This window comes from Musa acuminata, chromosome BXJ1-8 (genome assembly GCF_036884655.1).
Source record: "Musa acuminata AAA Group cultivar baxijiao chromosome BXJ1-8, Cavendish_Baxijiao_AAA, whole genome shotgun sequence".
NCBI classification, from domain to species: domain Eukaryota; kingdom Viridiplantae; phylum Streptophyta; class Magnoliopsida; order Zingiberales; family Musaceae; genus Musa; species Musa acuminata.
The window spans coordinates 42,312,820-42,441,051 of record NC_088334.1 but is presented as its reverse complement, the minus strand read 5'-3'; the positions used below and the strand labels follow the sequence as shown (position 1 = coordinate 42,441,051).

The 128,232-nt window shown below is 43.6% G+C and overlaps 14 protein-coding genes and 1 long non-coding RNA gene across 22 annotated transcripts; 9 read left to right on the top strand and 6 right to left on the bottom strand.

The window, feature by feature from the left end:
• Positions 1–3,859: 3,859 nt before the first annotated feature.
• On the top strand, positions 3,860–4,345 carry LOC135680349 (RING-H2 finger protein ATL39-like). The gene has a single exon (XM_065194229.1). The coding sequence runs from the start codon at positions 3,860–3,862 to the stop codon at positions 4,343–4,345; it is 486 nt and encodes a 161-aa protein (XP_065050301.1).
• A 546-nt stretch (positions 4,346–4,891) lies between these two features.
• LOC135587909 (cytochrome P450 710A11-like) lies at positions 4,892–7,277 on the bottom strand. The gene has a single exon (XM_065079767.1). The coding sequence runs from the start codon at positions 6,818–6,820 to the stop codon at positions 5,270–5,272; it is 1,551 nt and encodes a 516-aa protein (XP_064935839.1). The 5' UTR covers positions 6,821–7,277; the 3' UTR covers positions 4,892–5,269.
• Positions 7,278–29,910: 22,633 nt separating this feature from the next.
• On the top strand, positions 29,911–34,510 carry LOC135587908 (14-3-3-like protein D). The gene is made up of 7 exons (XM_065079766.1): positions 29,911–30,070; positions 30,176–30,482; positions 30,562–30,649; positions 32,260–32,369; positions 32,467–32,615; positions 34,038–34,075; positions 34,193–34,510. Exons 1-7 carry the CDS (start codon positions 29,998–30,000, stop codon positions 34,199–34,201), a joined length of 774 nt encoding a protein of 257 aa, XP_064935838.1. The 5' UTR covers positions 29,911–29,997; the 3' UTR covers positions 34,202–34,510.
• A 684-nt stretch (positions 34,511–35,194) lies between these two features.
• Positions 35,195–40,472, top strand: LOC135587907 (E3 ubiquitin-protein ligase GW2-like). Of its 3 annotated transcripts, none has more exons than XM_065079764.1 (9): positions 35,195–35,417; positions 35,695–36,183; positions 36,336–36,387; positions 36,514–36,559; positions 36,651–36,732; positions 36,836–36,977; positions 37,098–37,200; positions 38,894–38,960; positions 39,659–40,472. In XM_065079764.1, the coding sequence occupies exons 2-9, from the start codon at positions 35,992–35,994 to the stop codon at positions 40,208–40,210; spliced, it is 1,236 nt and encodes a 411-aa protein (XP_064935836.1). In that variant the 5' UTR covers positions 35,195–35,417; positions 35,695–35,991; the 3' UTR covers positions 40,211–40,472. The 3 variants fall into 3 exon arrangements, with proteins under 3 accessions (XP_064935836.1, XP_064935835.1, XP_064935837.1); XM_065079763.1 differs by having other exon boundaries at positions 35,196–35,417; positions 36,836–36,995; XM_065079765.1 differs by lacking the exon at positions 35,195–35,417 and having other exon boundaries at positions 36,110–36,183; positions 36,449–36,559; positions 36,836–36,995.
• A 130-nt stretch (positions 40,473–40,602) lies between these two features.
• On the bottom strand, positions 40,603–48,447 carry LOC135587906 (SCAR-like protein 2). 2 transcript variants are annotated; one of them, XM_065079762.1, is made up of 9 exons: positions 48,021–48,447; positions 46,773–46,925; positions 46,574–46,697; positions 46,361–46,493; positions 45,666–45,733; positions 42,824–45,548; positions 42,604–42,705; positions 41,143–41,259; positions 40,603–41,005 (listed from the first exon to the last, which is right to left on the bottom strand). In XM_065079762.1, exons 1-9 carry the CDS (start codon positions 48,076–48,078, stop codon positions 40,952–40,954), a joined length of 3,534 nt encoding a protein of 1,177 aa, XP_064935834.1. In that variant the 5' UTR covers positions 48,079–48,447; the 3' UTR covers positions 40,603–40,951. The 2 variants fall into 2 exon arrangements, with proteins under 2 accessions (XP_064935834.1, XP_064935833.1); XM_065079761.1 differs by having other exon boundaries at positions 46,773–46,936; positions 48,021–48,444.
• A 10,929-nt stretch (positions 48,448–59,376) lies between these two features.
• On the top strand, positions 59,377–60,222 carry LOC135589127 (protein GRIM REAPER-like). Its single transcript, XM_065081431.1, has one exon. The coding sequence runs from the start codon at positions 59,416–59,418 to the stop codon at positions 59,875–59,877; it is 462 nt and encodes a 153-aa protein (XP_064937503.1). The 5' UTR covers positions 59,377–59,415; the 3' UTR covers positions 59,878–60,222.
• Positions 60,223–61,396: 1,174 nt separating this feature from the next.
• On the top strand, positions 61,397–62,484 carry LOC103974728 (VQ motif-containing protein 4). Its single transcript, XM_009389602.3, has one exon. The coding sequence runs from the start codon at positions 61,623–61,625 to the stop codon at positions 62,367–62,369; it is 747 nt and encodes a 248-aa protein (XP_009387877.2). The 5' UTR covers positions 61,397–61,622; the 3' UTR covers positions 62,370–62,484.
• Positions 62,485–65,247: 2,763 nt separating this feature from the next.
• LOC135587904 (transcription factor bHLH162-like) lies at positions 65,248–66,132 on the bottom strand. The gene is made up of 3 exons (XM_065079760.1): positions 65,974–66,132; positions 65,540–65,875; positions 65,248–65,429 (listed from the first exon to the last, which is right to left on the bottom strand). The coding sequence occupies exons 1-3, from the start codon at positions 66,091–66,093 to the stop codon at positions 65,361–65,363; spliced, it is 525 nt and encodes a 174-aa protein (XP_064935832.1). The 5' UTR covers positions 66,094–66,132; the 3' UTR covers positions 65,248–65,360.
• A 1,851-nt stretch (positions 66,133–67,983) lies between these two features.
• Positions 67,984–70,473, top strand: LOC135587903 (mannan endo-1,4-beta-mannosidase 2-like). The gene is made up of 5 exons (XM_065079759.1): positions 67,984–68,788; positions 68,943–69,140; positions 69,294–69,416; positions 69,581–69,795; positions 69,863–70,473. Exons 1-5 carry the CDS (start codon positions 68,372–68,374, stop codon positions 70,254–70,256), a joined length of 1,347 nt encoding a protein of 448 aa, XP_064935831.1. The 5' UTR covers positions 67,984–68,371; the 3' UTR covers positions 70,257–70,473.
• Positions 69,799–86,672, bottom strand: LOC135587905 (uncharacterized). Of its 2 annotated transcripts, XR_010475995.1 has the most exons (3): positions 86,487–86,672; positions 83,522–83,698; positions 69,799–70,522 (listed from the first exon to the last, which is right to left on the bottom strand). It is a non-coding gene; the product is annotated as an uncharacterized LOC135587905 (long non-coding RNA). The 2 variants fall into 2 exon arrangements; XR_010475996.1 differs by lacking the exon at positions 83,522–83,698.
• Positions 86,673–87,851: 1,179 nt separating this feature from the next.
• Positions 87,852–90,885, top strand: LOC103995076 (dehydration-responsive element-binding protein 3-like). Its single transcript, XM_009415575.3, has one exon. It carries the CDS (start codon positions 89,939–89,941, stop codon positions 90,659–90,661), a length of 723 nt encoding a protein of 240 aa, XP_009413850.2. The 5' UTR covers positions 87,852–89,938; the 3' UTR covers positions 90,662–90,885.
• A 5,177-nt stretch (positions 90,886–96,062) lies between these two features.
• LOC103995077 (F-box/LRR-repeat protein 3-like) lies at positions 96,063–100,554 on the bottom strand. 3 transcript variants are annotated; one of them, XM_009415576.3, is made up of 4 exons: positions 98,346–100,554; positions 96,638–96,881; positions 96,405–96,512; positions 96,063–96,318 (listed from the first exon to the last, which is right to left on the bottom strand). In XM_009415576.3, exon 1 carries the CDS (start codon positions 99,489–99,491, stop codon positions 98,400–98,402), a length of 1,092 nt encoding a protein of 363 aa, XP_009413851.2. In that variant the 5' UTR covers positions 99,492–100,554; the 3' UTR covers positions 96,063–96,318; positions 96,405–96,512; positions 96,638–96,881; positions 98,346–98,399. The 3 variants fall into 3 exon arrangements, with proteins under 3 accessions (XP_009413851.2, XP_064935830.1, XP_064935829.1); XM_065079758.1 differs by having other exon boundaries at positions 96,794–96,881; XM_065079757.1 differs by having other exon boundaries at positions 96,405–96,881.
• A 1,987-nt stretch (positions 100,555–102,541) lies between these two features.
• LOC103995078 (homeobox-leucine zipper protein ATHB-15) lies at positions 102,542–110,782 on the top strand. 2 transcript variants are annotated; one of them, XM_065079756.1, is made up of 20 exons: positions 102,542–102,921; positions 103,021–103,617; positions 103,720–103,993; positions 104,079–104,238; positions 104,337–104,437; positions 104,533–104,623; positions 104,843–104,938; positions 105,007–105,120; positions 105,184–105,267; positions 105,381–105,536; positions 105,645–105,719; positions 105,932–106,038; positions 106,129–106,321; positions 107,151–107,297; positions 107,464–107,541; positions 108,020–108,154; positions 108,291–108,616; positions 109,138–109,243; positions 109,883–110,032; positions 110,508–110,782. In XM_065079756.1, exons 3-20 carry the CDS (start codon positions 103,782–103,784, stop codon positions 110,652–110,654), a joined length of 2,478 nt encoding a protein of 825 aa, XP_064935828.1. In that variant the 5' UTR covers positions 102,542–102,921; positions 103,021–103,617; positions 103,720–103,781; the 3' UTR covers positions 110,655–110,782. The 2 variants fall into 2 exon arrangements, with proteins under 2 accessions (XP_064935828.1, XP_009413853.1); XM_009415578.3 differs by having other exon boundaries at positions 102,543–102,921; positions 107,151–107,336.
• Positions 110,783–111,512: 730 nt separating this feature from the next.
• On the bottom strand, positions 111,513–119,317 carry LOC135587902 (uncharacterized). The gene is made up of 11 exons (XM_065079755.1): positions 118,935–119,317; positions 116,758–117,037; positions 113,930–114,799; positions 113,597–113,770; positions 113,337–113,404; positions 112,971–113,068; positions 112,741–112,858; positions 112,565–112,659; positions 112,365–112,443; positions 112,132–112,267; positions 111,513–111,980 (listed from the first exon to the last, which is right to left on the bottom strand). Exons 6-9 carry the CDS (start codon positions 113,043–113,045, stop codon positions 112,408–112,410), a joined length of 324 nt encoding a protein of 107 aa, XP_064935827.1. The 5' UTR covers positions 113,046–113,068; positions 113,337–113,404; positions 113,597–113,770; positions 113,930–114,799; positions 116,758–117,037; positions 118,935–119,317; the 3' UTR covers positions 111,513–111,980; positions 112,132–112,267; positions 112,365–112,407.
• A 767-nt stretch (positions 119,318–120,084) lies between these two features.
• LOC103995079 (uncharacterized) lies at positions 120,085–124,074 on the top strand. The gene is made up of 7 exons (XM_009415579.3): positions 120,085–120,602; positions 121,596–121,634; positions 121,880–121,950; positions 122,399–122,463; positions 122,555–122,644; positions 122,736–122,828; positions 123,404–124,074. The coding sequence occupies exons 1-7, from the start codon at positions 120,172–120,174 to the stop codon at positions 123,818–123,820; spliced, it is 1,206 nt and encodes a 401-aa protein (XP_009413854.2). The 5' UTR covers positions 120,085–120,171; the 3' UTR covers positions 123,821–124,074.
• Positions 124,075–128,232: the final 4,158 nt, after the last annotated feature.

The following is a 128,232-nucleotide window of genomic DNA, read 5'->3' as shown; positions in this document are numbered from 1 at the left end:
CTATGCAGCGTCCACATGGGTAACACACTCGTTATTATTCTCGACACATGACAACATTATTCTAAACACATGGATAACATATAAAGCTATCATCCTCCATTATATTATCAACTCTTCAACTATTATAGAAATTTCAACTAAACAACTCAAGAAATAACTTCAACAATAATCATTACAACTATCAGTAGTCTTAATATCTTAATAATAATAATCAACAAAAATTTATCTGTGATAAAATTGGATACATAATAAAAATTTATCGATTTCAACCCAAGCAACTATCACACCCAACTAGCCTAAAGCAAACATGATCACTTTAATTGCTCATTCAAGTAATTAGATTATTGACTATAGTACTTCCTATCATATTACTTATGATATATAGAATTTATCCAATCATATCGACTATAGAGACAATGAAGACTTCATCATTGGTAATGATAATGGAATCTCTATCACTTATACTGATTCTATAATACTTAATTCACATAAATACTTTTAAACTCAATGATGTTTTATATGCACTGTATCTTACTTTTGTCTTTTAATACAGTAAACTAAATAACACTTTTATTGAGTTCTTTCATAACTTATTTTTTAAAAATCTAACCATGATAACATCTTTAGCCCGAGGTCAGAATAAAGACAACATATATGAGCAGTCATCAGCTTCACAAATCTTCCAACTAATCGTTCTTGCTTTAGTTAGTGCTTCAATCGATGTGTGATATTATTATTTTGGTTATCCGTCATCCTCCATTCAACAATAGCTAATTTTTTGTTACTCCCTTCTAACTTTCAAATCAAATAGGAATGCTACTTGATACTTATCTTAGTAATAAAAGTCACAAACTATCTTTTGAAATATTTTTCATATTTTGCACTAATAGCTAATTATTTTGTTAACTTTTTTTACTCCCTTCCAACTTTCAAATAAAATAGGAATGCTACTTTGATACTTACCTAGTAAAAAAAAATCATAAACTATCTTTTGAAATATTTTTCATATTTTGCACTAACCACTTAAAATCATTTACACTAACATCTAAGGTCCTACATCAATCACTTTCTTTGATAATTTTAGTTTTATGTTATTTTCTTATATTACTTCGCTAAAAATATATGACACTATTCTCTCAAATATAAATTATAAAGTTACTATAGTCTTTACTAATTTTAGAAAAATGATCGAGAATTTCTTTCAATGTACCATTGGAAAAGTCGAATATCAAACCCTAACAACTTATCTATCATCATGTGGGATACATCTTCAGTCGCTGCTATATAAATCTCAACTAATTGATTTTGTTGAATAAAAGCACAACATATAATTGAAACTAATCTCATCCTCGTGCACTAAGCCTTCATGTAACTAACTTTTTAATTAGTAACCATTTAAACTACAGTCTACCTCATTAACTGTTCATCCTAATTCTATAATGCTAATCATTATTTAAAAGACTTTTATAAAATCTTAAACCTTTAAAAACTTAAAGCATTTAGTTATTTATGTTATGCCCTTATTTCCATAAGTTAAGACCAAGATTAAAATCATGAATCTTCATCAGGTACCCCCTTGATAATAATGTTTTGGGTGCTTTGATTTTCAAACTTCAAATATTTTTATAGCACGTCATGTTATTTTTGTTGAAATCACTTTTTCTTTTTAAAATTTTGCTCCTTTAGTAATGCGAGTCATTACAATAATCATCTATCACTAGATACATATGAGTAGACCTCAAACCCCTTCTATAGCTTCTTCATTTATCCCTCCCTCAACTCACTTTGTAATGCTAGATAAATTAATGCTCTCGGCATCATAAATGATGTCTTTATTTTTTTCTCGACCAAATGACACCAAAGTATATCAGCTTGATAAGATACATACAAGTCTTCACCAATTCTCATACCATCAACAGAACTCAATAATATCATTGAAACTAAACATCATACGATAATACACTCCAAAATGACATCTTCAAATTATGCTAAATCTTTGATCTTCACACTACCATAACATCTCCACTTGATCCTACTAAACCTGTAAATATCACTCAAACCCAAAATTCTCTAGCACAAAGTCATATGTTAAGAATATAATGTCCTACTCCATAATATTACATTGACTCATATCTTATCTCACCTTACACAAAATATCATCGAGTATAAATGAGTCTTTTGAATTAAACGAAACGTAGATGGATATATGACCAAGCACATCTAGTGGTCAAAGGGTTTCACAAATAATTAGGCTTTTATTTCACAAGGACATTTAGTTCAATTGTTAAATTGATAATAATTTGACTCATCTTAAGTTTAGTATCACTCTGGCATATATGCCAACTAGATGTTAAAAATATCTTTTATAAGAGATATTAACTAAAGATGCCTTTATATAATAACACTTTGACTTTATCTCTCAATATCTAAATAATGTTTGTAAACTATGAAAATTTATTTGTGAATGTTGTTAAGCTCCGAGAGCATTTGTAAATCCAACTTAGCTCATTTTTTATGTTAATTGACCTTGTCAACTCTAAATTTGTCAACTCCTTATTCCTACACTAACACTAACAAAAGGGATATACTATATATCTATTTATTTATATGAATGATTTTATCATCCCAAACAATAATTCTATGGAGATCAAGTAATTTCTTAAATAATTAGTCAATCAAGTTTTCATCAAAGACCTAAGGACATTAAGTCATTTTTTTAGGAGTGAAAGTAACGTTTATATTTTCTAAACTTTTATCATTTTTAAAAAAGTACATTCGAGATATATTATCAAAGATAAATATACAAAAATTTCAAAAAGTTATTGCCCCACTCTCTCTCCTTCGTTGAGTTACTTGAGTTATACGATGACAGTCCTACTACGGATCGTATACATTACCGATAAGTACTTGGTTCCTTATAGTATTTTGCTCTTACACATCTAAACATTTCATTTGCAGTCAACAAATAATCATAATTCATGTATCGTCCCTCCATTGTGCATTAGTCTACACTACAATGTATTTTGTGATATCTTAAAAGAATTCTATCATGGATTTTTTCTTTGTAAATACTTATCCTTTCACCTCTATGTCTTCGTCGATACTAATTGGGTAAATAAGATGATAGAATATATATATCAGCTTACATCATCTTCCTTAAAAAAAACTTGATCAATTAGAGTTTTAAGAAACAAAACACAATGGCAAAATCTACCACTAAAGCTAAATACTAAGCCATCACCTTTATCATTGTATAACTCAATTAGGTTACCAATCTACTACACTGATTTAGTATCACTTCCTTATCCACTCATATAATATATTATGATAATGTCGGTATTACTCTTATATGAAATATATTATCATCCATTTTCAAATATCAAATTGTCAGACGTTAACTACGTTACCAACTAACTGACTTCCTTAGAAAGCGTATTTCAATTATATCATTTTAAGTTGAATATTCTTAATAGAAACTTAATTTTATTGGGACATAATAAAATATTATGATAAAGATAAATATAAAATGATAATTTTACATTCCTTATATATTTTAATCTTCAATCAATTTATGATTTGAGAATAAATAATCAGAATATACCTCATTTAAGTGTATAATTAAAAAAATTATTTCTTAAATCTGTATATATTTATATTATATTTCGATAAAAACATTAAGCCTTTACCGTAAATTCTTCTCACCAGGATCCCATTAGATGTTGTCAAAACAACGTCAACGGTGGGGAGAATATTGATAGTGTCCGGATCAACTGGGCAATATAAATTCTCAAGATTTATTTGGCCAGGAATGGATCGTTTTTCCATTAATCTCCACCATCTCCACAGTGCTTAATTCAGCATGTCCAACACCGGGATGTTCCTGCGAGACAACAGCGGCAGCATCATCTTCAGCCTCTGCATGATCGTCTGCGTCCTCTACTGCCTCATATGCAGCAGATGCCGTCGCCACCGCAACCGCGCCGATCGGCCGCCGCAGGTTGCTCTTGCCATGTCCGCCGGCGGAGCTGCGACCCGCGACGAGCCTCTCGATGCCGGTCTCAGCCAGTTGGCCATCGACGCGCTGCCGGCCTTCGCACACCATGTGGATTGCAAAGACACCTGCCCCACGACCCACTGTGCGGTCTGCTTGAATCCGGTGATGGAAGGGGAGATGGTGAGGCTGCTGCCCGGCTGCAGACATGCCTTCCACGTCGAGTGCATCGACATGTGGTTGCACTCACACTCGCTGTGCCCGCTATGCCGGGCCGAAGCCAAGCCACCGGCGCCAGCCGAGAAGGTGGAATTGCGCAGAGATCCCGGCCCTCAGCCTCTGCCGATGGTGTAGGCAGGGCCTGGTGGTGCCTCTTGGGGCTTCGAAAGGGCATTCACTATTCTGTATTTGACTATCACACGTTTGCAAAGGTTATTCTATACATGTACACGATTCTAAACAACGCAAAAATGCTCTGAACATCCTTGTCATGGCTGTGGTTTGTGGAGGAAATATATGACATCTGTTCTCGACAAAGACAACTGAGATTTCTGCCACTCGATCAATGCCAAGTGCACAAAGCTTCGCTGATGTGGGCATGAATAGGTGGCGGCCTAATCCGCAAACCAAAGCCTGAATAACCGGGGTTAGCTATCGGCAGGTAATCTAATTTAGAGTCGAAGAGGGAGATCGAAATGTTTGGTTTGGACAGACATGTTTACATCTGTGATGTTCTATTAATTTGGTCGAACATGAAGCAAAATACATCCATCGAATTCTTCTAAATCAATCTTAATTTTTATCCAAATTAAACCGGAATATTAGGGAAAGTGCAACTATGGAACGGTGGATCGCGTCACTCCGTTAAGCACACAGGAACTCCCAAAGAGATGCATCGAGTTTCCTGGGATGAAATAGCGTACCTCAACCTTCCAGATATGAAACAACAAGAAATCTTGGTACACAGGAATCCTTCATGTACTGTGGCACACACGCATATGGAAGCTAATAGACCCACCAAACCAGATGACCAGGACCGAGGAGACCGACGACACACAGAATTTACCACCTCTTGTTCCGCACCTTCCATTATCCAGATTACCAGACCCCCAACAATGCCGGACGCATTCCTCCTCTGTTCACCAAGAAGAAGAAGAAGAAGAAGAAGAAGAAGAGGAGGACCAGGGAATAAATGGACCGTATCCCACTTTGGACACACCACACTGGAGTAAGAAACGGGTAGCACCCACCCGGGCCCAGCTCGGGCCTCGGATGAGATCACGAGGAAGTGAGCCGCCTGGAGAGGTAGACGGTACAATCGTCCTTGGGCACGATGGTAGGCACGTACGCGATCTCGTCGCAGCCGTCCGTGTGGTGGCGCTTGAAGTCCACCAGCGACGCGAAGAGCGCTATGAAGAGGACGAGGTGGTTAATGGCGTAGCGCTGGCCCACGCACTGGTGCGCCCCCGCTCCGAAGGCCAGGAAGTGGCGCTTGTGGACCCGGTCCTCCGCCCGCTCCTCCGAGAACCGGTCCGGGTCGAACCGGTCCGGCTCCGTGAACCCCTGGAACGACGACTCGTACGCCGACGGGAACACGATCGCCCCCTTGGGCACCGTGTACCACTCCGTCAGCGGGAACGACTCCCCGGCAATGTGAGGCACCATCGTCGCCGGCGGCCGGTACCGCACCACCTCCCGTGCCACCGCCTCCGTGTACCGCATTTCGCGCACCTGCTCCGCCGTGATGGCCCGGCCCGACTCCGGCATCCATAGCGCCGCCACCTCCGCCCGCACCCGCGCGAGCACCTCCGGGTGGGCGTCCAGCATCGCCACCGCCCACAGAAGGGAGGAGGTGGAAGCGTCCTGCGCCGCGAAGAGGAAGTCGAACAGGTGACCTCCGATCTCAGCGTCCCCCGTCTCAGGCGGCGGAGGAACGCCCGCCGCCTCCGCCTCTGCGATCTCGCGCAAGGTGTCCTGCATCCAGAAGTCGACGAGGCAGCACGGCTCGCCGCCGCCGTGCATGCGCTCTTTGCTCCTGGCGACGCAGCCGGAGAGGGTACGGATCAGGCGGGAGACGGCCAGCCGTGCCCGCCGGAAGGCGAACCCTGGGAGGTCAAATGGGATGGCCATGAGGCCCACGTTGAAGAGGTTGTAGTCCCGGTTGAACTGTTCGCGCGCGGCGGGAGTGAGGTACGGCCCCGCGAAGACGGTCTGTGAAGTCTCGAGGTTGAGGTCCCTGCAAAGGAGCCGGAGCGCGATGGGTTTAGGAGAAGAAGCGGCCAGGGCCAGCCACTTGTGTAGGTGGGCGAGGATGACGCCCTGCTGGATGTCGATGTAGGTGGAGAGGGCGCGGGGGGTGAAGTTGGGGGCGATGCGTCGGCGGAGGTCCTTATGCCGCTGGTCGAACATGTAGATGAGGTTGTGCTCGCCGAAGAGCTTCTTGCCAAAGGGGTGGCCGATGAGGTGGAAGGCGTCGGGGCGGACGTTGGCGAACACCTTGTGGGAGAGCTCGGTGGAGCGGACGAATACGATGAAGCGGCCGACGAGGAAGTTGGCGGAGACGCCAAGTCCGGAATCGCGGGCGAGTGCCGCCTGCCGCTCCCAGAACTGCGTCGGGTTCATGATCATGGGAATGGCGCTGCCGAGGAAGGGAACGACAAAGTGAGGCCCCGGGAGCGAGCCCTTCTTGCGGAGGTAGGATAGCTGCTCCCACAGCAGGAAGAAGGCGACCGAGCACAGGAGGTAAGGGCCGGAAACCACGAGGGCCCGGCGGAGCGCATCCCCGAGGCGATCATGGCCTAGCCAGTAGTACTCCATCAATCGATCCATCTGCTCTTGTGCGTCGTCACTGCGGTAGTACGGCTTGGGGTGTCGATGGTACTACAATTCGCGCTTGGCTCACCGTAGAAACAACGTCACATTGCTATGCTCGCCACAGCAGAGCTGCTCTGCATGGTTTTACCAGCCATGCAATAGCGACGCGGGCTTTTATAGCCAGGTTTCCAGATTTGACACGGCAGAGGGATTGAAGGATTTGGAGACTGGGATTCGAGAAGAAATCGGGCTGGAATTGGCAACGGCAAAAGCAGCCGCGTTCGGAACAGCGGGCGGAATGATCGAAGTCTTAAAGGATGACCTTCTGGAGTCGTGGAAACGTCGGGCAGCGGCTCGCTGGCGCAGGAAAGCAGAGAGAGACGAAGACAAGGTTTACTAATCAACGGATGGAGAATGGTCAGCTTTGGGGGCGGTCAAAAGGAGATGTGAGAGCTCGGCATCAAATGGGAAAAGGCTGACAAGGGGGGGCAGGAAGAGGTGACGATGGAGGGATCAAGAGGGGAGGCAAGAGATGTAGTGAGTGGTGGCAGCAGCACGAGAACGGGTAGGGAGGGAACTATACAAAAAGATAGAACAGAACAATGGTGGTTGGGAGAAGCGAGAAGAGGACAAGACATCGCAGCGTGTCACAGGGCGCTGGTGTGGCATCGGCCAGCTGCCCGTGGACCGCTTCTCGCTGTCGCAACGTGGAAACCGATGCCCAATGCAGTTGATCTCTCCACGCTGTGCCCTTTGCCGCAAGCGCTCCTCACCGGCTTCTCCAATCAACTTCAAATCTAAAACAACACGGAACGAGTTTAATCTGCACGGATACATAGAATCAAGGGAAGACTTGATGTCGGTGTTCTCGTGCCAGGTTTTGTACTCCGTATCCTTTCAGATCAAACTCATTTCCTTGTTGTTTCAAATTTATTAAGTATTTTTAAATTTAATTAAATATATTATTTTTTTATAGATGAGGTAAAAAAATTCGATTCTAAATAGTTTATAATTTTTAAATATTTTCATTCAACATTCAAAAATTCTCATAAATTTTTTTCATAAATAATAATTATGTCCCTTGCCACCTTCATGGTTGGTCAACAAGTTGGCTATGCTATCCTTATCTATCTTCATTATTGGATTACTCTATATGTTACCTAGATCAACCCAATCACATTTGTAAAGAACGAGAAAGGAGGGGACCATGAGTAATAGAAGAGGGTGGGACAAGGGTGGTGAGCGGAAGATGGATTAACCCACGTGCAAAGATGATCGATCATGAACAATAAGAGGCTATTCAGTATGGAGGGAGATGATCGACATAGTTAGGCATACAATCTTTAATAGAGAGAGGAGGGGAGATAGGGTAGAAGTGACGACTGTGTGTATACAGTTGATGTTGCAAAGTGTTTGCACCCTTTCCAACTCAGATTAAAAATAAAAAATTCATCCTCTGATTTTAGTTGTCGCAATCCAAATCAAATTTAGAATCACAATCATACTTAATTGCAGAATATATTTTATAAAAAATATATAAAATTTTCAGTAACTTTTAATTTGGGGCTAATCGATACGTTGCAATCACAATCACAATCACAATCACAATCACAATCATAGAAGGGCTCAGCTCGTCCTGCTGGTGTTATCCAAACTGTTTACGACCAGTCAATTTATCGGTTGGAGCGTGTCGTGCATCACAAGTAAAGAATCTGTTTCGGTGCCATATCTTTGTGTGACGTGGGAAAATTTGCAAGTCGTCACAGGATGCGCTCCAGTTTGTTTGAGATAGAAGAAAAGCCGGATAGAATGGCGTCGATTAAACGATGAGTACTAACAAACCCAACATAGTAAACCGTCAAGTAAAGTCGCCACCTGTAGAAACATTAATGAGCGACCAGCAACTTTAGGACGGCAGCATCGATGGTGTTAGTGTAAACAATCTTAAGCCGTGGCCTCAAGACCGATGCGATTTGGTTTAGATCCGGATGACGAGGATCTCCTTGGGACGTTCCTCGAGACTGCTGAGGTGGCCGATTACGGTGGTCCGATCGGGACGGGATCGTCGTTTCCTCTGAGCAAGAACTCCTCGCCTGCGTGTCCGATGGGGACCTTCGGCTTCACACTGTTTCCTGATGTGCCCTCTTGCAATTGGCAGGCTAATACTCCTGGTAGCGTCTGACACTGGTGTTGACGTGGCGTGAAGGACCGAGCCTGAGCAGAATGTTTAATGTGTTTCAATTAGACGTTTCGATTCGTTTGACCAGACGGTGTCAGGTCAACCGACGCATCATCTGAGACAGCTGACGTCAACCCGAGTCTTATCGCCATTATTACCCTCATCAGATGATTAGCTATATCAAGGCTTGTACGAGAGCTGTTGATCCCTGCGATCGATCGAACGACAGCTTAGCATGGCCGGTAATGCATTACACATCCTGATCATCTTATCTTTTCTTGTCTGCATGTAGACTAAGAAAATGGTATATCTTATTAATTGTTATGTAGAGTGAGAAAGTAGTACATCTGATTAAATAATTATGTTGTGGTCTTATATAATAATTTTTTTTATATATCTCAATGATAATAATTAGACAACATGGAGCAGCTGCCATTTCCAACTTGTCAAACTGCACTCACCACCGTTGCGAGAGGTAGCAGCATCAGAACACATCAGTAAATAGGCGTGTGAATCGTTTGCGGTTGAAGGTTTTATTTAGGTATAATTGTTCATCATTGATCGAGAGTCAGGTCAAATATGAAATTAAACAAAATCATAATCATATAGAACATAAAGATTTATGTAAAAAAATCTCTTCAACGTAAATGATAAAAACTACGGGTTAAGTTAGAGAAATAAATCCACTATAAAAATAATGAGCGTATAAATCTTAAAGTCTATTATCCAAAACCCAAACAGCAATCACAAAAGAATAACATTGATATAAGAATTACATAACCATATACAATAAAAAAAAAACTCAAGTGAGCACAGTAAAAATTTATTATAAATTTGATCTAACTGAGATGAGAACACTGCTTAGATGATTGAGAATGATCTCTACGTTATCGTCGTCTTTTTCTCTTTTTCATTCTCTTATTCTTCTACCCAGTCATTGATGTGATTTCTTTTTTTTTCTTAACCACATCCACAATTGCGATCATCATTTTCAACCCTAGTTACTACAAATGTAAGTTAAAAGGGTTATGATTTTAATATTAATATGAGTTATGGATTATCAAAGTCCATTATGTGTTGAACTAATAGATCATATGCCCGACAAAATGAACTCTACCTAATCTTTATTAACGATAGCGTGGGTTGGGACATTAAATTGGGGTCTCCCATCATGACAAAGAAGAAAATTAATCTTATGCTATTTGAATTCTAAGCTCATATCATTCTTCGCTTCGGAGTGCTGAAAATAATAGATGGTGGGGTTTGTCCGTCCTTGCAACCCAACCAGGAGGAACAAGTCACGTTCATGAAGCTGGAAACTGTCCTGTAGCATTCAGATTCTACTTGGGAGTATGAGCCACGTAGCTTAATCCTTTAAAACTAGCAGCTACCATCTTGACCTTCCTTTGGATCGGTTTCAGGTAGGTCTCGAATGCATGTTACACGTTTGGCAGCATTCAGATGGACTTCTTACCTTCCATGGTGACCTTGACCTATTGTCATGCCCCCGAGGCTTACAGTTCGTAAAAGCTTCTCGCTGTTCCATGGCAGCGACCACTTTCAGCTTCTTGTACTGCCGGATTCGCATGAGCAACGAGGCGTCAAAATTAAGTCAAAAGCATTCAATAGCATTGATAAGGTATATTTTGGATCCAAGATATATCACAATCGATGCCACACTATATCGATGCTAGGTTAGTAAGGGGAGCATCCCCACACGCTAAGTCAGAATTCGTACCGAGATATTATTTGGCATGTCCTATCCCGGAAGCTCAGGGAGGCGCTGTCTGATGTCGTCCCGCGCGTCCCGGGACAATAACCACACAGTACCATCTCATCCCTCGAGGATCAGCCACCACGTCGAACCCACGTGCGACTAACCCTCGTACAATAATATAGAAGTCCCTGGCCAACATCCGGCCAGAGAGAGAAGAAAAAGGAGAGAAGAGAATGAAAGTGGGAATTGTCATCCCCAAGCCACGAGCATCTCGACCGGGGAATTGCCATCTAGTGAATGAAAGTGGGCTGCCAACCAGCTCGGGAATGGAGAGACGCTGCTCAACGCTGACGGTGCTCGGACCGAGAAATGTTGATCAACATCCCGTCACGAGGGCCCGGCCTACCTTGGCGTCCAACTCAGCCGGCAGAAGAGTCCCGACATCGACCCATGGATCGAGCAATGCTAACTCACTAGCCACGACACATTTGTTCACCAATATTTTTGGCACTAGAAGAAGGGCCATGTCGTAGGAGCATCTCGAAAGAGCTCTCCCCGAATGAGAACCATCGACCGGTCACCCCTTCGTCGGGCCCGGAGATCAGTCCATCCCCGTCCCCAAAGACGAGGGGATCCCAGCCTCGATGCCAAATCGCTACTGGCGCCTGTTCAATGACCCGGGGTGGTCGCCCCTCGGATTTACCTCAGGACCCTCAACCGTATCGCCCGAGGCATTCCTCAACTTGACCAAGCAAGTACAAGCAATGGCGGGGATGATACAGATGCTCATCCCACTCATTCCCCAAATCGTGCGACTAGCAGCTCCCCCGACCGACCCGACCCGGCAAAGGCCGAGCAAGGAGCAGGTCGGGACGGGAGAAGCTCGAGACCAAACGATAGACCCAAGAGGTTCGCCCAAGCATAGCATACCCGTACCCTACCGAATCACACCGCCCCGCTCCAAGCTTGACACCATATCATTCGACTCGGCGAATGACTCGTTCAGGATCCAACTGTCCCGAGTCAACCAACGCTTGGATGAGTTCCAGCTTGAGTTCCAGAAATCGCGAAGCGAGTCGAACAAAGGCGGCTCGGGCGGATCCCCTTTTACTCAGGAAATACAGGACAAGCATGTACCCCTCAACTTCAGGCTACCAGCATTGGAGACGTACGACGGCGGCTCCGACCCCGCGGAGCATGTTGCTGCGTTTTGGGCTCAGATGGCCCTCTATGGCACCTCCGATGCACTGATGTGTTGAGCATTCCTGACCACCTTTAGGGGACTAGCACGAGCGTGGTTCAGCCGGCTACGCTAGTCCTCAATCGCGTCCTTTGACCAGCTCGCTAGGGAGTTCGAGCAGATTTTCCTCGCCAACGTGCAACCTAGGCCTTCCATGGCCACCTTGCTCATGTTATCTCAACACGAAGATGAGTCGCTCTCTCAATTTGTGGCGCGTTTTGCCACTGAAATCCGTCGATTCCCATATGCTCACCCCTCTTTAATCATGTAGGCATTTTGATAGGCTTGAAGCATTCAATGTTCTTCTAATCGCTAATCGAGAAGCCGCCAGTAACTATCCCCGAGATGCTCCAGTGCGCCAACCAATACATCGTCGCCAAAGCTCTAGTGGCGGGAAAGCGCATAGACGGCAAGAGGCTAATGGCGGAACAATCCCAAGGAATGACCTCAGCAGCCCTGACACAACCCCGCCGGAGGCTCGACCAACAAGAGCTACTGCTCCCGAGGCCCTCGCCTTTCCCTCTGAACATGTCTCATACCGAGATACTTCTCTAAATCAGGGAGAAAGGTCTCTTGCGACAGCCCAACCCTATGAAAACTACTCACAAAAATCGGTCCAAATATTATAGGTTCCACTGAGACTACTGCCATGACAAGGAAGACTACCGCGATCTCTAGAATCAAATCGAGGAACTGATTCGGAGAGGTCACCTCGGGCGTTATCTTAAGGAACCCCGAGAAGCGACTCCACACCCCAAGGGATCCATCGAAAGACAGATCGACGTCATCTCTGGAGGACCAGCAACCGACGGCAGCAGCTCAATGGCGAGGAAGGCCTACGCCCGAAGCGCGGTCGAGAAACATCACCAGCCCGAGCTCGAGCCTGAAATCACTTTTGGAGCCAAAGAAGTCGAGCGCTCCCATCATGATGATGCTTTGGTGATCTCCATCCGGATCGCCAACGCTCGGGTCAAAAAGGTGATGATCGACACCGGGAGTTCCGTCAACGTCCTATACCTTAACGCCTTCGAGAGGCTTGGTTTGACCAAGGAGGAACTCACCCCCATGGCATCAGCACTCACTAGATTCACAAGGGATTCCATCTCCCTGCTCGGGACCACCATCCTCCCTGTCACCATCGGGGAAGAGCCGAAAGCAAAGACAATAATGACTACCTTCATGGTAGTCGGTCTACCCTCGACCTACAACGTCATCTTCAGCTGACCGACGCTCAACAAGTTAAAGGCGGTGGTATCCACCTACCACAGGGCCATCAAGTTTCTGACTTCGGAGGGGATCGGGGAATCGCGAAGTGATCCGGGAGAGTCAAGGCGATGCCATCTTACGGTGGTTACTCTCCTGGGGAAGTCACGACCTCGTCGAGTCCCTAACCCCCATGGGGGACCCATAGCGTCGATGCATCTAGAGCCCCCCCCCGAGCAACTCATCGAGGTACCCTTGAAATGGAATCGGCCCGATTTGACTGTGAAAATCGGGACGATGCTCCCCGAAGCGGATCAGCTCTACCTCATCGATTTTCTTAGGAAAAATGCTGATGTGTTCACATGGTCCCCCGAGGAGATGCCCGGGATTGACTCGAAGGTAACCCAACACTAGCTCAACATCGACCTCGAGGCTCGGCTAGTGAGGCAAAGACTAAGGAAGTTCGCGCCCGACCGACAAAAGGCAATCAGCGACGAGGTTGATCGCCTTAAAGAAGAGATATTCATTACCGAGGTGAAATACCCTCGGTGGCTGTTGAATATAGTTCTCGTTAAGAAATCCAATGGAAGCTGAAGAATGTGTGTTGATTACACCGATCTCAACCGGGCATGCCCCAAAGACTGCTATCCGCTTCCTGGGATAGACTAACTCGTTGACGCCACCGTGAGCTATGAATTCCTTACGTTCATGGATGCGTTCTCGGGCTATAACCAAAACCAGATGGCGACTTAAGATTAAGAGAGCACCGCCTTCATCACCGATAGAGGGGTGTATTGCTACAAAGTGATGCCCTTCGGTATGAAGAACGCTGGGGCCACTTATCAAAGGATGGTCGACAAGCTATTCAAGCACTAGCTCGGGAGGAATATGGAAGTATACGTTGATGACATGATTGTAAAGAGCAAGGCTACAAGCACTCACTTGACAAACCTGGCGAAAACATTCCAAACGCTCAAACGGTTCAACATGCGTCTGAATCCCATGAAGTGTGTCTTCGGGGTCAGCTCGGGGAGGTTTCTCGGCTTTGTCATTCACCAGAGGGGGATAATGCCAACCTGGTAAAGGTTCGGGCCATAACCGAGATATATTCCCCTCACTCGATCAAGGAGGTGTAGCGACTCGTCGGGAAGTTAGCAGCACTCAACAGGTTCGTGTCACGCTCGGGCGACAAGTGCCTCCATTTCTTCCGGGCTCTGCAATAGGTCGACAACTTTACATGGACCTTGGAATGTGAAGAAGCCTTCGAAAAGTTGAAGGCGTGCCTCACCCGCTTGCCCTGACTCGCCTCACCCGAGCCAGGCGAAACCCTTGGCCTCTACTTGGCGGCCTCGACGCAAGCAGTCAGCTCGATGTTAGTTCGGGAAATGCTATCAACGCAATAACCTGTATACTATGTCAGCCATGTCCTCGTCGGGCCCGAGGCGTGGTACTCCCCGATCAAGAAGCTAACCCTCGTGCTAATGAAGATGGCTCGAAAGCTGCGACCCTATTTCCAAGCTCACACAATCAGAGTGATCACCGACTAGCCATTACGACAAATCCTTTCCAACTTCGATGTATCGGGTTGAATGCTGTGGTGGTCGGTCGAGCTTGGCGAATTCGACATTCAATACTCCCCTAGGACCGCCATCAAAGCTCAGGTACTGGCTGACTTTATTTCCAAGCTAATTCCTGAAGACCATGCTATTGGGTAGGAGAACAATGAGAGCACACAGACTCTGCACGTGGATGGCTCATCCACTACCAAAGCAGCCGGGGTCGGGCTTATCCTCAAAGGTCCATCTGGAGAAACCTACGAGAGGTCACTCCGATTACAATTCCAAGCCACCAACAATGAGGTCGAGTACGAGGCACTACTTCACGACCTACGCCTTGCTCTGTAGATGCATGTGGACAACCTCGAAGTCTTCAGTGACTCCTAGCTGGCGACGGGACAAGTCAATGGGAGCTACGAAGCTCGAGACCCAATGATGGCATTATACTTGATAGAGGTGAAGTGGCTCACCCATAGCTTCAACCGCCTCTGCATCGCTAGAATACCTCGGGCATAGAACACGGGGCCGATGCGCTGGCCAGATCGGCATCCGCTCGCAGCCCGACATTGACCCCGACAATTGGGTCCGTAACGGCGCCAATGATGACGACTCACTCACGAGGTCGCCGAAACGGAGGCGTTGTCAAGCTGGATAGAAAAAATCCTCTGCTTCACGAAGGACGGAATGAAGCCCGATGACTTGGCAACTGCGAGACGATTGAGACAAACCCAAGCCTAGTACTGTGTCATCGGTGGAAAGCTGTACCGAAGGGCCTTCTCTCAACCTCTCTTATGCTGCCTCGTGCCATCAGAAGCTAAAACGGTCCTCGTTGAGATCCACGAGGGGATCTGTGGGGAGCACATCGGGGGACGAACCTTAGCCTTCAAGACTCTCAGACAAGGGTACTACTGGCCAACCCTGCGCCGAGACACCATATTATATCTGCAGTAGTGCCAACAATGTCAAAGGCACAACCGATTGCAACATCAGCCAATAGTTCCTCTTACCCTAATGGATGCGGCCTGGCCCTTCGCCCAATAGGGACTCGATCTCCTTAGATTCTTTGCTAGTCATAGGTGCCCAACAAGCCAATCACGTGAGTGATGGAACGTGTGACTTGACATGGAATCTTTTTGCTTATTATATTTTGGCATTTATTACTTTATATTGATTATTATATATATACATGTATACATTGTGATGTCCTTGGATTCGTGCAATGAGAATCAGATCGTGATGAGATCATAATAATGAGACCGGTTTACCTTTAAACATAGATCCTAAATAATCCCGGTCATAGGTTACTCGAGAGGGATATCGTGATAACCGGATAGACTGGTGTGCTGTATACTCGTCCATATGATGGATGCAACTGGTCTCGTAGCTGCTTGTGTAGGGACACTATGGATACAGTACAGGTGCTCATTGGAGAATGAGTTCATTGATTGATCCGCTTTTCGAATGCTGGATGGTTAATGATGCTTTATTGTCAGACAGTGATTCCATAGTCCTAGTGGTGTATTTGGTCCTTAGACTTGAGACATCAAGGATGTCTTGTATGAGTGCTCCACTCTTTGATACCAGACTTATAGGTTTGGATGTCCCAGATCTAGTACAACTGGTCATTGGGAGTGGCAGTCGACCTTACGAGGGCTATTGAGTGTCGATAGAGGATCATCCACTCTCAACTACTCAGACAAATCCCTGGCCAGGGTCATTCGGGTTGAGAGAGAAAGAGTTCCCAGGGAAAATCCGATTAGAGCGAGACTCGAGTAGAAACCATATGGGACTGATAGCACCATGATCGCTATACGGTCTCTAGGATATTAGATGGATGAGGGACTATAGGTATATGGTAACTGAGGACAGACGGGTCCAATGGATTGGATTCTCCTGTATCGTCTGGGGACTACGACGTAGTGGCCTAGTACGTCTGTAGTCGATAAGTCGAGTGAATTATTATAGAGATAATAATTCACTAAGTTAGAAGGAGTTCTGACAGGTATGACTCACGACCGGCTCGATATTTGGCTTAGAGGGTCACACACATATGGTAGGCATTGCGATGAGTAGAGGTTCGGATATGAGATATCCGCCAGAGCCCCTATCTTATTGGATGTCCAATAAGCTCCAGAATTATTGGATCGCATGGACGAGATCAAATAAGAGCCCATGAGAGATTATTGGATAGAGATCCACTAATCTAAAAGGCTTGGGTAATTGGATGCAGATCGAATACCCACTAGGGGAGGATCCATTAGGTTTTGACAGGGGGCCTCTATAAATAGGAGGGATTCAGAACCTCATAGGCTAGAGCCTTTGCTTGCCTCTCTTATTCTCCTCCCCCTCTCCACCTTAGAGCAGGCCTGGGGTTTTGAGGAGCGTCGGCACAGTCCTGCTGTGTGGATCACTGCTAGAGAGGAGGACGCTTGACCTCCTTCACCCTCTCCTAAAGATCTACAAGGAAATAGGGATATACGATCTCCCTAGGTATCATAATCTACTCTATATGCAGTTTTAAGTTTCGCGGATTTTGCGCACCAATCTTTGCACGACGACAAATATCTCTTTGGGAATAGGGGATTTTGTTTTCTTGTTCTTCCACTGTGCATGTGATATCGCCCCTAGATTTCCCAACACCCTTTACTCCAGCATCAGGACAATGGTGCTTTCTTATAGTCATGGTCGACTACTTCATGAAGTGGGTGGAAGCCGAACCCTTAACCTCCATCACCGAGAAACAAATCCAAAGCTTCACGTGGAAGAACATTATCACCCGGTTTGGGATCCCGAGGGCTATCATCACCAACAACGAAGCTCAATCCAACAATGCTAAGTTCAAGACCTATTGCCTGTCATATGGGATACAATTGAGGTTCAGCTCAATTGCGCACCCCCAGACTAACGACCAGACTGAAGTAACGAACCAGCCGAGCCTCGAGGGCCTTAAGAGGAGGATCTCAAGCGTGCACGGAGCCTGGGTGGATGAGCTCTCTAGCATCTTGTGGGCAATGCGAATGACTCCCAAAACTGCCTTAGGGGAGTCTCTGTTTAACCTAGCGTTTGGGACCGAAGCAGTCCTCCCGCCCGAGATGGTGTTCCCGTCCCTGCGCATCTCCAACTACGAACAAGAAGGCTCTAAGGAGGGCCTACGAGCAAACCTAGACCTACTTGAAGAAAGAAGTGCCAAGGCATACCTACGTACCCTGGCGTATAAGAAGGCAATGACTCGGATATACAACCGCAAAGTTCATCCGTGACCGATCTGCTAGTCATAAGTGCCCAGCAAGCCAATCACGTGAGTGATGGCACGTGTGACTTGATACAGAATCTTTTTGCTTATTATATTTTTGGCGTATATCACTTTATAACTATTGCATAAATGCATATGTATAGTGATGTCCTTGGATTTGTGCAATGGGAATCGGATCGTGATGAGATCACGATAATGAGATCGATTCACCTTTAAACACATATCCTAAATAATCCCGGTCATAGGTTACTCGAGAGGGACATCGTGATAACCGGATAGACTGGTGTGCTGTATACCCGTCCATATGATGGATGCAGCTGGTCTCATAGCTGCTCGTGTAGGGACACTAGGGATACAGTACAGGTGCTCATTGGAGAATGAGTTCACTGATTGATCCGCTTACGGAATGCTGGATGGTTGATGATGCCTTATTGTCAGACAACGATTCCGTAGTCCTAGTGGTGTATCTGGTTCTTAGACTTGAGACACCAAGGATGTCCTGTATGAGTGCTCCACTCTTTGATACCAGACTTATAGGTTTGGCTGTTCCCAGATCTAGTACAGCTGGTCATTGGGAGTGGTAGTCGACCTTACGAGGGCTATTGAGTGTCGATAGAGGATCATCCACTCTCGGTATCATGAGAGGAATATCCCATGTGTTCTTGCTCAGACAAATCCCTGACCAGGGTCATTCGGGTTGAGAGAGAAAGAGTTCTCCGGGAGAATCCGATTAGAGCGAGACTCAAGTAGAAACCGTATGGGTCTGACAGCACCATGCTCGATATACGGTCTCTGGGATATTAGATGGATGAGGGACTATAGGTACATGGTAACTGAGGACAGACAGGTCCAATGGATTGGATTCCCCTGTATCGTCTGGGGACTACGGCGTAGTGGCCTAGTACTTCCGTAGTCGATGAGTCGAGTGAATTATTACAGAGATAATAATTCACTTAGTTAGAAGGAGTTCTGACAGGTATGACTCACGGCCAGCTCGATATTGGGCCTAGAGGGTCACACACATATGGTAGGCATTGCGATGAGTAGAGGTTCGGATATGAGATATCCGACGGAGCCCTTGTCTTATTGGATGCAGATCAAATACCCACTAGGGAAAGGACCCATTAGGGTTTTGACACGGGATCTCTATAAATAGGAGGGATTCACAGCCTCGGAGTTTTGAGGAGCGTCGTCGCAACCCTGCTGTGTGGATCACCGCTAGAGAGGAGGACGCTTGACCTCCTTCACCCTCTCCTGAGGATCTGCAAGGAAACAGGGATATACGATCTCCCTAGGTAACACAATCTCTATACGCAGTTTTGTGTTTTGCGGATTTTGCGCACCAATCTTCGCACGACGACGAACATCTTTTTGGGAATCGGGGATTTTTGTTTTCTTGTTCTTCCGCTGCGCATATGATGTCGCCCCCCATGATTTCCCAACAGTGGTATCAGAGCCAGGTTGTTCGTGCGAATGATTGGTTTTTGAACTGCGTATGTTGTGTTTAGGAAGAATATTGACGTCAAAATCGTTGACGCAAAAGCGAGGAAGGGCAGCAACAGTTGCTGCCCTCGATCTGCATGCCTGCAGCCACCTGCAGCGGCAGCGGCAACCGCAGCCAGGCAGCACAGCGCCGGCGCATGCGCAAGCGCTGTGCCTGCAGCAGCCGGCCGGCGGTCTGCTTGCAGCAGGCTTGCTGCTGGCGGGGCTGGCAACCCACGGGCAGAGGCGCCGCAGGGCAACGGCGCCTGCCGCCGCAGGGCAGCGACGCGCGACGCCTGCCGCCGCTGCTCCTGCGGGCGAAACCCCCCCCCACAGGGGCGGCCGCCCGGTGGGACAGCACCGCCTGCGGAGGCAGCGACGCCCGAAGGGGGAGCCCACCTGCAGCGGCAGCGCCGCCAGCGAGCGTGCTGCCTGCAGGCGAGGGCAGTGCCCTCGCCCCGCCGCACAGGCCGCCGCCGGCAGGGCGGCGGCGGCGGCGCAGCAGCGAAAAGGGGAAAGGGTATTAGGGTTTTCTGTGCAAAAGACAGTTTTGCCCCTCGGAATTTGAGAAATTCCAGTTTCTGTCTTTTGTCCAAATTACGAAAATACCCTTAGGAATTGAGAAATTCCCTATATATCCCTGATTTCAGAAAATATTAATTAATTAAAAGGTTTAGTTGATTATTATTTTTATTATCTAGTAGTCCTACATAATGACGATTATTTATACATGTGATGTATGATGAGTGGATGGATGATCATGGACCGTGTGATGTGTGTACTTGTGATTATTATTATTGAGGTCTGCGAACCTCCATTATATTTCTCGTTTATTGTCGGGCCTGCGTGCCTATGATTAAGTTGTAATCACATGAGGAGGCGCAGCGGGAGCGTGGAAGCCATAGCGGGACCCACGAGACGGACGATCGTGATGCATGAAGATGCATCAAGATGTCGACGGAACCAACGAGGACGAGATGGACGATCACAAGGCATGGAGATGCACCGTTGCACACATAGATCTTGATGTGAGTGATTAGGCCTACTGGCTCGGGCCTAATCATATTAGGTTGTGGTCCATGATCATCTGGTGTGATTGCTTATACACATACTAGATATGTATATATATTTGCATGCGATGTAGATATATATTAAATATGTACATGTGTGACATGTCATAATAGGAGACCAAATCATAGAAACATCTCTCGATAATATTAAGTCGGTAAACGTGAGGCAATTAGATTGACCCACGTGGCCTTCCATCGTTATGAGTAGGAACCGAATCCCGGTGTAGGTTGAGTTGGTCGAGTCCCTCGAGACTCACCTATATCGCGATTCGCTATCTTGCTTACGACATAGAGATGTCACCGGTGACTTGAGGGCATGATATGCTTGGTCGAGTCCCTCGAGGGTATATCATCAAATCAGACTCATCTTGTAACGAAGGTGTTGACTTAACCGAGCATCATGGTTGGTCGAGTCCCTCGAGGCCATGGTGATTCGGAGGCCGAACAGGACGGGAATCACAAGGAGTTGTGATCGGCAAGAGTTGTCTACCTTTTAGGCTTAGTGTGATTGGTCGAGTCCCTCGAGGTTACACTAAGACGCTGATTGGATCCTGATCCCCACTAGAAGTCTGCCGGAGACTTCCGTTTCACGTGCTGAGGGTGTCGCGTGACTCGTTAGTAAAATAGTGGGAGCATATTAAGATAGAAGTCCATATCTTGATAGTTTATTTCTTGCAAAATCTGCATGTTATTCATTTTTGCTACATCTTTATTTTCAGAAAATGTCGCTTTCAAATCCCTTACGTAGCATACTTGATGTCAACCGCCTCACTGGTCCAAATTATACGGATTGGCTCCGTAACTTGAGAATTGTTCTCACAGCGGAGAAAATCGTGTACGTCCTTGATACAGTGATGCCTACGCCCGAAGAAGGGGCAAGCGAGGATGAGATCGCTCGCTACGTGAAGTACATTGATGACTCCACTCTTGCTCAGTGCTATATGTTGGGCTCTATGACTCCAGAGTTACAGAGACAACATGAAAAGATGGATGCCAGATCCATTCTCCTACATGTCCGTAAATTGTTTGAGGAACAGGGAAGGACTCAACGATATGAGATATCCAAGAGCCTTTTCCGCGCTAGGATGACTGAGGGGACACCGGTTCAGAACCATGTCCTAAAGATGATTGAGTGGATAGAGAAACTCACAGGTCTAGGAATGGTCCTAGAGGATAACTTGTGTGTGGACATTGTGCTTCAGTCCCTACCAGATTCCTTTTCACAGTTCATAATGAACTTTAATATGAACAAGCTTGAGGTGACTCTCCCAGAGCTCCTCAATATGTTGAGGGAGGCAGAGAGTACTATTAAGAAAGAGAAGCCAGTTCTCTACACTGGTGAGACCAGAAAGAAAAGGAAAGCAGAAAGGTCCCTTAAGAAGGGAAAGGGCAAGGGCAAACAAGGTAAAGCAAAGGTTGCTAAGAAAGACCCAACAAAGGACAAAGGCCAGTGCTTCCACTGTGGTAAAGATGGGCACTGGAAGAGAAACTACAAAGAGTACCTTGCAGAAAGGGCGAAACAAAAGCTTGATGAAGCTTCAGGTACATTCATGATCGGTCTCCATTTGTCAGACTCTTATGATAACACATGGGTATTAGATACCGGTAGTGCTTATCATATATGTAATTCGTTGCAGGTTCTGGCAAGGCCTAGGAGACTAGAGAGAGGCGAGATGGACCTCAAGATGGGTAATGGAGCAAAAGTTGCTGTTTTAGCTGTTGGCGAGATCGCCCTACATCTGCCTAGTGGAGCTTTTATTGCATTAGATGCATGTTATTTTGTTCCTTCTATTATCAAAAACATTATCTCCATTTCATGTTTAACAGTTAGTGGATATAAATTTGTTTTTGAGAACAATGGTTGTTCGATATTATTAGATGATAAGATCATCACGAAAGGAACATTGCATAATGGTTTATTTATGTTAGACACCACTCCACATATCATGAATATAAATATGTCCAAAAGGAAACGAGATGAGTTGAACAGTGCATACCTGTGGCATTGTAGGCTAGGTCACATCCATGAAAGAAGGATTCAAAAGTTGCTAAATGATGGATATCTAGATCCATTCGACTATGTGTCATATGCAACTTGTGAGCCTTGCATTCGTAGAAAACTGACCAACTCTCCATTTAGTGGAACTGGAGAGAGAGCCACTGAGTTGTTGGAACTCATACATAGTGATGTATGTGGACCCATGTCAACTCATGTCATTGGAGGTTACTCCTACTTCATTACATTTACTGATGATTTCTCAAGGTATGGATATGTGTACTTAATGAAGTACAAGTCCGAGGCCTTTGAGAAATTCAGAGAGTATAAGAATGAGGTGGAGAACCAGACTGGAAAGAGTATCAAAACTCTTCGATCAGATCGAGGAGGTGAGTACTTAAGTACAGAGTTTACTCACTTCCTCAAGGACCATGGGATATTATCCCAATGGACACCTCCTTATACACCTCAGCTCAATGGTGTCTCTGAAAGGAGAAATCGTACATTATTAGATATGGTACGGTCCATGATGAGTTTCGCTGACCTACCCATCTCATTCTGGGGATATGCCCTAGAAACTGCAGCTTACCTTCTGAACAGAGTTCCAACTAAGTCGGTGGTGTCTACACCATATGAGATATGGAAAGGGAAGAAGCCTGATCTTAAAGTAGTTAAGATTTGGGGCTGCTCTGCCCATGTTAAAAGACACAACCCCGATAAGTTAGAATCAAGGACAGGGCGATGTAAATTTGTGGGATACCCCAAGGAAACTTGTGGGTATTACTTCTATCATCTCGAGGACCAAAAGGTCTTTGTAGCTAAGAGAGCAGTGTTCCTTGAGAAGGAACACATTCTTGACGGAGACAGTGGGAGAATGATAGAATTGAGCGAGGTTGGAGAACCAAGCTCAAGCACCACTCTACAGCCCGAGTCTGTTCAAGTATCTAATACACAAGTTTCAACTTTACGCAGGTCTGATAGAGTATCCCATCCTCCTGAGAGATATGTGGGACATATTAGAGCAGAGGATGTAGAGGATATTGATCCTCAGACCTACGAGGAGGCTATTATGAGTATAGACTCCGGGAAGTGGAAAGAAGCCATGAATTCTGAGATGGATTCTATGTACTCCAATAAGGTTTGGAACCTAGTTGATGCACCCGAAGGTATTGTACCCATCGGTTGCAAGTGGATCTTTAAGAAAAAGATCAGAGTAGATGGAAAGGTAGAGACCTATAAAGCAAGGCTAGTGGCTAAGGGGTATCGTCAAAGGCAAGGTGTTGACTACGACGAAACTTTCTCACCCGTAGCAATGCTAAAATCCATCAGAATTCTATTGGCTATTGCAGCACACTATGATTATGAGATCTGGCAGATGGATGTGAAAACCGCATTCCTCAACGGGAACCTGGAGGAGGAGGTGTATATGATGCAACCTGAGGGATTCGTGTCCAAGAACTGCCCAGATAAGGTGTGTAGGTTGCTTAGATCCATTTATGGACTAAAGCAAGCTTCCCGAAGTTGGAACATAAGATTTGATGAGGCAATCAGATCTTATGACTTCGTTAAGAACGAAGATGAGCCTTGTGTATACAGAAAGGTAAGTGGGAGCGCTATTAGCTTTTTGGTGTTATATGTGGATGACATCCTCATCATTGGGAATGACATAGGAATGCTATCCACAATAAAGGCTTGGTTATCTAGACACTTCTCCATGAAGGACTTAGGAGAAGCATCTTATATCTTGGGGATTAGAATCTATAGAGATAGATCCAAGAGGATGCTTGGCTTGTCCCAGTCCAGGTACATAGAAACTATTATCAAAAGGTTTGGCATGGAAAATTCCAAAAGAGGTCTCATACCGATGAGACATGGGATATCGCTTTCTACGAGTATGTCCCCAAAGACTCCAGAAGAAAGGGCAAACATGAATATGATACCTTATGCCTCAGCAATAGGGTCTATCATGTATGTCATGCTATGTACTAGGCCTGATATAGCGCATGCTCTGAGTGTCACGAGCAGGTATCAGGCAGATCCAAGCTTGGAGCACTGGAAAGCAGTAAAGTGTATCCTTAAGTACTTGAGAAGGACTAAGGATCTTTTACTAGTATATGGAGGTAATAGCCTTAAGGATGAAGGCTACACTGACTCAAGTTTTCAGTCTGATGTCGATGATAGCAAGTCGAATTCAGGGTATGTGTACACCTTGAATGGAGGAGCAGTGTGCTGGAAGAGTTCCAAGCAAGATACCACTGTTGACTCGACCACAGAGGCGGAGTACATTGCTGCATCAGATGCAGCAAAGGAGGGAGTCTGGGTGAAGAAGTTCATCACAGATTTGGGAGTCGATACAGATAGCGACAAGTCGACTTCCTTATATTGCGACAACTATGGGGTGATTACTCAAATAAGGGAACCCGGGTATCATCAGAAGTGTTCTGAGGAGGTTCCAGCTTATAAGAGAGATCGTAACCCGAGGAGATGTAGCAGTGGAAAGAGTTCCATCCGAAGATAACATTGCAGATCCACTAACAAAGCCATTGTCTCAGATTGTCTTTGAGCGTCACAGGGGTCTGATGGGGATCAGACACATAGGTGATTGGCTTTAGGTCAAGTGGGAGATTGCTAGTCATAAGTGCCCAGCAAGCCAATCACGTGAGTGATGGCACGTGTGACTTGATACAGAATCTTTTTGCTTATTATATTTTTGGCGTATATCACTTTATAACTATTGCATAAATGCATATGTATAGTGATGTCCTTGGATTTGTGCAATGGGAATCGGATCGTGATGAGATCACGATAATGAGATCGATTCACCTTTAAACACATATCCTAAATAATCCCGGTCATAGGTTACTCGAGAGGGACATCGTGATAACCGGATAGACTGGTGTGCTGTATACCCGTCCATATGATGGATGCAGCTGGTCTCATAGCTGCTCGTGTAGGGACACAAGGGATACAGTACAGGTGCTCATTGGAGAATGAGTTCACTGATTGATCCGCTTACGGAATGCTGGATGGTTGATGATGCCTTATTGTCAGACAACGATTCCGTAGTCCTAGTGGTGTATCTGGTTCTTAGACTTGAGACACCAAGGATGTCCTGTATGAGTGCTCCACTCTTTGATACCAGACTTATAGGTTTGGCTGTTCCCAGATCTAGTACAGCTGGTCATTGGGAGTGGTAGTCGACCTTACGAGGGCTATTGAGTGTCGATAGAGGATCATCCACTCTCGGTATCATGAGAGGAATATCCCATGTGTTCTTGCTCAGACAAATCCCTGGCCAGGGTCATTCGGGTTGAGAGAGAAAGAGTTCTCCGGGAGAATCCGATTAGAGCGAGACTCAAGTAGAAACCGTATGGGTCTGACAGCACCATGCTCGATATACGGTCTCTGGGATATTAGATGGATAAGGGACTATAGGTACATGGTAACTGAGGACAGACAGGTCCAATGGATTGGATTCCCCTGTATCGTCTGGGGACTACGGCGTAGTGGCCTAGTACTTCCGTAGTCGATGAGTCGAGTGAATTATTACAGAGATAATAATTCACTTAGTTAGAAGGAGTTCTGACAGGTATGACTCACGGCCAGCTCGATATTGGGCCTAGAGGGTCACACACATATGGTAGGCATTGCGATGAGTAGAGGTTCGGATATGAGATATCCGACGGAGCCCTTGTCTTATTGGATGCAGATCAAATACCCACTAGGGAAAGGACCCATTAGGGTTTTGACACGGGATCTCTATAAATAGGAGGGATTCACAGCCTCATAGGCTAGAGTCTTTGCTTGCCCTTCCTATTCTCCTCTCCCTCTCCACCTCAGAGTAGGCCTGGAGTTTTGAGGAGCGTCGTCGCAACCCTGCTGTGTGGATCACCGCTAGAGAGGAGGACGCTTGACCTCCTTCACCCTCTCCTGAGGATCTGCAAGGAAACAGGGATATACGATCTCCCTAGGTAACACAATCTCTATACGCAGTTTTGTGTTTTGCGGATTTTGCGCACCAATCTTCGCACGACGACGAACATCTTTTTGGGAATCGGGGATTTTTGTTTTCTTGTTCTTCCGCTGCGCATATGATGTCGCCCCCCATGATTTCCCAACACGATCAAGGTCAGGGACCTCGACCTCCAAAAGGTAGAGGTGAGCGACCTGACCCGAGCGAGAGCAAAACTCGTGCCTAACTGGGAAGACCCCTATCAAGTCTACGACGTGGTCCAAGAAGGGACCTACCGATAAGAGACTATGGAGGAAAACCCCCTGGCAAGAACGTGGAGCACGGCGAATCTAAAAAAGTTCTACCCATAAAAGAAGTGAGTCGGGGTGCAGGGAAGACACATATTGTACGAAATATGCACATCCACAACCGGAAAAGATAAGTCAAAATTCCAAAATAAGAGTTTTTTCTGATGAAAAAGAAATACATATTGTGGTCGGGCGATACAGTTCCAAAACTCGACCCGACCAAAGCAAAAGAAAAAAGGGAAAGCCCTTAGTTCGGAGGAGGAGCCTCGGGCCTATCATCAAAGGGGACGTTTGCCGGCATATCAACGTCCTAATCCTCCGGGTGCTCGGAAAATGGGTCTGACTCCAATTCTAAGTCCGGGTACCTCGCTCAAAAGAGAGCACAGGCCACCCGGTACCCGAACTCATATGTGGCCCGCCCCGACCTCACCAGGTCGTGTTCGAACCTAGCGGACGCCTTGTACTTAGCGATTGCCCCCTCGATCTTCTAGGATAGCGCCAACGGCTCCTCCTTCAGGACCTCTTCAGTGGCCCAAGCCGAAGACTTGGCAGTCTCGACATCGTGGGAGAGGGTCAGCAGCTCGTCATCCAGTGTCCGAATACGTGATGGGCTTTCCTCCAACTTGGTATTCAAATGGCTCACCTCCTCATCCAGGGCCAAGGTGCGCTCTTTGACTACAGCAACGGCCTCCGGGCCCCCCCCCGGCCTTCAGCTCCAGGTTCTCCAAGCGAAGGGTAGCGTAGACGTCCGACTGACACTCGATCATCCGCCTGGTGTTGAGGACCCGGTCGATCAGTGCCATGGTATAGTGTTGGCCTTGCACAAAGATCAGTGTTATGACCTACACAAGGAAGGATCGAGCAAGGAAAGAAAACTGCCACCTACCTAGACAAGTGACTTGGCCACCCGGTCCGCCAGCACTTCCGAGGGGGAGCAGTAAAGATCCTTTGCCATGGCCAGATGAAGCGACCCTCGGATGAACTCTTGGGCAGTTGGCCCGTCGCCCGAGATGCAACTGTCGGCCTTGAGAGTCGCCCACCAAGAGGTGTAGGGGTTCCCGGCTCCCCAACCGGAAGGTCAGCCATGTTTAGGGCCTGGTGCTGCTCGCCTTCGGCCTGCAAATGGATGCAGCACAGATCCCGCATCGAAGTCGAGCGCGCCAATGCCCTCCTGGAAGGGTCGCCATCGGACGACCCGGTCGCCCCCTTCCCCCTCGTGCTCCCCGAACCCTCGCCTTGGGGAGCAGCCCCCGACGATTCTGGGATGGCGCTTGCACGAGCAGTCGGGTCTGCAGGCATCCTTCGGACCAAGGTCTTTGTCTTCTTCAGAGGGCGACCCATTGCCGGAGACCCCAATGTCCTCTTTGGAGTGCCCTCCTATGGGACACCCCCAGCTCTGGAACCCTCCCCGTCCCGAGGTGCTAGCACAGCGGCCTTGGCGCTAGGCGTCTTCTTCATCGATCGAAGATCCACCATCTCTGCAAAAAATATCGGTCGGTCAGATAGTTCGGGATGAAGGACTGAAGCAAAGGTGATGGCAATCGTTCTGGAAGGGATTTAAAAAGGGCAGGCTACTCCGCTATGAGACCACAAGTGGGCTTCCCGAGGAGAGAGATAGTCACAGCATTTAAAACCCATTATAACCCCTTAGATTCGCTAGATTTACCGGCCTCGGAGCTCCCGCTAGAGGCGTCTCGTCACCCAAAAGCTCCCACCAAAGGCCATTCGAAACAAAAAGTTTCCCGCTAGGTCCCGCGTTGCTCCACCTGGCTCGCCACATGGCACGATGGCATCTAGACAAAACTCGACGCGTCGCCCAACAATGCCACCCAGCCTTCAGTCCTAGCTCCTACCCAGGTCGCTCCAGATCGATTCCCGACTTACGACCCGTCGGCACCAAAACCTGGGTTCGAGTTTAGCCACTCGGCCCACAGCCCCAGTCTTCAACTGAGTCGCTCTAGCTCGATCCTTGACTTGCAACTCGCCAATCCTCTACCGAGTCGCTCCAGCTCAACTCTCGACTTGCAACTCGCCAATCTTCTACCAAGTCGCTCCAGCTCGATCTTTGACTTATGACTCGTCAGATCTCTTACTGAGTTGCTCTAGCTCGATCTCCGACTCGTAACTCGCCGGCCCTAACTTTGAGCCGCGCCAAACCGGTTATTTGACTTACAACACGTCGATCTCATCTCATCTGATCCCAATCACCCGATCAACGGAGCCAACCTCTCCCGAGGCATGGGACGCCGCCCCTCCAAATTGTCTCGCGACGGGCCAATCCAACTTTCCCTCATAAGCAACCAATGCCTCCATGGCATTTCGACCCAGGCATGCCTCTCATCCCCTCAGAGACCCCACGGCATGCCTTGATGGTGGGGGTGGGGTTGGGAAAGGGTCGGCTGGGGCGGTGATTTCATAGAGTTTAGGAACATTGGAAACCATCAAGTGATTACTGGATGATTATGCATCTTATCGCTGTGTATTTTGGCAAGAGAAACCCTTGCAAATATGTCTTTGTTTGTAGTTCTCTCTCTCTCTCTCTCTCTCTCTCTCTCTCTCTCTCTCAAAGCATCCAACGCTTTTCACAATAATAGGATTTGAAATGAACAAAAGGATCGTTTTTTACTCACCGAAAATTAAAATATGTTTTCTTGCTGTTTTCATTTATTGCTTGTAGATTACTAAATTTAATTGAGCGTAGGAAGACAAACATCTAAAGGGTGGGTTTTCAATCAGCACTGCGATTTCAACTGTATTCCTTTTATTGCATTAGGCTTCTCCTTACTTTTTCACAGTATGCATCAAACGTTAAAGAAAAATAATTTAATAAATATATCCATCTTTTAAAAAAATAACAATTTGAGAATTAATCGCATAAAAGAAGAGAGGTTGAAACCATTCTTAATAATGAGCTTTGAATTTGGTAGAAATAGGATGTATACGAACATGAACAAATTTGGTAGAATTTGGCTCGTAATTTTACAGCACGGACAAACTTTTATATGGCTTCGAGTGCCGTTGAATTGAGTTGAGACATCAGACCCGCAGATCCAACGGAGACCAGAGACCCTCCCCGAGGCTTTCCGAATCTTGGCGCACCCTTTGGCCGGCCGGCCGAGAGGTTTAAAAGTTGTCTCTCGGTTTTCCCCTCGGTTTCGTCGGCTTTTGTCGTAAAAAAACACTCCAAGCCTGCTAAAGACCGAGAGGAAGAGGCGATCGATTCGACCCGGCCTCCCATGGCGTCGCAGGGAGATCGCGAGAGCTTTGTCTTCATCGCCAGGCTCGCTGAGCAGGCCGAGCGCTACGATGGTGCGGATCGCATTCCCCCTCCCCTTTCCATGTCTCCAAACCCTAGGTCTGTAGAGGCGCGATCGGATCCTCCAATTAGGGCCTTGGTGATTTTTTCTGGCGCAGATATGGTGGACGCTATGAAGAAGGTGGCGAAGCTCGATGTCGAGCTGACCGTGGAGGAGCGAAACCTGCTGTCGGTGGGGTACAAGAACGTGATCGCGGCGCGGCGGGCCTCGTGGAGGATCCTCTCCTCGATAGAGCAGAAGGAGGAGACCAGGGGGAATGAGCAGCATGTCAAAAATATCAAAGAGTACAGACATAAGGTGGAGGTAGAGCTCTCCGGCGTCTGTAGCGACATTATGACTCTGATCGACGAGCATCTCATCCCATCTTCGTCCGCTGGGGAGTCGTCGGTCTTCTACTATAAGATGTGCGCCACATCTGAGATATTGTGTGAACCTGCGGAAGTTTCTGGTGATTGACCTTTTCTTTTTTTGGCTTGACTATAGGAAGGGAGATTATTATCGCTACTTGGCAGAATTTATGACCGGAAATGAGAGGAAGGAGGCTGCAGATAACTCCCTGAAAGCATATCAGGTGGTACTTTCTTTTAGATTGGACTCTTAAATTTTTAGTTTTGCTTATTGACCCTAGATCTGGTTCCTGTGAAATTCACTGCTTTAAGTATTGATAATTTTATTTTCTGTTCGTAAAATCATATTTTGTTATGCTTCTATGTCAGAGTCATCTATCTGCAGTGTTTGATATCCATTCTTAGGCAATTGATATTAGTTGACTGACTTGATCTTGTGTTGTCAGAGAATATTATGTTCTGTTCTCTTGTGATCTTCTGGTTGATGTTAGATAAATGAATTTATCTTGTTCATTATAGAAGCAGAACTTGTTTCAATTCTGTTATCTTCTGGGTTTCTTATAGTTAGATAAGTTTCTATCTAGTGCCATCTGTTCTCTTCCTTTGTGTCTCTTCATTCTCTTGAAATTTCTTATTGGGATTAATGAAAATCGCATTTGATGAACCTCTTATTGAAGAAAATGATCTAACTTTATTTATAAAATACCCAGGGTTACGAGATAAGAGAAAGAGTGCTTGCAGAACACAACTTTTTTGTGGTCTGATAAATAGTCCTATGCCCAGGTGAAGACGCATAATGAGATGTTCTCTAAAATAGAGGTGATATAATAATGGTACTGTATACCCAAAATATACGGTTCTCTCACCATGTAACTATATGCAAAAGCCACATGCGCAAAGAGATATCATAGCGCCGATGTGTGTCATATCCATTGATTCATATAATCAAGACCTGAATCTCATGCTGCTCCTTGTCATGCTATTGTTCAAGTTGCAAAAAGGTGGCATGATACTAATATAGAAATTCAAAATATATGGTAAATAATTTATTGGTTACCAACCAACAGAAAGGTAGCTCAGCGCATGCGGCATGCAAACTCCCTCGTGTGTAGAGGGGCTGCTTTCATAATTTGAACATGTATCACTTGGGGTGCAATGCTATAAAATCTACTAGGGTTTGATTGAAACAGAATACTGATGTAAACCGAGTCATGATAGAAGTTAACTTTCCCAGAGTGAAACTTTTGACATGGAAAATTATATGTATATTGAAGAATCTTATCCTATTTTAACCTGTCTCAAAAATTGAATATTCTATGAAATGTTGTTCATCAATCTAGAATTGTATTGTTGGGAAGTTGCACAAATATATAGCACGAACAAAGTTATATGGATCTTTGCTTAGGACACCTATCTTATTATCATGTGCCATTTTGACAGTCTCATATTTTGGTTCCTAAAATTATGCTTAGAGAAATGATTCTAAAGAATTAAGTTACTTAGATATATAAGGTAAGCATATCAACCTATATCCAGTCTATTATTCAGATTTAAGCTGCTACTGGTTGATTGGTTTGATTTCTATTTTACAAGTTTGTCTTTTTTTCCATGGTTTATTGCTATTCAATACTAGTTGATGGGAAACCAATTTTGTTGTTTGTCAGTCTTGACTATACTTTTAGTTAGTGCATACTGTGTTTATCCTGGAACAACTGATCGAGATGTGCTATAGTAGGTTCACTTTTTAATCACATTAAAAATAAAAATGAAAACAATGTGTTGCTGTCCTGAATTTTCTGAACATCTTAAACTAACATTTTGAACTTGTAAACAGGCAGCTACCAGTACAGCTGAGGCAGATTTGTCTCCTACACACCCAATTCGACTGGGTTTGGCATTGAATTTTTCCGTCTTCTATTATGAGATCATGAACTCACCTGAAAGGTAGGTAGGACCTGCTGCTGTTTTGGTTATTAGACATCTTTCTGTTCTTTTTATTTTTCTTTGCTGCAGATTTCATTTTGTTAAAATCTGTTACCAGGGCATGTCACCTTGCCAAACAAGCTTTTGATGAAGCAATTTCTGAGCTTGATACATTGAGTGAGGAATCATACAAAGACAGCACATTGATTATGCAACTTCTGAGAGATAATCTCACGTTGTGGACCGCTGACATCCCCGAGGATGGAGGTAATAGAAATTCTAGTGCTGGAGTGATGACCAATTCCCGTACTGATCATGTTGCATTCTGATTTTATTTTTTCACACTATTGCATGGTATATCAGCATGTCTATAGCTATACATAAGCTTAAGGCATAGAACTGTTCTGTGTGGCATTATTTATCATCTTTCTTATATATGAAGTTATATTATAGACTATTTCAGAGCAAAGATGCACATAACACCCCGAAAAAGAGGCGGGAAAATTAGACCCTTTAATTATATTTTAAGAATTCATGTTAATGTGGGAAATACATCCAGATTAGACAAGACTTGATTTTGCAAGATATACAAAATCTTTTTGCACTTATGTGGACTCAAAAAAGGTGCCCCATATCTATCTCATTGATTATTGGGATCAAATCGGAACTGAGAAAGGAATATTGAAAATCAACACCTCAGGTTCATAAAACTACCAGTAGAATTCCATAATTTCTTAGATCCAACTAAATCTGCTGCATAATCATGAAATATTTGGTTCCTTTGCTGAATTCCATTGTTTTAGAAGTAGCTATTTGTTTCCAGTATTTCATCAGCAGATGATGTCTAGAAGGACACGCTGCATATAAATAATGTAAACAGCCATTTTGTGAGATATCTTTACAACACTAAGCTTTAAGTTATTCAAACTTATCCATATTCCTGTATAAGATTGTGATGCCAACAATACTCTTTGTTTTTGAAGTAATTATGTCATTTTTCTCTGATGACTAATTATGTGTAGTCATGTTTGTATGGCACATTCTCATCAAGCATTTATTACTTGGTGCTAAAATATTATGATTTATATCTCATACTGTCACATTTAGTTGTATTTGTCTTAGTTTCTCAAACAATGTTGTCTCTTTTTTATTTTTAAAGTAGCAAATTCAGAAATAGTGTCAACTGGGCTTTGAGGATTCGAATGCAGGTGCTTGCTCTTCATTGGCTGAATGAAAGTATTTATCTCATTCTGTAGAAAAGGAACTTGTGCATAATATATATGGCTTTTGGCAGTGAGATAAGCACAGATAAGATCCTGCTTTTTGATAGGATTTGAGTGAAATGATGATTTTCTTTGGATTTATTATGCCAATATTTGATGGTGCTGTAGGTATATCTCAACCTTTACCAGATGAAACTATACAAAATTCTTGTGGTCTTTTGTGTTCGTGAGATCATTTAGGGAAGCGTGGATTCTTAATGACATTCTATGCATGTTTGATATATTTTTGGAATGTTACGGTGCCAAAATGAATTAACAAAAGCAAAAAAACCTCTATTTTCGTATATCATTTGCTATTTCGCTGAAGTATCATAATTATATATATATATATATATATAAACAGAAAATAATTGATTTTCTTTTATAATTATCTCCTGATTGCTGTTGTTCTTGTTGACCATTGCAGAGGAATATGCAAAGAGTGGCGCAGGTGAAGATGCACAGGTAGTTGTTATGTTTAATTTTATGGCACAAATTTATAATTTTAGAAAAATCATGCTAAGCTTTATAGTGTACGTATCTTCTTTCACTATTTAATGCTCGGAAAACAAAATTTTGCAGAGAGTCTGAGCCATGGCAGGGCTAAGAGAGCAGGGATCAGTCGTCACCGTGGACTTATTGTGGCATATCCTCGTTGCAGATAATTTTCAATCGCTAGCTTTCTTTGGTGTGCCTGTCTGTGTCATAGTTTGAAGTTGATCCCAATGGAATGGCTTGAAAATGACTCTTTTATCTGCAGCTGATTCCATCTTTGTCATCAATGCGGCTGTGTTTTAATTGTTGCCTTGCAGCGTCGCATACTTTGTTTGTGGTCAATAGCTTTCATTTTCAGCCATATGAAATGAACGGATCTGATCTAAAGCAAATGTATTCCGCTAAGCCTCTCTATTTGCAGTACTGTTTGCCCTCTCAGCGTTACATTTTCTTCTTGACGGTGGGTCATTTTGAGGTATATGAATACCTTATTATGAGCTGACACGACAGGAGAAGTTGTCACGGATCATAGCACTGTTCAACTTCGAGGGGTTCAACCGAGAAGCTGTCACGACAGGAGAAGCTCTCTCTCTCTCTGTCTCTCTCTATTTATCTCGTTCCGTGTAAACTTGGGTTGCGTGGACTCTTGGGTATTTGTTTGTTCAACGGCACCGCGGCCATGGATGATCGAGGTGGAAGCCCAGCTTGAAACACTTAGAGCAGTCTGTTAAACCACAGTGGAGGACATCGATGTCATTACGACAAGATCACGCTGTTGACCAACGGACAGTGATATTGTGTAATTCTTGTAGGTGTGCAGTGAAAAGTTGACTTGACTGACCAAGCTAAACAATGTTCTATTTACGGAGTCAAAAACAATGAGCAAGATTAGAGATGTTCTCGACATTTTTCATTCCACAAAACCTTTCTCCCGAGTTCCAAGTTACTTGACAATACCGATCGAAACACACGAGGATGACGTCAGCAAACGAGTGTGGTGGAGTCCCTATTGGGGAATGTAGCCTGCGTCGACGGCGACAGGGGATCAACAATAATATATATATACAAGCAAAGCTATTCATCTCTCTCCCCGTTCACAATCATTCCCTGAATCCTTTCTCGTTCTTCCAAGGGGATCGTACGACCCGAAAGCCTCGGTCCGGCCCCCTTTTTTTTTTTTTTTGGCTTCCCCCTCCTTCCACCTGTCTTTTTGCCTCGGTTCTCCTCTCTCGTCCCCTGTCCTCTTCGCTCGCCTCTCCTCGTGGTGGTGCTCTCTCCCGCTCTCACTCTCCGGTTCTCCCTGTTTCCAAAGGTACGTTTTTTTGTTGTCGAATTTTAGCTTTCGGGGCCCGGGCCAAGAAGCTGGAGGATGGGGGATGGAGGATGGAGTCAGTGAGGCAGAGGGGTGATTTTGATTGACGGGTTGTTTCTTGTTCTTGGCTTCGTGCCTATTCATTGATTAATTCATCGGAGAGGGTTTGACGTGGGATCGATGCGGGTTTTGATGCCCGGAGAGGCGATTCAGGGTTTCTTTTCGGTTATTTTGTTTCTTTTTCTATCTTAGAAAGGTGTTCCATTCCGATATGCAGGCTTTGGGGATTCGTGATGGACATTGGAATCTCGGAAGTGGGATGGAGGCTCGCTGGAGTTTCCCTCTGCGATCCTGAGTGAAGGGCTAGGGTTTGGGAGATTGGATTGTTGTGATTTGGCATATCTGGGAAGAAGATGCATTCTTGGAGTGGAATTAGAATTTATTGTTACTGTTCCTTCATAGGATTTCCGTACGGTTGATAGATTTGAGGAATAAGCGAAAGGGGAAAAGGGATTACTTCTGGGGAGCTCTCTTTAACTTTTTGTTGGTATCCCTTCTGTCGGTGGGGGATTTGATGGGGAATAACATAAGGAGGAGGAGGCAGATGGTGGATGAGAAGTACACGAGGCCGCAGGGGATGTATCGGCATAGGGAGATCGATTATAAGAAGCTGAGGAAGCTCATTCTTGAGTCCAAGTTGGCGCCTTGCTACCCAGGCCTCGAGGAGTATGCTTACGATCTCGAAGAGTGTCCCATCTGCTTTCTGGTTCGTGTCCTCTGTTTGTACCACTACCATCACTGTGCTTCTTTGTTTCTTGATTGATAACTGTCGAGAATTTTAGTTCACGAAGCCTCATCTACTGGCGTGCTTGATGAAATCTCGGATATCTTGATGACATTTTGTTGTTTTGTTTTCAGTTTTACCCAAGTCTTAACCGCTCAAGGTGTTGCATGAAGGGCATATGCACAGGTACTTCAGTTTTCCCTTTTCCCTTTTCTCTTTTTTTATGTCGAAGAATATTTTCTTTCAGATTTCTGGATTGTCCGTATCCATGTCTTTTTTTCGTTCCATCTCTCGAGCTGGATTCTTCTGCAGAGTGCTTTCTTCAGATGAAACCACCACATTCAACTCGCCCATCACAGTATCCTTTGTCTCATTTGTTGATGGACCTGATTCTTATTGTAGCCTATCCTTAATTAACCCTTCTAAATGATTTCTACTTAACATAAAAGATGCCCCTTCTGTAAAACTTCAAACTATGCGGTGGAATACCATGGTGCAAAGACGAAAGAGGAAAAGGGCATGGAGCAAGTCGTAAGTTCTTTACCATATTAGCCTGACATACATCTTGAAATTTGCAAGTGTTCTGTTCCTTGTAAAATAGGTCTTCTTCACCATTGGTTATGCCTATGTGCAGGAAGAGCAGAAGGTTATAGAAGCACAGATAAGGATTCGACAGCAAGAGTTGCAAGATGAAGCAGAAAGGATGAAGAAGAGACAAAACTTAAGTTCATCAAGCAGAACAATGACTCCAACAGATGTGGGACACCATGATATAAGTAATACTTCAACTTCAGGTCTGCTATGCGCTAAATTGTGCCTTTGCATTGTTTGACTGTGCTGTATATGTTTATCAGGAGATGTTTCCCTTTAATTATTCTGTATTGTTTACTCAACAGTGCCATCTATGAAATGCTCAATACAATCGAGTGATCTTGGTTCACGTCAAGCCTCATGCTCTGCACCAGCTAGCACACGCCCTTCACAGTTAAGGCAGAATAGGTACACACAAGTGCAGTTGCATGTTTCTCAGGCTTCTATTTCTTAAATCCTACTTTTTTTGACTGAAGTAATTGACAAAGACTTACAATCATGCATCCACACCTCATTGGTTGGCCTTGGTATAAGAAATTTACTTCTAGAGTCCATGCTTTTGCCCAAGAGCCCTTCGTTCTTCCAAATAGTCAAGATTTTGCCTTCCCTTTGCATATCCTAAAGTTGAAAGTTTTCCTATGCGAAACTTGAATGTTGGGTTGCTACATAAACCATGGGTCTGTCTGTGTTCATATCCTCAAGGGTTTTTCCTGAGCTTCAGTTCTGAATACAGGAGCTTGATATCATCCCTCTTCAGCTAGTTCTATGACCATTGGTAGTCCAGCGCCACTCAGTATGGACCATAATTTTGTCCATTATTGTCTAGTGTATGCACTGCAGGTGTTTACCGATCTTAACTTCATTGATAGGTGCAAATTAAGTTTTCTTAAAAAATCATGAATAAGGGGAAAAAATATTCATTGTCCGCAATGTATGCAATTTCGAATAATACTGTCCGGTACGAGCAGTACGTACCGGTCCATCAGCTGACCGGTACATAGATCGCTCGAGGCGATGCGACGTCGTCTTTTATAATATATATATATATATATACCGAGCGGTATACCACTCGGTATACAATATCGTACCGTACCGAGCTAACGTCGAAATTCCGGTACGGTACGAAATTGCGAACCTTGATTGTCCGTTCCAATAAAGAAAAGGAGATAGATTGTCTTATCTATTGATCCGATGGTACAAAGCTGAATTATAAAAGGTGTGAGTTTTCACTCTCTTCTATACAGATTCACCTGTAAAAGCCTTTAATGGATTGGTGCCTCTCTTTCTTCTCCTCCTTTTTAACTTCGTTGTATACATGTGTAATTTCACTTCAATGCTATTTTGCCAGAACTTTTTGCCAATTATGGTGTTTTACCGAAATCTTTGGAGGCAAGGTAACTTGAGTTTGCTCTTGAAGAAAACTAATATAGTCTAGTCTGGACAATAACCTTCTTTCAGAAATTTTTTTTTCTTAAATATATCTCAACTTAAAAAAAGAAATTAATGCTTATAATATGCTGCAGTCAATAATGTGAAAATGTTAAGAGATAAGATAATTTTGGTTCGCTCTTAATGGTCAAGTGAATGGTTGACCTTTATGCAGGATGTGATTGTCATTACAGCTTTGTTTGTAGAAGAAAAATCCTTTTTACTTTTGAAGTTGCAAGTTACAGAGCTTCTCCCAAAGGTTAAATTTTGTCTTAGTCATTTAGCATCAACAATGGAACTTGCAGACTCCAAGGCATGGCTATTCTTAAATGTTATACTTCATAACAAATTTGTATTAGGTACTTCAAATTTGATCCAAAATAGTGGTATCTAGTTGATATGTCCATGTTTCTATCCTCTCTCTCTCTCTCTCTCTTCCCTTGTTGATTGTTGTCATCCATGAAAGGCTCATTTTACTCTTTTGCTGGATCATCTGGTTTGTTAGATTCTAATGGTCTACTTGCAATGTGCAATGTCTTGGTGAGAATTGCTTATGTCTATTAAGGATTCTTTTTTCTTGATGCACATACCATTCAAGGTGCCGTTTTTGATGTTATTGGGATGTTCTTATCTGTTCATCTCATCTCTTATTTTAGATCTCTGTAAAATACAGGGATAATAACTTGGACCTGGATCTTGAGGATGTAATGGTCCTGGAAGCAATTTGGCTCTCAATTCAGGTAATGCTATCTGATATTTTGAACTTGAAGAATTTTGAGCTAAATGTTTGGTAATTAAAGGCTACATCAAGTCTTTAACTTATAGCTGATGCTTCATTATTTTATTGATAACTTTACACATTTCTGAGTTTTGAAGTAGTCATTTGGATAAAACTTGTTACTTTTATGTAATGATAGATTAAGTGCAGTAATTTCTGCTTTATGGCTGTCTTAATTAGAATTTATGTCTGACGTAGTTCATCAGAGATCTATACATGAGGAACTTCAAATTACTCCTAAATATAATTACTGGTTGAACTACCCAACATTTTGAAAAGAATTACGACAGTCCAAAGAATTTAACTAAAGTGAAAAATTCATCTCTTTAAATTGCAAAGCATGTACGTATTGTGTTTAGGGACTATGTTTTGACCACACTACTTGTTTCTGAGGCTATAAGCACAACCACTTGCATTCACACCTTAGAGATACCTGAGGATATCCCTATGTGGAAGCATGCATTGATCCAGGGGTTATGTGTACATACTAGCAGTTCAACTTTTTCCATGATGTTATTGTGGAAAGGACATCTCTTGTTTGAACCGATGCCTACTAGGTTATCTCCGAGCGGAACCTGTAGCATGATCTGCTGCTGATTTCTTTCTTCTAATAGAACCCTGATTATTATTATTTATTATTATTATTATTCTTATTAACAGGAGCAGGGATCTCAAGGGAATCCAAGTTGTGTTGGCAGCTATTTGCCTAGACCATCCGCCTCAGGAGAATGGCACAGTTCCCATGGAACAGGTCCTATGAGACCATCGTCGTCTGGTGGGTTGGCTTGTGCTGCTGCAGCCTTGGCCGAACGTCAGCATATGCAGGGCAATTCTGCTGTTCATATGGCTATCGATAATGCTGCAGCTTGTGATATGCTCCAGCGGTCGGGCAGCTCACCTCCTGGAATTACAAGGTTTGTACACGATAATCCTTCAGGGCGCTGGACCGAGATATCACCCTACAATGGGAGGGAAGTACATGGACAGGAGTTTGGTGAGTGTTTGGCCGACCACCAGTCAGAGGTGGCTGAAGCAGGAACCAGCTATAACGTCGAAACAGGGGCTATGACAGGTCCACTCTCAGAAGGTGTAAGCATCCCTCCAGGACATTTTGTTCCGGAAAGCTTTGAAGAGCAAATGATGCTGGCCATGGCTGTTTCACTAGCAGAGGCTCGAGCGAGAATGAGCAACCATGGAGTCAGCTTGCTATAGTTGTTAGCTAGCGGTCGGCTGTCATGACCAGCATCCTTCATACGCTTTGGCATTTGTTTTGGGCCCTTCTGCATTTGTTTTTCTTTATATTGGCTGTTGTTTTGTCCCTTCATTGCTGGTTGTTTTCTTATATACATGTGCTAAGACAAGGGAAAAAAGAAAGAACGCAAGATGTGGTGGTAAGGTAAACCTTTAGTGGACTGCAGTCCAGTGTTCATTCAGGTCCAATTGGATGAAGGGCTGTGCCATTTATTTGTCTCTCGTTACATGAAGTTGAGCTTCGATGAAGCAATGTACAGCGGGCCATCTCCAACAGCTGGGAGAGGGCTCTTTGTACATGGTAATAATAATTTGGAGGATGAAGGTGGAAGTTTATGTTGTACATAGGAACATGAATTCAACATTTATTTGTAGCTACTATTCTTATTTGATCTGCATCGATCATATATTTTAACAAACTAGCTTTTTTTGCATGACAATTTGAACCTCGAGTATAAGATCTGCCAGAAATACCGAGGCATGTGAACTATGCTTGCACCAAAGCAGATGACAATATTGACATATTCTTTAAACAGGCTTCTGATCACCTAAAAGGATGAAGATTAAACATGAGACCTGCCAACTATAACCCTATAGGAGCTGATCATATTGACATATTATCACATCCTAAAAACATTCTCTGGCTTGGGGTATACTGAGCACAAGTAACCATTCACATGAGTTCCTTCAAGATTTGGGATATCAAGCATCACTCCAGCTGTCATCATCACCACCCTCATCACTGCTCACAAATGCCTGATAAAATAAGCAGACATCAGACAAAACTAAAACAGAGGCTCACAAATGCCTGATAAAATAAGCAGACATCAGACAAAACTAAAACAGAGGTTAGGAAAGGAATATTTTTGAAAGAAAATTCGAAAAGCCCTGACCTGGCGAATAGCGCTCGCCTTCTTCAAGATCGCAGCAACGTTACCACTGGTAGCATCGGTTGTCGGCCGTGGAATGTCACTTGGTGTCGATTTCACAGTTCGCCGCAGATTAAATGACTGCAGATTACCACCATAAATGGAAGGACCAGCTTGGTGAATGTGGTTAACAAGCATAATCAAGAAGCAAGGGTCCTTTTTCCAATATTAGCAGTGAAATCTAGAATAATCGCTGGATGCTGAATTGTCCAAATGATGGTTCTAAAATTCACTCATAACATGTCAAAAAGAAAACTCATCATGAAAATAGCAAAGTACATCTCAAAAATCGATTCGAGTATACGAGCAAATATTTTATCTTCTCAAGAAATAGAGACCTGTGGTGTATTTACAATATCTTGCAAACAGGCAACTTAATCGGTGAACCAAAGTAATGAGATCAGGAAACTACAGATACAACTTTGCATCTAGTTCTTAATTTGATGAAGTGACATTGAGCGATGCATCTAGTTCTTAATTTGATGAAGTGACGTTGGTTAGGTTCCTCATTAACAACACTGCAGGCAAACTTAATACCATGTACCATCATGTATGTTACTTTCTATAAACAGGCCACTACTATCTTTAGAAATTAGAAGTTTACTACATAAAAGCTCTTAAAGGATGGATATAATTTTTTGAAATCCTAAAAAGATATTTTCTAATCCCAAAATCAAAGGAAACATTGACGAGACATAAACAAGGAAAATCTTCGCATACATCAGAGAATCCTAGTTACGAGCAAATATACAAATGTTGAATGCACGGATATCCATTATTTGCATACAATAACAAGTTTCTATATCATTGTGCAATTGTAGGTGCACATATGATGGCACTCAGGAAATCCTATAGGTCCTAAGGTTAATTATTGTCCTCGGGTAACCACACACTATGATCGCCATCTTCAGTTAGTTGTTCCATTTAATTTATGCTGATCATGCTACTTTCAGCGATTAAAAACAAGCATGAGAAACATCAGAGTCCATATTTCATATGCGTGAAACAAGTAAATTTAATCCGCTCTAAAAGTCAAAAATATCAGAAACTTTATCAAAGATAGATATCAACTAAAGTAAGCAATGAGATTGTATAGATATTTAGTTTTCATCTTTTAAACCATTATTCAAAAACCATTATATGTGCTTGTTATATTGCAAGCAATGAACTCACCAAATTCATGAATGATCTTTTATTATCTCATCACTAAAATCATGATAATGACATGGTACTGCTAAAAAACCATTGTTCTGGAACTTTGATATTTTGCACAAAAGTCACATGTTCCATACACTTTAATATGAGGAAAATGAAGAAAATTGAGCAATTTTTGCTTCTAATGTAATACTCAGTTTGAAGCTGAGCGAAATATCTGCAGAGGATACTAACTATAAATTATTCATTTATAATAAGATTAAAGCCAACCTTATTCCTGATCTGGTGAAGCAAGTCCTCCCTTGTGTCCACTTCTTTGTGACAAACACAATGAGTTGACCTTTTCGGCCCATTCAATTTCTGCTGATCTTGCTGCAGACATAGTTCAAGGATCAAAATGAGGCAACAACAAGAATACCATCCTACTCTTCTTTTTTTTTTTTTTTTTTTTATAATAGAACAACTGAGCAAATAGACACTATGTAATTACTTTCTCATTGCAATGCGGTGAAGTTGCTCCAACGATAAACGGAGATCTTGGTAAATGTTGCTCCTTTTTCTCAGAAGGAGCACATCTTAGTGCTTGTAAACCATCCAAATTATTGAAATTGCTGGCAGTATTAGCATCAGTAACATCTGTAACTGATGACTTAGATGTTCTCCATTGCACAGGGGGCAGAGGTGGTGGTGGCGGCATCTCATCTTTTGATTGTACTTCAACTTTCGCTAGATCTTCTGGTGTAGAATAGCATATTCTTTCTTGTTGGTTTCTTAAAGATAAAACAGAATCAAGACCAGGAAGCTCCATGGTAGATCCAGATTGAAAAGGAACTTTGCTGTTGTCAACAATAGTATCAAATTTCTCCAATCCACCTGGTTTGTTCATGTTGGAGTCATTCGATTGCTCAAATTCCACAGATCTAGAGATGGATATAACTGAGGATTGAAACTTGTCCAAAACACCATTTAACTCATGGTCTATATATTCACTTCTTTCATCTTGTTCCCACTGTTCTGAGATTGAATACGAGCGAGGACTGAGAAGATCCTCCGAAGAATATGGACAAGATCTACAGAAGGTGTCATCATCTGAGTCAGAGCAAACATCTGGCAAAGAATCAACAGGGCCCTGAAGCAATTGAAATGATGGAAAGGCAAAATCTTCACTATTGTCGTGGAGACTGCCATTAGAAAATTCCAGCTTCAATTTAGGATTTTCTAGGCCATTCATAGGATGAAAAGAAATTCTCATATATTCAAGTGGTGGAGAAGATTGCTCAGAGTAACGTGAAGTCAAAGAGACTGGCTCTTTTGCTGATATACTAGCAACCTTTTCATTGGTACTTTGTTCATGGGATGCCTGGGATACAACTCCATTTGATGCTTCTTTACTATCATTTACACAGGAAGTCCCATCTGGTTTCCTTATTTCAGTGCTTGTATTTCCCAAAGGTGTGGAAAGTAATGCTTTTCTTTGGATGGTATTTGCAAGAAACCTTTGGGCAAGCTCAGAAAAACTGGATGAGACTCCCATTGAGCTTTGACTAGGCCCATCTTGTCTTGATCCAGTACTATAATTAGCTCTTAAAGGAGCTTCACTAACGGCACTATTTCTTGTCATGCAAAGTTCACTGGAGCGAGCACCACTACTAATACAAGTACTTTCATGATTATGTTCAAACTCCTGCTGTGAAGTAGTTTCAGCAGATATATGTGAGTCCTGTTTGACACCACTGTCATATTCACTGTGATGGAAGGATGGAGAACCCTTGGATTTTTTAACAGCACTATATCCCCTTGCAGAACATTGGTCATCAGCTGAACTGCCTTGAATTGAGGAATCTAAATTAGAATGTTCTCCATCCACCTTCATTTCAGAGCTCAAATCTACTGATGAAGGTTCATTTTGCATAACTTTTGCATCCGATTTGGCATCCAGTTCATTAACAAGTGTCTGAGACTTCACCGTGCAACTTGAAAAATCAGATGCAAAGTTTCTAGAATTAGATATAGAATTCTTACTTTGCGTATTCAATACTCCAAGCTCTGGTGGTTTTGAAGGTTCAACTCCAAAAAGACCGCCATTTGTCCAAAGCTGGATGGAAGGAGCATTTGACACATCAGTAAAAGTAGAACATCTCAATATAGATTTCTCAGCGGTGGTTTCAGCTAGCATCATTGTCGGAGAACTGGAAGTGCCTGATTTAGGAGAGTGACTACTGTCAATACACTCACATTCATGATCTTTTGTTTCAGAGATATCAAGAGCATTGCTTTCACAGAAGTCATTTACAACAGAATGTTCTTGGTTTTGCACAAATTCTGTGTCATATGGTGATTGCACAAGTTCTGAGCCATCTGAAGAGCTCAAATGCAAAAAATTTGGGGTCGCATCTTGATTCAGGGATCTATGTGATGAATTTGGTGCTTCAACATCAGAGGAATCTGGATTTTGTACAACTATGACTCGACTCATTTCTGTTCTAGATTCCATTCCTTGTGAGCTGAAGTTAGACAATGACTCCACTTCTCTTTTGGTGTGACACTCAGTTTCTGTCTCTGTCTCAGAATCCAATGTATTCGGTGCATCCACATAGTTATCTGTCTCACTGGTAACTTCATCAAAGTGATTGAGATCAGATAATGCTACTGGACTTTTACTAGACTGAAATAAGATGTCTTCTTCATTTAATGATTCAATTTCAGCATGTTCAGTATTTTCTGGTATGGAGTTCACTTGCAGAGGCTCTAGATCTTCAACCCTAACAATATCCTCTGAATCTTGAACTCTATCAACAAGAATGTCATCATATGAAACTGGACTTGTAGGCTTAAATATTTCAATTTTCTCATCCCATGTAACAGAAGATGATCTGGGAATACTTTGTTCTTGCAGCGAATCATGCTGAGAGACATCATCCAGACAATCTGCAGTTGGCTCATCATGTAGAACAGAAACACACAGACTACTGTCTTTGCTATGCAAATTAGGAATAGGTGCTTCATTATAGTCTAGCTCATCTGGTACAACTGGAGGATTAACATATGAGGTTTGTTCAACATAGCTTTCCTTAGTCTTTGAACCAAAAGATGTAGATCTACTTGAAAATTCAGGGTTTAACTTCGTATCAGCTATAGATATATTCTCAGCAGATAAGCTTTGCCCATCGATGCTTGGGGATGTGAATCTTGTGCAGCCATCAGAATTCGTAGTTCTATGCACATGAAGAATTTGTAATAATCAAAATAGATCAAGACAAGGAAAACCAGTATCTTTTTTCCAATAGATCATTCACTAGCCTGAAACTTAAAACAAAAGTCTAAAAAATTACCTGCAATCATGCTGGGACATGTAGACTGAATGTTGAACTTTTCCATTTCTAAGTCTTGATCCTTTCCTCTGTTCAGATATTTACATATAGCAAAGAATCTTCAGGATATTATTCCTAAATCAAATTTCTTTGCCATCAAATACAAGAAACATCTAAGAAATCCGGTCAACATGTGACATGATGCAAAAAAGAGAAGTACAAAATTAACTGCAGTGTCATGTCAAAGTAAAACCCGTTTTGTCAGGACAGGTACAAAACCACAAGGACGGCCAAAGATTGAAATTCCAGTTCCTTAATTCTAAAGGAATAAAAATTTGTCTGAATCTTGTTCCATGTAGCAGAGAGATGTTTTCTCTCTGAAATACTAGGAACCTCCAGCTACAAAGAGCAGTTGACTTATTACCATTGTCCGATTTGTAAATACACTCTGCCACCATCACAAGTATGCAATGCTATCACAATGTCAAAGAAAAACTGTCATCAGATTATGTAAGAACCAGTAAATGATTTTTCACGTTCTGGATTTTCATCCTAATTCTTACTGATCGCATTTGTCCAACACATGTTGATCTAGGTGGTGGATCTAGATTAAGATGTATATGATAATCAACACGTCTGTAGATCCTTTCAAGTATTGCTTTCTAAGCATTTTGTTTCTTATGGAAGGAAGTCATAAAATTCAAAACAAAAAGTACCTTGATTGTATGAAATTTCTTCTCTTTTCGAACAGTTTCAGATCTTTGCATTTGTGATGCAGCCCATGTCCTCTTGAAATAGGATGGATCTGAATACCTCTTTAGACAAGCACCAGTGCCAGCATGGTCAAATCTGAATAGGAGGAAACAACTTGAACATATCTGAAGGATAAAAGAAAACCATCATCAGTCTTGATAAAAAATGGAACTTACTTGTCAAGCAGGAACAAACGAGGTGGATCACGGCATTCCTCATATGAATCCATCATGAAGCCAGGCAATTCACTGGAAAGGAGGAGGCTTTGCTCAACTCGAATGTGAGCGTGCCAGTCGGAACCTAAAATAAACAATTTTCATCAAGGCATTAGAAATGTTAGGAATAGTGAACAAGAAGATAGTCAGAAACTGATACCTGCTACATATGCAAAATGTATGTGGCTTGTTTGTTCTTTAAAGGCCTTCTCAACAGATGGAAGTGCTGATTCTATGTTCCTTACTCGAGTCATCAATTTACGCCCTCTTCCAGCTGTAGCTGTTATTTGTTCATGCAAGTCATGGAAAACATCTGCAGCAAATCTATGATATTGACCAATTCATCTCAGTACAGGTATGACGGGCAAGATAATCAACATACAATAGTACACAGGATCATGAGGAAAAACTGGCAATTCTAGTAAGAATTGCTGTAAAAACAAAACAACAGAAATAAAAACAAAAATTGACACAAACTGATAACAATCATAACAAATCTGAAACAATGAGCAAGAGAAAATCAATCTCGAGTATGATTGTTCAAATGAGAACTAAATGAACACCCATTAAGAGAAAATCATTATGCATCGAACTCATGCAGATCAGTCCATGGCATCAGTGTCCAAAGGCCTGGTATTGACAAATGATGCATTTAATAACTTAGCAGATGCCACTAACAAGTTAACATTCTGCAGAATATACTTTTTTCAGGAAACATTCTTTTAATATTGCACTTCTCTTGTTTATCTCTCTTTAAAATTTCATTTTTGAGAGAAAAACAGTGATGGATTTAGCAAAATCATGCACTATCATGCAACCTCTTCCGTGGAATCTATAGCCAGAAAAAAAATGGTTGAAACCAACCAAATAACTCCTCACCAACTGGTGGTAGACATGCAGTCCACCAGCCCCCTTGACTAGGTTAACAACTCTCTCATGTCATTTTATCTGCTAAATGCATCCCTTTTTATAAAGGTTTTTAAAATATCCTTACTTGATCAATCACTACAAAGAAATCAGATAAAAAGGCACCATTTCATGCCACAAAAACAAACTTGATCTTTGAAGGAATGAGAAGAAAAGCAAAGCAAAAGGTACTCGAATCCTAAGGACGGGATACCTTTTATCGACCCCGTCTCCATTTAGTCACACCAATTGAAATGAGCTCCAAATTAATCACAACCAAATGAATAATATGGCAATTTCTAGGCGAATTCAAGAACAAAAATTCAAAAAAGCACTATCATACAAAGTCAAAAGCCAACATGAACAGCAAGAACGATAGGGCTTCTAGGAACCCAAGATCAAGAAACGGAAAGAGAAATTAGCAGCAAATAGGAGAAAGATTTAAATGTGCCAACACACACAAGAAATAACTAAAAGGATTAAGCAGGCGAGCACAACTCACTCGGCGAGATCGCCCAGCTGCCGCAAGATCCCCACGAGGCCGGCGACGGCGACGCCATCCAAGATCGCCTTCGGGTCCTCCTTCCTGACCGCGCCCCTAAACAGCTCCGGATCTCCCAACCCGTACTCGTTCCTCACCTCCAACCGCACCAGCGGCATCCTCCTCCACCTCCGCCCTTCTCGCTCTCCTCCGTCGTCACTCGGCGAAGCGGCTTATGGAGAGGGTCAAGGGCGGGCGGTGGTGCCGGGACGGCGCTGAAATGACGGCGACGGCGACGAGGGTGACGGCTCAACTGTCGGATTCCGCGGTCTCTCACACAAACACACACATTCCCTGCCAAGATTGCCGTCTCCACAAGGCATTTGCCAAGTCTCTCGAGTTAGCAAAGAAGCCATTTTTATGTGGCCTCGGCATATAAAAAGGTGGGACTTTTCGGTCCATAGCACAAGCTTCGGACATAAATACCGAAATAATAAAGAAGAAGAAGAAGAAGAAGGGAAAAAAAAGGTTGAAGCGGAAAGAAATGTGAAAGCAGTCTCAAATGTTCATTAACAATTAATTACCAACCAACTTCCCTCATAAATTTCCAAAGAACTAATAAGATAAATGAAGGAGTAACAAATGCGAACGCAATTTCCTCATCAATAATCGTTAATTTCTCATATAATAATAAAAAAAATATTTTGATAGTTAATTCTCATCTACCAATGAATAGTATAGGGGCGAAAAAGACCCAAGTGACTCTCCCTACAAAATGATAATGCGAGGAAAGTTACAATCTAACATGTTTTCGGTAGGTTGCTTAGGCATATTGCCTCCTAAGATAAAATGCTAAAGATCGAGTGTTACAATTGTTACATACGATTCTCTCAACCAATCACGTAAAAAAGTCAACCCGCGGTGCTAGCCCAAAGGTCGAACCTCTTTCTGAAAAATCTCTCACATTCTACATAACGTTTACAAAAAGTTAACTTGGATATTAAAAGAGTCGAATCAGGAAACTCACTCCGACATTGACCTTTGTACAGAATTTATCAAGGAGATCGAACTTTATCTCACTCAATCTCAAGACCACCTCAGATACTCAAAAGTCACTCGAATACTATCTCAGAGCGTCTTCAGATGTGTCTATACGTATAAGTCCGAACCAAATCGGATCAACTCATGATCAACGATACTCCCCCTACAACACATAAGAACACGAATAATAGAGATAATGGAAGGGGGAAAACAACGTGAAAACCCGTTTCCTTTATTGTTCATTAATAATTGCTACCGTAGATGGAAGAGAGAGAGAGAGAGAGAGGGGCCGGTCGTGTAAAGAAGGCAGCGGAGAAGGGCTATCGATTGGTGGTGAGCTGCACTTGCCTTTGTCGCAAGAACATGTACAGTTTGATGAGATCAGTATCAAAAAACAACGGAAAAAAAAGGACATGAATTATATGGTGGTTGGATGAGGGTCTTTAGATTATAATAACAAAAGATGTTCTTTAAAAAGTGAAACATGTTCTTTTATTTTTCTTTTAGCTTTTGCGTTTTAGTTTGCTAATCACATCTTAACTTCAAGCAAAGGTCATTATGGTCCGAGTCATGTGCCATCTCTTTTATGGTATTCTGGAATTATTAGTCTCATAACCTTAATCGAGATCTACTTTTCCTTTCCTGCATGATCCCATAGCAGTTCATGTCTCGATCTGTTCGATCGGATCAACAGAGGAGGAACTCTCCCTGGAGCATTTATACGCACAGAAAGGAACAGTCGATTCCTTGTTGGTGTCTCGAGAGATTCCCAATGACTTGACAGTGCTCCATTTGACCATCTATCATTTAAGTGTCTTACTGTTTTCTAAAGCAGCACAGCACCACCACGATAAATCAGAAATCCAAGAGCAAGGCTGGAGTTGTTGATGAGACTGGTTGAACCGATGAGTAGAAAGAAAAGGTTATCTGGTAAATGTCGACGACAAGTACAGATTAAACAGTGAATAAGAACAGTAAGGACAGAGGTCCCCCTATCAATTAATCAGTATGGCTCCATTCTGCGGCGTTGTCCATAAATTGCCGTCAGAGAGCAGAATTCATCTCCTCCATTAGCCATGCAAGTGTTATTTTCTTTTCTGCATTTTTTATTTTGTTTTCCTTTCATGCAATCATCACTTCCTGCATGAGCTGGATCGGGTGGGGTGAGGAAAAGACACTGCAAAACCTGAAGGCTTTCGCAGGTCGAAGCCAATGCGTATCTGATGGCCCCCATGACAACCCACTCTGAAATAAATGCATGAAGTCACCGGCATGGCCTTCGGCAGAGGGAGCTGCAAATCGGGAGCGAACAAGCCGTCCAGCAGGTTCTTCGCTGCAAGTCTCCTTCCTCCGTTCACCGAGGCTAGTTTCTGTCAGGATGGCATGTAACCTTGTGTAAAGTGGGATGCCGTTGGAATTTGAGCGTGTGTTTACAATCCTAATCGAAGCAGTTTGACTCCAAGGCCATCGTGGTGGTGTCAGCCATCTGTGAGCTCAGCCGACAAGGGCGGATCATGCCTGCTATTATATCCACCGTAGCTAAAGTTTAATATATCTGAAGTCTTCTGCAACATGGAACCACCATCTGAAACACCTTGGGACACCCATCCCTCTTGCATTTCTTATGGAGAGAGGTCGAGGACTAGGTCTCCTCTGCTGCTCTTGCAGGAAAAAACAAATGACAAAGGTCTGCAAGTTCGTGACACGAATCTGTAGGGGTGGGTGGCCATTTGGTCACTGAGATGTTCCAGCGACCTTTAACTTGATGTCGAACGACATTCTAGATCAGTTTCTTTAGGGTCAAGTCGAAGTAGGGTTTACCATTTTGATATCTCAGTGTGCATGAGTCAGGCATCAAATCCCTTGTCCAGCGTCGAAAAGAATTCAGCCAAAGGTTGATGGGTTGTGCTTGAGCCTCCTATGCATCATTTCCTCTCTCTACATGTTGGAAAGCAAATGGAAGGAGAGTGGGACAAATCCATTTATTTTTATACCGGATTTATCATTTCCTCTCTCTACATGCATCATTTCCTCTCTCATCATTTCCTATGCATCAAATCCATTTATTTTTATACCGGTTTATCACGGACTTAGCTGGTTTTACCTAAGTCATGCGGCATCCTTACGTATCCGTCCGTAAAGGTCAGCCTCCCCGAAGCCTCCCACGGTCCCTTAGAACCCACAAAAGAGAGAACGAGTTAGAGAAAACGCCTCATTTTGGATCCACAAGCAAACATTTTTGAAAACACTTCGTAAACAATGCAAATTACAAACAAACTATACAAGCTCTGAACAGTTGCACAACAAAGGGTCAAAATGATCTACTATAGATCGAAAATCTCTCATAAGTATCCACATGATACAACATTTATTTACAAGCCTAAAGCGACCACCAAACCCAACTAAAATGAGACTATTAAGCCTTTGGTCATCCCTCTACATATTGTGCAAAGCATGAACATACTAAAAGACACGGACATACATAAGCATTACATCAAACATCCTGTTTCGAAGTTTGTCCGTGACATTCTCCCCCACTTATTCCTTCGACGTCCTCGTCGAAGCCTTTGTGAATACTGCAACTCCAGCTACAATGTGCCTCTTGGCTCCTAGCTGCTCTCTGCTACTGTTTTTCAATAGTCGAACCTTTGATCCACCATACTGCTTCAACTCACCAATGACTCTGACTCTGGTGTGGGGTTGGCTGAGTTCTGTTGATCCTTGTTAATTCCTACGGATCCTCCAAATGAAGGAAAAGACCATCCTTACTATGCACCAGTCTCTCAGATGTCTCATGCTGCTTAAATTGGGTGGATGCTTGTTGGAGCTTTAACGAGCATCGTCTCACAAACATTCAAAGTTTTTTGTCCTTCCTCTACAAAATTTGCTCATCGACTCTTCTTTCACTTAGTTGTCACTTCAAGTAGATTCGCATCACTTATGCTTTCGATTGACATTCTGTTGGGAAATGAGGCGGATACTCTACTCTCAATAGCACTGATCACCAATGGTGAGGATTTGACAACTATTGTCTTCTAATATCTTTAAAGGGTCTTTGAACCTATGCAGAGCTCCTCTGTTGGATAAATAAGAGAATTGGGGTACTCGGTTTCGCCCATTCTCTTAAGAGTTAAAAAGGCAAATGTTACTCAACTTCGCCCGCTTCTCGAGGTTGTACTCCATGCATCGAGTTGGTTACTGGCCTTCGCCTGCTCTTTGCTCATACTTCTGAAGCACTTGAAGTGTTTGCACTCCTTGCATTGAGTTAGTTACCGTGATTCACCTTCTCAATGCCATCGAACTTCTGGAATGCAGGAAGTTTTCACCCCAACTTGGAGTAATTCTCTAATAGATTTGGTCGCCTTTGGGATTGTACCATCTTCTCCATCAACCTTGCCGCCTACTCCACTGAGTAGCAAAGGTACAGCACCATGTACTGTCTACTTCATTCCTTGGTCGTGCACTCTTGTATGACCCGAAGTCCTTCACTTTCGGCTATCTTGATGAGAAACTCGTTGACACCGGTCTTACGAAGTTCCTTGGCGTCTGCCTTCAACCTTGTCTCGGTACTTGGAGTTTGCCTCTGCATGCTCCACCTCCTTGGTCCCTTTCATGACCAAGCGCTCTCCCTCCCTGAGAGCAAGGGATCAATGACTTTCACGGAAGTCCCGCCTCTGCGGTACCATGGTGCTGCCATGCCCATGGTCCTACTATCCGTCGCCTCGCATCTGCATCCCTTTTCTTCACGATCAGTAGATATGTCTCTATGGTACTCCTCCGAGTCCACCTTCATTCTAACTGATGCTTGATTTTGGGTAGCTAAGTCCTTCTGGACTCGTCGTCGCTTCCTCGCCCCTTTCGACTCCTTGCTTCAATACCTCTGTGTTCTCCAAGCAGCTCCCTTTGGTCGATTGAAAGACAGACTATAACTCCCGTGCATGGCATCTGCCATCACGTTGTAGGATTTGCACCGATTCTGTTCTCCTTAGCTTCCTTGGTAGCAACGTTTGCTTACTCGACCTTGTCCTTTGACTTGCCAGGCTCCCTTAAGCGAATATGGGCTCTGGAGCAGTCCAACTCTCCAATTGCTTTGATCATACCTCTACGTGAACAGGTCCCTCCCCTAGGACTCACTCGTACTTGCATTCAAACTTTTTCCTTAATGGAACACAACCCCCATATGCTGATGACCAAGGCTTTCATCCGATGTAAAATTTGATGCACGCACGGAAGACCCGCCTCTACGATACCATGGCCTTTACTCCTTGAATCCATAGCCCTTCTTGTCGTCGTGTTGTTCACCGAAGTGGAGCTTCCAGTAGCTCCCGATCATACCTTCGTATGATCTAGTCCCTCACGGGACTATGTCGTGTATATCGCTTTGTCATAAACTGTTCCACCACGATCCGCTGCACCATGTCGCCTCCTGGTGACATCTCTATTGCATTCTGATCCTTGTGGGATGAACTCGAATTGTGATCTCTCCATATGTGGCCTCTGTCAATACATTGCAGGGTCTCTTCCATCTTCGATTTTGTTCGCTCCTTTGGCAATCGACCTTCATCCACCCACTCTTGGGTCACACCTAGATGAAGCACCGCTCTAGGACAGTCCGTCACCTAGTAGCTCCCGAAGTCCACTGACTTCGCTGAAAATGGTGCACCATTGTTTGGATCCTGGGCCTCTGCCCCTACCGGCACAATCTTCGCAGCGCACCGCTTCCTGCCTAGCAACTTGACTGGCAACACTATAGCATATTCTTCAAGAGTACTCACCTCCGCGTCCTCTTACCCCGTGTCAAGGCCTTTTGAACCCAACTTCGCCTCCGCAAGTTGAGTTGCCTTAGTTCCTCCATTAAATGCTTATTCGAGATAAGGTGCATGTACCCAGAAGCTCCCTTCGACTTTGGCACCATACAAGATGAGTCTACTCCGACAGAATGAAGGACCCATGGAACAACATGATCCTGCTCTTGCCTCTGCAAGAGTTCATGTCCTTGACCTCTGTCCAAGGAAAGCACTGTGCCTCTGCTTCATGTTCCATCTTCTATGCTGGCTCCTTTCATGTGGCTTGGGTACTTCACTAAGTTACACCCAAGTTACTCCGCTCCTCGTTTTGCATTGAGTTGATGGTGGCCCTCGTGCCCACCATTCCACGAGTCAGCCCTCCCTTGAGTCTGATCTCCATATCGACTCCAAGTGTGCCTTCATTTGTGTTGCTTTGGGTCGCTCCCCCGCTTGATCTCGTAATGTATCCACGAATGCATTCTCTCAAGCGAGATCATATGACGACTCTTCGCCGCTTACTCGGTCCATTGAGCTTCGTGGAGTTGTTGTTTATTGAGGTACTCTTCCTCAACATGTGAGGTCCGTCCCACATGATTCTCCTTCTGGAGAGCTGAGATTTATCCCTCCTTGATAACTGTCCCGTTGGAGCAACATCTCTCTTCGTTTCGGAGACCACCATCCCCTTGGACTACTCCGATTTGCTGAACAAACTGTGCATTGTTCTACCTCCTGCAAATACACTTGCTAGATTGCGACTCCACGTTAATACAGCCCCCGTTGCACCACTCAAGGCCTAGCAACATGCTGAACTTGTTGCACACTTCAGCCTCCTATGGACGTATCCTTCACATGCCGAAGAGAAAGTTTCAATGCTCCATGACACCAAGTTTCAGTCACCTTGGGATGGCCGCGAACATTCCATCGTCTACATATAGGCCCATGTATGAGTACCGAATTCTTTGAGTTAGCAATTCCCCTCACCTCTGTGAGCTTTGCACAACTCTTTCGGTTGTTGAGCAACTCATTCTACCTTGCATGGTCTCATCTTTTACCAAGTGCCTTGCTTGCCTTGAGCACCATCAAGTATAGTTGTCAACGTTGAGTCGTAGCTCAAACTCAGTCATCCTAACCTTTATGTGCTCTGCATTCTTCCAAGCTTGCATGTTCTTATGATGCCTCTTGTGTGAAGGGTTGGTCATTCCTCTGAATGCCAATTTCAAATGCTCGCTCCTCCGAGCCACTCTTTTTCCTTATATCTCCAAGCCTGTTTTCCCCAAACGGTCACGCGTGTGCTGACTGCCCTCAATGCAGCCCCGCTAGGTCCCCCACGTTTGCATGCTAAGTGTTTTTATAAGTGCTTGTCCCGCTCTGATACCATCTGTCACGAACTTAGCTGGTTTTGCCTAAGTCATGTGGCACCCTTGCGTGTCCGTCCGCAAAGGTCAGCCTCTCCGAAGCCTCCCACGGTCCCTTAGGACCCACAAAAGAGAGAACGAGTTAGAGAAAACGTCTCATTCGGGATCCACAAGCAAACATTTCTGAAAACACTTCGTAGACAATGCAAATTACAAACAGACTATACAAGCTCTGAACAATTGCATAATAAAAGATCAAAATAGTCTACTATAGATCGAAAATCTCTCACAAGTGTCCACATGACACAACCTTTATTTATAAGCCTAAAGCAACCACCAAACCCAACTAAAATGAGACTATTAAGCTTTCGATCGTCCCTCTATATGCTGTGCAAAATATGAACTTACTAAAAGACATAGACATATATAAGCATTACATCAAACATCCTGTTTCGAAGTTTGTCACATGTTGATCTTGATGATGCATGCCACAGGAAAGAGGAAGCTTTTTGCTTTCTAGAATCTCTTGGTGTGAATATTATTTTTCATCTCTTGAATTGTTTTATATGCAGATGATTTCTTTTCTCATATTAGCAATCAACTTCTTTTATATTATATTATATTATATTATATATATATATATACATATATATACATACATATATATATATATATATATATATATATATATATATATATATATATGCTTTGATGTGATAATGTCACGGACGTAACTAGAATTACCTAAGTCATAAGGTATTCTTGTGACAAAGTCATGCGATATATGCGTCTACAAAGGATCAGTCTAGTTGTAACCTCGTATATGTTCTAAAGTATTTGTAAAATAGTAAGTTAATTAGTTTAAAAATAAGTGACGAACAAATCTCAATATCTCGTGAAGAAGAAAGCTTTACGAACAATTCAGTAAACACTTGAGTACAAGAAAGAAAAAAATAAAAAGAAAAAAAAATAACGATTTTAGAATATTGAACGAACAGTTATAAATCCGTAAACAATTGTTCACAAGAAGTCGAGCACAAAAACAAGTTTCCATCAAGTTAAGGTGTGAACTTGTGAAGATTGTTAAATGTATCCTTATAGACTTAAATGCAAACATATATTAAGGAAGCTATTTATTACAAACATGAAATATTGAAATGAGAAGTTGGAGAAGACAAAAAGATAGGAGGAGCTTCGATCCAACCATCTGCAGAAATTTTAAGATAGTGATGGCCATGCAAGCTTGTGTAACTTTCATATGTCATCATGAGATCCGAGCAGGTGGTGACCCAAAGATCTTGTTTGGTGTCTGATAGCAACAATCCAAATCAAGGGACCTGCTCATCACTCGTTGAACTGTCAAGAACACATGAGTAGACTAGAGACAAACTTGTGTTGCCTGAGATGATCATTCCTGCTTTGCCTTTGAAGTCAGATAAACAACTAGTCCTTCTTTCATTTTACAAAAGGTAGAGTAGATTGCAAGTCATTGTATTATGAGAGAGAAAGAGACGAGAAAAAAAAATAAAAAAATAAAAAGGATGTCTGCCATCAACATCTATTGCTTCATAATCCCACTCGGACGGACATTACATCACAGGTTCATCCCACAAACTGGCCGAATCAGTGCAAGTGGGAAGTAGCTGAGAGTAGTTGAGTGGAATCATAATTTCTTTCATGATTCATCCGGTTTAATGCTTTTGTCCTATCGGTGAAATCCACTTCTTTGTGCTCAAAATGATACTTCTTTGTTGCTGCCGAGGCTTTTTGCCATCATGAGTTCGGAGAAGGGTCTCTATCAGCTCCACCGAAAGATGGCTAGCACGGCATACGATCTTGGATGCATAATGAGACTTAATTTGGTGGTATCCTGAAATAGAGGGCGTCCTTGAATGGGCTAATCGGTGTGCCAACCTCAGCGGTCTTGCCAAAGGAAGGTGATGACGCCTGTACTCGCTCTTCACCAGGAAAACAAATATGTGTATGGATGATATTGGCAACTTGCAATTGACAGCTTAGTGTTCCTGTTTTCGTTGTAATCTAATATCCACGGAAGCACTTTAACCTCGTTCTTAGCTTAATATTATATCTTTTTCTTAATGTTATTTTTGTACGTGTAATGAATTTTTGATGACCATTATTTAAGAAAGAGAAACCAACCCTTGTTGGGTTGGCCTAATACTTGTACATGGGCCGGATTTGGGCTCAACGCGGCAAACTTGGGCCAGAAAACGGAAGCCTGTCAGTAGATGGACTGAGATTGGTGCCCGATGCAAGAAGGCTCAACCAGCTTCACATGAACGAGTTCTTGCAAAGTTGGATCGGATCTTGATCCACGTTGATCAAGATCCTTCTGCTAAGATTAAGATCATGTTTGGATTAAGCTTGAATCTAGATCATGTTTGTTACGAGAAGACTTTCTCGTATGTCATTGATTGAAAGGATTAAGATCATGTACCATATGAAATGATACAAAACTGACAATATATATTAGTCCAGGTGTGGGCCGATGTGTGGACTATCCTTGTTTCGGATAATTTTATTAAAATAATAAAAAATTAAAAAAGTGATGGGATTCGTCTAACTCGATATTGAAAAGAAAAATTAAATTCGTGAGCCCTATGCTCATAAACGACTCTACGATCGTCACTGCTACTCTTACCCCTACAATTGTTTTGTCATTGTTATTGTTCTTTCTTCCGTCTTCCTTGGTAGGCTCCTATCTCTTCTTTTTCCTCATTGTTTTCTCTTATTTTTTCATCTCTTCTTTCTCCTTTGTTCCTCTAGAGTCCCTTTTTCTTTTCTCTCTTTTTCTCCCTTTATAAAACATCAGGACTATTTGTGTATCATCTGTTAGTACACCGACATTGATTGATATGAACTGGTCTGATAGATTATTGAAACAGGTCCGACACCTAAAACGATGATCCTTACTTTGAGCCACTAGTTAAAGCCACTTTGACGAGATTTAACAACCAAATTATCAAATGATTGATCGTGTATGTAACATAATTGATATATATGTTGAACCTTAAATAGTAAGCTTCCTCTCTATGTCGAGTTTGATTGATTAGTACTGCTAGCAATGTAATCATGACAGCCCTAGTCTTAAATGTATGCAATCTTACCCTCGTTAGGTCTTAAATGTATGCAATCTTACCTTAAATGTATGCAATCTTACCCTAGTCTTAAATGACAGACCTTCTGTGTGTGTACTCTCTTTACTCATCAATGCCCATAGGTTTTTTAGGGCTCTGTCCACCCTATTTGTCACGTATATTACGCATAAAACCTGCATCACCTGTGGAGTGCTGAATACTTCACATTTAAGACTCATGCAAACAGTTTGCTCCCTATGTGATTCACTGCATCAGAACAAAACAGCACAGATTATGATTTCCTATGTGATTCACTGCTTGTGGATGGTCATGCATGCTAACTCAGAACACAGTCCAAAAACCTGCATCCCTCGATTTTAACTTTGCTTTGTATCGAGAGCTCAAAATCGATCTTGAGTCCATTATACTTGCATGGATCTTGAGAACCATGTCCTGTTCCTCCATTGAGGACGCTGAAGAACAAAGCAATGTCCAGCTCGCATACTCATGGAAAGGAATCCCCAGATTTAATGATCCGAAGCAGCAAAGTCAAAAACGCGGAGGCCGACGTGCGACGCCTCCCTCGCATATCTCTTACGCTATTCCCGCCGGAGATGCAGATCACAATCGCAAGTTCTCATATCTTTCTGATACTGAAGGAGAATCGGTGTATAATACGTTTACTTCGGGAGAACTCTTCCAGTATTACTGTCAACTATTAATAACTTTGACTTGTCAACGCTTATATATATAAATATATATGTCTCACGTCACCTTACACCGAGTGAGGCGGTGCAGTGTCGAACGTCAAGCGATCATGGAATAGAAACAGGCTGTTTGACTGGGATCCAATGGGCAGCAGGTGAAGCTGTCAGACTTGGTAGGAGGGAATAACTTGAACAACCTACTCATGTGCTTCTTCTTAATCATCCCGCAATACTATGAGCCAAAGCTGGCAGTGCAATTAAAGGGTCTGAGACGGGGGAGTGCGAGGTTGCGGTTCGTGAAAGTGAATGCATGGTTTTTTATTGTTGGTCTCTATCGTTCGAATACCAACCTGGCTAACCATGCATATATAAGGCCACGATCCTTGCTGTAAAGAGAGATTGATTGAGCAAGAGAGAGGGAGGAGAGAATGGCCACCACCTGCCTCTCTTCTCGGAGACTCCTCGTCTCCGTTCTCTTGCTCATGATCTCGCCCATCGCTCCTCCATGCCGCATTGCCTCGGCGATGGAGGAGGAGTACGTTGCCGTGGTGGGGAACCACTTCATGGGGTTGAGTCCACGCGCAGGGAGTCAGTTCTTGGCGCAGGGCGTGAAGAAAGGAGACCGGTGCGATCCCGTCGCCAACAACGTCTGCTCCGGGGTGCAGGCCAAGGACGACACCCAGTTGCTGTACTGCTGCAAGAGCCACTGCCGCAACGTGCTCAACGACCGCAACAACTGCGGCGCCTGCGGCGTCAGGTGCGGATTCGGGCAGCTGTGCTGCAAGGGGAAGTGCACCGCGGTGGCCTACGACGTCGACAACTGCGGCAAGTGCGGGACGGTGTGCCAGCCGGAGCTGCGCTGCGAGTATGGCAGCTGTGGCTATGCCTGACCGTGTTCTTTTGATTGTTTCGAGTCGTTGGAGTATATGTACGTAGACGGATAGTGTCTGGTATGGGAACAGGGAAGTGAAAGGAGGATGGCACTCTGCTCTCTGTTACTTGTTGCTTCTGTGAAAGGCAGGCCAGGAGGTACAGGAAGCCTTTGTAAACAAGCTTAAGAACGTCTTTTGTCTATTGATGACCAATAAGCCTGTTTCCAAGTCTCGCACGCAGTAACGTAGGAAATGGACATGGTTGGTGCAGATAGTCATGGTTTAGATGTTTCTGCATCCTGTAGTTATTTGAGGCGATCACTCTCCTCCTCATCCATAAGAACACATAGTCAACTCATTCGACAGTCGAATTATTAGCAACTCCATATGAGATGAAAAAATGAGCATCAAGTCCTGCAGTAGAAACGAAGTCCTCACAAGATGACAACCGATGCCGAACACGATTCACCCTGTCAGTAAAAGGAGCAACAAGACGGTCACATTTCAGCTGTATATGATTTAGCTTGCCTGGATCCTTGTGTTGAAACAAGTGCTTGATTCCTACAAGCAAAGTCACAAGTCCACCTACCACCAATACATGATGTTTCGATCGCTCAGCAGAGTGATGTGAACTTTTGGTCCTTTCCCCCCGCAGCAATGATCGCAAGCTTGGCGTGTTCATGAGGAGTGATGTGGCGGATCTGAATCTTGCCTCGTTAGAATAGGCAAAGCCCATGAGCTACCTAAATTAATTACTGCGGCCAGTAAGGGTCTGAGATATAGATATGAAAACGTGGCCTCCATATATTTCATCATCGTTTGTGCTATGACTTTCCTAGAGAGAGAGAGAGAGAGAGAGAGAGAGAGAGAGAGAGAGAAAGAGAGAGAGAGAGCATTTATATATGGTGTTCTAAGGAGGTGCGAGGGCTTCATTTGTTACGGAGGCTGCGAGATCTAACTCTGCTGATGCTGAGTTCCTCATAAAAACTACTCAGCATCTTTCATCAGACGAGATCACATGACCAATAAATGAGAAATGGATGCTCTTCCCCTCATGACTTCCTTCTCTCCCCCTCACCCACAGAACGGCCGAAAACTCGACATGGTTCGAAGGGCAATCAGTTCCTCCCGTCCTCCTCCCTCGTCAAGCTCTTGAACGCGAGATCAGATAACGAAAAGATGAAGAGCACGATGAGTAAGGATGACTCATGAGTAAGTCCAGTCCATGGATCTGCCACCCCACCAATCTGTACAGTCACATTGGCACTCGAGGCTGGTGGGTTCCAAAGAGAAATAAACAAGGGATTCTCTCGAGTCGATGCAACGTTATATCTAACTTGAGTTTTGGTAGATTGCAGTGGAGAAGACTAAAAGGAGCTCAAGGAGAGGAGGTGGACCAATGGCCCATTTATGTCTTCATAAATATTTCTGGAATATAATAAAAGCTCAGTGACTGATCTCTTTATGTCTTCTTTTGCCTTTCTTTTCTTTTTTTTTGAGGCGGCGAGGAGTCAAATAGCATCAGCCAATCAAAAAGAACAGACAGATTCTACTCTACCATAATAGCTTTGTTTCGAAAAAGAGAAGCCAACTGAGAGCTTTCAGTTTTCTAGCTATCTTTCTCCTCCACCCTTCACAGACCCTTTAGCTTTCTCTCCTCCCCATTACCGTCCTCTCTCCTTTCTGCAACTCTTTTCCGTCTGTCAGCCTTCCTTTCCTCTACTTATATTCTTCAGAGATGAGTTTTTCCTCCACTGGATGAAATGGAAAGCCATCCAAAAGCTCGAGAAACCTTCGGCAGCAGTAGCAGCAATTACAGCTGCACCAATGGAACAACGACAGCTGCTGCTCCGCCGTCGTCGTCGCCACCAGCTCCACCACCTCTGACTCCCAAATCCGTTGCGAGAGATGGCGAGGTGAATCCGTACCAGACGACCTTCGTCCAGGCTGACACTTCCTCCTTCAAACAAGTGGTCCAGATGCTCACAGGCTCAGCCGAGACCGTCGCCGCCACTGCCACCGCCGCCGCTAACTCGACTGCACGGAAGGCACCGGTTGCTCCGGCCGCCAAGGCTACCGGCCCAAAGAAGCCTGCTTTCAAGCTCTACGAGCGGCGGAACAGCCTCAAGAACCTCAAGATTCTTAGCCCACTCATACCAACATTCTTCAACTCCAACCCCAACTCCCCCGTCACCGCTGCCGGATTCTCTCCTCGGAAGCAGCCGGAGATCCTGTCGCCCAGTATTCTGGACTTCCCTTCGCTAGTGCTGAGTCCCGTCACGCCCTTGATCCCTGACCCCTTCAACCGGCCGCCGCACCCGAACTCAGAGGCTGCTAAATGGGCGGAGGACCGGGCGATCGCGGAGAAGGGGTTCTACCTGCATCCTTCGCCGCGGGCTTCGGCGGAAGCAGACCCTCCACGGCTGCTGCCGCTATTCCCGGTGACATCTCCCGAGGTCTCTTCTGATTTATCTCTTGCCATACCTCGATCTTCCACCAGAGAAGTTTGACTCCAGAATTATGTTCGAATCCTGTGCTTCTTTTATCTTTATTTGTAAGGTTTGAGTCCTCCTTCCGTAATGCAAATCCAGCAGCATGAGACCGAATGATCACGTCTTTTGATTCTTCTTCCTTGTCTTCTGCTGAGATGATTGGGAGATTGACTGTAGAGTAAAAGCTACCGGGGGCAGAATTCTCCTCTGTAGATATCTATTCATCCTGTGATGTTGATTGCAAATCAAGCTGATAAAGAACCGATTTTTAATTAAGAAAACAAGGTAACTGCAACAGTTCAGGCACCATTCGACACTGCTTCAGCGTGGGATAGTGCCGATGATGGGGGTGGAATAATATGGATGATGAGCTCCATGGAGGTGGACCCAAACTGCTACCTTTGAAGAAAAGATTGCAAATTTATAGAGGAAAGGGGGGGTGCTGAGTGAAAGAAGACTCATACCCCACTCCTCTTTCGTTTGATTGGAACTCGGTGTCAACAGGTGCTTGGATTCATTGCCTCGAGTATCTCAGGCTCGTCCTTCTTTCTCCATCTGTCTCTCTTTCGCATGACTTAAAAGCCAAGCCAGGGTCCTTTGGATCTCGATGCATCTGATTATTAGGAGATTTGAGCAATAAGCTGGAATTGCTTCGCTGAGTGTAAGCAGGACAAAGAGTTGCCTCTTGTTTCAGTTATCTTCCCAATGACTGGCAATACCTGAAACTGAGGGAAGAGGACTGCAGCTTTTAAATGTCTGAAGCACCTAATTCTGCTGAGCCATTATGGACCTTTCCTGTCAAAAGGGCAGGGAAATCTATCCCGATGCCATTTCCCATTTGATCTACTCTCATCCGACCCATTCAGGTTTGGATTGATGAGTCTCACCAACCTTGGCATGAATCAGACATACAGAACTGGGAAGCTGAGTAAAGCCACTGAAGCTGTAGTCAGTCTGTGCTTAGGTCCACCTATTTATGAGGACTAAGAGATTTGGTTTCGCTCCTCTTAAGCAGGCAATTGATGCGTCGGATCTCACTTCACAGTTAATCAACGTCTATTCTCAACCACATTCCAAGACTGAGTCCTCTCCTTAGAGATAGCTGTCGTCGTCGACTGACAGGGAAACAAAAGTAAGCACAAGCAAGAATCTCAAAGTGGCATGGACCTCAAATCAAAGCTGTTTAAAGTTTTTGGCTTAGTCAAGTAAGAATAATTAGGTCCACTTCCAGATCCTAAAGAAATAAATTGCTTCAGCATCAGATTCTGGTTCCCCACCATGCCGTAGATGGTTTGCGCGATCAATCAAATTCCCCATTAGAGATTGTTGATGGTGCTGCTGCTGCTGTTTTGGACGACATGCAAAAGTTCGATGAGTGTCATAAACCATTTCATTTTGACGTTTTGGATTACCATCTGTGATCGGTGGCTTCTAGTCCCATGATTGTCCATGGCAGACAACACACACTGGCAACTACGACATTCATGAGTCAGATCACAAAAAACTAGCCAAAATATCCATTTAAACTCTCGTGGACAGCGTTAAGATTTCTGGTCCCATGCGACAGGGACGAGTCAAAATTTGGTTTTTCCGATTAGGGAAGATGGAGGTCATTTGAATTAATCATTCTTCGGCCTACCAAAGTAAAGCAGAGAGATGTACCCCATGACACACGGATGAAGACCTACTTCGATCAGCAGATGTGGGAGACCTTCCAGAGGAGGAGTCATGAAACAATGGTTGGTGCTTTTACTCCACTGTTTTACTTTTAAAGAACCCTATCATTCCACTTTTGTTGCTCGACAAGAACAGCATTCGTAAGTAAAAGCAGTTGAATCTCTGGTTCACCATAGAAGAGAGGTTTAAGGGCATAATTAATTCTACGCCAACACACGAAGACCATTTGCTTCAACATTGCTTGACAGTTGTAAAGTTGTATTCAGGATTAACAATTAATGGAATCAAACCGTCTTCGTCCCGAAAGCAACACATAATGACCACCAGAGCCTGGAATGTCAAATACAAATGCTCTGTACTGACACACAACCTTCGTCGCATCTCATCGGCAAAGTGAATTCTCTAGAATTAGTTTGCTTCACTCCAGCAGATAACTCATGAGAACTTTCTGTCGACAAAGGTCTATACGACAAGTTTGTGTTAGTACAGAGAACAAAAACCATATGTAAAGTAAAAGTGGGAATGATGTCTCAGTACGTGTCGATGTATTGGAACTATTTCTTAAGGTCGGCCATGCATCGATGGAGGCCGTCGACGGAGACGAAAACAGTGATGTCAGGATCAGACTTGGGGTTTTGGCAGGTGAAATAAGGATCGTGATGGTCCTGGCGGTGGGGGTTGACGAAAGAGAGGTGAAAGTTTCCTCGAATGCTGCGAGCTCAACGTGAAAATGGTCGAGCGCAGTTTACAAGTGTGAATCATTCATACGATTCATGGCAGACTTTGATGACTCGTTGTTCAACGCATGCTTTGTTGTCATCAGTTCTGATCACAAGCAGACAACAGCTCAAATCACAAGCTTCAAGCTTCATCGACCACGTTGCAGGTCTAACTCTTACCTTCTTCTTCCACCGAACAATCACCTTGAGATAACTCGGGAAATTTTGTGTGTGTGTGTATACATATATATGTGGGGTATTGCCTTGGCCTTCTCCAACCCCAAAGAGGTCAGCATTTTCTGATGTTCGCAAATGAATGTTTATAGTTCTCTGTATCTTGTAAGGTATAAAGTTGTACACGGTAACCAAGTCACCTCAAACCAAGCTACTCTGCAGGTAAGTTATTATGACGTTTAGAAAAGCAACCTTTATGTTGTAGATTCCCGTTTCTAGCATTCAGCATCTCATAACACTTTACTCTTGCAGAAAAGGAGACTCAATGCAGAGAGAAACAAAATCTTTCAGCATATATAATTTAGTATATAGATAGAATCCGCCACCCTTCTATCCTTTCTGTCTCTTAAAATTTTAAGAGCACAGTTGGTTAAGCTAGCTAAGCATGGATAGCCTTCTTCAATCTCCCCATCACCTGGTCAGCCTCTCCGGTTCCACTCTTGGGTGCCTACACGTAAAGAGAAATAAGGTTCAAGATATCAGTGATTTGTACGCATGAAATTGACCCAACCATGAAAAGCAGAAGAGCTATTTCTGTATGTTTAAGCAAGTGATCACCAAGAACTGGATGGTGTGGAAAGCTCTGTCGCCGACGACAGCATAGCTGGCCGTGATGATATCGACCCCTTCCGCTCCCAGAACTCGAACAATCTCGCAGAAGATGAGATGATGATCACACGGGCTAATTACTACGATCACCCTTAACCCAGGACGCAAGTCCTGGACATCTATCTTGGGAGATCTCGAAGCAGTAGCCACTTCACTCGCGGTGCCTGCGCTCCCCGTCAGTTGCCTCTTCCTCTTTTGCATCCTTTCGAGCATCTCCTGCTTCCCTTTTATGTAGTTGATCGCTTCGTTCAGCCGGTCCGGCAGCGTTACCGCGCCCCCCTCCTGCTGCCAAATCAATCAGAGATCGAGGGAAAAGAGTGGAAACTATTAGCACACAGCTTTCCGATACCGACGGCCTTCTTTTACGTAGCTAGCTAAGAGACCTGTGAGCTGGGTGTAGGGAGGAGGGAGAGGAGCTTGGAGTAGAGAGCTTTCATGTGGATCCTCCTGTTCTTTTCGATGGTCTTCCGGTCTGGCCTCGTCAAGCCGTGGGACGTCTCCATGACGGTTTCTCGTTGGGGTATGGAACTTAGAGCTCTCAATGTCTGCTGGGAGCTGGTTTTGCATTCGTTGCTTTGCTCTATATAGAACCGGGTGGCCGCTCAGAACATGGTAAAGCGAGTATGAAATAAGACGACCACGCGCTTTGACTCGGAGTTGGATAGGAATGACTCGGGTTGACTTTGACAGTACACATGGACTCGCGCAGTTCGTAGCCACGAATCCGTGATGCGCTGTTTTGCACACACAGGAAACACCCATCTTAGTAGGCCTCGACGTTGGACCCGGCAAAGATGGAGCATCTGCGGACGGGAAGGGGAAGTCATCTTGCTGCCTCGAGCCTGAGAGCAGATCGACTGCACTCACCGACCAGCAACTTTCGGATCGAACCCATTCGACGACCACAGCGGTATTTTAGTCACGACAGTGGAGGCGGATGACGAAAGGGTGATTGCGTCATTGGAATCTGCAATTTTGATCTAATTATCTACGACGAAAGAGATTAGCTTTATGACCGCAGCATTAACGGGGAAGTCGATTTAATCCCGTCATTATGAGCCTAAAAGAAAAAGGCTCATCTTTTGCGCCCGCCGCGTGCACCACAACATGGCCGCTCTTTTCATGGGGACGGGCCCCGCTTTGGGTCCACCAGATGTCCTCGTGGAGGAGAGGCGCAGAACACGTGCGGCACGTCTCTTGACCCGCGACTTCTCGAATCAACCGGGCCGGATACCGGTAATCGCGTCATCTTCGACTAGATTTACCTGTTTGCTACGTGACAAACGCTGATCGGATCAGAGGACACCGAGGCGGTCTGATTCGACCCCGTTGACCAAACCGGCATTCCTCGTGAGTCACAAACGTATTTGAATAGCTGCAGCGGCCGTCTCTCCTCCGTGATAGCAGCCGACCGGGGCAGGCCAACCAGCGGCATGTATGTGGGTATGCATGATGTCGTATATTTTTCTGTCGGGATCTGAAACGGCGGTCAACCTCGCAGTTGTTTTTATCCTATTCGAGGGCGAGAAATTGTTAGCAGCCTTCGTCAGGAAAACACAGAAGAAAGACTTCGATTACAGCCGACGACGCCATGGCTGTTAGTCATTTAAAAACGAGAAAGAGACACCCAGCCGGATGACCAAATCATAAGCCATTCGGTGAGACGTCCACCGATTCGATAGAAGATGGGACAGGACAATCCTACCTCCCAACTCTACACCACCAGTTCTCTATCTTTGTGGAATTTAGAACAAGCGTCGAGACTAATATAATCCATCGCTTGCAGAGACGTACAAGCAGCCGGCATAGATAGAATAGTTCAACCGTGACTTGTTTATCGTGTGATCCCAGCTTCAGTTGATCCGGTCTAGATTTCCTCGTGATATTTGCAGCATCGGCACCAAGGAAATGATCTTTCTTCGTCCCCTTGGATCACTCACAAGCTGCTATGACTTTTGAGGCCATAAATTTGATTCAGTAAAGTTGTGTGTCAGCGGGTTGATGATTCACTTACCCAAAAAAGAGATTCAAAGTGCTTGCTCCCCATTCTCTCTCTCTCTCTCTGTGGTGAAAGGGAAATGGGATTTCATCCGTGCAGCATTAGCTGGCATATTGGCCTACAAGTTTCTTTTGGTGCAGCATTTGCATGTTCTCCTCATCTGAATCAAAGAGAGCAAATAACTATGCAAACTATTGTCGTCTCTCCCGAGACACCATGAATCTTGGCTACTGTTGTTCCCTTATTTTACTCCTTGCAAAATTTACCGGATAGGACACTAATCAGAGCTTTGTTTTGCTCGCCTTTGATACGGCATGAGAGGTACGGAACGAGTCGGGCAAGGCCATGTTGTCAACATCTCCTCGAAGGACATAGTCCAAAAGCATGTTCTTATTTGGCCATTCACCTGACCATAGGAAATTTAACCTCATTGGTTTTCTAGCATACCGAGTTGAAACCAGCAGGCCTCCTACTCCACCTTCTTCCTCCTCCTCCTCCTGCCTTCCTTTCTCTCTCGCCCCTTCCTTGTTAATGACCGCTTTTTGTTGGCCGACCTTCAGGCCCCTCTAAATTAGAGCTTCCTCTATCACCGCTGCCCGCTTACCTCAGGTTTTCTTTTGACTTCTTCGTTATGCATCCCGGTGGTGATCCTTGAGATATGTGTTCGGGTGAACCTTGATCTAGAGCATCTCAGGGGGTAGGCTTGGTGTCATGCTATCGGTTCTTCTTGGGCAGATAAATATCTTATCTGGGTGCTTCGAATTGCCCGCTTGAGGGATCACATGAACTTCGTGTGGGGCAGGAAGGGCAGCTGGAATAAGCCTCCTCCTGGATCCAGCAAGAAAACGAAACCAAGGAATGGGAAGCTCTGTCCGGCTCTTGGTTTTGTCTGCTGTATGGTATTCATGTTCATGGCATTTGGGGCCGTTAAGTTGCGCACCCAAGAACCTAGATCGAGCTTCGTCAAGAGGAATGGCACCCATTTCATGGTGGATGGAAGAGTGTTCTACGTGAATGGGTGGAACTCCTACTGGCTGATGGATCAAGCTGCGGAGGCGTCCAGCAGATCGAGGGTCACCGAGATCTTTCAAACAGGGGCAAGAATGGGGCTCACCGTCTGCAGAACTTGGGCCTTCAATGACGGTGCCGACCATGCCCTGCAGGTTTCCCTCGGCATCTTCGATGAACGGGTCTTCGAGGTACGAAACATCGATCGACGATTCCATTTCTTTTTCTTTCCTCGTTCGATTCGACAGAGCGTACGGTCTCTACGGATTCTTGTGTAGCCATTCTTCAACTAATTTAATAGGTTTGATGAGGAGAAGACGTCGACACGGTTGCTTGTGCTTGCAGGCATTGGATTGGGTCATTGTGGAAGCACAAAAGCATGGGATCAGGTTACTTCTTAGCTTGGTGAATAATCTGCAGCCCTATGGTGGGAAGACACAGTATGTTAAGTGGGCACGGGAGGAAGGATTCGGTTCGAGTTCCACAAATGACTCCTTCTTCTTCGATCCTTCCATTCGTAGTTACTTCAAGATTTATCTGAAGGTAGAAGAGGGATCTCTTCCCCTTCGTTGGGCACTTCCAACTTTCTGTCTTCCTTATCTTGGTCTGGTTTCAGCTTTACCAACACGTAGATTACGATTATGGCATCGCCAAGACAGTGTTTGACATCCATGATCCGATTTGCCTTCTTGACAGACGATATTGACGAGGAAGAACCACTTGACTGGAACCGAGTATCGAGATGATCCAACGATCTTCGCTTGGGAGTTGATGAACGAGCCGCAATGTACGTCGGATGCATCAGGTGACACTCTCCAGGTATCCGCTTATCTCATTCTAATAACAAGAACCAGAACCCAATTTATGCCAGAAATTTAGTAAAAATGAGATTAGCGAAGTAGAACTGCATGGTAATTATTCTGTTTCTGCAAATGGCTAGATGTCTAGATTCGAGTTCATCCTCTGGTTTCAAAGAAATGCAGGAATGGATTGAGGAAATGGCGGAGTACGTGAAAAGAATCGACAAGAAACACCTATTAACTGTTGGACTCGAGGGATTCTATGGACCACCAAGTCCTCCGGAGAAGACAAAAGTCAACCCCGGAAAGTCGTATGGCGAGCTGGGATCAGATTTCCTGCGCAACTCGAAAACTCCTGACATCGATTTCGCATCTGCTCATATCAACCCTGATAACTGGTATACTACTACTTCAAATTCTATGATTCATGTGTGAATGTTGATCACAGAGTATACACTTCTGTAGGTTGATGGATGCAAATTTGACTGAGAAAACAGACTACGTTTCCAAATGGGTGACATCTCACATTGAAGATGGCGAGAAAGAGCTACATAAGCCAGTCTTGTTCACAGAGTTCGGCCTCTCCGACAAGAACAAGAACTTTGACCACTCACATCGAGCGACATTCTACAAATCCATCTACGACACCATCTACGAGTCTGCGCTGAGGAATGGAGCTGGAGCAGGCACTTTCATCTGGCACTTCTTGGTGGGAGGAATGGAGAAGTACACCGACGATTTTGGGATCATCCCAGGGGAAACACCTTCCATCGATAGGCTGATAAAAGAGCAATCTTGCCGGCTGATAACACTGCAGCATGGGAAGGATTTGCCAGAGAGAAGCTCTACAGTTTGCTAAGGACTTAGTAAGATGTCTTCCCCTTCCTCTTCTTTCAACAAAATCCTTCTCGTTGGAGGACTGATGTTGGAGTTACATAGTGTCCAGAAACCGGTGCAGATACGGATTTCTCCATTATTCTTGTTTCCTCATCCTCACATTTCTTGGGCATGTCTAGCTATTTTGCTGAACATAGAACTGCATACTTGAATGGGGTTGGCGCAACCTATTCGCAGGATGCCTCAGTGTGGTTTCTTCTTTTGCCTTTTATTTCTTTCCAATGAATTCTGCAGAAAGGATCAACTTTGAGAAAAGACTGTCAACAAAAAATTGAACGTGAGAACAAATTTGATTTGAACTATTATCTAGCTGATCGGAAAAAGAAATTCCATGATTAGCACCTTTAGAAAAGTTGAGTACAGACCTGATCCAAGTACTTTTAGAGCTGGACTGAAAGCTTAATATAGTCTCCTTTATGTTTACAGTAACGACGGATGACAAAGGCAAAACTTAAGTGTGGAACAAAGATTCCAAGCATCTACAAACAAACAGTAGATGGGAAAGAAATAGAGAGCAATGCAGTTGACTTTTTTTTGGGTGGATTTTAACATATAGTGATTTTGATTCCATTCCTAAATGGAGCATCTGATACATGTGTTGTATCATATTAATTAAGATTGTTGTCACTAGCAAAACGCTACTATGGGCCACTGATTTCCAACTCCCTGTCCAGGTGAAGGATCACAAAAATAGCATCCATGATTCCTGCAATAAAAACAGACACAACAGTATATAATTTTATCTTCTGCAGTTTCTTGGTTGAACTCTATAAGAAGAGAAGCTACCAATGAAGGACAAGGTTTCGCTGCACCGACACTAAGTTTGCATGGCCAAGTTGTTCCAAATCCACATTGGAATTTCATGGTTCATTACAGGGTGCGTCATGAGTGGTGTTAGTGAAGAAAAGTACCGTGGCTGGTGAGTCAGCACGGTTAGGTCCGCGGGTCGATGTTGGGAACTTCTGGTGGAGTGAGTAGGATGATGAGGTGGCTACGCCTCTTGAGCGTCTCGGGCGAGGGTTGGACCGACAGGATCGACTGAGTCCTTCGCGAGTGGCTGGGGGTTGGCGCTCCGAGGCCTGCCGACTTGAGTGTCGCTTGTGGCGGGATGTGTCCTCTCGTCCCCGGGGTGGTTGGCAACCTTTCTTCATGGCGTGGGCACGCCCTTGGGAGAGGAGGCGCAGGCTGGTGTTGGTTGGGATTCGAACCGATGGACCACCCTCTTCTACGCACCGGATGATGACCTCGGGGTGAAGACGCCCGCCACTCGAGGGTGACCACCTCCCTGCAAAACGGCCTTCGTCGGGTGCTTCCCGACTTTGGCCCCTCCGACGAGCAAGTTAGTTCAGTTTGCCCTCTTCTATTTGTTCCCTTCTTTCTTCCCCCTGGCCGAGCATCGGACGGGGGTATTTATACCTGTGTGCGAGGGTTGGTTGCGCCTCGGTTCGGCGTGGCCGCTGACTTTCGTGGGGGCGGGGACGACTTCTCTGACAAGATGGCGTCTTTGGGGGTGCTGGAGTGGCGTCAGACGACACTGCCCCGAGAGCAGACGGCACCGCCCCGATGTCACGAACGGTCATCGCGCACCCGCAACAACTCTGTTCAACGAACCATTCGTCGCTCTCATCTGCATGTACAGTTGCTTGTAAAAATGTAAGTTCGAACATTTTTGCTTGTAAAAATGTAAGTTCGAACAAGTTGCAGCGATACAAAGCGACTGCTCACCGAACCGAGCAAAACAACCCTAAAATAGCTACGTTTTCGTGTGCCACGGGCTGTTTTCTACAGTCCGCTTCCGCTCACAAAACGTCAGCCATCTCAGCCCCTTGGAACCACCCGGGTAGCACAAGGCTGGATGGGGCTTCGGTATAGTGTCGGGCGTTGAACAATCTTTCGCAAGTTCCCACATTACCTTGACGGGAACTTATTGTCGCGCCCGACATCCAATGAGCAGCTGTTTGTGGACTTGCAGCTGTTTGTTCAACCTTCTAAAGTCCTTGTTTTCCCCCTCTCCCTCTTTTCTCTTGTGCACGCAAGGTGCTCGCTGAATTGCTTGTAAAGATTGTTCAATGCCAAGACTTGTCCATAGCTCGTTCTTCGAACTAATCAACTTTCTCTTTTTACAGGTCCTTTGGGACCTGCGAGAGGTTGCAAGTGGGCTGATCTTTGCGGACACAAATCGTAAGGGCGAAGCGCGACTTAGGCAATGCAATCTAAGTTCGCGTCTTTGCCGCAAGTGTGCCTCGTGACTTAGGCAACGCAAGCTAAGTTCGCATCATTTCCGCAAGAGTGCCTCATGCCTTAGGCAATTCCAGCTAAGGTCGTGACATTGTGGTACCAAAGCGAGCAAGCACTTCGAGCGAGCAACGAAGGAACTTCGTAATTTCGCCATGGCAAAATATCGTGGCGAATCAAGCAAGACGGGGCAAGCCGGACCCTGCCCCAAGCAGTCGCAGGTGGGCTGCATGTGCACACTCGCTCTTACGCTGTTGGAGCCGCTCAAGAGGAGCGCGACAACGAACATGATGAGCGAGAAGTTGGCTAGTCTCCGTGAGCGGAGGAGGCACAATCTAGAGCGCTAACCGGGAGAAAGAGTCACAAGGAGAGACTCACAACGGCGGAAACCCGCTTGGATATTCTTGAAGCGAGCTTGGAGGAACTCTACCATGGCCAACAAAGGCTTGTTGGGGTAGAGAGCTTGCAAGAAGAAGTGGAGTCCAGGATCGACAAGGTTGAGTCCTTAGTCGACCGATTGTCAAATGACACCAAAGACTCCGTACAACACTTGCAAGAAGTTGTGGCGGAACTCACTTCGAGGGTGACCATGCTCACAAGAGCACTAAATGCGGGAGGAAGCAACACTCGCGTTGCGCCGTCACAAAACTTGAGGGCACCTAAGCCTCATGATTATGGAGGGACCAGAGATGCCAAAGAACTCGAGGATTTTCTATTCGACATGAACAATACTTTCGAGCTACGAGGCCTGATTCTGAAGAAACCAAAGTTTTCATAGCAACCATCTATCTGAACGGAGATGCAAAACTTTGGTGGAGAACCCATTGGGAGGAGATCCAACAAGGTCGGTGTCGAGTTAACACATGGGAGGACTTGAGGCGGGAATTGAGAACTCAGTTCCTACCGAAGAATATCGAGTTCGTCGCAAGAAGGAAGTTGAGACAACTCCGCCAAAATACTTCCATCCGAGACTACGTGAAGCAATTTTCTGCGCTAATGCTGGACATCCAAGACATGTCCGAGAAGGATAAGCTGTTCAGCTTCATTGATGGTTTGAAGCCATGGGCACAACAAGAACTACATCGAAGGAATGTCACCGATTTGATCGGGGCAATTGCTGCTGCAGAAAGGCTCATCGACTTTGTTTCCTCCGAAGACCCGGGAAAAAGGAAACAATCTTCAGGCAATCGCCCTCCAAAACATTCTCAAGGGAAGGAGCTCGGGGACGAACAAAGAAAGAAGAGTTCCCACAAAGGGCCAAGCCCGAAAGGCAAGGCCTCCAAACCTGGAGGATGCTTCTTGTGCGGAGGGCCGCACATGGTGAGGGAGTGCCCACAAAAACAGGCACTCAATGCTTTAACAGAAGAAACAAGATGGGAGCCTCCGACTATGCGTCGATTACCGAGCCCTCAACAAAGTGACAGTGAAGAACAAGTATCCCATCCCGCTCATCGTGAACTTATTCGACCAGTTGGGCAAAGCCAAGTATTTCTCAAAACTCGACCTTAGGTCGGGGTAATGGCAGGTGCGCATTGCTAAAGGCGATGAAGCGAATACTACCTGTGTGACCAGGTATGGAGCGTTTGAGTTCTTGATGATGCCTTTTGGCTTAACCAACGCTCCGGCCACGTTTTGCACCCTCATGAATCAGCTATTCAAGGAGTATTTGGATAAGTTAATGGTCGTCTACTTGGACGATATCGTCGTCTACAGTCAAACGCTCGAGGAGCATATCAAGCACCTTCGAACAATTTTCAAAGTTCTCAGGGACAACACTTTGTTCGTAAAAAGGGAGAAATGCTACTTTGCCCAAACGGAGATCTTATTCTTGGGGCATCGAATCGGTGATGGCTCCATTCCGATGGACAAATCAAAAGTGCAAGCTGTTACGGAATGGCGAACTCCAAAGAAGATGCCAGAGTTGAGATCCTTCCTTGGTTTCTTCAACTACTATCGACGCTTCATAGCGGGGTATTCGAAGCGTGCAACTCTACTGATGGAGTTGTTGAAGGAGCAGCCTTGGAAGTGGTCTGACAAATGTGAAATAGCATTCCAAGATCTGAAGGCTGCTGTTCTGGAAGAACCGGTGCTCAAATTGCCGAACTATGGAGAGCCTTTTGAAGTCCATACAGATGCTTCAGACTTTGCTATTAGGGAACTACTCATGCAGGAGGGTTATCCGGTGGCCTACGAGAGCCGCAAGCTCAACGAGACCGAGCGGTGGTATCTAGTGCACGAGAAGGAGATGACAGCAGTGATCCACTGTCTACGAGTCTGGTGACACTACCTTCTCGGATCGCGATTTGTGCTGAGGACAGACAATATCGCTCTGAGCTATTTCCAAACGCAGAATAAACTTTCCCCAAAGCAAGCACGATGGTAGGACTTACTGGCTGAATTTAATATGGCAATGGAGTACAAGCCTAGAAACGCAAATGTCGTGGCCGATGTATTGAGTTGAAAAGTGGAGCGCGTGAATGCCGTACAATTGGAGGTCAGAAGTCAAGCAAGTCAGTTGCACTCCAACTTCCGTTCCAGGATCAGGGATGGACTGTATAGTGATCCCCAGGCAGTTACCCTGACGCAGCTCATCAAAGAAGGCAAGGCACGACGATTTTGGGTCCAAGAGAGACTCATTTATACAAAAGTGAATAGGGTTTATGTTCCTCGAGTGGATAATTTGAGGCGTGAACTCTTAAGAGAGTGTCATGATTCCCTTTGGGCTGGACACCCAAGTATTCACCAAACGTTGGCTCTCGTGGAGAGGGCCTTCTACTGGCCGAAGATGGGGACTGATGTGGAGGAATATGTTCGAACGTGCCTCACTTACCAACAAGACAAGGCGGAGCAGCGGAAACCGATGGGACTTTTGGAGCCGTTGCCCGTACCCGAAAGGCCGTGGGAGAGCATTTCCTTAGACTTCATATCAAGCTTACCACTAGTAGAGAGACTCGGATCGATACTCGTGATAGTCGATCGATTTTTAAAGTATGCAACTTTCATTGCTGCTCCCCTACACTGTTCAGCAGAGGAGGCGACCAAGCTGATGATGAAGGATGTGGTGAAGTATTGGGGAGTCCCGTATAATATCATCAGTGATCGAGATGCTCGGTTCCTGGGACGATTCTGGACCGAGCTATTCAAACTGTTGGGATCCAAGTTATACTTCTCCACAAGCCTCCACCCCCAGACGGATGGCCAAACCGAGAGGATAAACTCGCTCTTGGAGCAATATCTTCGGCACTACGTGGGTGCCAACCAACGAGATTGGGTGAAGCTATTGGACATTGCCCAATTCTCCTACAATTTGCAGCGGAGCTCTGCGTCCAACAAGAGCCCCTTCGAGATCCTTACAAGACAACAACCGTCAACTCCTCACACTATGGCAATCGAGTATACTGGGAGTAGTCCGTCAGCCTACCACTTCGCAAAGGAGTGGCACCGAAATGCAAATATCGCGCGGGCTTACTTAGACAAGGCGGCAAAAAGGATGAAGAAGTGGGCAGACTTGGGAAGGCAACCGCAATAGTTCAAGGTCGACGATTTGGTGTTGGTAAAGCTCTAACCAGCATCACTCTAATTCTTTAGGAACAAGGTTCACAAAGGATTGGTGAGCAAGTATGAAGGGCCCTTCCCAATTATCAGCAGGGTAGGCAACGTCTCCTACAAGTTGCAGCTGCCCGCATGGTTCAAAGTTCACAACGTTCTTCATGCCAGCAACCTAAAAGCCTACCACTCGGATCCGCAAGATGCTTCCCGAAGTGTTCGAACTCGGCTACCCCCCGCCACAGCCTCCTACGAGAAGCGAGTTGAAACCATTCTGGCGGACCGCAAGATAAAGCTACCCAATGGAGCTAAGCAAACAGAGTACTTGGTGAAGTGGCGAAAGCTTCCCCAAACAGAAGCCAGTTGGGAGCCTGAAGGCGCCCTACGACATGAAGAAGCAATCATCAACAAATATCAACAAGTGTCGACGAGGGCGTCGATAGTTTAAGTGGGGGAGAATGTCACGAACGGTCGTCGCGCACCCGCAACAACTCCGTTCAACGAACCGTTCGTCGCTCTCATCTACATGTACAGTTGCTTGGCAGCATGTTTTGTCTTGGGTTTGAGTCATTTTGCTTGTAGAAATGTAAGTTCGAACAAGTTGCAACGTTACAAAGCGATCGCTCAACGAACCGAGCAAAACAGCCCCAAAACAGCCCAAAACAACTCCGTTTTCGTGTGCCACGGGCTGTTTTTTGCAATCCGCCTCCGCTCACAAAACGTCAGCCATCTCAGCCCCTTGGAACCACCTGGGTGGCACAGGGCTGGATGGGGCTTCGGTAAAGTGTCGGGCGTTGAACAATCTTTCGCAAGTTCGCATGTTATCTTGACGGGAACTTGTTGTCGCGCCCGGCACCCGGTGAGCAGCTGTTTGTGGACTTACAGCTGTTCGTTCAACCTTCTAAAGTCATTGTTTTCCCCCTCTCCCTCTTTTCTCTTGTGCACGCAAGGTGCTCACTGAATTGCTTGTAAAGCATCCCTTTTTCGCGGGACGTCGGGACTTGTCCGTCGCTCGTTCTTAGAACTAATCAACTTTCTCTTTTTACAGGTCCTTCGGGACCTGCGAGAGGTTGCAAGTGGGCTGATCTTTGCGGACGCAAATCGCAAGGGCGAAGCGCGACTTAGGCAACGCAAGCTAAGTTCGCGTCTTTGCCGTAAGGGTGCCTCACGCCTTAGGCAATTCCAGCTAAGGCCGTGACAAGTCGGGAGCGATCTAGAGCGACCCGAGGAAGGATCGAGCTTGGGGTGCTGACGGGTTGCTAGTCGGGAGCGATCTGGAGCGACCCGGGGAAGGATCGAGCTTGGGGTGTTAACGGGTCGCTAGTCAAGAGCGATCTGGAGCGACCCGGGGAAGGATCGAGCTTGGGGTGCTGACGGGTCGCTAGTCGAGAGCGACCTGGGGAAGGATCGAGCTTGGGGTGTTGATGGGTCGCCAGTCGGGAGCAATCTGGAGCGACCCGGGGAAGGATCGAGCTTGGGTGTTGAGCCATACCTGAACACCGTCGTGCCACGTGGCGGGCCAAGCGGAGCGTCATGGGGCCTGGCGGGAGACTCCATTTTGAACGGCGCTCGACGGGGGGTCTCCGGTGATGGGATGCCTTTGGCAGGGAGTCCGAGGCGGGCGAATCTAGCGGATCCGAGGGGTTGTGACGGGTCTTAAATGCCACGACTGTTGCTCTCCTCGAGAAGCCCTAATCGTCGCTTCGTTGTGGGTCGCACCCATTTTATAACCCCCATCCAGGGCGGTTATCATCACTCTTGCGATCAGCCTGTCTTTCTGTGCCTCGGTTCCCTCCTCGCAACTCCGTCGTCTTCTTTGCTTCAATCCCTCGCCCCGGCAATCGGGCTTCTTTCCTGCGACTCCGAGGTCAGGATGTCTCCATCTCCGTCTTCGTCTTTGTCTTCGTTTTCATACCCTTCTCCTACTCCTCCCTCGCCTTCTTCCTCTCCTCCTGCAAGCTCCCGGGATGAGGTAGTGAGCGTGTCCTCGGGTAGCGCCTCTTCCGAGGCCTTGAGGGGTTTAGCCGAGCTTGAGGCCCTCAAGTCTTAGCATGATATGGACTCGGTAGTGATCGAGGACTTGTTGAGAGTGCTCTGAGATCGCTATCGCATCCCGGAGTGCTATGGCCCGCACGCCCCTTGTTCGGGGCAGCGACTGTACGACCGGTTCCCCGACAGGTTCGGGCTAACTGTGGGGGCGCTTGAAGCCGGTCTGCGATTTCCAGTGCACCCCGTCATTAGGGATTGCCTTCTCTTCTGGGGGATTTCCCCATCCTAGGTATCGCCCAACTCCTGGCGCTACCTGGTGGCTTTCATCTGGGAGTGTCGGGGGGCTGGGATTGTATCGTCCCGGTCTCTGTTTCTGACCTGCTTCCGCCTGGGGAGGGGACCAGGCAGATATTACTTGACCGCCCGCAACGGTTTCAAGATTAGCGACGCGCCCTCCAACAACAAAGGTTGGAAGAGGCGCTTCTTCTTCATCAGTTGTGATCAAGAGTGGGGCTTCAGCACCGGGTGGGCTATTCGATCCATCGATAACGCCCTCCAGTCGCTCTCTACGGGTGACACAACGATGGTGGATCATCAAAGGGGTACTTGTCCTCTTCTCGAGTAATAAAAGAGATGACCGAGGAGTGGATGGTTGGAGCAGATGGGGAAACCGCCCAAGAGTTCGTCCGAGGGGCGCTGCACCCCTCGCTGGCCAAGGACCTGTACCGCTCCGACTTGGAGGTGCTAGTAGAGCGAGCGGCCAAGTCGCTCGTCTGGGTAAGTGATGGCCTCTCCTTCTCGCCGATTCTTTCCTTTGTGGATGCTGACAATGATTCTCATGTAGAGCCTGCACTACAGGATGATGCTGATCGATCGGGTCCTTGACGCTGGGCGAGCGATTGGGCGTTAGATGGAGCTCGACGACGCCCTCCGGAAGGTGAACCTGGAGCTGCGAGCCAGGGGGGGTGCAGAGGCGGTTGTCGCAGCCGAAGAGCGCGCCACAACGTTGGAGGAGGAGGTGGCTCGTTTGAAGACCGAGCTAGAAGAAAGCCGGTCACACATCCATTCGTTGGATGACGAGCTGCTGACCCTCTCCCAGGACGTCGAGGCCGCCAAGGCATCGGCCCGGGACATGGAGGGGGCACTCGAGGAGGAGCAGCTGGGGTTGCCTAGAAGGGTCGAGGAGGCGGTCGTCGGGTACAAAGCGTCCGTCGAGTTCGAGCGTGGCCTGGTGAGGTCGGGCCGGGTCATGTATGAGTAAGGGTATCGGGTGGCCTGTGCTCGTTTCCGGGCGAAGTACCCAGACCTGGACATGGAGTTAGACCCGTGTGTTGACAACCTGACGGACCAGGACGTCGACATCCCGACGAACGTCCCCTTTGACGATGGGCCAGCGACTCCTCCCTCAAACTAGGGGGTGCACCCCCTCACCTTTTGAGTTTTGTTTTCCTTCCTCTCTTTTTTTGTCTAGTCGGGCTTGGGGCTGTGTCGCCCGACCACTATATGTACCTCCTTTATAATTGAGAAGCACTTTCATTTTAGAATTCTGGCTTGCTCTTCTCCCTGACTGTGGATGCGTGGGCTCCCACATCATTCTTGTGCTCCGACCAGCCCCCCACATCATTCCTGGCACTACAGGCACTATTGCACGTATGACATGGCGTCCTGGCGCATGGTCGGCCAATAGTACCCTTGTCGGAGGGTCTTGAAGGCCAAGGTTCGTCCCCCGACATGCTCCCCACAAATCCCCTCGTGGAGCTTGGCGAGGACGATTTTGGCCTCTTACGGCACGAGGCAGCGTAGGAGGGGTTGAGAGAAAGCCCTTCGGTACAATTTTTCACCGATGACACGGTACCAGGCTTGAGCTCGTCTTAACCGTCTCGCAGTCGCCGGGTCGTTGGGCTCCTTCCCGCCCGCTTTGTAGTGGAGGGTCTCCTCTATCCAATTCGAGGGTAGATTCGTTTCGGCGACCTCGTGAGTCGCTATTGTCGAAGCCGCCACGGACTCAGTGGCTGGGACCGACCCAGGGGTGCGAGTGGAGGCTGATCTGGCCAGCGCGTCGACCTGCTCATTCTGTCCCCGAGGTATTCTAGCAACTGAAAGGCGGTTAAAACGGTGGGCGAGCTGCTTTACCTCCGTTAGGTATGATACCATCGTTGGGCCTCGGGCTTCGCAGCTCCCATTGACGTGTCCCGTCACCAGTTGGGAGTCGTTGAAGACTTCAAGATCGTATACGTGCAACTCCAGAGCGAGGCGTAGACCATGGAGTAGCGCCTCGTACTCAGCTTCGTTGTTAGTGGCTCGGAATTGCAATTGGAGAGATCTTTCGTAGGTTTCTCATGACGAGTCTCTGAGGATAAACCCGACGCCGGCCCCCTTGGAAGTGGACGAGCCATCTACGTGCCTGCCCGCCACTAGAGCCTCGACGGCGACGTACTAGTTGGCGCGTTGGAGCATTTCGGAGATGGTGGCGGGCGGCTTCTCGATCAGTGACCAAAAGAACCTCGAAAGCTTCAGACCCATCAGAAAGGCCTGCAAGATTAGAGAAGGGTGAACATCCGAAAACCCCAAATCTTGGTGGTGAACCACGCCACAAACTGAGAGAGCGACTCGTCCTCGCGCTGGGATAGTGCAAGAGTGGCCATGGAAGGCCTAGGCCGCGCGCTGGCAAGGAAGTTTTGCTCAAATCCTTCGGCAAGCTGGTCGAAGGACGAGATTGAGGCTTGGCGTAGTCAGCTGAACCACGTTCACGCCAGCCCCCTCAGAGTGGTCGGAAATGCTCGGCACATCAGCGCATCGAAGGCGCCATAGAGGGCCATCTGGGCTCGGAATACAGAGACGTGCTCCATGGGATCAGAGCCTCCGTCATATGTTTCCAATGTCGGGAGCCTGAAGTGGAGGGGTACTGGTTTGTCCTGTACTTCCTGGGTGAAGGGGGAGCTGCTTGAGGCGCCCTCACTGGACTCACTCCGCGACTTTCGAAGCTCACGCTGGAACGCGTCCAGGCGCCGATTGACTTGGGATAGTTGGGCTCTAAGCGAGTCGTCCTCCGAGTCGGACGATATGGTGTCAGGCTCAAAATGAGGCAGCATGGCTTGGCAGGGTGCGGGTGCGTTTTGCTCGGGAGGACCCCTCGGGTCCGTCGCTCGCTCACGGGCTTCTCTGATCCCGACCTGCTCCCCATTCGGGGGTTGCCGAGCCGGGTCGGTCGGAGGCGTCGCTAGTTGCACAATTTGAGGGATGATCGGGGCGAGCGTCTGCATCATGCTCGCCATAGCCTGCACTTGCTTGGTTAGGCTAAGGAATGCCTCGGGTGTCACGGCCGAGGGCCTCGGGGCAAGCCCCAAGGGCGACAGTCCCGGGTCGTTGAACAGACGCCAGTAACGATCAGGTGTCGAAGCCGGTATCCTCCCGTTCGCAAGGGCGGGGAGGGCTTGACTTTCTGGCTCAATGGAAGGGAGGTCGGTCGGGGGTTCCCTCCCGGGGTGAGTTCCTGCCAGCTGTTCCCGCGACATGGGCCCTCCTTCTAGCGCCAAAATATTAGTGAACAAAAGTACTGTGGCTGGTGAGTTAACACGGTTAGGTCCGCGGGCCGATGTCAAGAACTTTTGGTGGAGTGAGTAGGATGATGAGGTGGCTGCGCCTCTTGAGCGTCTCAGGCGAGGGTTGGACCGGCAGGGTTGGCTGAGTCCTTCGCGAGTGGCTGGGGGTTGGCGCTCCGAAGCCTACCGACTTGAGTGTCGCTTGTGGCGGGATGTGTCCTCTCGTCCCCGGGGTGGTTGGCAACCTTTCTTCATGATGTGGGCACGCCCTTGGGAGGGGAGGCGCAGGCTGGCGTTGGTTGGGATCCGAACCGACGAACCACCCTCTTCTACGCACCGGATGATGACCTCGGGGTGAAGACGCCCGCCACTCGAGGGTGACCACCTCCCTGCAAAACGGCCTTCGTCGGGTGCTTCCCGACTTTGGCCCCTTTGACGAGCAAGTCAGTTCAGTTTGCCCTCTTCTATTTGTTCCCTTCTTTCTTCCCCCCGGCCGAGCATCGGACGGGGGTATTTATACCTGCGTGCGAGGGTTGGTTGCGCCTCGGTTCGGCGTGGCCGCTGACTTTCGTGGGGGCGGAGACGACTTCTCTGACGAGATGGCATCTTTGGGGGTGCTTGAGTGGCGTTAGACGACACTGCCCCGAGAGCAGACGGCACCGCCCCGAGCTCTCGGGGTGGTCAAGTCGCATAGTGTATTGGTACCGAACTTGATGTGGCGTGCACCCGTGGTTTTGACGGCGTGTGGCATTGCGTTGATGGCTGACGGTGTGTGATATTGCTGGTGATTCATCTAGGGCCAAAATATGCCTTATCAAATGGTAACTTATCTATGTGGAGTGGAAGACCTAAATGAAACCATTAAGCATATTTTTGTATAACTTCTTACTTGCTAAATAAAGAATCTTATTATTCTTGACATATAAGATTCCTAGAAAAAATATTCCCAAAAAGGTACAACAGACTCCAAGTTCATAATTTTGAAGAGAATTTATCTAAACATAAAGTCAATGTAAATTCTAGGAATTTAGATTATTCTTTCTAGATCTAGTAGAGCTCCTAAAGATCATCGTAGCAGTAGAGCTTGTCTGCAAATGTAAATCAATTTAGATTTTAAACGTTAACTTAGAAAAAAATAAAAAAAGAAAACTTGTTTTGATTCCTACAGTTCACATTCCATCATGATGAACAGCAGCACAATAATCATCAATATTGGATGAGTTATTAATAAGAAAACAAACATCAAGCTGTATTATAAATCTTCAGCAACCTATAGATAAAAAAGAATTAACAAAGACCAATAAAATCTGGAAGAAACAAGTTCCAAATGAAAATGAAAAAATAACAGAAACATATATTAAAAGCATCAGCAATGGGAAAATTTCACTAATACATGACTATATTGTCACTGAAGACATGTGAGAGTAATATTTTCCAGTGTAAACCTTTTAATTTTCTCAGGAAGATAGATATCTGCAAACTGCATAGGCATGCATGACTTTTCAATTGGCATTTGTCACAAGGATGTATTAGAAATACCAAAATTTTTCTGTTCAATTTGCTTATCAACAAGTTGTTTGATCATGCTAGCATTTAACATCAAAGGGGGATATCTTATTTATTTACAAGGCTAAGAGAATTAATCTTAGAAGACCTGCATGCAGCATGCAATAAATACTAGTCAGAAAGCGAGCATTCATGATTCAAGGTTAAGGCAGAATTTTGGCACTATCAGGTAACACAGTCTTGCTGATGCATCTAAAGATACCAGAAAAGGCATAAATCATAGTCAGTAGAATTTTGTAGAGATTACCAATACAGACTAACAACCGACAATCATACTGAAGCAACAGAACATATGAAAAAAAGACTAAATCATAAATCCAATGTCATACTGGAAGTTAATAAATTATACCAGTGTTGCATATGGCAGGTATGGCTGGACCTTCATTAGAGGATGTTTCCATTCCGATTTCTCACTCCCTTGTTAGATTGGAGCTGTAGGAATGTGCATCTGGGATCGTATTTGATTCTTATGATTAGGTGGCATTAGGCTGCCATTCTACTTTTTGTAAGGAGGCTTGGCCCTATGCTAGGGACACAAGAAACATTAGTTGTACTCACTTTTTTGAAGTAATATACTTTCATCTTTCTTAAAAAGAAAAAAAAAACCAGTGTCACTAGAATTTAGTAGAGATTAACAATATAGCCTAACAACCGAAAGTCTTACTGAAGCAACTGAACGTACCACAAAAAGCCTAGATTTGAAAGCTAATAAATTATACCAGTGTGTCCTATCAACTAATGATTTCCAAGAGACCAAAATCTCAAAAGAAATTCAGGAGATTCGCATGACTCCGAAGATCGTCATATGAATTTACTTGCTGTAAACATACTAGGAGGGTATAAGCTCTAAAAATTTCCATGGATTCATATCATATTTCATTGTTATTCTCATATAAGAGGCAAGACCAGATGTCCAATAAAAAATCAGGTCCTTCCAAAAATTTTCCTACAATCTCCTTTGCAATCCTCACTAGTCCATGCAAGATCAGATGATGGACTTAAAACAATATAATCGATCTATGCAGTTCACTAGCAGTCTAGCATTACCAGTATGCAGTTCATTAGTATTACCATGAAGACAAATACAGACTCTCGAATCATGTTGGAGAATATCATGCATTGCTGAACTTCATCACCAACTACTTATAGTGACTTTCAAATGCTTATAATGACCTTATAATGATACACTCTACAGATTCGGTTAATGGTTAATGAGATCAGACTTTTCCACGTATAATAACCTTCCCTCAACAAAACTGAGATCCAGTGTGACAATGCTAGCCTAAAATTGTCAGGCACCAGGGATCAGCATGCCAAAGTCGATGAAAAATGAAAAGGCTATAAAAGATAACCAGTAACCACTGTCTCGGAAGAAAAGGAATAATACAGACATGTGAAGATGTTAAAATTCTCTTTAGGTAATTTGTCTCCATAAAGGGACTTTTGAGATTTGCTTGGAGGTTTTCAAGGCCTTGAATATAAATAGAAATGCTTTCAAAACCGAAGAAATATTCTCAACTTCCAGGGCATTGGCTAATGTGCAGGAACTAAAGAGCAACACACTAACACTTCCATCCTATACTGGAGTTATCAACAAGCAGCCATCCTTAGACATCCATGGAATGTCAGCATAAGCAACAGGATGTCATTACCAAGATTCTGCAGGGTTACAGTATATCTCCTCTACTCTTATCTTGATCGCACAACAGAAATCATAGCCATCTTTCTAGGACTTCAAATTTTCAATCCGCCTATGCAATCTCCTAAAGTATTCTTTAGGGTCATGTGAAGTCCTCTTTTGAATGTCCATTAGGTCTCCCAAACCCATAATGCTAATGAAGTACCCCACATTGCTATTAAAATGACGAGTGACAATGCTCCAAATTAACAAGCGAGTAAGACTATAATCTAAGGATATAAACTGATAAGAATGTAATCGATTAACATACGTGCACAGAGTATCGAAATGCTTCATGTCAAAGTTACATCACCAAAATAGAACTCAAACAAAGTTTCTCGGTTGATATAAGAGAAAAAAAAAAAAAAAGGTGAGGTGGGAGATCTCAAAAAGATGCTTATTTTCAGATGAACTTTCTCGGTGCATTTTGGTGCGATTGAGGGAATCAAGGGAACAAACTGAGGAATGGGAAACCAGTTTCCAAATCCATGTATGGAACGATTAGAATTGATATCTCATGTCATTCGGAGTCTAGCTCCGGTTCTTCAGCATCAGCAATCATAAAATGCTTGACATTAGCAAAGTACCAAATTGGAAAAGCCAAAGTGTGATGCTACTGATCATGAAGAGTTTAGAAAGGAACAGAGTTTGTCGCATAGAATTCACAGACCAATCAGAAAAGCAAATAATAAGTCTTGTCAAAAGTGAGTTGTCAGCACAACCGGTCAGGACTATGCATTAATTGACAACTTTTTTTTATGGTCATTTGAACATTTTGTCCATATCCTTGGATTTATTAAGATGGAACTGTTCCTATGTCCTTTGATTCCCGGAAAAGCTTGCTCCAACAGCGAGAAGAAAACGACATGCAAACATATACATAAAATTCCACAGTAAGTACATAAAAGATGTTTCAATCCAAAAATTGAGATAGTTACTCCAGCCTAAAAAGGGAACCACTGTAACTTCTATTTCCCTGTAGGTGATAATGAAGTCCAACAAGCCAACTTATTTCGTTTGTACTGAGATTCATACACCTTTCTTGTCGACAATGGCCTGTGACATCTTTTGTCAACATGCTTCCTTGTCACCTTCTCACAACTTCCAGCCAAAATCATCACAGGCTAAATTTACTCCGCCATATTTACAGACGCGTTTTAGTGTTCTTCCGACGGTTGTCTTCATCATTTTGTTCGAAATTTCAGGATTCCTATTTCGTGTGCTTAATTTTGTACTTATTCTAAGCATCATCTTTCAAAAATTGCTAATCATCACCACATTATTCTCATCTTTGAAGCTTCTAGAGAGAGAACATTCGAGTAAAAACATGCAGCAAGCTTTTACTTCGTGGTTTATTTCCATCGAACTAGCACTATTCTGCAATCAGCACAATCTCTATTCCAATCTCGCGGTCCTTGGAACACCGACATTGGCGGTGTACAAACTCAACGGCCAAAAGAGGAACCCTTTTGTTCGCTCCCTCCTCAAAAATTAATGAACCAAAAAGAATTAACAACTATAGCTTTCTTGCACTAGAATCAGCGAAGAAACAAGCAAAGCATGATAAAATCGAATCTTTCGCCGATAACAATAAAGACGAGAATACAAAAGGAAACCCAAGGCTGGAATCGCGCACCAAAGCGAAGACGCCGCTCTCTCCATCGGAATCGGAACACTAAACGAAGCAACCGAGGGCGAACTCGTGGCTCGTCCTGCTCAAGTGTGATCGCGTCGTTGGCGGCCGTCGAGGGATCGAACCCCGACCCCCGACCCCCGGCCATCAGGGGGGCACAGTTAGGGCTGGCTAAAACCCACCGAGATGGGAACGGTACACTGGGAGCGTAACACTCCGCTAAATCCCCAAAGAACGAAAAAGATATATTCGACCGTTATATTACGTCCCGACATATAGAAACCAAAACAAAACAAAACATTGTTTCCGTCTCATATTCCGTTTTTTGTTTTTTGTTTCTGAATACAATTTAAATGCTGAAGACATCCATCCCAGCATGTTTTATGCACAGGTTTACAACAAAAAATCTCTTACGCCAAAAAAAGGAGAAAAAAATATGTATACAAACTTCCATTTCATTTAGATAAAAATAAAAACCTAACACTGTTTCCATTTCATTTTCCAGTTTGCGTTTTTTGTTTCCGAATACAACTTGAAATACACAAAACATCGTTCCTACAACATTTCGTTTCCGACACACGCGCACACAAACAAAAAAGAGGGAGAAAACAGTTTTCTGGTCATTTGAGCATTGCATTCTTTCCTTGAGCGTCTCGGTGGCTGCTGCAACGTGGAAGCAGCACGAGTCGGAAGAACTCGAAGGGTAGCTTCATCCCTGTCCTTTCTGCTACTGAAGCAAGAGGTTTGTACTGCAGCTTTTGGCTGCCACCACACGTCAAAGCTGATCGTGTCTCGCGAAAACTATTGCATTCGTGACTGAGGAGCGCACTGTGAAGCAGTCAAGATGGTTAGGTGCCTGCAGGAACAAATGAGTACGCTACTTTTAAGGAGGAAGTGAAAGCTTCTTCCTGTTCTCATTGATAAGACGTAAAAGGCGATGGCAACCCCTCATCTCCTTCTTATTAGTCTGTACCTTAGGCGCTTGGTCGTGAGCTATTGCCAAGGCATGTACACCATTACCCATAACAAAAACATGTTGCCAGGAAAAAGAAAGTTGCAAGTAAAAATAATCTGGACGTGCTTCTTGTTCTTCAAACCTTTCGTTCAGTACTAGTAATTATTGATAATGCTGTAGTAAATGAAAGCAACGTGTGCGGACAGTGTTGCAGAGTAGTCGATACTGTAGCATCTCACCGGAAAAGGACGTCTCTACAAGAGCTTTGACAAAAACCACATCAACAGTGTCTGTATCGCGCAGGCAATTGCACTAAAACATGACGAAAATGATCGGTGGTCTTTTTGTCCAAATGAGACGTCTCCCTCGTTTCAATCTTCCACTGCCTGCAGCAATCGACAGGGAAATTAAACAACCGTAGATAGAATAACAAGAAGAAAGGATGGTATTTAGATAGAAAGATCGGCGGATGAAGGGGAGAGAGTCTGCAGATCTCAATCCTCTCCCACAAAATCACATTCCTAATACTGTTGATCTGGAGGATCAGAAGGCAACTTTCTGTGGCACAAAGTTGAACCGTGCGGCCTTCAACTCTGTGCTTCGCCTTGGCTGACTGCCTCTCGCGGCATGGCCCTTGCAACATAAATGCACGTAATTTTCCTCCTCTCCTTCCTTGTCTCTGTTTTATTTAGCACGAGCTCAACCTGATCTTCACCTGAGTCGATCATTGATCGAGAGCACTAATGCTGATGCCTTGGTCTGGGATGCTTCGTATGGTCTTACTAGGGTTAGGATCTCGTGTTCTGCTGTGTTGGGCACCTCCTCCTGCCGTCCCCAGCGATGAGATTATGGAGAATCTGGGCTTTCCTTACAAAATTACCTACCAAACCAAACAAACAGGCGAGCGTGAAATGCCGTGATGTCTTCGCAAGCTTCGGTTTTGGGACCCCATGGGCTCGTGCATGAAATCATGGCGAGGTACGTCGAACGCAGTGTCATTGATTCCTTCGCCCTTGTGACGAAATATTGGCAGATTTGGTGGACAAAAGATGGGTACTCGCATGAAGAGCAGGAAGCTTCAAAGATGCACGATGGAGCCGTACAAATCATATGGTGGCATGGGATCCAAATGATCAACAGCTTCTTTGTCTTCCTCACAAATTTCTCCTGAGCGAGTCGGAGGAGTTCGCCTCAGTTCTCCAGAAGAATCATTCATCTGCCTGGTACATTCACTGAGATATGACCCAATTTACAGCTGCTGGCTTTTTCTTTTCTCGGTCCCCCATGCGTCCGAGTCACCATCAGAGCGGATGGCCGAGGAAGAAGACAACCCTACCTTCTTCCCTTCCCCCAAGCGTTAAACGAACTCCCAAGCTTTGATCCATGTTGAAAACCTCTAACCTTATGCAGAGTACGTATTATGGAATTCCCGAGTGATGAGCGATTGCTCTCACGCCTACCACGAGTGACAATCCTCTTTTTCATGGTAATAGAAGGAATCAGAAACATCAAAATGCACAGAAAGTCCTGGGAGCGAGCAGTCCAATGAACTCCACATATATCAAGCTAGGTGTCCCCAATCTACATAGCTACGAGCAGAAAGAGGAACCCGAGCTAGCTTAGAGGCCCACCGCTGCTGAAAATAATTGGTACTGGGCGGGGACAATCGGTAAGGAGGGATACAGATATGCATGGAGATCGAGGAAAAAAGAAGAGGTGCAAGGGAGTTGGAGGTGAAAGCAGAGCATGAATGGGAGCAGATTAGTGGGCAGAGCTTGTCATTAATCTTAATCAAGAGGAAGTAGGGCCATCGCGGTTGGCAGAAGGCCCATATGCGAGTCGCTTTGGCATGTTTCTACCCCTTCCTCTACTAAAACCCCTCCCCCTCCCTCCCCTTCGTCTCTACCTCCCATCGCCCCCTCTCTCGCTCTTCTCTCTTTCTAGTCTTTGTCTGCATCAACTCAAATACTCTGGTGTTCGGCTGTTCTCACCAACCAATTCCACTGTAGCAGCTCATGTCGTCTTCTTTTTGCAGCTGATACTGGTCCTCATTTGCCACTTTCTCTGTCACAGAAGATTCGATCTTTATCCTCTTCTCGGCCTGAACAGCTGAATAGCCGCTCGTACAACTCTTCCGATGAACCCAAAACTGCTTCTTTCTATCGTTTATCTGTTCCTCTCCTGAAAGCTCTCAGATAATGTGTGGAAGTCTCCAATGTCATTGTGCCATTCATCTCTTGTTTGTATGAAATTTGCGTTGCAGATGCAGAAGGCCAGAAAAGCAGTGAAGTTTGCTTGAGGTTGTAAATGATTATCCCATACTTGATGGACCCTGTTTGTCCTTAGCTTCTCCCGTGCTACCACTCGGAAACAATGGAGCCTGTATCCGATACGACGAAGACAACCACAGCAAGTCCATCGAAAAGCTAGCTCGTTGGCCTCAGCAGCCTCAGTGGGACACCTGCGAAGGCAAAAAAAAGAGGTACCGTTTGTGGCACCAATGGCGGATCCTCCAAACTCGTCCGACCCAGAAAGCAGCGCAAATTCCATGTCTTCCCACTCCTCGGCGTCCTCCTCTTATTACCCTCCTCTCTCCAAAGCTCTTAAAGATCGGACATTTGGCACATGTAACCAGGGCACCACAGCCTCAAGGAAGCAGGGGAACGGCGTCGGTGGCGCGGCCGCGAAGCGACTGCGGGACCGAAACAGGCACCCGGTGTACCGCGGCGTCCGGATGCGGAACTGGGGGAAGTGGGTGTCGGAGATCCGCGAGCCGCGCAAGAAGTCTCGCATCTGGCTGGGGACGTTCCCCACGCCGGAGATGGCGGCGCGCGCCCATGACGTGGCCGCCCTCAGCATCAAGGGCGCCGCCGCGGTACTCAACTTCCCGGAGCTCGCCGGCACTCTCCCCCGCCCCGCCACTCTCTCCCCGCGCGACGTCCAGGCGGCCGCCGCCAAGGCCGCCGCGATGGACCCCGGCGAGCGGGCGGAGACCCCAGCAGCGGCCCCGGCGGAGTCCGACGAGCTCGGGGAGATCGTGGAGCTGCCGCGGCTGGACGACTGCTGCTTCCTCGACTCCGCCGATTCTGGTGGTGAGTTCCTCTACGACGACCCGGTCGACTCGTGGGCGCTCCCGGTGCCATGGGTGGAGAGCTCGGATCCGCTGTGGGCAGCGTCGGACGTTGTCTTCCCGACCAGCTTCGAAGCACTCGTATGGAATTGAGGACCAAGCATGCTTGGTGCTTGTTGATACCCCCCCCTCTTTCCTTGTACCCTTTAACTTTGTTTTCTCGTGCAGGCCTCTCTTTTTAAGCGCGCTGTTTTCTTGGGTTGTCTCCCGTCGTCCATTGATGTTAACAAAATCCTCCTCTCTCCAAATGGTGTGCTATTTTGGGGAAGGAGGATGAGGTTCTTGGTGTGTGTGAATATACAAATAACTTGTCCTCAACCATGTGTTTGCGACCAATGGATGCAATTTTCTACCTCATTTTTTTGTTCTTTTCACTTTTATGTAGTTGCTGCTTATGATTTTGGATACGTATTATGTGTGTGTAAGCCACTTTGGGTTATGTTTAGGAGAGAGATGATGCCACTAGAAGAAGTTCTTTCTTGGGATAATCCGATCAACCCCAACAGCATCTTCTAAGGAAGAATACATGAAGAGGTGCAAGCGTGAGTGAATTTGTATTATGAGAGAACCCATTTGGACCACTTCTTCGTTGCACTCCCATTTCCCTACTGTGAAACTACCACAGAATCTCTCTCTTGCGATAACTCTTTTCTTAAGGCTAGAAAGAGCATGACTGCATCAATCCAACTTTGTGTAGACTTTGATTTTGCTGGCCAGCTTACATCGAAGACCAAAGAGCCTTAACCTACTTTTGCTGAGGCGAATACCAGTGTCTTAATTATCTAAGCTGTGCAGTAGCAACAGCTGATAACAAGGACCGAAGAAGAACCACTAGTCGTCGTCCGAGTTTCACGGACCTCATCTTTATGCCGACGGATCTGATCGATTCAGACTACCTATACAACCCCAGTCATTCTATATCTTATCTTATGTGCTGACATAGTGAAGGTTAATAACCTCGTTCACGCTTCACGTGTGGTTTGTGCATGCAAGTCGAGACATGCGTTCTCCATTTGACCCTTCTTCGCGTACCGAAGGTACCGCCGGGGAAGCACACGATTGATATGCCAGGGAAGCCATTTCGTGAAGCTCTTCACATCTAAATCACCCTGCGAAGATTGGGTTCGAGAATTTACGTTGATATATGTTCATTTCGATCCCTTCTCGTGGCAGAAAAGAATTGTAGAGAACAGATGGGAGTTCACCGGGTGAGGTTTTACCTCTCTGGGGGCCAAAACAACAGCGACCTTTTTAAGAGCTCGGAAACAAAGGAAACAGTGGCCATGAGAACAGCGACAGCTCACCGGTGAGCGTCCCTATGAGAAGTAGTTCTCCCACTTCACTTAGATTTCTGCGTCTTCATCGAGGGTAAAGGAATGACATGACCGAAGCCAAAAAGGTGCTCTGGCTTCTTCAGCAGGACACCTAAAAGGAAGTATAAATGCTGCTATTGTTTCCGACTCCATGATATCTTCTCCTTGGCGTACATGTCCTCGCTCGAGTTAACGAAGAAGGCCTACCATGAATGGGACTCGGAATCATTTTTCAAATATTTTGTTTGGATTTCTTGTCGAGATCAGAATCTTTCGGTCTTTTCTCCGTTGGCTACGAGATCGGCTAGAGTTGAATGATTCATGGACTCATTTTATGAGACTTCGTTTGCGCAATTGTTTGACTTTGATTCAAGACTTAATCTAATGATGATGAGAACATAAGAATCCACAGAGATAAAGCAGAAAAACAATAGGGCAAACATACAGATGTGATCATCCATTGCATTGGATGATCGAGTCGCGTCTTCTGTAGCATTGGGTACGACAACATAAAATACATATACAGTAAATGTTGATCAGGTAATCGCAGCATGATCTCCATCACACAGACTAATATAATGGTCTCCTATATGCCTCTCTGGTCAATGACTTCGACATTTCAACTTCCGTGCAATCATATTAAAAGAGAAAAAGAAGACGGCCACATCCGAAAGACAGAAACTGCATATTCGAAGAAGATATTTTCTAGTCCCTCGAAAAGAAAGAGGTTAGATAATTGATTGATGGATGGATGTCGAGGGTAGAAATCTCCTATTCCGTGAAGCTCATTTGCAGTAGAGAGGGTGAACGCCGACATCTGTGGCTCTCCAGAACTCAGCGGTCAAACTCAAGCACCTGAGAGTGACGGCACAAAGCAAACCTTCAGATGTGTGTGGAAACATATATATGCATGTATGGATTCTTTCATCCATGCAAAACAAACACAAATGTCCAAGACGTGTGGAGTAGTAACTTGTGCCTCATGCCCAATGTCACCATCCTTCTCATTGCTGTTCAAAGAACCACACCCTCTAATCCTCCCTTCCTTCCTCGATAAACCAACACGAAACGTGAATGGCCCATCGAAACAATAATCTTCTTCACCTGTGGAATACCTAATGCCTTGTCGACTTTCTAGAATTACAAAGACTGTTTTGTAAGAAAAAATAGCATTCAGTAGAATCAAAATTGTGAAGCTTCTTCCACAACCAAGAGGAATGGGAAGTGGCGATGCAACACCTTCTTCAATTATTTAGCTAGTGGCAGTTTAGTGCTTCGTTTCGGTGGTTGGAAAGCGACGAAGTCGATTCTCATTAAAGAAGTTGCATCTTCTTTCGGCCTCAACATGCAGAAAAGAACAAGGAGGATTAGAGAGAGGAAATGACATTAACCGATCGGAGGTCACTGTGTTTAAATAGTGAGCCGTGCAATGATTTGAGATTCGGTAATAATATCTTCTCGTACTAAATTGAACAAAACAAAGAATATATTTGGCCCCGGTGACGAATTATAATCTTGAAGCAACAAATACAAGAGATTTGACGGAAATTTATCTTGGATAGTGTTTTGGGACCGATCAACCTATTAATTACGCGTCCACATTTATTGTTTTCATCGCTGTTACTATTCCGAATGTTAGGAGGTCACATCGATTTGGTATTTCTCGTACGATTGATTCTATGTGGATAAACCTTGATCTCTTCCGTAGTCGCTGTGGCTCCCTCTAAGGAGATGATATTTCTGACAACTATCGTCCGAGCTACACTGAAAGATATCACACGTACTATTCGATTAGTTCCAAAATATGGGCCAATGGTGGCAGTGAAGCAACAAACATATTACAACTCGTCGTCTGATCTTTTGCTTCGAGCACTGTTGTGCTCTGCGATAGCTAATATATGGAAGATCGATGACAAAGAACAATGAAATGCGATTCCCGCATGATGAAGGTGAGGATCTCGGCAATATGGAATTATTCTTTTCTTATAGAGAAGTCTCGATCCGAGGCATATGCTCGTGTAAAGTAAGAAAGTGTTTTCTGCTCATTATTAAGAAGATCTGTCCATGCAACTCATTGTTGTTCTCGTATTCCCTATATAATATCACGAGCAAGTATGGCATTTAATTTTGCTTCATGACGAGCGGATTGATACACACTGTGTTCGGCCAACATCGCATGATCTCCCATTCGCAGCGAATCCTTAAAGCCGCCCATCCCATCGACCACCGTGACAAGGTCGCATACGGAGGATTGATTAGTTTCTCGGTGGTGGTCTTATTACTCCGATAAATTAAAGACATGTCGCGTCGGAGTCGATGTCCGACGACGGAAAAGCTAGCGACCGTCGAGTGTAGATTCGAAAGCGACTGTCGGCAGCTTGAAGGAGCTACACGCGTCCGGGCTCGCAGGTCAAAGCGAGGCCCTCGGCGCCCTTCCAAGATCTGCGACTGCGGAAAGATCATGTCGGATCGATGCACGGAAAAGAGACGGCCGACACCTACCTCTTCCTCCTTTCTTCGTGGAAATGAGGCAGCGCACACAGGAACTCACCTCTGAGGAGGCAGCATTCCTCGAAGGAAAGGAGACAATCCGTTGATTCACGCGACAATTAGTTCTGCAACCACGTCAACGTAGATATATATCGTGGACGATAGGATCACCTCTATGGATTCGGCAGCCATTCGGATCCCTGGATAACGCGAATGACAGGATCAACTGGATGATTTCTCCCCAGATATGAAGCACTTCAACTGATCTCGATCCGTAAGCACACCTATTCCACCCGTCGCCGTTGCCGTATATGTCCGGAGCTTGCGAAGATTGATACAGATTTTTCGGTGTTTGTTTACAATATACGATCATCATCATCATCATTTTCCATAATCGGGCTCTCATCATCTTCTGCAACTTTCTTTGCCAAGAGTTATAAGAAGGATCCAAGAGAACTGATGCAATCCTTTCTCATACATAATGCCCCTAATCTTTATGTTAATCGAAGTTGATTCCTGCAGATCTTTATAAGCTATAGCTCTTGTCGGCACACCTATGTCGGATCATGCGTAACATGAAAACAGCAAATTAAGTTGCAGATTTGCGCCCGATCTGAGATCCACACCTGATCTTTCATCTTGGTAAGATGTCCAAGACGGGAGAACAAGAATCCGACAAGTAGAACACACCATAGAACGAGTTACCTGATAGCTAAGAAATTGTAGAATCTACGGCTAGCTGTCTTTGTTGCGTTGATTACTACATCTTCCTTTCTAACTCTCTGATGGTGACTTGTTTGATGCAGAGAGATTGGACTCTCGATCGATGTAGTCTTGTGCTCAAGAAAGAATCGAAATCATCGTCTCATGAAGTTGGCACTACGTACTGAAAGATGCGGTTTGCACTTCGTCAAGAGACAAAACCCATCAAATAATCTTATTGTCCAGAATCACAATCACAACACGTACATGTACGCTGCATCATTAGATTAAACATAGAAATCTTAAGAAGCCTTTGCTGCAGAACCAAGAATCAAGTCTATATTTGTCCCATCATCAGAAGAAAACAATTAGACCATAAGGACGCATGACCTAAGGTGAAGAAGATGAAACCGATAGGAGTGGGTGGTCGTCCAAGCAAAGCAAAGGAAGAAACAAGAGAGAAAAGAAAGCCGACAAGGCTGATAAAAGAGAGCTATATAACTAGCAATCTAAAAATAAACAAAACAAATGCACGATTCTTTCAGCATCAACATAAGAGGAGAGCCAGTGACACCTTCCAAACTTCACAGATTGTGTCAACCGATCCGCTTTCCTCACTGCCCTAACTCTTTACCAACTAGACAAGATTCTATAAATTTAATCTACAATTAAGCAAAATTTACTCGGTAGGTGAGGCTCGATTTTATAAATTCGGTAGGTCACAAATTGGGAGAATTATATAAATTACTGGATATCCTCGATATAGGTCACAAATTCGGCAATCCGACTTTGACTTTTGCGAGACATGCAAGAAACGATAATAAATCCCATCGTAAAGTTAATTTTAAATTTATTTTAATATTAAAGAAAACAAATAATATCTTTTATATATCCGTCTAGTGTATCAATTTTTCTGGAAATAATAGAACACAAAATGTCTTTTGAAATAGAATGCAATAGAAACAAAGACTGAACGGATTACCTACTCCTGACGGTCAAAGCGAGCCCTTTGCGTATCATTGAAATAGTTAATATAACTTAGCTGGGTCTTCACAAACCCAGAGATCAGAGCGTTCGTGTGCACATACATATGCATAGTCCTCCAGAACAGAGTCCGTGGAAGGTGCTGAAGTCTTATCTTCCACCAAGAAGGGAGGAGGGAAGAAACAAGCAGCTCAGATATCAGTCTTCTTTTCCTAAGACAATGTTGCGGAGCCACATCTTACACTGGCAAAGCATTCCCATCTGAAATGATCAAAGCTCTGTAAGTAACAGACTACACTATTCATATCAAGTCAAATCCAACAATAAGACGAAGAAATCATTCATACCGACATCTTCCCCTCCGAGGATGTTGTATGCAGACAAATTCATGCACTTTGCCCAGAGACTATGAAAACTCTCCTATACAGCGAGCACAAAGTTGATGTGCAGCAACACTTGCATTCACATAATAATCTTGTTAAGGAATTGTGCAAGCTAAGCTCCAAAGAGGCGCACAGAAGAAAATGAGACTGGAGAAGAAAAGAAATATCAAAATAGGAAGAGTTTCAAGTCCCGTAACCTCAGGATTCTCTAATTTTGTAACTTCTATCGGTAAAATTTGAAGCTCTCAGACGTCTCTTACACCACAACCACGTCTTCCCAAAGCCATGTAAAATTTACAATCTCCATGATCGATACATGTGCAATAAGACACGGAGCAACATTAAAAAGATACCAACAATCTCCATGCTGTAAAATTTGCCAATCCAATTCAACATCAGAGACCAATTTCCTGCATGCTCCCCAGATGTGTGATGATCTACCTGTGCAAAAGAGCATAACAACTCCTGAATATTGCGATAATTACAGTGGCTCTGCAGCCAATTATACAGCCATAAATGAACATAGTTTTGGGTGTATAAAGTGTGGTATCAAAATGATCGAGTGATTTCTTTGACTTTATTATTTCTATTGCTTATCATTGTTATTGCCATCATCCTCAAGCTACACATGACCAATAGGCTCCTCGTTATTGTCTGCAAAGATAAAACCTCAACTATGCGTTCACAGAAGTAATATTTGATAAAATGTCAACAACAAAGTTATTACTCCTTCAATGTTGAGTTGATGTTCATTATCAAAACCATCTATAAGGGTTCAATAAGTTAAACAGGCAAGACAAACTTCACTCACCATTAAAAAAAAAAAAAAAACCCCTCGGACCAGTTCCATTTTCCCATGGAATAGGACAGCCTAGAGAAGCTCCGAGTTCCACTTGGATTGACCATCTCATTTGAGCGATGATCAATCCTATAACAGCATAGCTAGTTGCTTCATGCTGTAACACATTGCAAGCTTAATATTTATATTAAGTAAATGAATAGCACATTTATCATTGCGTAATGAAACAAAGACCATCCAGCTTAGAGGTTCAAATCGATGAATTATATAAGTTACCGGATATCCTCGATGTAGTTTGCATAGCTGGTTGTTCTTTGTTTTATTAGCCTGTAATTCTAGATAAGACTCCTGCTCCAATTCAGACTATAAGAATAGAAACAAAATAGTTACAGTAACATTACTTCTTTACCAAATTTTTTTTAATTAAACAAAAAGAATCACTTCCCTCAAGAGGATAAGGATGATATAATTCTGTCAAAAGCCTGAACATTGTTAGGACTCTAAACAAGGTTAAGGCTAGTAGTTCTTGTGAGATTAGCAAACTTGTGAGCTTGTTGCTAGCTTCCCTATCTATGTGCATCCTGTGTTACAATCTTTATGATGATTCTGAAGGAACCAGGGAGACTTCAATTCACATCCTGTGTTACCATGCACCGAATCTAAGTTAACCCATACAGACACCAACAAGAAAGGCCACATCATTATCTATTAACAATCTGCGCCATAATTTGTTTCACTATTCTTCAGCAACAGCTTCCAATTTTAGCTTCACAGAACAACACCAACAAAGATTCATGTCCCATCCAAATTATTGAAGTTATCATGCATGCTTTGTGATCTGATTGATCACAAACATATTAAGATTTACAACTAATGCAGCTGCCCCCAATAAGGAAAGACCAAAGATAGAGAGCCATTCAGCTGGTTAGGTGAACAAGTACCAAACAATTCAAAGTTTGAAAAGATAGAGTTTTTGTGCCGAGCTCAAAAGAAAACAGTCACTTGGCACCAAAAGCGTTCAGGTGATTGAATTAATTATGTACTTACGTAGACAGGATAAAACCAAGCATAACCATCATTAATTGCGGAAACATGAGGCATCATACCTTGAGGTTCCAAATCTGAGTTCACCTACCAACATTGTCCATTGCATCGACATCTCAAAGCCAATCTATCCTGCAGATATGAGACAGCTTCTCCTGTACCGAAGATGGCATCCAACCCCTCAATGATTTGTCCAACCCGACATGCCTCAGAGATGGACTTGCCAGCATCATCCGCTCGACATCGTTGGCAGAGACACCATAACACGAAGCTAAGACAAGGATCTTTAGTGCCGGGTGGTTCGAGTAGGAAAGAATCCCCACACCAGTAACCAATTCACAACCCGTCACGTTGATCTCAACCATGTTCCTGCAGTTCCGAGCCAGCGCAATAAGTGTGGCATCGGACAAATTGATTAGCCACGAAAGATCAAGACTCTGAAGGCCAACGATAGACGCAATGGCGATGCCTCCCACATCCGTAATCATCGGCCCGCAGTCTGCAAGACTCAATTCTTCCAAGCACGGGATGTGCCGCAACAAGCAAACACCGAGGTCTGTAATCTGATCGCATTCAGAGACGTCCAACACTCTCAGGGATCTCGACAATGGCCCGTTGGCCAGACAAGCCAATCCGGAGTCGGTGACCAAGGGGCAGCCCCGGAGGCACAAGACCATCAGCGAGTTCAAGGCGCAGAACGCTCCGACCGCCCGGTCCGTGACCTTACTACACCAGGACAAATCAAGAGAAGATAAACCCTTGGCGTGCTTCGCCAATTCGATGGCACCCACGTCGCCGACTCCCTTCCTCCTCCTCAAAGAGATGTTTTTAAGTTTCCGGCAGCAGATGGAGATGACGCACAAGCCGGCGTCAGTGACGTCAGGCGGTTCGACGCCTTGGGGCTCTTCGTCGAGCTCGATTCGGCTACGGTGGGCGTTGAGGTTCAGGGATTCAAGGTCAGGGCAGGATCGAGCGATGAGGTCGAGGTCGGCGTCGGAGATGGGCGTGGCGGCCTCGAGGGCGGTGAGATTGGGGAAGCGGGGAAGGAATCGGGGGAGGTAATGGGGGTCGAGGACGCGGAGGGTGGAGCGGGTGAGGGCCTCGACGCGGCGCCACCGCCGGCAGACGCGGGCGCAGGACTTGCGGTCGCGCCAACGGACGACGCTCGTCAGCACCAGCCCCAACTCGTCGTCGCCGAGTCTCTCCATCACCCACGACGATTGCTTAACACGAGTCACAAAGCTGAGCAGGTGACCATGAAATGGCGACTAAAATTAACACGTGTCAAGTTTAACGAACACAGGCCTGAAAAGACCAGCCCAATTATAGCCCAAATAATCGTCGCGATGTCATGGTTATGGAATGCGAGCCGAGTCATGATTCATCGTTGAACAACAGCCCGTGGGCTAACTAACGGTTGCACGACTGTTAGTGGTACCGTTGTGATGAAGCATGTAGTTAAATAATCTAATGGAAGATATCTATGTTATGTTGGTGGGTGGGTTATATATATATATATATATAAAGCTCTAAACGAAAGAAATAAAGAGAGTAGTGGGGGGAGCAAAAGTGAAATGCCGGACCATTCGAACATGAAGTAAATAAAAGCAGGGGAGTGCAAGGTGGATAAGCTAAACTAGAACGCCAGTTGCTTCCTTTTCCTGATCGGTGCACCCTCCACCATCACCACCACCTCTGCCATGGCGCCACCTTGGTAGAATATGTAATCCGCTTTAAACGCCGAATCGGATAGAATATTTGGAGAAGCCGAATCCGGGGACTGAAGTGAGACCTGCACATGTACATTAGCATCCAAGTGGATGGAGGCGACGAGTGCAAGCTTTTCCTGCTTCCCTGCCCCCTTTCTGCTGCCGGAGTCCTGTAACGCTATCGATGTTGGTGACATCAACGAGGGAAAGAATTCTTTGTGGCGCTGCTGTTGCTGCTGCACTGGCGAATTCTCATTCGTCCCCTTCGCTCCCTCCTCCAGTCCTCCAAAGATTACCTTTTGGAATGCCCATGTTGATGCATGATCCTACCCTCTTAGTTATGCACCGGGTTTTTTGGTGAAAAGAACTCTCTTGGTTGGTACCAACCAAGAGAGTTCAAGAGAAGGAACGCTCTCTCCCTCTCTCTGCTTGCACGCCATGGCGAAGCAGAGCAAAGGCCACGCCTATGGTCCACCTCCTCGCCGTACGAGGAAGTGGACCGCACGCGTGAAGTGGAGGGCACCATACCATAAACACCAGCGTGAAACCTCCTCTCTCTCTCTCTCTCGTTTGGGTCTCCCCTTTGTGTACTAACCAAGATCATGTTTCCTACTGATTCGCCATGAAGCAGAAGCACCCAGTTTGGAGTCTGCAGCTGATCTCTGCTCTTCCATTAGACTGATAAGACTAAAAGCCAACTTGGGGGGGGGGGGGGGGGGGCGGTACCAAACAAGGCCGCATCAGAGACATACCCAAGGCATTAGGCATTATTCTGCTCAGGCCTTCTCGCCTGCCAATCTGAGTCCCACTGCTAAGGCTCCGATCACCATCACCCGGTCACATCAAGCCCCTGGTTTTTCTCCCTGGACACTTTACCATCTTTATCAGCTTGACAACAATCTTGATGATGTGCTTGGTCCATGTCTGATAATATCATAATGGCGGCCATGTAAGTTCTCTACGAATGTTGGAGGCAGAACAGTGTCAGAGTCTTGTCAATCACACAACACAAAATGCAGAGCTCATAAAACATTTGTATTTCTGATCAGGAACTTGTCTTTCCGATCGAAAGATCACAATTTGATCTTATCATCTGCAGACTCATACTAATCCAACATCCAACTGGAACTCATACTTGCTGCTGCAGCTGCTGAACGGGAAGGAAGAAACGTTGCCATGACATCAAAGATGACAACATGCTGATCTCCATGAACTCATGCATGGCTGAACTCTGCAAACACCTGCATCGCACTCATGGTCTCTACCACTTTATGGCGATCATACATGGTCCTACCTGAGCTATTTTATACATGTAGTAGTGAAGAGGAAGTAACCGAGGCGCATGCAAGAAACCCCTCATAATTCTGTCCTCTATGTGCCCACACATCCCTCCACGCCCACTGCTTCCTTGCTTGCTTGCTTTCTCTATATAAATATATAATCGCCAAAAACACATAATTTGGACTTCTCTCAGGTTTCATATCCAAATTGTTTGCCCACTTTAAGGCAATGGGTTAATAGCATAAAATTCCTTTTGTGTGCTAATATTTGGTTAAGATTAAGATCACACAGATCACAACTGTACTAAAGTGTTCTTTAATCTTTATATATATACATATATATAATGCTTTAAGAGCTGTTTCAGTTGTCCATTTTGCAGCTTAATTTTGAGAGAGATATATATGTTTTGTCCATATAAATATGTGATCATGAAAACAGAGTAGTTGGATTTTTACATCATTTTCTCTACAATATTCCTAGTGTTTGAGTCAATGGACCCATATATAATGTGGCGGCTGCTCTTACAAGTAGCAAGTCATCGTCCAATAGCTCATCTTTTCACTTGACATCCAATTATTGGAGATAATAATCCAAATTAAATTATTGACATGTCGTTTTTATTATATGCACTATGTGATGTCTTAATTTACATTTAATTAAAATGTTAATCGAGTGATTACACTTAACTTTAAAGAAAATCTCATACGACTTGACCTGAGATTAGTAAATATTGTAGTCTCGCGCATATTATTTACTATATTTCACGACATACGAAAATTATAATTACTACTTATTTTAATTATTTTTTATTTTATCATAATTATCACTTGTGAAATTACCAAAGGAAGAAAAATTATTCTATTTATAAATCGAGAATTTCCATGTATAAGAATAAATAAAATTATCCTAAAATGATGTGATTTATCGTAACAGTAAATTCTAAAACATTCCATATAAGAATCTATCATACGAAAAAAAAAACATCCAAATATCACATCACTTATGCTGATAGTTCGATATATTCCTTATGTTCGAGTAACGTCTGAATTTTTGTATACCATAATAATATTATATATTTAAATTATTTTGAAAAATAAAAAATATTTATGACGACATAAAAACTTCGACCTCCATTATTGGATCCAAGCTGAACCACCAAAGGGAGGCTAAGGCGATGTGGGGGGCAGTTCCTTAAATTTTGCGAACATGGCGAGGTTAGTTTCGTCAAAGCATTTTATCCCATATAAATAAGCTCCTGCTCGCCTTCCCCTGCGGTCGCTCCTCCGAAGACCCGACGAGGGAAATAGAGACAGCGTTTAATCCACGCAAATTGAGCCCCTACTCCTCTTCTTTGGAGAAGGAAATTGGCTCTTGGAGACCCGCCGTGCTCGTATTTCGATCAAAGATCGCATTTTTTTTTTCCTTCTTCTCTTTCTTCTGTCGAATTCGAGCTTCCTTAGTTCGAAGCGGTTGTCGAATGAACTCCTGATTTCTCTCTGTCCCCCCCTATTCGAAATACCCTGATGGAATGTAGCTAAGCTCCGGAGCTGTCCGCCGATAACGCCGCAAGAAAGGATTGCTGCCTTGTCGTACGGCCGCAACGTTGGGTACTGTTGTGGCGGGTGGAGCCGTGGATCGAGGATTGCGGGTACGAATCGCTGCCACCGCCCGTCTTTTGCTTTTACTAGTATTTGCTTCGCTTTGTTGTTGACAAAGATTGGATTTCTCGGCGCCGATCCGTGGGAAGGCTGCGGATCTTGTGAGATAACTCGCCGCTGGCCTTTGATCGAGCTCCGGATGTCGAGAAGTCGCCCCTGCTCGCTTTCTTTTTCCGGAGATCCTTGAAAAGAGTCGAGGAGCGAGTCCGGCTCGACTCGGTGACTCGCTCGCGTCTCGCCAACCAACAGAGGCTTCAAATCTCGAGGAGGAAACCACCATCTTTTTCCTGTTTCTTTTTTTTTTTTTGTTCCTTTTGGTATAGCTTCGGAGAACGAGAGGTCAAAGCTGGGAATGTCTTCGGCCGCAAGGCTTAGAAAACTAAAAGCACAAAAAAGATAGAAGATTCTTCAATATAACAAGTGACAAAGAAAGAGGAAATCTTATTTAGAGCAAAAGAAAAGCTTCGAAGAATCTCCAAAAGGCATCTAACAAAGCTCTCAATTATTTGAGGTTGCGCGCTCGTATACTTGCTTGTTGCGCCTACCGCAGTACCTGTTCGACACTGGTCTTTGGAGTTGAGCTCTCTTTAGAGATCTCCAATCTCGAAAAGACCTCGTCTTTCTTGTGCTTGCTGTTGTCCGGATATATGAAGAAAGGAGCACCGGAATTTGGGAGCGCACAACGGGTTAGGCTTAAATTTCCGAGCTTTTTGTGATTGAAGTGGTGATTTTGTCGAGTGGTTGATGAAAGGTCGCTGATTTGTACCCACTCCTGATAATATCCACAGAAAAGGTGCGCTCTGTGGTAGCTGGTGGAGAGCCTTTCTCTTTGACTGCCGGTGTTCGAGAGATGATACCTGTGACTTCTTGCAAGGAGGGGAAGATGGGGATCGATCAGGGGAAGTATGTCCGGTACACTCCGGAGCAGGTAGAGGCTCTCGAGAGACTATACCATGAATGTCCCAAGCCGAGTTCACTTCGGCGGCAGCAGCTCATTAGGGAGTGCCCCATCCTCTCCAACATTGAGCCGAAGCAGATTAAAGTTTGGTTTCAGAACAGGAGGTATAGATGTTTCGTAGCCAATCGATGCTTGTCGCACTTCTTGTCCGTTTGTTCACACTTTTCTTGCTTTGCCTTGTCGTTTAAGGTGCCGAGAGAAACAGCGAAAGGAATCTGCACAGCTTCAGACCGTCAACAGGAAGCTGACAGCAATGAATAAGCTTTTGATGGAAGAAAACGATCGGTTACAGAAGCAGGTCTCTCAGTTGGTATACGAGAATGGCTACTTCCGTCAACAGACGCAAAATGTAAGCTTCGGATTAAATTTCTTAAAGCAAAGGATTCCTCACGATGTTTTCGTCCTGCATATTCTACTAGTTTTAATTTGGTTCTTCCAATTTGACAGACTGCATTAGCGACAACAGATACAAGCTGTGAATCAGTGGTGACGAATGGTCAGCACCATTTGACACCTCAGCACCCGCCAAGGGATGCTAGCCCTGCTGGGTCTGTCAGAAATTGCTCTGATCTCCAGTGTACACTGTCTTCTTTAAAGACTTCTTCATGGTCGATGCCAACAGAGTTTGTTGTGCTTGTTGCAGAATTATATCCATCGCAGAGGAAACTTTATCAGAGTTTCTATCAAAGGCTACCGGAACTGCTGTTGAGTGGGTCCAAATGCCTGGGATGAAGGTGTGGACATCCCTCTTTGATTTGCTTGTTTGTCTTTTACCTTGATTTCTTTTCTTAGGCGTGGATGCAATGAAACCATGTTCATGTCTATGTATCATCCTAATCTTTAATGACAATATCCCCATCTTATCTCGGTTTCTTCAGCGCTTGTGAATTTTCTTTTCAAATTTGAAATGAGTTGATTAATTTGCTCCTTTGATCTTCTCTTTTACTGAACAGCCTGGTCCGGATTCCATAGGAATCATTGCTATCTCACATGGTTGCACTGGTGTAGCAGCACGAGCTTGTGGCCTGGTAGGCCTTGAGCCTACAAAGGTATGTTCAATTTGCTAGATGACTACTCTCTGGTCAATATTTTTGTCTAATTAATTTGCTTGTTTCAGGTTGCAGAAATCCTGAAGGATCGGGTATCGTGGTTTCATGAATGTCGATCTGTGGATGTCATTAACGTACTGCCAACTGCAAATAATGGAACCATTGAGCTGTTGTACATGCAGGTAACTATAGCTTGCGTCACCAGATGAAAGTGTTTTGGCAAACTAACATGTCTTATTTTGAAGGTCTATGCACCAACAACATTGGCACCTGCTCGTGACTTCTGGTTGGTGAGATATACATCAGTTCTTGAAGACAGAAGTCTCGTTGTAAGCTACAATTATTCTGGTTTCCTGCACCATGCTAGACTTTTAATAACTTCACTGTCATTTTAAGATCTCCCCCCCCTCTACAATCTGACATTTATCTCAAAATATGTAAGGTCTGTGAAAGATCTCTCACTAGCATGCTAGGCGGCCCAAGCATGCCCCTGGTGCAACCTTTCGTCAGGGCAGAAATGATGCCTAGTGGCTACTTGATAAGACCATGTGAAGGTGGTGGGTCTGTTATTCACATTGTTCATCATTTGGATTTGGAGGTAATATAGTTTTAGCTGATCGAACCAACTTGCTGTTCCTTTCTGTTCTTAAACTTTGTATGTTTTGCATGATTGGCAAGTCTCATAACTATTTTGTCCATGAAATAGCCATGGAGTGTGCCTGAAGTTCTAAGGCCACTGTATGAATCATCTATTGTGCTTGCTCAGAAGACAACACTGGCGGTTAGTTTTTTCCCAACACTTTTTGTTATTGATTCATCACGGAACTTGTTGCAGAAGAATGCTCATTCACATTGGTTTTATCTTATCATGGAAACAGAAATAATCCTGCAAATATCTCCTACTTTGAATGGAATTGTTATTGTTGACCATGATACAGCAATCTATGTTACGAATATTTTTACTCTTTTACCAAATTGTGCTGCTTTATTCAGGCTTTACGCCATCTAAGGCAGATCGCACATGAAATTTCTCATCCTTCCATCTCTGGATGGGGCAGACAACCTGCAGCTCTAAGAGCTCTTAGTCAGAGGTTGAGCAGGTAGTAGCTTCTAGTTCTTGAGCTTTTACTTGCTGTTTCTGTGTTGTCTTCTGAATATTTTCTACTGGGAAACTCCTTGATTGCTTGCAGGGGTTTCAATGAAGCTGTTAATGGGTTTGCAGATGACGGGTGGTCTATGGTCACTACTGATGGCATTGATGATGTTACTGTTTTTGTAAACTCATCTACTAGCAAAATGATGGGTTTAAATCTTGGTATTATAAATGGATTTGCATCAACAAGCAGTTCTGTTCTCTGTGCAAAGGCATCCATGCTTTTACAGGTCAGTATGCTTAACTTTCGTTTATTATATATATATACACACACACATATACATATACATATGTATATCCATGTATATATTCTCCTTTTCCAAGTAAAGATGTACATTACAAAATCAATTATCTTGCAGGACAGTAATGTAAATAATGATATGTTTGACTTATTGTCACTTCCTAAGACGATAAGCTATTTCTCTATATCATTTAGAATATGCAGCTTCTGGTATTATCTGTATTAGTCACAATAAGAGATGCAACCAAACATGCAATTTCCATCTTTCTGAATTCTGATCTGGTGACAGATTTCAATTTGTGAGGGTTTTCTTTAATTTATTATATAAGAAGACTTACATGAGTAAGCATACAGTGTTGTTCTGTTTTGCATCCTCTACTATACTGTTTTTTTTTTTTACCTTCAGCATACAAAGTTACCATAAAACTAGAAACAGCTGGCCAAATGACAAAAAAGCAAGCTAGCTAGTCCTATATTGGGTGTGATGCCTGCCCGCTTGCAGCTTGGTATTGATAAATTTCTTGACACAATCCTTGTAAATAATATGTTATTCCATGAACTATCTTCATAGCATTGCCAGAGAGGTTTGCAATGCCTATCATGATTAACTTATGGTGCTAGGCATTCTGCGGTTCTAATTTGTCTATACCAAAGAAGACATTGCTACATGATTAGCATCTTATAAATGGTTCATCCAAATATCTGTTGCTTAGTTTCTAGAATGCTATTTTTCTTTGTCTGTTTTCTTTTGGCTTTGCTTTCTGGTCCACTGGAAACAACATTTCTTTTGACATTTTCGTGCTTCTTTGTACGTGTAGAATATATCTCCACCAATGCTCCTAAAGTTTCTTCGGGAGCATCGATCAGAATGGGCAGACAGAAATATTGATGCCTACTCTGCTGCAGCTGTCAAGGCCACTCCCTGGGCTTTACCTGTATCTCGCGCTGGATGCTACGGTGGCCAGGTCATACTACCTTTGGCTCACACACTTGATCATGAAGATGTATGCTACCATCATTTTTAATTTAATTTTGCTAGTTGGAGATGTTCATTTATCTCTAAACCTCGTTTACATTTTTAGCTTTATTATGATCGAAATTAATCTCTAATTCCTTTCTTTTTCTTGCCAGTTCTTAGAGGTAATTAAGTTGGAAAACTTTGGCCATAATCAGGAAACACTCATGCCCCAAGATCTGTACCTGTTGCAGGTAGGTCTCCAGTTCTCTTCTGAATTTGCTTGCTGCTGCAGTAAGACGCTAATCATTTAATATTGGCTTTGCCTTTTTAAAGGAAAAAATCTAGAGAGAGCAATATAATTGAAATGAACATCTGGAAGCTACAATTTCTATTGCCCACTTTTTATATAAGGTTGCAATACTTATGTGAAGACTATTGTCCATTATGACAGGTTGATCTAAGTTTAATTTAGTGAAGTGGCTTGTGCTGCTGTACAGTGGAGTCAATTTGTTACACCCTAATCTCAGGATATTTTTTATGGAAAAGATGTAAAAATTTGACAACTGAATTATGGACATATAGAAAATGTGAAATATTACCCAGAAACATATTATCCTCATCCTAACATTTTCCGATATAAGATATCATTTCTTTCTTAAAATTCATCTCTTATGGAAATGAGCAAACAGATTAGTATAGTGATACTCATGATGACAATGGACTTTGCAGCTCTGCAATGGAGTAGATGGGAATGCTTTTGGTACCTGTTCTGAGCTTATATTTGCCCCAATAGATGCATCTTTTGCTGATGAAGCTCCATTATTGCCTTCTGGTTTTCGTGTTATTCCTCTTGACTTTAAGATGGTAAGGACATTGAGACTCTACAATTAATTGTTGCATAAAAATTTCTTAATGATTTGTTTTATCTTTTGAGCTGTAGATGACACTTAAATCATACTAATGACTTTCATATGTTCAATTTTATTGGTGCTGTTTACAGGATCCTACCAGTCCCAATCGCACCTTGGACCTTGCTTCTGTTCTTGAGGTTGGACCAACAGGCAGTCGAGCATCTAATGATTATTCAGGCAATTGTGGCAGCACCAAATCTGTAATGACTATAGCATTTCAGTTTGCTTTTGAGAGTCACCTCCAAGAGAATGTGGCGTCCATGGCTCGACAATACATTCGCAACATCATAGCCTCTGTCCAGAGGCTTGCCTTAGCTCTCTCACCTTCATGCCTTGGTTCTCATGTTGACCTCCGGATACCACCAGGAAATCCCGAAGCCGTCACACTTGCTCATCGGATTTGTCACAGCTACAGGTTTCATCTTTATAAGCAATTGACTACTGCACTATATGTTACACTGTCATGATACCACATGAATGGCACAGTGTAAGAGTAGGTATAAATTGTTTGCATAAATTACAAGCTGTTTATGTAGCTGAACATATTCATATTTTTTCAATGTTTATATTCACGCATGCAGAATTGAGACAACTATGTATACACTGTAAACTCACAACATACACATACTTTCATTATAATATTTGTTACAGTAAAATGACTTATGTGTCTGTCTAATCCAAATTATATTCTAAACATAAAATTTTCTCAATCAATTATTACCAGAGATTGATTAGTGTTAGCACCAGATGTCTTTAGCTTTTCATGGTCCCATCCATGTACTGGCATTTGAAGCTTCACAGATTTTCCCAAACTGCCAAGCCAACAAAGATTTTTATGTAATTCAATTGCTACCCAAATTGCATTTCATGGACTTCCTGATTTATAAATACCATCTTAATTTAATGTCATCTAACTTTGTTGTCCCTTTGCTACAGGGCTCATTCAGGAGTAGAACTTGTAAAACCATCTACTGATGGTAATGACTCTCTTTTGAAGATGCTATGGCATCATTCAGATGCAATCGTTTGCTATTCTATGAAGGTCTGCCTTCCTTCTAAGTTCTTTTATAGCCGTAACCAAAATTTGTTCATGATATCTACGTCAAACTTCCCTATTAATTTTCTGACTGCTATGTTTTACAAGAATTACCTCACGTAATTATCATTGTGCACTCTAGCTGTACAAAAAAATATATATTATGGATTGTTGTTATTTTTTAACCATGTTAGTGCATGAGTCTCCACTATAACATCTTCTCACCATTAAATCTGACTTGAATATGCCATCCTTATCTAGGGTGGCACCAGCCTACCAAGGTAATTAATGTGTGGATCTCTAAACCTATTTGTCAGAAGTTACACAGAGTAACATGATTCTCCAAAAAAGTAAGTAACACGAATAGGAACTAATAGAGAAAAAGAGTAAAATTGAGTCATTGTTTTGTTTCTTTAACAATAATTCAATGTCCAGTGTAATCATCACCACATTGTAGTCTGCTAAAGTGAGTGAATGGCCATCCGGTAAAATGCCCAGGAGCAAAAAAGTGTGTTGTGACTTCTAGACTGAACATCCAACAAAGACATATGCCTGTCATTTTCGTTTTAATGGTTTATCTTATTTATTTAGTAATTGACCTTTATACCATAAAAATGCTTATAATTCTTGGTTGATTTCTTGCAGACTATTCCAGTTTTCACGTTTGCCAACCAGGCTGGTCTTGACATGCTAGAGACTACACTGGTTGCTTTGCAGGATATCACCTTGGAGAAGATTTTTGTTGACGAAGGAAGGAAGACCCTTTGCACAGAATTCCCTCATATAATTCAACAGGTTCATGTCCTCCCAGTAATCTTTTTTATACCGAATCATGTTTTAGAAATATAAAACATATATTCGCATTGCATGTGTATACTATTTTCAATACCAGTGATTCAAAAAGCTCCTTTTCTTTGGAAAGCTGAATTGGCTCAGAATCCTAGTTTTTGTTTGATTTTAGAGGATACTCCATTGCTACAAGTTGAGTGGTGGGTTTATTTTCCACCTGATTGGTTTTAAATGTCAAATTCTGTTTTTGTGTGGGTGGATTTCTGATGTCTTTGCAATCCTATTAAGCCTGTCGAGTGACTTGTCTTTCATATAGAAAGAATTATAATTAGTCTTTATTTTAAATTTGTGTTGTACTGTTACACATGAAACTCTATGCAATTTACCGAGTTAGTTTTGGAGTTCCAAGTGCAGACAGATTAATATTTGATTTTAGTGCTGCTCGTATGATCGGATTTCTCATTTTAAGTTTCATTTGCAGGGTTTTGTTTGCTTCCAAGCTGGCCTGTGCATATCTAGCATGGGTAGGCCTGTTTCCTATGACAGAGCAGTCGCATGGAAAGTGCTCGATGACGAAGACAATGTCCACTGCATATGCTCCATGTTTGTAAACTGGTCCTTTGTTTGAACATATTCTTTCCGATGAGAAAAAAAGATGCCCTGCATAGTTTCTTTCTTTTGTTTTTTGTTTTTCTTTTGTTTTTGTTAATATTGCTGTTTACATTAAGCAAACTTAAAAATGTTCAATTTTCTGGAGTTCTATGCATCTCTAGTTTAGCTTATGAATCTCGCCCCCAAACGGTTGATCGGGAGGAGAGGTGTCGGCTAAGACCATCTTTTTATCATTCCACATTCAACATCTTAAATTACAGTTTGAGTCCTGATGCTCTTAGTGTTCCATATTTTGTCTTCTTTAGCTTCAAACTTGCCTGGAGAAAACTGAGATCTTGAAACTTGGCTGTATTTTTATTTATATGGTAAGATACGATTGTCTGATTGGTAGATCTTTGCATGTTCCGAACGACAAGGGTTAGAACTTTTATATGTGCATAAATGATGTTCATCACATGTATCTATGTGCTCCTCTCTTGAGAAAGTTCACATGTGAGTGAAAAATGAAACAGATTGCGCGTGCACGAACGCAGGCGAGATTGTAGTATTACTTCCAAAGGTGAGATGCCGATCATCTGTAATAATCGTAAACATGTGTGTGTTAGCTTTTGAGGTTTATGAATGGTGTAATAATCGTAAACTACATTTAGAATTCCTAATAAAGTTGAACCCACCACCATTGCCACCAAAGGAGGCTGGGTGTGTCTTCTCGACCAATCTCTCACCATGATCAAGACACAAGCATCTGCTTCTGCATGGTGGAATGAAGAATCTGAGCTTATGAGGAAATGAAATATGAAGCACTCAGCACTCTGAGCTCATACCATGGCTCATAAAAGCCTGAAACAAGTTGAAATGGATAGCATAATTATGTCTGACAAAATAACAAATCATTGCCAAGTTTGCTGAACACAATGATATTTACAGTGTAAGTTGAAGTTGCTTGTAGATTTGCAGATGTACATGATGTTCTTTCTTAATTATAAGCTGCTACAGTCTTAATTCTCCAACACAAACAGAAATCTTGGTATCACAAGTTCCTTGTCTTTTCCCATCAAAAGAGATTGTAAAATGTACAGATCAGTGAAGAAAAGTCAACACAAGATTCCAGAGGGGGACCACCTAGGGATCTTCAATCTGACCAAGTATCAAGAAACATATGTAATGGATCGCCTTCTCATTCTTTTCAAGTGGAAACATTTTCTCTATATCTGGACAACATGGAAAGCTTGCCAAATTGCTTCTCTTCAAGTTATTTCACGAGGGAGGAACTCCCAGCATCACAGAGAATACAGGTTGAAGATCAACAACTACTTCAAGATAAGAAGCAGTTGATCTTGGCCTGAAAATAAGACACTTTCAATCCCCTGATCAGATGCATATGAGAAAAATACCAAGACAACCAATCAACAACGGAAGCTCATGTCATTAAGCCTAAAATCCAGGATTGGCTAACTAACTAATAAGGAAACAATTAGGTAAGGAAAACACACCCAAGAGAGGCTCATATACCAGAATGAGCACCTGGAGGAGTGTTATAGATTTAGATATCTCTCCCAGCCTTCTGCTTCAAGCTTTGTTGCTTTTTCCCAAACTGTATCCTTCAGCTCATTTTGGTATTTGATCACTCTACAGAAAATCGTGGAATGAAAAACGCAAAGAAATGAGCCTAAATATACAAATCAGAAAAAATTCAGATCACATTGTCCGCTACACGGAAACAGACCTGTTCCACAAATCAGCATCGCTAGCGGCAAGGATCCTGACTGCTAATAAAGCTGCATTTGCGGCATTCCCAATTGCGACTGTTGCATTTATGGAGCAACATAAAAAGTAAACTCCAAGCTCAGGATATTAAACCAATCACCACAACTAAAGTACTTTGGTGAAACAAAAAATCCAACATCCACAAACCACATGATTTACCTGCACGATGGATAACGGGGAATCAATTCCATCGAGTGATGAGGCTCTTATCGGGACTCCAATGACAGGTAGTGGACTCAGTGGAGCCACCATCCCTGCAGTAGAATGCTGTGTTTAATTTCTCCATTGCTTTAAACCAAAATGGAGTATTTCTTTCTCAGAAATGTGCAATGAACCTGGTAGATGTGATGCACCACCAGCACCAGCTATTATGATCTGAATACCTCTTTCTTTCGCAGATGATGCAAAAGAGTACAACCTCTCAGGTGTGCGGTGAGCTGAAACAATTGTTACCTGAAATGAATTTTTACAGTAACAAAATCATTTTATTGCATAGTAGAAGAAATACACCTTCTAAGAAGTGCCTAGAAATCAAAGGCAGCTTTATCATGGTGATACAACTTACCTCATATGGCACACCAAAATTTTTTAAGATCTCGGCAGCATCTTTCATTGTAGGAAGATCTGAATCAGAACCCATGATTATAGCAACACGTGGAGTAACTGCAGCCATTAAGCATACATTTAAATCAAATATCAGAACTTCCAAACAACGACGACCATATACTGAAACTTTCGTCATGTACTTATTTTTCACCAACGCTACCTGAAATATATGAAGCACTACACCAACTACTAAATTATTCTTGTGAAAGAAATAAAATGATTGAACACATCAGAAATAGAGAGGTAATCAGATTGTGGGAATGCACAATGATCCATAAGTTACGGGCCTCAAAATTTGAAATCCAGAAAATGCATATAGAACAACCTTATGTATTTAACGCCTTTAAGCGCCTTTCCAATCAGTTGATGAGCTAAATAGAACCCTGGCTCTCCCTAGCAGTAGACAATTTCCAACAAAATTAAAGAATAGCTAAAGGACGTGAAACAAGAATGCAAAAGAATTATTTGGCATCAACTCTTATGTCAAAGGAATGAAAGCTTATGAACTAGTCTCTTTTGCACTGAGAAACTCAACTACTTGAGAATTTAAATAATATTCTATAAAAATATTTTCAAGATAATTACCTCATCTTCACCTAGTATGTTGTACATGATTGCAGCTGGGGTTTTCATTGATGGATCACCAAGAGGAAGACCAAGAATAGCTCGTAGATGCTGTTCGTATTGTGAAGTATAGCATGACTCAATCGTATGATGTCCACTATTATGCGGTCTAGGAGCTACTTCATTAAGCAAAACCTATTGAGAAAAAACTAAAGGTTTGGGTCAATAATTGCAATGTTATCTAGAACCAACATCAAATGTGCAGACAGAAGATATTTAATTTAACATGAGATCAAAAGGTAAAATAGATAGACTAATATATTAGAGTTCAAACAAGTTATGAAAGAGGATAACCTGTCCATCTTTTGTTAAAAATAATTCCACTGCAAATACACCTGCTCCCTCCAATGATGACAGCTTTTTGAGCAATGTCAACACAAAGTCTTTTTATTTTGTCTGGTACACCGGCGGGAGCTTCAACTATGTGACAGATGTTATCCTTAGAAAAAGTGGTGTCCATAAAGATTAGAAAATTTTGCAGCAGATAGAGAAAGCTTAGAAAATAAGGACTGAGGCCTTCTATTCAGCTCAAGTGAACTAGCAACAGAACTCATTCTTCTTACTTGTGAATGGTCTCAACCACAGGAAAATATGAAACTGATTTGTCTCTAGCCCTGGCTACAATGACACAGAGCTCCTAGACCAAACAAAAAAGAAAATATTGTTACAAGTCAAGCTATTAGCAAGGCCAACAGATTTTGTTATTATTACTCCAGAATATAAACTTGTTTGCATCATGAAGTTCACAGAAGAAATGATAAAGTTGTTTGCATCTATATGACAAAAGTGTTTATATTAAAATATATATACTTATATTTTCATGCACAAATATTCAGATTCATGGGCAAGCACATATATGATCAAATGTTCAAATCAAACAAGGCTGATTGTCCATGTAAACAAATGATAATACTAGCAAATTCAAATGAAATTACAGTATTTATTAAAAAAAATGCAGCATTACAAAGATTCAACTGAAAGATTCAGACCTTCATGGCATAAGGGTAACCTAAAAAAAAAGTCAGTTTCGTAATAAACTAGTTACATATGTCTGCAGTCAATAAATCATAATAAACCTCAATGTCACTTAAAAATAGTAAACCTCAACCTTCACAAATGGCATCCACCTCTCAACATATAAACCATGATCGAATCCTCCCAACGCTGCCACAAAGCATGAAAGCATGTATTAGTTGATGGACATCAAGATCTAAGAAAAAGCAACAGATCTATGCATTAAACTACTAAAAAGAACAAAGTGCTACCAAGATTGCACACTAATTCAAATCAAGATGTGTGAAATTGTGGATGACAAAATTTCTTACTGAAATCATATAAAATGCAAGGTTTGCAATACTGTACCATACTGTCCGATACGGGCTGTATCAGGCATCTGGCCACGTATCGAGCGATACAGGGCTGTACCGGACGGTAACGGTCGAAATTTTGACTATTACCAAATGGTAATAGTGCTCCAACGATCAATTTGACCATTGGAGGCCTCCTCAAAGGTTTTTAAACCCTTTCCTCCCTCCTATTTTAATCTATTTCACTTTTACACTCTCTTAAACTCTCTCAAACTCATTTTTTCTCACATTCTCTCTCTTATTCTCATATTTTCACTTTCTTAAACTCAACAAAGCAATGATTCATGGATTTGATCAAATTTACAAAGCTAATTTGAGAGGATTAAGAGGAAGAACGATCCGGAACGGATCGAAATTGTGAACCTTACACAAGACTACTCCTTAAAGCCCGAAAAATATATGTGGCACTATTCTTACCTAATTTAAGTTATTTTTGTTAAAACTATACTAAATGTATATTTATTTCTAACTTAAAAACCCTATCCTAACTTTTTTTAATTTTTCAGATATTTTCGGAGGATTTTATGCCTATTTTAAGCGTACCGTATGATATGTCGTACCATACTGTACCGAGCAAAGCTCGGTATATCGGTATAGTACGAGATTAAAACCTTGATAAAATGTAGGCTGAAATGAATTTTATAATAGTGATAATAGTTTACTGAGAAGATATTGAGAAACTAAAAGATTCTGAACTCCAAGAATTTACCTCCAATCAATTAATTTGGAAGCCAAACAACAGCCTAGACATTTTTGCAAGCTATATTTATAAAGAGTTGTAGACCATGATGCAGGAATGTGATTCCACTAAAAAATTTGAAATGCCCTTCTTCAGAGTTATAAAAAAAAAGTAAAAAGATTAAGTACCTCCCACATGGAGCAGTCTCAAATGCTCAGTATCCCAAAAGAAACAGAATCAATAAGAAACTAGGATGAGCCCTTTTTTCTATAACGTATGTTGAACATTTGGTCTAAGATATGTGTAAGCATTCTGCCTAATCACACAGGTAACTTGTGTTTATGTCTCTCCTTTCAAAAGTTTTCCTAAAGAAATTGCTTTTGCTTCTCAATGCATCCCAAGATGCACAAGTACAATATTCTTTCCTGATTGGAAACTGTTAAAAACCTAAACAGTTCTATATTAATAAAATAAACATAAGCCATATGGAATAGAAATTCTGAAAATACAAATATCATGCTTCAGTCAAAGCACCAATCAATTCTAACATGATTTACAGTACATCTCGTGACCAATGATCATGGCCCTAAATAACAAGCATTAATGTTTCAGTTGTCTTCCATTAAAGAAAGCAAGATAACAGTCTTTGAAATTTGACTCACAAGCTTACAAGGATGGCTATTCTGTGAGCAAGGATGGCCATGCTGGTGCTTGCAGACTGATATGAGACATTGCTTGACATGGGCACTTTTAAAATGTGTATTAGTCCATGTTAGCAGATAACAGTTTGTTGACATGAGCACACACCATCATGGAACAATATGGCTTGAACTTTTTAAGACATATAGCCAGACATTTTTCCGGCATGGCACAGCATGGTGCTTCTGTCTTCTACCATGCTTCCCATGGTACTCCTAAAACAGCATTTCAGTTCTTACCTACTGTAAAAGATACTAACATATCAACAAAAAATGTAAACACTTTGGATTTCACTAGATAACCTATTTAATGATTTCATCCACCAACTTCTTTTACAAAATTCAAAAGTTCTTTGGCGTTTGTCCACGAAATTTTACCAGTCACAACTGAAGGAAGTTCCTCTTTGGTGTGAGCAACAGCATTGCCACGCCCATCATAAGCCAATCTCTTGCTTTTGATCATTAAAGGATAACCAAACAATTCTCCAGCTTTCTCAACATGTGAAAGATTATCTATCTGCACTGAATTATTAATTAACAAAGGACTAGTTAAACTTCAAGTTGTTTCAGCAAACAAGCAACCAGTTCAATCAACCTCCATAAAATCAGGAAGTGGAATCCCATGCTGAGAAAAATTAACCTTCTGAAGATATTTGTCCTGCAATAATGTACAAAAAAATTTAAATTAAAAAAATCTCACAAAAGAGACCCAAGCTTATTGAGAATGCTCATGAATGGCTGTGAAGTGGCTAAGCATCATACAACCAGTTCCAAATCTAACTAAGCCTCTAAAGGAAATGGATTGAGGGTGTTCCTTGACAGTGAAAAACAACTAAGGCAGATCTAGATAAGATACATAGGTATATATATAATATTTATCAGAATTAAAGAACATTTAAACTTGATGATAATGTCTCTAACAAATAAAAAAATTACAAAAAGCAACATATAAAAAGAGAATAAAGTTATTTTATATTCTTGATGTAAAAGTAATCATTCAGCAAGAAAGTTTCTCTTTTCATAATTTAATATCTCCGACATTTTGAAAACATAAATACCAAGGAGGCCTTGGTAGCTACCACTAACATGGTTTTGTTACACCAAAGTCTTAAAACCAATTTTGAAGAAACCAAGAGGATATGTCAGGCTTCAGAAAATGCAATATAGAGCCAGACTATACATCTTAATATATTTCACTAAGTATGTTTAGTTAGTTAACCAACAATTTTAAGACTCAAAATTTTTTTCCTATTGATGCCAATTTATGAGATTCAAGAAAAGAAGAAAATGTCACAACCCTTGGGAAAATTAAGACACTGGACTAGTGCATTTCAATTTTCAACATTAAGAAACAGAAAGAACTGAAGCAACTTTACACTTATGACTAGATTACTTCCAATAAGGTTCTCTTTGGACTAAAAATGCAAGAAAACATCTTAAGTTTCCAACTGATTTCAGCAAGATACTAATTTTTGCAGGTGCCATGAATCATTCTGTCTATCTTATCCTAATTTGCCATTACTTATACCATTTGGACAAAGGAATATTATCCATGCAGCAAATGTTAACAAAGCATGTTCTCTAAGGTGCTTGTACATGGATCTATTGTACCCTATCTTACTATGATAACATAGATCAAGCTAGACCATTTCTTACCAACTTCAACTTCTGTAATCACCATTTATTAGGTAGCACGTATGGAAGTCAGCTTGACAGGTCATTCGGAGAATAGCAGGGTCGAAAGATGAAAGAGTTGGTCTAACACAAATCCCATCATACTTATAGTACCCACAAAAGCATTTACCCTGATAACCAACCTGAGAAGACAGGCAAACAAGAAGAAAGCGAGACTTACCTGTATTATCCTTATGGTAGAGGTTTTAGGTTGGCAGTCTATCCCTAGTAGCTCAAGTTTCTCAAGAGTAACCGCATCAACGTGTTCGATTTCCACTGTCAACACCCCAACACCTAATTGCCAATCAAGAGACTGTTATGTCAATCAAGAAAACAAGCAAACATGCAAGCAATGCCGGATTCTGACAGATACCAAGGCCCTAGTAAAAAAATCCAGGACCGACAACCTTTTCGAAAATCCATGAACTGTATCACCATCATCAAAACTCCCAACTACATGATGATAAGTTATGCCACTTGCAGGACAGGATTCAAGAGGATCCAAGGTCACTACTTTGATTGCCATTTGGTTTGCTGCTTGACAGAGCATTGGACCTAGTTGGCCTCCTCCCAATACACCAACAACCGTCTCCGATATCCCACGGATGGCCAATCCATCATGCCCGCGGCAACCAGAAAATAATAATCGATTTATTAAAATAATACGTCCTAGTTTAAAGAAGAAAAAGATAAACAGATTTTTTTTTTCTTTTAACGCAGGCTAGCAACGAGGTATTGTTCATAAAAGATATCACTTTGGAATCAAGGCATCACGCGTTCGTTCGAAGCACGACCGTTTGACATAATGCCACTGAAAGATGTTGTTCATCTAATGCTACAACTTCCTGCAAACAAAATAAAGATCAAAGTTTGGTACGGACCCCTCCGAGGAAGATTCATCATCATGCTCGTGGCTCGACACCATGAAACGAGCCGAGCGAGTCGACGGGGAAGACGAAGACAATGACATCGGCGCACACTTCTTAGTTTGGAAAGAGAACCCTAGGGCAGTTTTCCTCCCACCACCAGATGCAAGGGTCATTAACGGAGCGGAAGTGTCGTAGGATGATAAGGGCTTGTGATCACAGGAAGGAAGGGCAGAGTGGGCTGTGAGAGCGAGCCGCAGGATCGTCATGAAGCCGCAAGAAAATGGATTCTGGTCGCGACCGGAAGCGGGGGTTCGGTGGTGTGCAACGAAAGACGGCGGACGATGGCTTCGCTAGAGGCGCCGCAGAGGAGACGAGTGTGAGCTTGAGAGGGAGAAAGAGGCCGCGGCGAAGGCATTCTATGGTTGTAGAGATACCCATCGGACCTACTTGTGAGACAGTGGGGGGCCGCATCAATGGGGTTTACGTTGGCCCAGATTTTTGCCCAATCATCACGGGGTAACAAGAACGGCAAGTACACATACTGCTGCTTTGAGTTTTGGCTGTGGTGTTAACGGGTTGGTTTCAAGTCAGACCATTACCTGCCTATTTTGCAATCCGAAATGAGAGTTCTGCACCATTCGGATCGGGCATCTGATCTAAACGTATTATCGGATACGGATGTGAGATAGTACGTGGAAGCCAAATAAGCGCCGTACGATCTGTCCACGAAAGTGACTTCATCGTCCACGTGTCGCCAGGAACCATCACAATTTCGTGTCGGAAATCGCGTCCCATATTCACACCCCCAACCACAAGCGAGGCCGCGGGGCCCACGTCGGAAAGAGAGGGACCACGCACACTTGCCACCGCTCGAGGATAACGACATATGTTACCGTTACGACGACATGTCCCGACGCGTACGAGTGACGGAAACAAACTTCGCAACCCGTTATTTTCGACTCGTGAGCCGTTTTGGAAGGAAAAATGTCCGGTGATCTCATCGCTTTTTTGTCTGATATGTGTTGGTAACAGTTATGCGACGGTCTCGGTGTCGTTATATCTGAACATAACGGGTCATTGAAACCTTGCGTGCCATGGGCGTCGGGTGTACCTGTAAAAATGGTCAAAGGAAAGCCAGCTCTTGCTTTCCTCGTCCCCTCGCCCTATATATGTCCGTCTGATGAAATGGTCGGGCACGCAAGGAAGAGAAGGAGCGAGGAGGAAGAGGAGGGAGGAGAGACGGTAACGGATGGAGAGGGGAGCGCAGATGGAGGAGCTGACCTCCGGGGCCAGCGGCCGCATCATCCCCGTCTTCAGGAACATACGGCGGTCCGTGTCGTCGCCGGCCTCCCTCCTCCGCGTGCTCCTCTTCCTGCACTCCTTCGTCTTGTGGTTCCTTCTTTTTCTCCGCCGCGGGGGCCCGTTCACTTCGAAGACCGCGTCGGCGGCGGCTTCTGCGGCCTCGCCGCGGCGGCGCACGTGTGGTGGGAGGTGGTCGAGAGCCGCGGAGGAGGAGGACGTGCGCCGGCGGAGGGAACTTGCCGAGGAGGTGGTGATGGTGCCCCCCGTGGAGGAGGGCGACGAGGGTGGTGCGTGCCGCTGGGAGACGTTTGTGTTCATGGGACCAAGAAGAAGCGCGCTTTTCTGCCGCTTGTGGCTGCCTGCCTCGGGGGATCTGAGGTGAGGTTTCGATCCGATGCTATTTTGTTTCATATACAACGTCAGAGGAGAGGGATTAGGAAACCCTTCGTCCTTTTATGTCAATCCTGTTGACTTTTGGGTATTCCCCTTCTGATGGTAGAATTTTTTATTTGTTTGGGATGTTTAGAGTTTGTTCGTCTTTTTTCTTCCTTTTTGGTGTGTTTTTCGGTGGAAAATAGTCGGTCCTTTGTTGGGTTTGGACTTTGGAGTATAGCTTAATTCTGTAGAATCTGTTGATCACAGAGAACGATGTGACGTTCAACATCGAATTGTAGGTTTATACAGTGAAAGCTACTCTTCGTTAGGCGTGTGATCATTTAGTTATTAGGCCTAAATAGCTGCTGTTATTTCAGAGCGAACTCTAGCAGTAGGCCTTCGCCCCTTCCGTCGAGCACTTGTTTCTTCTTTGGTCATTCTTGTCCTCGGTTTATGCTTCTGCTAGGACTAAGGACCTTTTACAAGATATGCTGACCAGCTTATTTTATTTTACTGAATGCTATAACATTGCAAATTGGCTAGCAGCTCATCATTATAAGCTGTGATAGTTGGACTTCTGGTTTTCGGACTTCTATGGATGTGAGATGTGAAACCAATTGTCCTTTTAATTTGGTGTACAATCATGTTTTATTTATACTAGTGGAACAACATATGTCTAACATCTCGGAGTACATAGTTTTTTTCCTTGTGTGGAATTTGCTCTGCATGGCTACTTGTTTCTCCTCCACATGTAACTAGATAATTTGGTAATGTGTCAATTCTCGATTACATTGTTCTTTCACATTGCATTATAGACTTCGAAAGGCCAGCTGGAATATCCTAAGCTCTGTTGAAAAGTATTTGGTTTTTTAAATATTCAAATCTTTATATTGTGATCATGTCATTTTTCTATCCAAGGCTTACGACATTTGTGCTTTAATCTGTTTTGTGATCATTGCTTGATAGGGTTTAACGAGAGTTGTTATTCTTCTGCAGGGCAATTGTGGTGATAATACATGGTCTGAATGAACACAGGTAAGGAGCAGATGATTATCTTCCCTTTTACTTCAGCTACACAAAAATTACACACATGAATACAGAAGCATGTATGCAGAATTTTTAAGTAGCTTTGTTTATTTCTAAATAGCTGTGATGTTGAAGACTGAGTTCAGCATTGCATTACCAGCCAATAGTGAAACAAGCACATAATGAAAATTTCAAACATCCAACTTTGTAGTTTAATTTTCATAACAGTGCTTTTTCTTTTTCTTTTTTTACAGTGGAAGATACTCACACTTCGCCAAACAGTTAATGGCATGCAACTTTGGAGTATACGCGATGGACTGGATAGGTATATGGTTTTAGCTAGTCTTTTTCTTACTGCTATTATTTTTTTCCACAAAGCTTGTCCATGCTGTATGTGTCCCGCGTTCAGTGAATTGAATGGTGACCTGAATGCCTGAACAAGCTTAAAGTTCAGCATGAGTAGGGATATTATTTAAGCAATATCTTCTTTTCTAAACTTAGAGTAGTCGTATGGGATCATTTCCTTAACTGAAACTATTGTTTGCCATGACCTTGAGATCAGTGTCATTCAGTGAAATGTTGTTTAGTCCAAGAATTATAGGTTATCTCAAAAGCACTAGTTTCTCATCTATTGACCATTGAGAAATGACAAGACAGTGCATGATAGATGCACTGATTGATGATTGTGATACTCAAAATCCAGGTAGATATTCAAAGCCTATCTAGAATAGATAAATTTTGGATAAACCTGACGGTAGCAAATTACTTTGCAGGCCACGGTGGCAGTGATGGATTGCATGGATATGTGCCTTCATTAGATTATGTTGTCGAGGACACAGTAAGTGCAAGCTATTGTTATTTCCCTGATGCCTGTATATATGAATCCACTTGATGCTGGTTTTAAGTTGATTCGTTTTCATGTTTTACAGGGAAAATTCCTGGAGAAAATCAAATCAGAATATCCTGGTGTACCTTGTTTCCTTTTTGGCCACTCAACTGGTGGAGCTGTGGTTTTAAAGGTAATGTCATTTATAAAAAGGTCCTGCCACTCATCCTTATCATTATTGCGCTTTTATTACTGATATCGTTAATAAAATCGTTGCATGACAGGCAGCTTCATATCCCTATATTGAGGCTATGGTGGAAGGGATAATACTGACATCCCCAGCACTCCGTGTAAAGCCAGCTCATCCAATAGTTGGGGTAATTGTTTCCTCTCATAGCCTGTTTTTATATGCAATGCAGTTAATTTGTTCCATTTGGATGTACATCATTGAACTAAGCGTTCATGTTTTATTGGAACCTCCCTTGAATAGAATACATCTGATCATTATAGAGCACATAATGGCTATAGCTGGTACTATGGAGATGCTCAAGGATCTTATTTGCAAATATTAAATAAAGAAGCATCTGAGTGAGTTTACCTTATTTGTTCACTTCATTCAGCTAAGACATCCTTGCATTGTCATTATTGATATCGAGAGTTTTGTGCTTCTCATAATCAATTCAAAAGAGACTTTGATGGCACAGATAATAATGAAAGAAAAAAACGAGAGCACTCTTTGTCAACCATTAGTGCTCAGACAAAGCATAGATCAAAAGAAAAAGAAGAATAACAATGTTAGCTTTCTTTTTCTCATCTTTCTAGAGGTAAATGCATAGGAGCAGTATTTGTCAAACATAGATTTTTGGCTTGTCCAAGCTTTGGTTTGTTAAAGAGGCTACTCGGCCGAAACTATATGAGCACTCAAGTGGGGGTACATGTATACCTGTTGCAGGTCGTGGCTCCAATAGTTTCGCTTGTGCTCCCAAAGTTGCAATTCAAGGGAGCTAACAAAAGGGGCATTCCTGTGTCGAGGGATCCAGCAGCTCTGTTGGCCAAGTACTCAGATCCATTAGTTTACACTGGGCCGATAAGAGTTAGAACAGGCCATGAGATCCTGCGCATCTCGTCCTACCTTATGCAGAACATGAAGCATGTGACTGTACCTTTCTTAGTCCTGCATGGGACTGCAGACAGAGTCACTGATCCCATGGCAACACAGGATCTGTACAATGTGGCTGCATCGAGGCAGAAGGATATAAAACTCTACGAGGGGTTTTTACATGACCTTCTATTTGAGCCCGAGCGCAATGAAGTTGGTGCAGACATAATCGGTTGGATGCTGAGGAGGTTGGAGCAGCAAAGCTTATGAACATCCAAGTTCGTTGCTGAAAGCTACTGAGTGACAGAAAACCGGGCGAAGGCATGCATGGTTGACAGTAGTGTCATTTATGCTTCATTTCCCCCTTCTGAGAGAGAAGCGACTGGGTCTTGTCATAAAGTAAATGTCTTTGTATGTATGATGATGTTGTGGCACAATTGAGGCATGGATCTAATTGCAGGTCCTGACATCCAATATTGTGACAGCTGATCAAGTTTTGTATATGAATTGTGGTTTTTAGTGAACCATCTTGCTTGCTGCTCCTAATTGAGATTGCATATGGTAAGCATTTAATTCACAGTATCCTCAGGTTTGTAATCTGGTTGGAAGGAAACAATGTGACCTCTTTAGAGGCCTTTCGGTCAATATAAACATTTAATGTGAGTAGCTGAAAAGAAGCCTGGGAAAAAGTGGTAGGAGAAAAGGAACAAACGTAGCCGCAAGAATTACAACAGCAAGAGTGCCAGAATCAGACACACAGCTCAACTAAGCACTATACTTGAATACAAGTAACTACTACATCTTAGGATCTTCAAGCTTATCCTTTGGGCTGCCACCATAATTCCACATTATTCCGACTCTTTGCCACCATTATTCCATGAATCTGGATCGTCACTACCACCAGAAAAGCCATTGCTATTACCAGGCTCAGATGTAGTGTCTTCTTTAAGATTTGGTTCGGTTGTGTCTTCAAAGACAACATTGCTAGTGTTTTCTCCCTTGAGATTCTGCTGCTTCAACATTTGGAGCCTCATCTGTAGGAATTTCTAAATTCTTCTCATTGTGATGGGATGAATTTTCAGCTTCACTGGCTGAGCTTTATTTCAGAGCTCAACCAGTCACTGGATAAACTCTGTACTCTTAGTGAACATTAGTATAGATTGCTGTCTTCACTACACAATTTATTCCAGAGAACTAATCCAAATTCTACAAAATTCCCTATTGCAATTGAATCATAGTTCCTTCTTCCTTGGATCCTCAAAAGAATAACTCAGCGTGTACTGCGTCTGACTTCGCATAAGAAACTTGTCTCTGTCTCAAAGCCAAATAATCCTGGGCGGTCTAACTTTCGCCACAAAGCCAAATAATCATTCCCGGATAACAACACATACATTCAGACAAAAGAGAAACGGAAGAAGCACAAATGCATCCAAGATTCACCAAATTAGAGTACCAAAACTAAATTTTGATAGCTGAAATTGGCAAACACGATCTTTCCCTGCTACAACACCCAATCTATCCCGAGTTTGGGAACACTGAACCGCTCCACATTATTAAGAACCAAAATTTCAGGAGAGACCCGAAGAACGAATGAAGAAACCATCTCCCGAAAAGCGAATCCCCAAGAAGGATCAAGAACAGCAAGAAACCAATGAATTAATAGAAAAAAGTACTTTACATCAACCTATAATATTGCAAAGGGAGGCGTAGATCGAACCTTGGAGGATGGGAGTGACACCGAATAGGATCCGGCAGCCGAGAAATGAATCACCACAACCACCAAATTTGAGGTTCGCTATCGTTTATTTTTATTTATTTATTCACTAATTTTGTTAAAAAAACAAGGTGGTCTTTTTAGTGCATTTTATCTTTAAAAACAAAATAACTCCGATGATGGGGTTTTACTCGATGATCAGTTGGGTTTGAATTAAAAGGCAAGGGAGACAAAATATGAGGATTATCGAATGAGTGTAATCATATTATATTATAGATGGTGGCAACAACCACGAATCCTCTCCTCTTAAAAAATGATGAGTGACATCTTCTTCAAAACAACGACAATAACCTCACCTCTCTAACGAAGTGTAACTTATGCTCACTCCTCGTAACGGCATCCTCTCCAGCAACCAACAACAATGACATCACCAATAACTTCATCTCCTCTTTTTATCAACAAAAAAAATATGCTTGTTAGTACTGTATACCGAGCGGTATACCAGTGCATACCGAGTAGTACACCAGGACATACCGAGCAGTACACCTAATTTTAAATATTTATTTCTCTCTACTGTAGCACTGTAACACTATAGCATATTAGTGATTCGTGTACCTATATACCATCGGACCGATACGTACCACCCATATTGGGTGGTACCATTTGAAATTGCATAACATGTGATAGATAGATGATAGACTCTTCTATGCTTTCCTCTCCTCTCCTCTTCAAAAATGATGATGACATCCTCTTCAAAACAACGACAATATCCTCACCTCTCCAACGAGCCAGTGTAACTTATGCTCCTCTCCACAGCAATATCCTCTCCAGCAACCAACATCAATGACATCAGGAAGCAATGATAATTTATCTCCTTATTGTTAATGATGTGATTCTTTTATCAATAAAAAAATTATTATTATAGTCTTAAAGAAGTTTGAGTATGCTTGAGAATAATTGGAGATATTTATATTCGGATTACACTTGAGTTATATTACATGACAAATTCAAAAAAAATATTAAAAATATATTATTATTATTTTGGAAAATTTTGGATAGATTTTTGGAAGAGTTTCAATACATACACTTTAGTTATATAGGTTATACTAGCGTTGCACTCTCTCACAAAATTCAATATAGAAATTCTCTATTTTGATAATTAATAATCTTAAAATGAGAGATAATTATAAAAAATAACACTAAACATATTAGAATTATGATAGTTTTTTACAAGCTTGGATAGCTTCGGAGATAATTCTCCTATTTACACTTTTATTACATTAGAGTTACACTCAGATCCAATTACACTCAATCACATACTTGATTTTAATTCATTTAAAATTAATATTATATTACTTGATTGGAATATAAGGATATTAAACTCTCTAATGTGTCTTGTGATATACTTAAGAATGAATTTATCTTTCCTTTTTATCACATAAAATTTAGATATAATATCCCATATTTATAATATTTAATTTTTTTGGTATATATAAAATAACATCATTATATAGATCAGACTTGCGGAAAGAGATAACTGAAGTTGTTAGTACAAGTAATCTATATAATAACTTAAGAATTTATATTAATCTTTATTAATCTATATATAACTAATTAAAGATGAAAAAGCTTCAAATATGCATTCCTCCTCCTTTACCCCCTTTTGTATCACCCCCTCAATAATACATAGTTAATTGTCATTGTTTCATTATTTTAGGTTTTTTTTTTAAACCTAGTGGTAGGAATCATGTGCATATTATATATATTTCCCTTAGGCGATGTCAATCTATTTATTCCTAATATCCTTATATGTCAATCCGTTTTACTTTTGACATTATTGATTTTTTCAGTAATATATTTTCTATATTTTTGTTTATATTTTATTTTGCCAAATAAAATATATTTCATCCCTACGTTACTATCTATGTGGACAATTTGGATTCGTTGTTAAATTACAAATTTATTCTTACATCACTATTAAGATTCTTATTACCTAAGGAAGCTAAAGCTTAAGGGTAGCACCAAGTTGATTGAATATATGAAAGCTGTGAAGCGTTTTTGATGATAAGTTGAATCTTAATTTTCAATAAACATATGAAAAGTCTGATACATTTTAATTTTACTAATTTGTTCATCAAGTGAGATGCAGAGAAATATTGAGGAGGGAGAGATGAAATATTTACAATACTTGAGCTCATTAGTCAAAAGAAAGGCAGAGGTGCCGAGTAGGGATGAAGAAGCACTCTCTCGACTTTGCCGAGTCCATCGTAATGAGGCCTTCCGCCACCATCAAACAGCCTTTCATTTCCTCCTGATTTCTCTTTTCTACTCGAAGGAAAATAGAGTGAGATGGAGCACCGTAGTCTTTGAGAAAGGCTCGCCATGACTGCAATGCCCTTCGATCATTTAGATGAGATGGATGATGAACACAATTGCAACCATACAGCAGGATTCAACTCAGTAATCAGTTCCATCGTATCAGCAAAAGAATCAAGCAAGGAGGTGCCTTGTCATTTTCAATAGTCAAGCTTATCCTGTCATCTTAGTTGGATGCAAAGCATTTCATGGAGTGTAAGAGCATCTTTAATCATTCTACCGCTGTGTTGTCATTCTACGGTCAGGAGCACAAGAAAGTTTCATTTATTTTAATCTTACATTATATCATGTGACCCTCGTTAAGCAAACCATCTACTCTTAGACTTGTTCATTTTGGTATCGTGATCGATTGCATCTTCATTTATTTATGCCTCCAAAAAAAACATACTATTTCAGTTTCTCTTCTTGTTGGTAGTGAAAAATTATGGGAAGAAATATAAAGAGAAATAAGTTTTTGTATATGAACAAAAACTAACATTGTTGGGCTGACAACCCACATTCAGCTCATGGTGGACTTTATCAGCCCACAGCCCACCTCCTCACTTAACCTAATCTTAATTCATGTTAGGAGGTGCGGGTGACTACATTTTAG

What these genes read in the sequence shown, in the direction of transcription:
- LOC135589127 (XM_065081431.1), top strand. Translation starts at nt 59,416, where the DNA reads ATGGCCACCACCTGCCTCTCTTCTCGGAGACTCCTCGTCTCCGTTCTC.
- LOC135587906 (XM_065079761.1), bottom strand. Translation starts at nt 48,178, where the DNA reads ATGCCGCTGGTGCGGTTGGAGGTGAGGAACGAGTACGGGTTGGGAGAT. An exon ending in CGTTTGTTCCTGCTTGACAA is followed by an intron (nt 46,494 to 46,573) that starts GTAAGTTCCATT and finishes CCTCCTATTCAG; the next exon opens with ATTTGACCATGCTGGCACTG. An exon ending in AGAAATTTCATACAATCAAG is followed by an intron (nt 45,734 to 46,360) that starts GTACTTTTTGTT and finishes ATATCTGAACAG; the next exon opens with AGGAAAGGATCAAGACTTAG.
- LOC103974728 (XM_009389602.3), top strand. Translation starts at nt 61,623, where the DNA reads ATGGAAAGCCATCCAAAAGCTCGAGAAACCTTCGGCAGCAGTAGCAGC.
- LOC135587902 (XM_065079755.1), bottom strand. Translation starts at nt 113,045, where the DNA reads ATGGGTTCTGATTCAGATCTTCCTACAATGAAAGATGCTGCCGAGATC. An exon ending in ATTTTGGTGTGCCATATGAG is followed by an intron (nt 112,859 to 112,970) that starts GTAAGTTGTATC and finishes AATTCATTTCAG; the next exon opens with GTAACAATTGTTTCAGCTCA. An exon ending in TGGTGCATCACATCTACCAG is followed by an intron (nt 112,660 to 112,740) that starts GTTCATTGCACA and finishes ATTCTACTGCAG; the next exon opens with GGATGGTGGCTCCACTGAGT.
- LOC103995078 (XM_009415578.3), top strand. Translation starts at nt 103,782, where the DNA reads ATGATACCTGTGACTTCTTGCAAGGAGGGGAAGATGGGGATCGATCAG. An exon ending in TCCAAATGCCTGGGATGAAG is followed by an intron (nt 104,624 to 104,842) that starts GTGTGGACATCC and finishes TTTACTGAACAG; the next exon opens with CCTGGTCCGGATTCCATAGG. An exon ending in AAGATCTGTACCTGTTGCAG is followed by an intron (nt 107,542 to 108,019) that starts GTAGGTCTCCAG and finishes TGGACTTTGCAG; the next exon opens with CTCTGCAATGGAGTAGATGG.
- LOC135587908 (XM_065079766.1), top strand. Translation starts at nt 29,998, where the DNA reads ATGGCGTCGCAGGGAGATCGCGAGAGCTTTGTCTTCATCGCCAGGCTC. An exon ending in ATCATGAACTCACCTGAAAG is followed by an intron (nt 32,370 to 32,466) that starts GTAGGTAGGACC and finishes ATCTGTTACCAG; the next exon opens with GGCATGTCACCTTGCCAAAC. An exon ending in TGACATCCCCGAGGATGGAG is followed by an intron (nt 32,616 to 34,037) that starts GTAATAGAAATT and finishes TGACCATTGCAG; the next exon opens with AGGAATATGCAAAGAGTGGC.
- LOC103995077 (XM_065079757.1), bottom strand. Translation starts at nt 99,491, where the DNA reads ATGGAGAGACTCGGCGACGACGAGTTGGGGCTGGTGCTGACGAGCGTC.
- LOC103995076 (XM_009415575.3), top strand. Translation starts at nt 89,939, where the DNA reads ATGGCGGATCCTCCAAACTCGTCCGACCCAGAAAGCAGCGCAAATTCC.
- LOC135680349 (XM_065194229.1), top strand. Translation starts at nt 3,860, where the DNA reads ATGTCCAACACCGGGATGTTCCTGCGAGACAACAGCGGCAGCATCATC.
- LOC103995079 (XM_009415579.3), top strand. Translation starts at nt 120,172, where the DNA reads ATGGAGAGGGGAGCGCAGATGGAGGAGCTGACCTCCGGGGCCAGCGGC. An exon ending in ATTATGTTGTCGAGGACACA is followed by an intron (nt 122,464 to 122,554) that starts GTAAGTGCAAGC and finishes CATGTTTTACAG; the next exon opens with GGAAAATTCCTGGAGAAAAT. An exon ending in CAGCTCATCCAATAGTTGGG is followed by an intron (nt 122,829 to 123,403) that starts GTAATTGTTTCC and finishes TACCTGTTGCAG; the next exon opens with GTCGTGGCTCCAATAGTTTC.
- LOC135587904 (XM_065079760.1), bottom strand. Translation starts at nt 66,093, where the DNA reads ATGGAGACGTCCCACGGCTTGACGAGGCCAGACCGGAAGACCATCGAA. An exon ending in TCCCTACACCCAGCTCACAG is followed by an intron (nt 65,876 to 65,973) that starts GTCTCTTAGCTA and finishes TTGATTTGGCAG; the next exon opens with CAGGAGGGGGGCGCGGTAAC. An exon ending in TCCACACCATCCAGTTCTTG is followed by an intron (nt 65,430 to 65,539) that starts GTGATCACTTGC and finishes CTTTACGTGTAG; the next exon opens with GCACCCAAGAGTGGAACCGG.
- LOC135587903 (XM_065079759.1), top strand. Translation starts at nt 68,372, where the DNA reads ATGAACTTCGTGTGGGGCAGGAAGGGCAGCTGGAATAAGCCTCCTCCT. An exon ending in ACTTCAAGATTTATCTGAAG is followed by an intron (nt 69,141 to 69,293) that starts GTAGAAGAGGGA and finishes CCTTCTTGACAG; the next exon opens with ACGATATTGACGAGGAAGAA. An exon ending in CATCAGGTGACACTCTCCAG is followed by an intron (nt 69,417 to 69,580) that starts GTATCCGCTTAT and finishes AAAGAAATGCAG; the next exon opens with GAATGGATTGAGGAAATGGC.
- LOC135587907 (XM_065079763.1), top strand. Translation starts at nt 35,992, where the DNA reads ATGGGGAATAACATAAGGAGGAGGAGGCAGATGGTGGATGAGAAGTAC. An exon ending in AGTGTCCCATCTGCTTTCTG is followed by an intron (nt 36,184 to 36,335) that starts GTTCGTGTCCTC and finishes TTTTGTTTTCAG; the next exon opens with TTTTACCCAAGTCTTAACCG. An exon ending in TCACAGTTAAGGCAGAATAG is followed by an intron (nt 37,201 to 38,893) that starts GTACACACAAGT and finishes TGTAAAATACAG; the next exon opens with GGATAATAACTTGGACCTGG.
- LOC135587909 (XM_065079767.1), bottom strand. Translation starts at nt 6,820, where the DNA reads ATGGATCGATTGATGGAGTACTACTGGCTAGGCCATGATCGCCTCGGG.